The sequence below is a fragment of the Leptodactylus fuscus genome, chromosome 6, assembly GCF_031893055.1.
Source record: "Leptodactylus fuscus isolate aLepFus1 chromosome 6, aLepFus1.hap2, whole genome shotgun sequence".
In the NCBI taxonomy this organism is placed as follows: domain Eukaryota; kingdom Metazoa; phylum Chordata; class Amphibia; order Anura; family Leptodactylidae; genus Leptodactylus; species Leptodactylus fuscus.
The window spans coordinates 79,405,870-79,550,048 of NC_134270.1; the positions used below are offsets into that span (position 1 = coordinate 79,405,870).

Genomic DNA, 144,179 nt, shown 5'->3' on the forward strand with positions numbered 1-144,179 from the left:
ATGTCTCCTGCGGGTTAGGCTCTGAGAACCAAACTTAGTGTTATTATGGTTCGTCTTATTAGTTCGGGGGTTAGAGTTTTTCCATTTAAATAAAAAAAAAAGTATTACATTGTAGTGTCTGTTCATTGAAATTTTGATTTGTAAAATGCTGTGGAATATGTTGGTGTTCTAGAAGTAAAATTATTATTATTCCATGAATTTTGACGCCTGCAAAAATGTCTTCCATTTATTATTTCAATGGGAGTCTCTCGGTTTTTTTTTCCCCGATAACAATTTTTATCAGCTAGCTGGAATAAGAAGTGACATGCTCTATGTTTCCAAGGCTGAGTCAGCCACGGCGTTCGCAGCTAGAGACTCCCTCCTGATTAGGCCCATTCATTCGGACCTAATCAGGAGCTGGATGCCTCGACGGGTTGTTGATGCACTACATCGGGCGTACCATTGCGGCTTGCTGCGTGAAAAAGTCACACGACTGGAAAGGTTTCCGCCTTGTGAATATACCCTAAGTGACATGAGGTGGTTATTTGTATGGACAAGTTGTACTTTATGTAGCTCCTCTTCTTGAGACAATGGCTGTAATGTGTATTCACCAATCACAGGGATCGCTTGCACATCATTTAACCACTTCAGTACCGGGCCAATTTGTGGTCCAGGACCAGACACATTTTAGGTTTTTTTTGTATGTGCGGTTTTGAGGGCTGTAACATTTTCCCCATATGTCTCAGTCAACTAATTTTTGCGTCTTTTTTCGAGGGGGACATAGGGCTTTATTTTTATGTTGTTTTTATTTTCAAATGTGTTTTAATTTTTTTTTATATCCGGGAAAATCTAAACAAAATGGGAGGGAAATTGTGTCTGGTTTTCAATTTAGAATTATTTTTTTTATTTAATAAAACACAGTGTCACTGAAAAACTTTATAATATAGTTTTTCCTCTCCGTTACGGTAATTTTTATTTTGTATGGTGTCGTCGGTGGTGGGGCTATAACCTTTAATAACGGCGTTCTATTAGTGTAACCGTTCCTTAGAAATACCGGTACTTACCAGTATGCTAATGAGGTCTCGGCAGCAAGGGCGTCCTTCTTCTTCATCTGCCTCCTCCCATTGTCTGTCGTCTTCTTTTTTCGTCATGTCTGACGCCTGCGCAGTCGGCTCTGACAACAAGACCCTGTTAGAGCCGACTGCCATGCCAGTGGCCATATTTCCAAGGCTGCAATTGCGCGCATACGCAGTACGCTCCTCACATCTTCACCAAACAGAGTGTACTTCGCATGCTCAGTAAGGTCCATACAGCCCTCTGACGCGCGAGTGAACTCATCCAGGCGTCGGAGGACTGTACGGACCTTACTGAGCATGCAGTACACTCTCTTCGGCGAAGATGTGAGGAGCGTATTGCGCAATTGCAGCCTTGGAAATATGACCGCCGGCTGGCATGCGCAGACGGCTCTAACAGGGTCTCGCTGTCAGAGCCGACTGCGCAGGCGTCAGACATGACGAAGAAAGAAGACGACAGACAAGGGGAGGAGGGAGATGAAGAAGAAGGACGCCCTCATTGTTGCCGAGACCTCATTAGCATACCGGTAAGTACCGGTATTTCTAAGGAACGGCGCAACGGAGACCACATCTAAAGGTAGGAGATGAATAGCCTTTCTTAAGGCTATTCTGACATGGTCGGAACATCTCATGGAATAACTCTGCCCAGGATGACTTATAGCGGTTTCTGCTCTTGGCAAATAACACTGTACTCTTTGCCACATGGCCTACCCTAATATTCTTATGTATTTTCATAATCCTCTGATCCTAAATGAATATTTATGTTACTCCTATGTTGTTTAATTACATTCAGAACCATCTGAATTACAGTATACAATGGCAAATACCCAATAAACTTTCTCATGCAATAGATTCAAACATTTTTAGGTTAAATCCGTGACCAGTTTGCGTTATCATATCTTTCAAATTGGTATTAACCAAACTCTGTGATATACTGTATAATGTTAATATAATTCACCAAACTAGATGTTTCATATATCATACACTACAAGAGTCATACACTACTATCCCAATGGAATAACCTAGATATATTTATTTATAAAAGAAAATTCAATTAAACTTTATATTATAATGGCTTATTGTTTGCAAAACAAATTGTACTGTGTACAGGATATTAAATGGTGTCATTACAATGTACTGGAAGCTGGAAAAAAAAATCAGAATGAGATGGAATTGGATTTAAAAAAACTCATTTGCGACAATTTCTTATAGGTTTAATTTTTACGGCATTCACGATGTGGTAAAAATGATGTTCCTTCAAACCAGACTCAGGAACGAATCTGTGTTCATTTGTTCATTTTGCTCAACAAGAAGAACAGGAGCAGGAGGAGAGCAATTCCACTCTATCGACAATTGCGGATGTCCTTCCTGAACTGGAAGGGGAGTCAGACCAACCTGTACTGTCTGCATTTTCAGGGGAGGAGCATCTCTCGCAATCAACATCATCATCAGCTGAATTATCACCTCTGTCCAATCCAGCTGCTGGTGCCCCCCCCCCCCCACTTCCCCAGCAGTCACCATTTGCAGACATCTGGCTCCCCCATACACCTTCCACTGGAGAATGGACCCATAGGACACTCCCCCTTTGAATCGGAAACCATGTTCCTTAACCAGAGGGTCTATGGTGATGACGAAATAGACTTCTTTGGCCTTGCAATCTCATCCCACTGGATGAGTCCTTAACGCCAAGGGATCTTTATGTCTGTTTTCCATGTTGTGGCAACAAACTTCAGGTCAATTCCCAGCCTGCCAAAAATAAGGAATTTAATCTATCATTTCTGGCAGGCTATGGGCTCCATACCCACACCAAGCCCACCACCACCGATGGTTTGGTCTGTGAGTACACAGAAAGACCCTTTGTTTATTCACCACGCTCCTTCCCCCTGCTTTCCTTGCTACCGCTGGTTCCCAATTGTACGAACAAATCTGTGTGCCGGTCCTTTTGTTTATCCTGTGTACATCCGAGAGGTATTTGGAACTCTGCAGCTTGACCCCATCCAGGGAAAGGGACCCTCTGACCAATTTGATCCCCATGTGTAGTGAGGAGTTGTGACCATCTTCACAACCCCACAAGGTGAGAGCTTCTCTTTTTTCCTTCAGCGTTGTTTCTATCTTACACAATTACACTATGGGCCACTCGGTGTCCTCTTTTTGTTTTTGAGTCTTGTTGAGCAAGGGCCTCCAACTGTCCTTCTGGTTCTTGTAAGTTTCCAGAGGTTCTGTATGAAAAAATGAGTGATAGAAGTATAAAGGCATGATGTAGTTTGTTATCTTCTTCGTTTAGAAGGAGAGGCACCACTCTTATTAGCTCTATGGATGTCCTTTATGAAGTGACCCCATTCACTCTGATGATGTGAAGATCATCGTGACTATTATTATAATTATTCATAAAAAAATGTTATGGAACTTTAAACTTTATAGAATTTAATTTAAATAAAAGAACACTCAAATAATACATGCTAGATCTGAATGAATGAAATATTCTCATTGAATAGTTTGTTCTGTACAAAGTTGAATGTGTTGACAACAAAATAATCAATGGAAATCAAATTTATTAACCAATGGAGGCCTGGATTTGGAGTCCCCCTCAAATTAAAGTAGAAAAACACACTACAGGCTGATCCAACTTTGATGTAATGTCCTTAAAATATGTCAAAATGAGGCTCAGTTGTGTGTGTGGCCTCCACGTGCCTGTATGACCTCCCTACAAGACCTGGCCATGCTCCTGATGAGGTTGTGGATGGTCTCCTGAAGTATCTCCTCCCAGACCTGGACTAAAGCATCTGCCAACTCCTGGACAGTCTGTGGTGCAACGTGACATTTGTTGATGGTGCAAGACATGATGTCCCAGATGTGCTCATTCGGATTCATGTCTGGGGAACAGGCGGGACAGTCCATAGCTTCAATGCCTTCATCTTGCAGGAACTGCTGACACACTCCAGCCACATGAGGTCTGGCATTGTCCTGCATTAGGAGGAACCCAGGGCCAATCGCACCAGCATACGGTCTCACAAGGGGTCTGAGGATCTCATCTGGGTACTTAATGGCAGTCAGGCTACCTCTGGCGAGCACATGGAGGGCTGTGCGGCCTTCCAAAGAAATGCCACCCTACAGCATTAAGATTCCTAGGGAGTCTTAACTGAAGTTTGCATATTGTCTGATAGCAAAATAATTCTGTGACTTCAAGATAAATCATTGGACTGATGGGATTTTGTGTAGTCATTCTTTGTTTAGTGATGCCTCCACCTGCAGGTGTCACCCATGTTCCATATGTACCACAGAAGGAATGCGTATAATCTAACAGATATTTTTGTATAAAATATTATTCATATCACTAGTAAATAAATTTTGTTGTCTCTTTCTAGTGTAGTGTTAAGTGTATGATCGTTTTATGACATTTATATATGAAAACCATTTAGTGGAATATATAATTTTTCAAATGTTTTTATTTTAGTTTGTGTATTTTTTTTATTCCATTTTCTGTATATGATTATAGTGATGTGCTTTAAAACTAGCAGCAATACAGTAGACTGGAGCCAATGCTATGAGGTCTGTGGCAGAATTTTCTATAAATGCTTTGTGCAGTGACCTCATCTATTGTCCAGGCGAAACCCCTGCCACAGAAGCAGCAAAGTTCTTATAATTCATTAAAAAGCTAGCAACTGTATCCTATAAAAGTAAATATATAACAATATATGTATCTAATTAACTGTGCAATATTAGAAATTGTAATCTATAATTAAAAATAATTTCATTTAGAAGTAATCTGGTATGTAAATGGAGGAGCTTATATTTGTGATAGGAGCATATTTTTGTGCACAAAGATTATTGTAATATACAAATGATTTTAAATAAAAACTGTTTTGATATTTATTTATTTTTTGCGCTGGTAAGGAGATGCCTGTTGTTTGATCAATATGAGTAGCTAATAAAGTGTATGCTGGTCTGGGGGCGTGGCTGGGCACCACCTATGTCCATCATGGTGGGGGTCTGGGCGGCGCTGTGGGGCTCGGCAGGGCCCCTGGAGCAGTGCGCATGCGTCCTATATTAGTGTCCATGAGCAGCGATGTCCCAACACTGCCATGGTAATGAGGCGTGTCCTCTGGTGGTGGTGTCCTCCTCTTGGGGAGGAATGCTGTATAACGTCCTTCATGCATCACACACCTGTTTGGACTTTAGGTGAGAATATGGTACTAAAAGAGCAGATAAAGGTAACTCTAATAACACCACGCAACAATGATTTTGCTACTGAGAAAAACGTGAGTTTTACTAAAATAAGTGCACTGATACCAAATATGAATTCGGAATTTGGCTGGCATGTCTAGATTTTAAGTTACACATGCAAAGCCTATTCAGTTATAATATTAATGCATTACATATGGAAATATATGCCCAGACCTGTCCGGCACCACAACTTCACACTTTTGTCATTGACACATCAAGTTAGCTCCATACTATGCAATGAAAAGCGATGTCTGTTTCTGTACTGATGTAAATGGCCTTATGATGGAGTTAGATGGTACACAAGTTCCCAATGAATGGAGACTGCTGCTTGGCCTACAGTTAGGGGACACAAAGCATATGTGTTTCTTGTGCCTATGGAACAAATGTGATGACAATAATCATTACAAAATGTGGCAGTGGCCTCAGAGTTGAGCAGACAGTTGGTCAGTACAATGTACAACACAAATCCCTGCTCGATCCACTACAAGTTTATCATCCACTACTTCACATTAACCCCTTCCCGCCGATGGCATTTTTTGATTTTCGTTTTTGACTCCCCTCCTTCTAAACCCCATAACTTTTTTTATTTCTCCGCTCCCAGAGCCATATGAGGTCTTAATTTTTGCGGGACAAATTTTTCTTCATGCTGCCACCATTAATTATTCTGTAGAATGGACTGGGAAGCTGTAAAAAAAAAATCAGAATGTGCTGGATTTGAAGAAAAAATGCATTTCTGTGACTTTCTTACGGGCTTTGGTTTTACAGCGTTTACTGTGCAGCCAAAATGAAATGTCCCCTATATTCTGTGTTTCGGTACAATTCCAGGGATACCAAATTAATATGGTTTTATTTACATTTTGACCCCTTAAAAAAATTCCAAAACTGTGTTAAAAATTTTTTTTCTAAAAGACGCCATATTCTGACAGCCGTAACTTTTTTTTATACGTAAGTGTACGGGGATGCATAGGGGTCTTTTTTTGCGGGACCGGGTGTACTTTTTAGTTCTACCATTTTCGGGAAATGCTATTGCTTTGATCAGGGGCGGATCCAGGGCCGGGCGAGCCGGGCAACCGCCCGGGGCCCCGCGCTTAGCGGGGCCCCGCAGTCCGGCCCTAACGAAATGGTCCCGGTCAGCCTCGGAGTCGGAATAGTCGGGCAAGTGCCGGGGCCCACAGAGCCTCTGGGGGCCCCCCGGCACTTGCCTGTCACGATTTCAGCTCATCGGCGTCCGTCCGCCGATGAGCTGGAATACATACGCGATGCAGGAGCTGTGAGATCAGCTCCTGCTTTAAAGCTCCGGCCCGGCTTGCGTGTGTAGGCGCGATGATGTCATCACATCACGCTTACACACGCAAGCCGGGCCGGAGCTAAGCAGGAGCTGAGGTCACAGCTCCTGCATCGCGTATGTGACTGCACTGGAGTGAGAGAGAGGAGCGTCGGGGGAACGATGGAAGGTGAGTGATAGAAGGTGAGTGTAAGTGTTTGTTTTGTATTAAATATTAAGGTGGAACATAATGAAGGGGGCCCATGAAACTGGGGGGCAAATGAAGGGGAGGGGGGGAACGGCATGACAGTGGGGCAGATGAAGGGGGTGGGGAGAGAACGGCATGAAACTGGGGACAGAGATGGAGGGGGCCCAAAGAAACTGGGGGGCAAATGAAGGGGAGGGGGTAACAGCATGACACTGGGGCAGATGGAGGGGGGGAGAACAGCATGACACTGGGGCAGATGGAGGGGGGAGAACGGCATGACACTGGGGCAGATGGAGGGGGGGAGAACGGCATGACACTGGGGAAGATGGAGGGGGGGAGAACGGCATGACACTGGGGCAGATGGAGGGGGGAGAACGGCATGACACTGGGGCAGATGGAGGGGGGAGAACGGCATGACACTGGGGCAGATGGAGGAGGGAGAACGGCATGACACTGGGGCAGATGGAGGGGGGAGAACGGCACGACACTGGGGCAGATGGAGGGGGGGAACAGCATGACACTGGGGCAGATGAAGGGGGGAGAACGGCATGACACTGGGGCAGATGGAGGGGGAGAACAGAATGACACTGGGGCAGATGAAGGGGGGGAGAACGGCATGACACTGGGGCAGATGTAGGGGGAGAGAACAGCATGACACTGTGGCAAATGAAGGGGGGGAGAACGGCATGACACTGAGGCAGATGAAGGGGGGAGAACGGCATGACACTGGGGCAGATGAAGGGGCGAGAACGGCATGACACTGGGGCAAATGAAGGGGGAGAGAATGGCATGACACTGGGGCAAATGAAGGGGGGGAGAACGGCATGACACTGAGGCAGATGAAGGGGGGAGAACGGCATGACACTGGGGCAGATGAAGGGGCAATAACGGCATGACACTGGGGCAAATGAAGGGGGAGAGAATGGCATGACACTGGGGCAAATGAAGGGGGGGAGAACGGCATGACACTGGGGCAGATGTAGGGGGAGAGAACAGCATGACACTGTGGCAAATGAAGGGGGGGAGAACGGCATGACACTGAGGCAGATGAAGGGGGGAGAACGGCATGACACTGGGGCAGATGAAGGAGCGAGAAAGGCATGACACTGGGGCAAATGAAGGGGGAGAGAATGGCATGACACTGGGGCAAATGAAGGGGGGAGAACGGCATGACACTGAGGCAGATGAAGGGGGGAGAATGGCATGATACTGGGGCAGATGAAGGGGGGGAGAATGGCATGACACAGGGGCAGATGAAGGGGGGGAGAATGGCATGACACAGGGGCAGATGAAGGGGGGAGAATGGCATGACATTGGGGCAGATGAAGGGGGGAGAACGGCATGACACTGGGGCAGAGACGGGGGGACATGAAACTGTGGGCAGATAAAGGGGGAGAATGGCATGAAACTGGGGACAGAGATAGAGGGGGGGACATGAAACTAGGGGTAGATGAAGGGTGTATATGAAAATGGGGAGAGATGAAGGGGGAACATATAATTTACGGGTGACTGTAGGAGGATTATACTGTGTGGAATCACATGAAAAATGAATGAGAATGGGCGGAGTCAACATAAAACGCAAACGCAAACCCTGGATCCGCCACTGGCTTTGATCACTTTTTATTCAAATTTTTATCAGAATCAAAACAGTAAAAAAAACTGCACTTTTGACTATTTTTCCCTTTACGGCATTTACTATTTTTATAGATTTGTAGAGCGGGCGATTTCGGACACGGGGATACCTAACATGTATGTGTTTCACAGTTTTTAACAACTTTTATATGTGTTCTAGGGAAAGGGGGGTGATTTGAATTTTTAATACTTTTTATATATTTTTTTTACTTATTTTTAATTTAATTTTATAAATTTAATTTAATTTTTTTTTGCATTTATTAGACCCCCTAGGGGTGTTGAACCCCAGGGGGTCTAATCACTAATGCAATGCATTACAATGCTAATGCATTGCAAAAAATGATCCTTTCTTTTGCAGGCTGCATAGACCAGCCTGCAAAAGAAAGAGATTGCAGACCAGCCAGGGAGCCTTGTAAAGGCTCCCGGCTGTCATGGCAATATGACGTCGGCCCTGGAGCATGCTCCAGGAGCCGGTGATCACTGGTAAAATGGCGGCGCCCATGTGCCGCCGGGAAAATGGCGCCTCCAGCGCCTTTGACCGTGGTGCCGAGGGGTTAATGCCTCCGATCAGTCCAGGGACCTATCGGAGACATTAGAGCCGGTTGTCTACTGCTTAAAGCAGTAGACACCCCGCGGCTATGGCAGCCGCCAGGCTCCCGGGCGGTCGCCATAGTTACACACCCGACATGCTGGATGTCGGGAAGGGGTTAAACTTGTTGTAATGAAAAATTTTGTAATTGCACTTGATGTTGATGGAAATGGTTTCCAGTATTTGAAGGAGAAGTTTAGTACACTGAAAACTGTGGCTAAAATAAAATCCAGAATTCTTATTGGCCCAGAAATCAACAAACTAAAGCATGATGTCATGTTCAGAACAAAACTCAACCTTCTGGAACTTGCAGCTTGGAATGCATTTGTGCTAGTAATGCAGAACTTCCCTGGGAAAAGACGAGGAGAACACTCTGCTGAATTAGTAGATAACATGCTTACAGCATATGAACAACTCAGCTGCCGAATGTCATTGAAAATGCATTTCTTACATTCCCATCTTGACTTTTTCCCACCCACTTTGGGACATGTAAGTAAAGGACATGGAGAGCGGTTCCATAAAGATATTTCTACAGGTAATTATTGGAGTAAAACTTGTTCGGTTCAAAATTATTCAATGCTTTCCAAGTACTTAAAGGGGTATTCCCATGTACACAATCATATCTATATTTGTAGATAATTAAAAGTTACATATTTTTGCAAATATAAATGGTTAAAAATTCTGTAGCATTTTGAAGATTTTCTCTACTAGTGACAATCTAGTAGTGACAATCTGTTGTCTTGATCGGTTGGCAATGGATACGACCACAAATTCAGAAACTTTATATGGTCTATATAGTTCAAAAACCCAGCCATGATTTTCTTATTGAAGCTGTATTATCTAGCAGGGACACTACATGTATGAGACAATAACCTGGCCATGATATGGAAATCATTGCCGATTTTCTGACCTTAGAAAGATCTTGCATTCATGGTCGTATCCACTGGCAACGGATCAAGATCACAAGATTACTTAAACTTGCAAAATGTTTAAACTTTTAATTATCTACAAATTTAAAAATGGTTATGTTCATTGGATTACTCCTTTAATTCATGTAGGCATACTTATGCATTGCAAAATTTCCTTCGGATTTGGAATCAGCACATTCGATTTTGTATAGAACAAATGGTTTTTGCCTAGTAGCAGATGAAAAGTTTTTTTTTTTTTTGTTTTTTTTTTGTTGTGTGGTGTAATTGTACAAGGAAGGTCCTGAAAGAAGCACCTGTATTGTCAAACGGCCATTGCCTGTGTGCTGAGTCATCCTCTCTCTGCTTTTGCTGCCATCTTTATGTGGAAACATGAAATAAAGGCCACTTTTCATGGATACATCTATGGTGAGTTCTCCTTGCTCTGTTTCTTTTATACAATTGTTATGCTGGCTTTTTTTTGCTATGTGGAGGAGAGCACCACGTAAGAGGTGGTTTTTGTTGCCTTTCCAGCACGGAATGTTGACAGATGGATCAACACTCTATAAATTCTACTTTGCTTTAGATCAGAGGTTCTCAAACTTATTTTGTCTACCGCCCACTTCGAGAATTAATTATTTTCTAGTGCCAACCCCCCCCCCCTCCCCCCGCATTGGAGCTTACCACCATCTATGGTACAGTTTGACAACTTTTGGACAGGAAATGGTTACTGTCTAGTCCCCTAGATGGCGTTACACGAGGAAACGCGTGTTAAGCGTAAAGCAGCAGTAAAGTTTGTGTTAAAAGCAAAAAAAACAAGGGGCCACACGGTGGCTCAGTGGTTAGCACTGCAGCCTTGCAGTACTGGAGTCCTGGTGTTCAAATCCCGCCAAGGGCAAAAAACCATCTGCAAGGAGTTTGTATGTTCTCCCCGTGTTTGCATGGATTTCCATCCCATATTAAAAAAAAAAAAAAAAAGACATACTGATAGGGAAAAATGTACATTGTGAGCTCTATGTGGGACTCACATTCTACATTTAAAAAAAAAAGCAAAAAAACAATTTTAAAGAGGTAGCCTCATGAAGCTTGATCTGCCTTCTAAGCTGCCTAAAAATCTTCTTTCTTCCTGTTTGCTCACGTCAATTAGTCCCGCCCCCAAATTAGTGTGTAGCTCCACCCACCACATAGCGTGATCCTATGGGATGACTGAAGGGCCTGTGATGTCATCAAAAGGTCCTGTAGACTTGGATTTACCTTGTACGGAGTTTCCTAAAGGACCTGGCTCCTCTGCCCACTAGCAGCCTGCTCTATATAATAAAGCTTTATCCTAGTGAACAGAGAGACCAGGTCCTTTAGCCCAGTAGGATTTAGACCGCTTTATATAAGAAAGCAGCACTTATTCCACACACCCCCTCTCTATCTCACAGCAGGGAGCTAGGTGATGTGTATGTGATGTGTATGTGTGGTGCAGACACAGGCTGGCTCCGTACACTCAGCCCCCCCCACACAGCAGGGAGCTACGTCATGTGGCTCGCTCAGCAATGAGCAGGGGGCCAGGTGCTAGTGTCCATAATGAAGTGAATAAAGTAAGATAGTGGACAAACAAAGCAGTTTTGCTGAAGCAGTGTATTTAGGAAAAGTCTTACATCCACATTAACAAGCAGTATAGATAGAATCATTGTTATGATACCACCCCTTTAAATTAGCCATCGCCCCCCTAAACCGCTTCAACGCCCCCCAATCTTCTCTGTGCCCTTTACTTCCCCCCTATAGGCCTCCAGCGCCCACAAGGGGGCGTTATCGCCCACTTTGAGAAAGACTGCTTTAGATAGTGAAATCTACACCATAAAACTAAAAATCATCAAATATCCTTTAAATGGACACTTTAACCCCTTCCCGACATGCGCCGTAATAGTACGGCGCATGTCGGGTCTGTAACTATGGCGACCGCCCGGGAGCCGGGCGGCCGCCATAGCCGCCGGGTGTCTACTGCTTTAAGCAGTAGACAGCCGGCTCTAATGCCTCAGATCGGTCCCCGGACCGATCGGAGGCATTAACCCCTCCGGCGCCGCGGTCAAAGGTGCCGGAGGCGACATTTTCCCGGCGGCGCATGGGCGCCGCCATTTTGGCCGGGATCGCCGGCTCCTGGAGCATGCTCCAGGGCTGACGTCCCGTTGCCATGACAGCCGGGAGCCTTGTACAGGCTCCCAGGCTTGTCTGCAAATCCTTTCTTTTGCAGGCTGGTCTATGCAGCCTGCAAAAGAAAGGATGCTTTTTTGCAATGCATTGCAATGCATTAGCATTGTAATGCATTGCATTAGTGATCAGACCCCCTGGGGTTCAACACCCCTAGGGGGTCTAATAAATGCAAAAAAAAAATTTAAAAAAAGTTAAAAAAAAATATAAAAAAAATATAAAAAGAATTAAAAGTTCAAATCACCCCCCTTTCCCTAGAACACATATAAAAGTAGTTAAAAACTGTGAAACATATACATGTTAGGTATCCCCGCGTCCGAAATCGCCCGCTCTACAAATCTATAAAAATATTTTTCCTGTTCGGTAAACGCCGTAGCGGGAAAAATAATCGAAAGTGCCAAACCGCCGTTTTTTCACTGTTTTGATTCTGATAAAAATTTGAATAAAAAGTGATCAAAGCAATAACATTTCCCGAAAATGGTAGAACTAAAAAGTACACCCCGCCCCGCAAAAAAAGACGCCCTATGCATCCCCGTACACTTACGTATAAAAAAGTTATGGCCGTCGGAATATGGCGACTTTTAGAAAAAAAAATTTTTAACACAGTTTTGGAATTTATTTTAGGGGTCATAATGTAAATAAAACCATATAAATTTGGTATCCCTGGAACCGTACCGAAACACAGAATATAGGGGACATCTCATTTTGGCTGCAAAGTGAACGCCATAAAACTAAAGCCCGTAAGAAAGTCGCAGAAATGCATTTTTTCTTCAAATCCACCCCATTCTGAATTTTTTTCCTGCTTCCCAGTACATTATATAGAATAATTAATGGTAGCATCATGAAGAAAAATTTGTCCCGCAAAAATTAAGACCTCATATGGCTCTGGGAGCGGAGAAATAAAAAAGTTATGGGGTTTAGAAGGAGGGGAGTCAAAAACGAAAATCAAAAAATGCCATCGGCGGGAAGGGGTTAAACTTTTCACACATCTTATACTTAATTCATAGAGTACCCCATTCTGAAAATAATTGCAAAACATGGTTTTGAAAGTCTTGCCACTAGGGGGCTCCTATCTTTTGAATCTGATGTGAACTAGAGGTTTTTAGGCAATATAGGTCCATAGCAGTGCCTGAAATGCGAGAAATAAGTAGGCACGACCAGCAGCTCTATTCACAGCTATTCTCTTAGCAAAGGAAGTTATCTCTGTACACTCTGTCGGGCATCTTTTCACTAGACATAGTGAGGTATTTTTAGCAGATCTGTGTTTGTGATAAGAGACTAGCATGGAAAAAAAAAACACATGTAAATTAGTTAGCTCTTTTGACCCAGGATAGGTATGCGAGGAGAAAGGTTATTTAGTATCTACACTGCATACATAACATCTGTCCAGATATCTTAGGCTGGTCTTACACGACCGTATTGAATGTATGGTCCGCAAGTTGCTGATCAGCAACATAGGCTCCGCAGATGTCCGTGTCCTGCCGCACTCGCCAATAGAGTTCTATGGGCGAGTTTGCGCAGTGCTGCAATTCACAGCCATTACGGACATGTCCTATAAATTGCGGACCACGGTTGCGGCCCGACCACACCACAGATAAAATATCCGGTGGTGTAAGAGGCCACATTGAATATAATGTGTCCGCAATTGAAAACCCTCAATTGCGGACCATTTGCGGACTTACATTACGGCCGTGTAAGACCAGCCTAACTTGTGACACTACTAATATGAAAATATATAATACATAGACAATTGCATGAGGCTTAGTGCTCACTTATGATCCTCTTGGGAAGTGTTGCATGTAATCTACTGTCGGAGGTCCTCACTCCTTGCTCCTTGCTGCAGATCAAGGTACAAGGAAAATAGGGCAATTATCCCCAGAAAAAAAAAAAAACTTTGAAGGGTCAGACATCAATAGAGCAAGGAAGACTCTCTGTAATATGTAAATTCCATTGAAAACTCAGGTACCCTTTAACCACTTACCACCACAAGCATTTTTTGATTTTTGTTTTTGACTCCCTGCCTTCCAAATCCCATAACTTTAGTTTTTATTCCATTCACAGTGCCATGTGAAGGCTTAATGTTTGTGGGACATAGTACTTTGTAATCTACCATTTAGTATGCCATACAATGTACTGGGGAGGTGGTGAAAAATGCAGAATGTGGTGGAATTGGAGAAAAACTGTGTTTGTGCCATTTTCTTACATCCTTTGTTTTTACGGTGTTCACTTCGCAGCCAAAATGATATGTCACCTGTATTCTTTGGGTTAGTTTGACTCCGGATACTATGTAAGATTTGTTTTTTTTATGTTTTAACCTTTAAAAAAAATATGGCAAAAATATGGCAGCTCTATTGCGGGCTACATAGAGTAGCTTGCAATACAATGTATTGAATGACAGTCCAGGGAGCCTGCACAAGGGTCTCCGTCGTATTAGTAACAGGATCCCAGCCCTGGAGCTTGTTTTGGGTGCCGGCGATCCCTGGAAAAATAGTGGTGCCCATGCACCACCGCCGAAATGGTGCCTCAGCTTTGACCGAGGCACCAGAGAGGTTAATTCCTGCGATCAGTGCCTGTATAAAATAGCAGAAACTTGGCAGCTGCACAGTTCCCGAGTATGGTGGATGTCAGGAAGGGGTTAAAAACCCAATATCAACCGCAATAGTACAGTAGATGTTGGGACGGGGTTAAAAAAAAGTTTCACAAAAATTTTTTTATTTTTAAAAATATGCACTCTCCAGAACGACATTGCCTTTTTAAAGAGGACCTTTCATGACCTCTACAAATTTCAACTCATTGCATCCTTCTACAGGTACCACTCATTTGTTTCTGCTGCAGTTTGAATTTTTTTGCTACCTTCCACCATTCCTGAGTGATCATTTCTGTTAGCTTCAGTACAACTGTGCTGTCTACTGTCAGGTGGTTGGCCCTGGGCTGCAGATGGAGTAGCAAAAATAAATTCTATAAATAAAAAGAAGCAAAAATTCTAATCACTCCCCTTTCCCTAGAATACATATAAAAGTGAAAAAAAAAAAAAAATACCATGAAACACATACACATTAGGTATCCCTGTGTCCAAAAATGCCCAGTCTACAAACTTGAATTTTTTTTTTTTTTTTTTAACTAACTACACGTTGGAATAGCCTTAAGAGAGGCTATTCTTCTTTTACCTTTCTTTTTCCGATCTGTGCCGCCATTCCTGAGACATTTCTTCCATATGTAAATTAGTTTACAGTACAGTGGTCGTTTACTTTTGCTGAAAAAGAACAGGGAGTGTCCCCTGTGCTGTCCAAAAACTCTCCAGTGACGCCTCTGTCTTCTCCGGGCCGCCTCTTCTCCAGGTCATTGGCCACATCTTCAGCCAAAAGCACGGACTGCGAATGTCCGTTGGCCATTTTCTTGTAGCTGATCGGGTGCTTGTGTAGGAGGCCACAGGAAAATGGCCAACGGACATGCGCAGTTAGCGCTTTTGGCTGAAGATGCGGCCGATGACCTGGCGAAGAGGTGGTCGGGAGAAGAAGATGGGGGTGTCGCTGAAGAGTTTTCGGATAGTACAGGGGATGCCCATATGCTCTCTGAAAACTCTTTTTCATATGGAAGAAAGAAGAAATTTCTCAGGAACAGCTGTGCGGATCAGAAAACGAAAGGTAAGAGAAGAATAGCCTTTCTTAAGGCTATTCCTATGTGTACTTAGTTAAAAAAAAAAATAATAATAATAATAAGGGATTCTAATGATAGAATCCCTTTAACTTGAGACTCAAGAAGCTGGGACAAGTATTTGACTGTACAAAAAAAAAATATTAACAATGTGCAAAACATTTACAATGTAGAAGAAAGAGAAACACAACTTTTAATAGAGATCATCATCAAAAGAACTAAAGAAAAAAAAAAACTATTTCCAAATTCAGACAAAACAATACAGTCATATTCTACATAAAAATAACTCTGGTAAATACAAAACAGACAATACCAGGAAGACGAGATATGCAGCAAACAGCAACATAAATAGATTTATCTGAAATGGAGGCAACTAGTATCCAAAATAAAGTAAGGATTGAAGAACTCTCTTTTGGCATCTTGAAGAAGGACCCACATGTGTCATTCACATTACTGCTTCTCTCATAGAAGATGTCAACTTTATTTTCTTAATTTGTATTTGACAATTGATAAAAGGATAATTAGGGGAGATGTATGTTCATATATAGAGGTATATACTGTACAGTGGGTATGGAAAGTATTCAGACCCCTTTAAATTTTTCACTCTTTGTTTAATTGCAGCCATTTGCTAAAATCAAAAAAGTTCATTTTATTTTTCATATATGTACACTCAGCACCCAATCTTGACAGAAACCTCCCCAGAAATGTAGATATTTTGGCAAATGTATTAAAAAATAAAAACTGAAATATCACATGATCATAAGTATTCAGATCCTTTGCTGTGACACTTGTATTTAACTCACATGCTGTCCATTTCCTTCTGATCCGCATTCAGATGGTTCTACTCATTCATTGGAGTCCAGCTATGTTTAATTAAACTGATTGGACTTGATTAGGAAAAATAACAAAGGAGCGGCTTCGGAACAACTCTGTGACCATTCTTAACTGGCCCAGCCAGAGCCCTGATCTAAACCCACAACAACCCACTGGCTGAGGCGCTGCTTCCACCACCAGCAAGCTCCCGACCCCCTCTCCAGTAGGCTCACGCCCCCCCCCCCTCCAGCAGGCTCCTGGGCCCCTCCATTCTGCAGGCTCCCAGACACCCCCCCCATTCTGCAGGCTACCGGACCCCTTCCCCCCTCCCATCTACAGCCAGCTCCCGGCACCAACCCCCCCCCCCCTCTCTCCTCCAGCAGTCTCCCGACATCAACCCCCCTCCATCAGTCTCCCGGCCATAACCACCTGCTCCCTTAGCAGGCTCCCAGCCCCCCATCAATGCCGCCCCCCCCCTTCCCCACTCCCGTGCTGTCGGTTGCAGAGTCGCAAGCCTGGCCGTACTCACTCAGTGAGTACGGCCAGGAGACATGCTGCCTGCATTTCCGTTACGGTCAGTCACCGCCGGCAGAGGCTGAATAGTGAGGAGGTGCGCCGTGCGCACACAGCAGACACGTCGCGGGGTCCCACACCAAGGCTGCATGGCAGCGGCAGGCCAGAGCATCACAACGCCATGTTCTTGAGCCTACACACTGCTATATAGTGCCGCCCACCCAGTCGCGCGATCCTATGGGCCAACGGCTGAAGGGCCTGAGATGACGTCATCTTAGGTCCTTCAGCCCAGCGTGAACATGAATTCGGCGGCTCTGATAGCGAGGTATGGGCATTTAGCCACATACTAAGTAGCCTGTGTATTCATCGGGGTTCCTATCTATGTATGTGGCAAATTTCATTCAAATCTGTTAAGCCGTTTTTGCGTGAATGAGGAACAAACATCCAAATACACAAACGTTCACATTTATAATATTAGTAGGATATCTAGTACATAACATTATAAATGTGAAAGTTTGGATGTTTGTGTGTTTGTTACTCAATCACGCAAGAAAGGCTGAATAGATTTGGATGAAATTTGGCACATAGTTTGTAACCTCAATTATCACATAGGCTACTTTTTATCTCAGGAAAATGACATTGCTTCACGACTGTTAAGAATTTATGTTCATATACTATATTAAACTGCTGCTGCCAGCAGGACTCTCTCAGCTAATTGGAGTTTGCTGATAAAGGCTGGTCTGTTATCTCTCTATGTAAGCACACAGATAAAACTGAGTCCATTGTGCATATTATCTGATCTGCTCCAGTGCTGAGACACTGATATGGGAAATCCACTTTAACCCTTTTCTTGCCAAGCACATAGCTCTACGTCCTCTTAGTGTGTCACTTCTCTAGCGGAGGATGTAAATTTATCTTCATAGCCCAAACGAGTCCTGAGATACAGGACTCTAAATCCCCCCCCCCCCGCCCCGCACACACACACACACACACACACACACACACACACACACACCTCCTGTCTCGGGAAGCATCAGTGAACTGCAGTAGAAGGGGAGGGGGAGGAACAGCCTGGCAGACAGCACAGAGATGCAGAATAAGATGCAGAATCCTTGTCATCTCTGTGCCTAACCTTTATGTGACCCCACAAGGGGGGTCAGTCCCTGTTACCCCCCCTCCTATCAATCAGAGTGCATACTATACTTTTGCTCTCTGATTGCCACAGGTATAATGTAATTCCCCTCTGAGCTTTACTAGTGGGGTATTCTTATGTTATGTCTGAGCATAACCAGGAAGTTTATTGGCGCAGTGACCTAGACGTTTGTCCAGGTCGCAGCGCTAAAAAAAAGTCGCAACAGAAACTCACACATCACATACACAAAGTCATGAATAAAGTTTACATTTCACCTAAAATACGCCTCTAGCAATATCCGTTACACGCTAAAATAATAGTAATAACGATTATCACTAGAGATGAACATATGGTTTGATAAAATTTTTGTAGCTGGACCGTTTTTGATAATTGACAATGCAACATTGTTGATTATTGACAATGGACCAATATTGATTAACAATGGACCACTTTTGATTTTGACAATTGACTATTGTTGATTAACAAAGGACCATTGTATATTTTTGTCAATGGACAATTGTTGGTTGGACAGTGGAACATTGTTGTTTAACAATGGACCATTTTTGATTTTTGAGATTGGATCATTGTCGATTAACAATGGACCATTTTTCATTAACAATGGACTATATTGACAATGAGCCATTGTTGATTTTTATCAATGGAGAATTGCTGGTTTTTGACAATGGAACATTGTTGATTAACAATGGACTATTGTCAATTATTGACAATGGACCATTGTTGATTAACAATGGAGCCTTGTTGATTTTTGACAATGGGCCATTGTTGATTATTGATAATGGACCATTGTTGATTTTTGATAAGGACCATTGTTGGTTTTGACAATGGATCACCAAGGTAACTTACCCACGACATTTAGAGTTTTTTCTGCTTTGAGACAAAATACTGTATTGTGTCTTTCCTTATCATGCTTCATACAGCTATTTGTTTGTCTGTGGCACATGACAAATAGGAAAACATAATGAAAGTTTAAAGTTGGAGTATATTGATAGTATAAGATATGACAAATTAATCCTTATGCACAGAAAGAGAAGTATCATCTACTTGTGACTCTAACATACTACATAGGGAAGAAGGAAAACTTTGGCTGTTTATTATTAAAAGCAAAATTGTGGTGAAAATCTTACACGCAAATCTGCCTTGTAGCTATTCCAGGGACTCGCCTTTTCTGGGAGGCAGTATGACAATACAAACAGCAAAGATCCACCCTTAGAGACGTTACTAAGCAAAAGGCATAACTTATAACAGAAAATATCTTGTTGTAACCTGAAGGAAACGTTAATATTCCCTATTATTGTCCTTTAGGATTTGTCAGCTTATTTTTGGCAGCCTGTAATCTCTCAGCTCTTTTTCTACTTCCTATACATTACTTTGTGCATTTTTAGTCAATCAGTTCTCTACTTTTATTTATTTTCACTGAGACATATTAAAGACCTTTGTGGTGGACAGCCAGTGGGGTCTGTGAGCTGAATCACCATATTTTTTAGAATTAATAGGTTGCATTTTGCACCTAGCACATTTAGCGCACAATTTGGACATTTCCATAACAGCAGCTACGTTGACTTGTATGGGAGTGGTAGTTCAATAGACATAAAAGACTCTTAGAAGGGTTGCCTCATGGACAAATCTTGTCATGTAGTCACAAAATACCGGAAGTGTCTGATAACTGATAGTCCCAGCACTGGAATGCCTGCCAATCATAAGAACACATATCCATGTATGCATGACCAATGGCTCCTTTTAAGCAGTGGACACAGGAACTTCCATTCTTGTGATCATGAAGTGGGAACCACAATGAACAGACTTATATGTTAGCTCAAAGGGGTTGTCCAGTTAAAGACACTTTCCCCTATCTACAGGATAGGGATAAGTGTAAGAACACTGAAGGCCCAACAGCCAGATTGTGATGAGGAGAAGATGCCCCATGCTTCCTCCATGTGACTAAATTGTCAATGCTTTTGGTACTGACATAGATTACCGGGGCACATACAGTGCACTGAATTCAGCCCATTGTTGGCTTTATAGTGGTGAGACCCACACCAGGGAGGTTAGCTGACTAATCAGGACCTAATAACAGTCTGAGTGTGAAGACTAGCAGGGTGGCACCACACTGACAGAGTTGAACTGTCCAGACCGGACCTCCAAAGCAGGTACTGTGCCACCCGTTGTTGTTGCCAAGGTGGGAGACTGGTAACCAGTCCCCTGTGTAGTCAGGGAAAAGTTTCCTTTTGTTTAAGTTAGTTTCTCAGCCGAGAAGGGTTTTATCCTGTGGCTTTGCTAAAGCAGTGTATGCGTTACATGTGAATAAAGCCTGAACTTGTGGACAATCCAGTGTCTGTGTCCCTGTTTCCTGCACTGCTGCAAGCATGTACCTGAGTGATTCTCCACAATATATATATATATATATATATATATATATATATATATATATATATATATTTTTTTTTTATTTATTTATTTTTTTTTCAAGATGGCACCACTGGACTGGCAGCCTGTTACTGCAGCTCCTGCTCAACTTGAGCTTTCTCTTCTTTTTCTTTCCCTTTTTTGTCTTACTACTCTACTTAAGGGGTATTGCTCTATGAATAACCATATGGGGACTTGAAATTGAACCTTTGCAGTACTTTTTATTATGTATAATCAAGTTTTATTAAGGGTTTTTCAATAACAAGGGAAGGGGGTCAACAATGTAGAAAGATAACACAAAAAGTGAGGCACGCAGGCCTCTTCAGAAAAGCTGCGGGTAGAGGAGTTCCCCCGAGCAGCAAAACATAATATGCAAATATCATGGTAGGCAGATGAAGCTGTATAGGCAATGTAAAAGACAAACAACAAAAAGGGGGTGATGGGGTGAGAGAGACAAGTCAAGGACGATCCAAACGAGACAAGGGGGAGACTGACAAAGACATTGAAACCGAGAGGAGGGAGGGGGGAGGAAGACCAAGAAAAGAAGAAAGGAGCTCAGGAAAAAGAGGCGGAAAAGACAGAGGATTACTGGAACACCACCAAGGGCTGCCAGAGAGTTTCAAACCTGAAAGGGCCTGGAGAGTTCTCAGCAACCAGGGCTTCCATCCTCCGAATAAGGAGAATCTCCTGCAGGAATTCAAGCAAGGACGGCGGGGTAGTACTGCGCCAATGCCTGGGGATGACAGCCCTGGTGGCTGTGAGGAAGTGTCCCAGGAGGTCCTTTTTGATCTCAGAAATCTTGCCGGGGATGACCAAGAGGAGGTCCAACTGTGGCGAAGCAGTAAAAGAACGATCATACACCCTGGAGTACAGGGAAAAGACCGAATCCCAGAATGGCCGAAGAATCGCACAGTCCCACCAAATATGAAGCATGGCACCCCTCTCGGCACCACAGTGCCAGCACTGGTTGGAAACAACAGGGAAGATCCTATTGAGGAGGTCAGGACACCTGTACCAGGGAGTTAGAATTTTAAAACTCCTCTCCTGTGCACTACAGGGCAGAGCCAGCTTATGAGTGAGCAAAAAAGACTTGTCCCAATCAGCAGGCGACAGACTAGAGGGAAGAACAGATTTCCATGAGTCAACAAATGAGGGGGGCCCCCGACGTAGCGTCACATAATAGAGTATCGTAAAGAACAGAGAGCGCGCGCGGGGAAGGGGTAGTCTGTGAAATGACGGACTCCAAAACCAGCAGGGGTGAGGAGAGCAGCGTCGGGAGAGAAAACCGTCTCAGAAAGGACGAGAGCTGACCATACTCCAACCAGGAAAGGTGAAGATCTGGGTGAGAGAGGCACAACTGGGCAACCGGAGGAAGAGGGTGTCGCAAGCAGCCTGACAGAGGCGAACATCGTCGCTCCTACGCCAGCAAAGGAATCTATCAACCTCACAGCCCGGAGGGAACATGGGGTTATCAAAAATGGGTGTCAAAAGGCCAGGCACACTAGCTAACTTCCCAGAGGAGCACAGCAGATCCCAGGTTTTGAGGAAATGGAGGGAGAGAAGGGAGTGGCCAGAGGACTTCGGACGGAAATGCACTGGAATCCATGGTAAGGAGGGGAGCGAGGGTGAGATCAGGTCGGCCTCGATGGAGACCCACTGTTTGTCCGCTTGCCAGTAGAGAGACGAAGCAAAACTGCAGAGCGATAGTACAATCTAATATCCGGCAAGCCCGCGCCCCCGCTGTTCCTGTGACGAGTGAGCGTCTGGTAACTGAGTCGACTCTATGACGCACCCCAGACAAACTTCTCGAAGAGAGACTGAATCTGTGCGAGGAAGTCGCATGGGAATGGAAGAAGGAGCGCCTGGTATAAGTATAAGAACCGCTGGAGGATATCCATTTTGAGCGCATGAATACAGCCAAACCAGGAAAGGGTATGAGCGCTGTACCGACGCAAGTCAGAGGTGACCCTCTCGAGAAGCAGGAGGTAATTAAGCTGGAACATGTGGGAAGGGTCGGGGGGAATGTGTATACCAAGGTATTTGAATGCGGCAGGTTGCCAGCGAAACTTCTGCAGCGGGGAGTGTAACATTCAGGGCTTCACTCTTAGAGAGATTCACCTTGAAATTACTAAGGAGGCCAAAACGGGAGAACTCGCGTAGAACGTCAGGGAACGACACCCACGGTTGGGTGATGTACAGGAGGAAGTCGTCTGCATAAAGCACCGCATTAACCATACGAGTACCCATCTGGAGACCATGAATGTCCAAGCAGCGCCTAATCGCCACCGCCAAATGCTCCATAACCAGGTCATAGAGCAAAGGCGACAAGGGGCAGCCCTATCGAGTGTCGTTCCGTACCAGGAAAGTGTCCGAAAGGATACCATTGGCCCTCACATGAGCCGTCGTGTCGCTGTATAAGGAGAACACTTTATTCAAAAACGAAGTACCCACCCCCACCTGAGTGAGAGTTTCCCGGAGAAAACCCCAGTGAACCCAGTCGAACGCCTTCTCGGCATCCACTGAGAGCAAACACATTGGTGAATTAGCGGAGCGGCAACGGAGATTGCTAAAATGGATTCACAGACGTTATCCCGTGCCTTGCGTCCAGGAATAAACCCGACCTGGTCGTTATGAACCAGGGCCAGCATAAGGGGGGGATAATTAGCTAGCAACTTGGCAAACTATTTAACATCTATGTTAATTAGGAAGATGAGGTGGTAACTAGCGGGGCAGGCAGGGTCTTTACCGGGTTTGGGGATTACAGTTATCGTGGTGGAGAAAGACTGAGAAGCAAACGCGGAGGAATCGTCTACACTGTTGAATACTAGCGCCATAAAAGGAGAGAGGAGTTCACCAAAGCACTTATAAAAACGAGCAGTGAATCCATCCGGACCGGGGGATTTGCCCGGTGGGAAGGATTGGATAACAGAGAAAACGGGACCTCAAGATTGGTCCTGGTGGAGCTTGAGAGAGTAGGGAGGAGAGTTTCAGCAATGTACTTCCGAATCTTGTCCCGCAGGACAGACGGGGCCAGATCAGCGTATTGACCGTGGATGTTGTATAAGGCACTATAAAAAGAGCGGAACTCCGCGACGATGTCTGTAGGATTGTGGAGTAACCGACCCAACCCACCTCGCAACCTGGGAATGTACGAGATGGCGTTGCAAGGGTGAAGATTACGCGTTAACAGGTGACCGCATTTGTTCGCGAACTCATAGTAGTGTCTCCTGATACGGTCCCTAGAATGGAGGTACATCTCGTCGAGGTAGTATTGGAGCTCCTCGTGTGCGTTGAGAAGCTCAGTCAGGGTATCTTTGGATCTGGTGTGCTTGTGGGACAGTTCCAGGGAGTGGATAAGCTTGAGGCAAGCCGCAACCCAAAGCAGCACACTCCTTCTTTAACCGTGCTCCATGTTGGATCAAGACTCCGCGGAGTACGCACTTCAGCGCCTCCCATTGCAACGGGAGGGGAGTGGGGTCATGGTCATGGGCGAGAAGGGAGTCCCCGATGGTCGCATCAATAGCTGCCTTACAGGTCGCGTCCTTCAGTAGGCTCTCATTCAGCCTCCATGTGAAGGGACAGCGTGCCAAGCCCGGGACCTCTAAGGACAGGTATACGGGTGCGTGATCCGACCAGCGGGCCGAGTCGATGTGGACAGCGGGAGACCATGCGAGGGCATGGTGACTGGTTAAGAAGAAATTGATTCGGGTATAGGAGTTGTGAGCGGGGAGTGGTACGTGTAATCCCTATCGTGTGGGTATAGAATTCGCCAGATGTCTATTAACTGGGAGTTATGGAGCGCTAACATCAAATGGCGCAACTGTGACGGGGCATGGGGAGGGTGAGATGGGGAGGAGTCTACAAGGGGGTCCAGGACAAAATTAAAGTCGCCCCCAAGGATTATAACTCCCTCGCTAAAGTCTGCCAGCCTGCTGATCAGTGACTTACAGAATACAAGCTGACCCTGATTCGAGAGGTAGCAATTAGCAATGGTAAGGACAGTGCCCGCAGTGCACAATTTAAGGAATACGAATCTACCCTCTGGGACAATCAGGGTGTCGAGTACATCGTGTTGTAGTGAGCGCTGGATGGCAATGAAAACTCCCTTCGACTTGGCGACCGGGTTAACGCTGTAGAACCAGAAGGGGTAGTAACAGCTATGGATATCCGGGACACAGTCCTTCCGGAAATGGGTCTCCTGTAGGATAACAATATGAGAGCGTCTTTTTTTTGGAGCTGGTAGAGGATCTGACTATGCTTCTGGGGAACGTTGAGCCCCCGGAAAGTCAGAGAACAGAAGTTCGGTCAGGGGGAAGGGGAAATAAGACAGCAGGGGTGCATACCCGGGAGAGGGGCGGGGGCCAGGAGAGTAAAGCATATGCCCGGTAACCTGCCAATCTCCGAGCAGGCAGAGTCCCAGAAAGTACAGAACAGCAAAAAATGACCCAAGATGTCACGGGACTCAGCATTCAAGTGGAGACATCAGAAACAGAGTCCATCCGATCCGGAGTAAGGGAAGCAGGATCGCGGCGGAGCCCCCTGGGCCGTCGCTGGGGTCTGGAGGACGGAGCCGGCGGGAGAGAGCCAGACAGAGAAGGCCAGGAGAGTGCAGGAAAAGAAGGGAGTCCCAATGCAGCTGCGAAGACAGGGAGGTCATCAGGGTGAGATAGAGACACAATACGACCTCCGTGTTGGACCTGGAGACGGAAGGTGGAAGCCCCAGGAATATGACACTTGGTGCTTAATCAGAACATCCAGAAGCGGTTTCAGGGCCCGTCTCTTAGCCAGGGTGAGGCGGGATAAATACGGAAGCAACTGCTTAGCAGTGTCCTGGAACATGACTTGGGGAGACTCTCTAGCCTTGCGCATGATAGCCTCCTTGAGCTGGTACCTATGGACTCTGCAGATGACGTCTCTGGGGTTCGAGAAGTCAGGAGGACGCGGGTCCAAGGAGCGATGAGCACGATCAAGCTTGGAGGAATTTGGAGGGGCACTGAGCAGTGAGTTGAAGATGAGGCACAAAGTAGCGTGCAGCTGTTGGGATTCAATGGATTCAGGGAGGTCTCTCACCCTGATACTATTCCGCCGGTTGCGGTTTTCCAGGTCATCCAGGAGGTCTGCTAAGTAATGCAGCTGCTGAGTGTGAGAAGAAATAACAGCATCATGGGCAGATAGCTGAGCGCCAAGGGATGACGAGGAAGACTCAAGGCCATCAACTCTCCCCTCCAATTGCTGAACGGTAGAAAAAACAGCAGAAAGTTCCAGCCTGTGAGACTGTTCCAACTGGGACACATATGCCTCCATGTCAGACTTAGTAGGGACGTCAGCCAGATGAGCACTGAGGCGACGGAGTTCAGCGAGGGAGGCCGAGGACACAACGGGATGGGAGCCCACAGTACCGCTCAGACTGGCACAGACAGGTCAGAGCCAGTGGGGACCAGTGCCAGTAGTACTCTGAGGGGCCAGAACAAACGGAGGATGAGACAAGGTTCCCAGGGCCATGCACAGCAATAGAGGAACAAACAGGAGAACAAACAGGAGTGCCAGGAGGAACCATATCAGAGGGACCATATTCCTGGGGTCACTGGTGGAGGATGAGGCAGATTTCAAAGTAGGGAGGCTAGTAGGGGACTGGAGAGGCCTACCTCTGTCACCAAGGGCTGTAGGAGATGAATCCAGGAGCTGGGGCCGCGGAGATGCCGATGGAGCAGCACATGATGGCGGGAGAGAGGGCCATGCAGCCTCCGAACCCTCCACTGACAGGGGGGAAGGGGGAGAGGAGCGGTAGCCAGGGTTGCCCGATGCCCATATCATCTGGGAGCTGGAGGAGAGGCAGGGCTCATCGGACAGTGTGGGTGTCGGAGCCAAGTCCATCAGGGGGCCGCAGGCAGCAGCAGGACCCCCTGGCGGCGAGCAGTCACGGAGGCCGCATGGTGGAGTTGCGGGTGTCATCTTGGATCCATGGTGAGACTATTAAAGGATTATCTTATCTTATATTGATGAGGACAAGAAAGGTCCTCTTCAATCCTTAAGTACTATCATGGTGTCTATCATAATGATATGTGAGTGATAGACACCATGACAGTACTTAAGGGTTAAGATTGTGACCATTTTTGTGACATTTTCCACTTTCTCATTTGATAACCTAGCAGTTATCAGTTTAAGAAGATAACCACATCTACTTTAGCATTCACTTTTCAAAAATGGACTGAAAGGCCTTTTTGGCAACTTTTTGATGCCAGAATTGAGGGCTTTGTGAATTCCTCCATAGAGATTTGGAGTTTTGTATCAAGAAAATTAAGCTCCAATTTCTATAAAGATGTACTGAAAAATCATTCAATGAATAATTTGTGACATCGAAAGTGACATGATAATAAAAGATGGACATTGATTGCAAGGTTCAGTGTGAACAGAATATAGAGTAGTTGCATTGCTACCCAGTCTACTCTTGTAGCTCTTACTGGTGGTCTACTCCTGGACATATGAATCTAATTGAAATGACCCAATTTATTTTTTTATAACTTCAACTTTTCCAGCTTAATTCACCTTGACTAGAGTAAATATTTGATGCTAAAATACCTTTATCATCAATTATTTACCTTTACCTAGGTTTCTGCAGTATAGCGTGAACTGGAACACTCTGTAGAGTTATATTGTGGGAGAGGCAGATTATACTCCCATCCATTCTCTCAATGGGCAGAACTTTTCGTAGTATAAAAGTTCAAGCCTGGAAAGAAAATGTGGGGCAGAATGCATCATGGGCGAGTCCAGACAGCAAACTCATTATTTATTGATAGAAGTGAAAGCAGTATCTGCGGCTGGTGTGGACTTCAGATATTCATCACTGTGAGCCCCATAGATTGTAACTATCGTAGGCTATTCATTTTGAAGCCTATATCCCACAAGACACGTGTCAGTAGGTATAATCATTTTGGCCTACAATTGCTTTGTGCAATCAATATTTTTTCATATATATGCCAATTCAGTGCCCAATATATTGTGAGCAGTCAGTTGTGAGAGTGCCACTGTGAAAACTCAGCTCTCCAGTTAATTTTGCTCTGTTTCCTGATCTTTGAAATGCTTTAACTGTGTCTCTTATCTTTTACCTGGAAATATGACATGCCCCTTTTAAGGTCGAATTTGATCATTTGCATTGCAAAATGTAAAAAAAAACGAAAAATCTCAGATAAAAGCCCACTTTAAAAATTACCCCCCTTGAGGAATTTTTGGAGTTATTTGATCGCAAAGTGTGTGTCCCACACCTGAATGTACAAAGTGAAAATTTTAAAGAAATGCCATTTTAGTGCCCAATATGTGGGCAGGGACCACTGTGGAGCATATGATACTGTGTGGTGGCCACTGTGGAACTTTATACTGTGCAGGGGCCACAGGGGAGCATATTATACTGTGTGGAGGTCAATGTGGTGCATATTATATTGTGCGGAGGCCACTGTGGAACATATTTTACTGTGCGGGGGCCACTGTGAAGCATTATACTGGTTGTGTGTGTGTGTATTGTGAGAAGGTGACAGGCAGAGTGCTGGAGCCTGGTATATCAGCCCCAGGGTTCTGACATATGTGTGGTCCAGTGCGGGTCTTGAATAGGCCTCAGCTCCAGGTGTGGGTCCTGGGCTTGTTACTGGGCCATAAAAGGCTGCAGAGTCTACACTTCAGAGCAGATCCTGGGAGTGAGAGGAGGTGTCTGGGTCTGTCCTGAAATACTGAGAGCTTGGTGAGAGCATACTGGGCTATTTTGTTTCTTCGTGTGGTTGATAATAAGCCACACATAGTTAGCTTCATGTTGTTTAAGTTAGTGCTCGGACAAGCAGGGTTTTGTTTGACGTTTTTGCTTTAAATTAAGCCTGTATTTTATTTTGCTTTTTTTTTTTTTTTTTTTTTACCTGAAGTGAAGGTTTATTTATTTCGCTGTTTTTCAAAATAAACTTATTTGCTTCAGATTTTGTGTCCCCATCTCTGATTGGTTGGGTTGCACCATTGCTGCTACCAAGCTACCTTCCTGACAGTATAGATAGATATTTACCAAATGCCAAAAAAGCATCAAGAATTCATTGTTGTCCTGAAGCTTTCTCTGTGTGACCGTAATGATGATATATACGAAGGTGATTACAATATTACAACAGAAGGAGAAGGTTATTGAGTGAGAACTAGGAGTCTAAAGATGGTTGCTGAGGGTGTAGTGGGTGGGCTAGGTTGGGAAACAGGAAGGGGGAGTGAGTGAGAAAAGGAGGGGGAGTGAGTCAGCTCTGAGTGCAAACCAAGGAATCATGGGAGTTGTAGGAAAGGCACAGAACAAGAAGATGCAGATGTAAACAAATGCAGAGGATACAAGGAGGTCCCAGAGAACCCAAAATCACTCAAAACACTGCTAAAGGTATTTGGGTGCACTTATTAAGCTATTAATAGCACTAACAGACCATTTATGAAAATTTTATTTGTTGCCCGGGAAACCCCTTTAATACATATAGTACTCATATTTCCTAATACATTCCTAGTACTTGGGAATCTCTGCAAACACAACTATGCATATGCTGGATTGCACATACTATGTCAGTCATTTCAAACTGGTGAGCTGCAAGAACCCTCACCACAATACTCCAGTGCCCCACAGAATTAAAAAATAGCAGGGATTAATATTGAATGGAGCCAACGTGATGCAGTGCTATGATAAGTTATAGCAGGCTTTCATGGGAAAACTCCTTTAAGTGGTTAATGCTGAAGATGTACATTTACTGCAAATTTACTTTCTCGTTAAGACATTAAAATATGCACAAAATGGCTAATATTTGTTCCTCAAACAGAGATCGCTGCAGTCCTGGAAAGATCATGAATCATGATCACTTCTCTCATTATGGCCTCCTCATTTGCACCTCAGCAGTAATGGTTGGTACCCTGACCAGAGAGGTCCAACTCACAGTGTGAGAATCAATGCTGCATGCTCCCAACTTTCAAAGAAGGACAGAATTTTCAGTGCACGATGTGGTGAATTTAGGTCTACCCACCTCAAGCCCTTCAACTTTGGCTTTACCCATTCCCATTCATATCTTTTTGTGCTACTCCAAGCACTATCGTCACCCTAACATGGTATTCTCCAACATTATAATGTCTCTGTCCATTTGCTCCCACAGTAGTCCCTCTCCAGTGACCCCAAGTTTAATATCCCCCCTCAGCATTAATTCTCCCTCCAGTTGCCCCTACAGTTTATTTTCCTTCTCCTGGTCTCACGCAGCATATAAATATTTTGCTCCTTTCCTGGTGTTCACAGTTTAACCCCTTCTGGACCGCCCATAGACTAAATACGTCCAGAACATGATTGCCTTGTTATGACAGGCCGTACTGATACGTTGAAGCAGAATATAGCAGCTGCTGAAACTGGGAGACGGCTGTAACTTCAGCCAGAGCTCCCGGAGAGAAGGCAGGGAAAGTTTATTACCTTTGCTGCCTTCCTGATCGCTGTGTACACAGCACTCAATGAGCGCTGTATACACAGCTATGGGTGCTGCCATGATGCGGCCGCCCTCTGACCTGGCGGTCACGTGATCCACCGTTATCAGCATCTTGCCAGCTCTATAAACTGTACAGTAGCGTACAGGAAGCTGTATTCCTCCTACAACTGGGGCTAAATGTACCAGCCCCAGTTGAAGGGGAAATCAGTCTCTAATACGAAAAAAAAAACCAACAGTGATCAGATGTCCTCAAAGGTCTCTTATGACCTTATGGGGACACAATCTGAAAAAAAAAAAAAAAAAAAAAAAATAGAATTTTTTTTTAAAAAAGTAAATAAAATATGCCAATAAAATGACATTATTAAAGATAGCCCCAACCCCAAAGACATCATACATTATTTTATAAAGGTGTTGCTGTAGATCCATGCCCCTCTTTTATGCTTATTATTACTGTCAGTGTTCACTGAAATGTTCTAAGTAGATAGGGGGCATTGCTCGAAACTGTGTCATATTAGATGACATTGACAGTAGATATGTATAATAAAATGTGATTGTCATCATCAGTACTGACTGCAGCTCCTTCCTTGCTAGGCCTGTGTTCTTGAAGTGTTTCCCTTCTTCTGTGCACACTTGACATCCACTTTTCATGCATCTCACATCCCTGCTGCATGAGCTCAGCCTCCATTCCCAGCTCTGCACAGTGACTTTGCTCAATATCAGTCCTGCCTGTCTTCTCTCTCCACTCATGATTAATGGTCACTGTCTGCCCCCGGCCTAGTATATTGTACTGTATATTTAGACTTCATGGATCATCCCTACCTCATCAGAAGAAACCAAAGCAAAAATCAAAAAGCAGGGATCTACACGCCCCCTAAGACATAAGCATTCATACTATGTAATAGAATAGCCAAGGAGTAAAATATAAATTCCTACTGGCATCTAATACTTAGCTTTTATTTTTATTTTTGCAATAGGATCCCTTGGCAGACATATCCTATTATGGCAAACTTCCACCAACTGATGTAAGAATATAAAATTGTTTGTTATATTAACCGTAGAAAAGACAAGGAATGCAGAAATGCAGACACCAAGGCTAAAAAAAACCCATGTTAGTGAGCGGCAGCCAAAAAGCGCTGCAGGAAAAACAGCAAAGGAAATATATTTTGTTTTTTCCCCAGAAAGTCTGCAGAGTTTTCCTCTTTGGACTTTCTGCTTTCTTTATACTTATACATAAAACCGCCAGCGTTTCCGTAGATATAATTGACATGCTGCGGATTATTCTCTGCAATATGTGGATGGGATTATCCAGAACTCCATCCACTTTACAGCCAATGTAAAATGCTGTGATTTTTCTATTTTCTATGTGTTTCCGCCACAGCCAAATCTACGTCAGGCCCCAGCTTAAAGAGGACCTTTCATGGATTTGGGCACATGCGGTGTTATATACCGCTGGAAAGCCGACCGTGCGCTGAATTTGTTGCACTGGGGGCTTTCCCAATCTGTGCCCCGGGTGAAGAGCTATCGGTGCTGATACCGTAGCTCTTCACAGTCAGAAGGGCGACTCTGACAGTCTGTCAATAGCGCTATACAGTGTGAGCGGGGGAGGAACACCATCCACCCTCTGCTCACAGTGCTCGTGCATAGATGAGCATTATCAGGAGGGGAGGAGGCGTTCCTCCCCGCTCTCACAGTACAGCGCTATTGGTGCTGCTGTGGAGAAGGATGTTCCAGACAGACCGTCAGAAACTCCCTTCTGACTGTGAAGAGCTATGGTATCGGCACCGATAGTTCTTCACATGGGGCACAGATCGGGAAAGCCGACAGTGCGCGGAATTCAGCGCACTGTCGGCTTTCCAGTGGTATATAACACCGCATGTGCCCAAATCCATAAAAGGTCCTCTTTAAGGAGGGTAAAGCTGGAGTGGAAATAAAAGGTTTTAAAAATAGGTTCTGTGAAGGGGTAGATGGGAGAGGGAGGGTTGTGTGTGTGCAGTGCCCTGCAAGAAATGCCACTCCCATTGCCCCACACTACCTCCCGTCACCCAGTGTTCCATCCCCCTAATATAAATTATGGCTCCATATATGGGTTTTCGCTGTAAATGTAATATTGTTTACCTATCATAAATACTGGCCATAAATATTAGAAACTTGAATAACCCCTTTAATGCTAGGTTCACGCTGCACAAAATGAAGAGGAATTTAAGGCAAACACCTACCTCAGATTCCTCTTCATATTACAGGCCTGCGGCTCCCTGCAATGGAAAGCTTTACCTCACTGATTAGACGAATAAGCCCATACAGCGGGGTGTCTCGTATGATGGACTCTGTGGCTAAATCAGCAGCAAGATTGAGCAAGGCACCTATTTTTCAGCATCTTACTTCAGTCTCTGTCTGTTGTTGGATAGCAGAGTCAGGGCTGAAGCTGGTGCAGATTTTGAAGTGAAACATACAGTAGACTGTCCCCAATACAGTGGCACCCATACAGTAATGTCTCCTAAACAGTGGCTGCCCGTAGAGTATACTGCCCCTGTAGAATATACTGTTCTCCATATAGTAATGTGGCTGAACGCAATTTTGGTTTGTGTACACCACCCATTTGCCCAAAGCGGATTTTAATTAGAACATATGAATGAACTACACTGCCCTATTCATTTAGAAGCCATAGGTAAAGAGAGAGGAGGCTGTGTGTGGTGTATGCTAGGCATAATATGGCAAAAATGCACTTGCCCTTTTATCATGGGAGGCCAAGACCATTAGAGGAAAGTAATTTTAGTGTAGGGACCCATCTAAAAGGTTGCCTTGTCGTTGGCAGATGGGCTTAAATACAGTTGGATCAAAATGTAAAAACTAAGAACCTGACTTGCAACTTGTGAACAATGATCTTTAGTCTTGCTAAAAGCAACCAATCACCTGATGAATGATCAAATTCTTGTGTTTGGCGGTATTATTAGACAGACCTTAGGCATCCCTTATTTCCAGATTGAACATATGATTGTAAAATATCACGTTCCATTCCTATCAGTTTTTACAGCTTCCTTTAATAAAATCCATGGAAATCAAATAGACGCACACGCCACTTAGGCTGTATTCACACAGAGTAACGCCAGGGTTTTTATGTGTGTTTTTTGCGCGTAGCGCCGCGTTAACGCTGCGTATACGCCGCGTTAACGCCGGGCAACGCCACCGCAAAATAGCGCGGCGTTAACGCCGCGTATACGCGGCGCTATGTGCAAAAAACACACAAAAAACGCCTGCCGTTACTCTGTGTGAATACAGCCTTAGGTACATCTGTTCCATTTTCCAGGGACCTGCACAGGACAAGAGTTGCATGTATGGGGCCTTAGGCTGTGCTCAAACATAACATTATCACTTACTCTTGTTGCTACTAGTGTGATATGCTGACAGGTACAGATTTCAGCCATAACAATGAAACCACCTACCTAATATGTACTTTTTGGATGCTCATGACACTGTCAATGGTGAGAATATAGAAGGATGGGTGAATGACTAATACCTACTACAGTTTTAAAGGTAGTCATTGTTATGCCTATTACCTATCAGCAGTGTCAATGATATGGCTGATCGGTATACAGTATGCAGTAATACGTGAGCCATGCATTATGATATGTACTGTGTTCTACTATGGATTACTCACCACTGATCTTTTAGCTGTATTTATATTTCATAAAACTATGGAGATGAGGAATTTTGTAAATTCATGAGCACATTTTAGCAGAACAGATTGTTAAAGCAAACCGTGACAAATGGACATTATTCACGGGATTATAAAAAGATTTAATGATTTATTAAAAATAGACTGCAAAAATTAAACAAAGTCACAAACCTTAGATATTTAATCACTGTTTTAGTAAAAGAATTCATCATAAATCCATATTAATTTACATACATACATCCATGCACTCCTTGGACCAGTCTTTCATACTTACCATCCCTTTTGTGCTTAACACTGTATCAGTGTTATCTATACTGACTCATGTCACTGTGAACGTATTTGTCCCATCTATGTAAAAGTATACGGTGTATCCCTTTGTGCAATGTCACCCTGTAGGACCAACTTCCATCTGTGTTGCCCAGTCTTGTTGGTAGAACATCATTACTTTCTATGAACACACAGTTCTGGCATGTGCTGTAGGTCCACACAGACTCTATAAAAGGCAGGCCAATGAGCTGGCTGAAGCAGGAGTTAGGTCATTTTTTTCGTTAAAGAAGGTCAAGTTCCTCAAACGTACACAGCAGGGGACATCACAAAGCCATGGTCTTCTCTCGGGGAATCCCTTTCATGAGGCGCATATTCATTGTAGATTGGGTTCTCTTGTTCCAAATAATCATCTTCTAATGCTAAGTGATGATGAGGCCCTATTGACTGCTTGAATTTCGGGGGAGTCTACAAAGAGAGAGCGGGTATTATTACTGACCATTGATATTACAAGATGTTTAGAGCACATTAGTACCTGGTACTGTACATACATGAAAATACATAGTACAAATAAAAGTACAGGAAAACACAGAGCTAGGTGACTGAACTCCTACAGTGAGAGAGGAAGGAAGGAACAGGATTGAAACCTTGAACTATGATCACATGGGTTTTTTTTGTTTTGTTTTTTTTAATCACTGAAATGCTGTGGCAAAAACCACCAGTATTTTACACAGTGTAGTGAATCCCATACACACATTGCAGAAAAAATACTCGCAGTGGAAATGCTACAATTTCCAAAAACAACAATTATACCTACGGAAATTCTGGTGGTTTTCCTACAGGTGTAATTGAAGTAGAAAGTTTGCAGAGGAAAACTCTGCAGACTTTCTAAGAAACGCAATGCAGGAAAAACAGTGATGTGTTTCCGCTGCAGTTTTTCCCACAACACTTTTTGGGGCTTTAGCCTAAATGTCAATAATCATGTGAGGAATCCAGCTACGTCTCAGCCACATCAACTACATTAATGCTTCACACTCCCTCAGTTGGCCTTCTGACCTGGCATTTGTGTACACAATCTAACCTGCCATCCAAGTTTACTCATTCTTTATCAGAAATGTGCATTCTTGAAGTTCTATGGCCAGATTCATCTAGATCAGTGATGGCAAACCTAGGGCATGCATGCCAGAGAGGGCATGCAGAGCCTTCTCTGCTGGCATGCATGCAGTCGCCTGGATCGCTCACTAACTGGAAATCCGGTACAGTATTCCCAATTAGGGAACTATTGCTTCTTTCAGCTGTATGTGCAAATGAACATACAGCTGAAAGCGGTCAGTATAGACCGCGGGTCCACGCGACCATGGCCTACAATGACTGTAGAATGTAACCTCTGCCCCAACCAAAGTCGCAAGTCATCAGCGCCTGCAGTCAGAAGGAGGACACCCGGCGGTTCTTCATGGGACTTCAGGCAAGTGTAATTTGTGTGTGTGTGTGTGTGTGTGTGTGTGCCCACAGGGGAGGGGGGGGACTACTGTGGTGCATATAATACTGTGTGAGGGGCCTTCTGTGGTGCATAAAATACTGTGTGTGGAGCCTACTGTGGTGCATACAATACTTGGGGGGGGGGGGGCGCTACTGTTGAGCATATAATACTGTGAGGAGGCCCAAAGTGGAGCATATAATACTTTGTGGGGGCCACTGTGGAGCATATAATACTGTGTGGGGGCCACTGTGGAGCATATAATACTGTGTGGGGGCCACTGTGGAGCATATAATACTGTGTGGGGGCCACTGTGGAGCATATAATACTGTGTGGGGGCCACTGTGGGGCAGATTGTACTATATGGAAGCCTCTTCACTATTTATATCATACAGTATCTGTTTTATAGCAGACGTGATATTAGTACAGGCTGTAATAACATTGCACAATCACTATTAACAGATCCTACGTGATTTAATTGTTCAAAAGTACTAAATGCAGAGGCCGCTACCTCTCGGTACAAAGTTGTTTGTATTATTGAAAGCTCTGTAAAACCCCACACGACTGTAATTTGTGGGTCTGTGACTGTCTCACCCTACACCCCCAGCAACCACTGTACCCAACTGCTCGCTGCTCCTCATCCTTAACCTGTTTCTCCACCACCACTGACAAAAAGCTCTCCACCCTAATCTCTCCCAGCAAACACCCTCGGCCCCTCCAGTTCACCTTAAACTGCGCTGCTCGCTTAATCCACCTCACGCCCCGATCTTCATCAGCTGCTCTCCTCTGCCAATCCCTTCACTGGCTACCCATTGCCCAGTGAATTGAGTTCAAGTTACTAACGCTAACATACAAAGCCATCCACAACCTGTCCCCTCCATATATCTCCGATATAATCTCCTGCTACCTGCCTACACGTAACCTCAGATCCTACAAAGACCTCCTACCCCGCTCTACTCTCATCTGCTCCTTACACAACAGTCTCCAAGATTTCTCCCGTGCATCCCCCATACTCTGGAACTCCTTACCAAGACACAAGACTGACCCCCACAATTACAGGCTTCAAGAAGGCCCTGAAGACTCACCTATTCAGGAAGGCCTACAATCTCCTATAACGCTATTGTCACCACATCACCATCCGAACAGTCTCTACTCTCACCTTCTGTCTCTATCCCTCTTCCCTCATAGACTAAGTCCTTGTGGGCAGGGCTCTCTATCACACTGTGGCAGATGGTCATTGTTAGTATTAGTGGCGGACCAAAAAAAAAAATGCACCACCAGTGGATTTTGTCAAATGTATGTGATGCATATAAATTGAGTCCCTACAGATGTTATGTATACCTCCTACTACGAAATCAACTGAAAAATGTACAAAATGTACATGTAAAAAATTGCCAAATACTCGTCATTCAGGAGAGAAGAGGATAGAAATGGAAAAAGACAAGAAATCATTGTCGCTACAATCATTACATTTTGTGAAAGGGTGCATTTTTTTGGCCACCACTGTATATGTTAGCATATTTTGTGTACTGTCTGTAAACCACCATGGAATTAATGGTGCTATATAAACAATAATAACAACAACAACAACAGTCTTCAACTGTGTATCCGCAAAGTATTAAGGTTAAATTGCGGTGTTGGCACTTTGCAATAATTTAGTGGGTTTTGGGTTGCAGTAGGTTTATAAAAGGTTCGCCATCACTGTACTATAACTTCAACATGAAGCTAAAAGGACAGACATGGTTGAGGTAACAAAATCACATTGGTATAGACTTGGATTTATTACCATTTCCTCATGATATGTAATTTCAGGTTGCTGTGGTGGATTCTTCAATAGAGTCTCGTGTCCAGAAGGCTGAAAAAGAAAGACAATATTACAATTCTGAGAATTGTGCAAGCCACCAATATGGTTAGTGAGAAGTTGTTAAAGGCAGCTTGAATAATGAATTCTAAGGGATCTAGTTAAGTGTCACCCATTGGGACACAGCTAAAAACATCTGTAGTATGTCACACTGGAGGACCAAATAGTTTTGTGCATTACATACACAGCCCATTAATTTTACTAGGAAATAGATCACAGCTGATGGCTGGAGATCTCAGAAGCAGGACAACCTGTGGACCATAAAACACCCAATATCCACTCCAGTTTTTCAGTGACCAGACTAAAATGAATGAAAAATATGGCATTATTCCATGTATCAAGCAGAACTTGGAGTTAATTAATAGCTATGTATATCAATTAATCTTCTATGACTTAACTGCAATAATTTCATCCAGCTCTGCTGTTGATCTTTACTTCAGAAACACTGAAAGTCATCACTTTATGGACAAGCCCCTCTAGAGTTGGCTCATACAGGTTGAAATGACTGTTAGAGAGGGAGTGCCATGATAACATCTATAAAGTAGTATCAGCTTGCTGGTTGCATGTATAACATGGCAACTGTGTAGTAGAACAGATTTGGACTTTGTACCTATTGAAAAAGAAAAGAAAAACCAACCCACTACATTCTTTTCCACTGATGTCAGTACAGAAATGTGAATCCTCCCCGGATAAAAACAGCCATTTGTAAATACTAATAATGGCTTAAAAGTACAAAATTATCTTGTGCCTACTGTAGTAGTAACACCGTCCATGTAATGGCTGGTATATACACCATTATGTCAGGCGTTATAGATCAGTGTTTAATGAATGTTCCAGAGCAAAGTATTCTTAAAATGATGTCCAGCGGTATGATAATACACTGTACTGCCTACTGATAACACTATGAGGTTACACATATCACAAACTGAGAACCTAAGGTTCATGTCTACTTGGTGTGAGGAATGGGTGCACTCTGAAGTGCAATATGCCCCGAAACGCATTATCTTAGACATTTAATAAATTATAATTCTCTTCCGTATGCCATCGGTGAGTTTTGGAAATATTACTTCCTGTGAGGAGCGCAGATCCTGGTATTTTTTTTAAATTTTTTTTTAGAGTTATTAAAGGATATACTCTCTGCTTAAGAAGAGCTGTCCATATAAAACCCTGGTGTTACCAGTAAGCCGTTTGCCAGTGAATGGTACCCTCACTCTTGAGGAATACGCTTCTATATTAGTTGTAGCTTGACAACTTCCACAGGTGCTTTAAGGGCTTTCTGTGGACTCTCACCTGTCTTTTGTCATTGGTTCTGCACAAGGAGCGCCTCATTCCGCTTTTTGCTTTCTATTCGCTATATCTAAGTTCTAGAAGTGGTACATACTAAGTAGTAACAAAAATATATTTTTTGAGCATGTGAAAATCATTGTATTTCACTTGTTACTGTACTAATGATATAATCAGCTGCTCCATTCACTGGAAAAACAGAGGTGACCTTTCTACTGGAAACAGTGGTGTGGATCAATGCATTCGAGAAGGAGAGCCTTAGTTATATCTCAAGCGGTTAAAAATGGGTAAAGTGCAGTTTGAGACTCTGAGCATAAGCCATCAATGGCCTGGAAAACCCTTTTAAGGCCGGAGCCCAATGGGACAGAAACGCCATGGGAAAAATTGCGGCATTTTACAGTAAGGGCAAATTGGATGGAATTCTAGTGAATCTCGTGCACACTTTGCATTAAAAATTGTGGTGTGGACATGCCGTGATTTCCAAAACCGGCGCAGTTTTGGAAATTGCAGCATGTCAATTATACCTATGGAAACGCCGGCAGTTTTCCCATAGGTACAGTTGTAACAAAAAGTCCGCAGAGGAAAACTCCGAGAACTTTTTGTTTAAAGCACTGTAGGAAGAACCGTGATGCGTTGCCGCCAGAGTTTTTCCTGCAGCGCTTTTTTGCTGTGGGAAATCCCGTGGGGCCTTAGCCTAATGGTGAATATTTCATCAGTAAGGACCTATAGTCTATTATTGGGCCATCCCACAATCATGATAAAGACTAGCAGCAAATCTACTCCAGCCTCAACTGTTAAACTGAGGTCACACATTGTGGAAAAAGCTGCTTTTATATCTCAGATTTTTCCTGGTCAAAAATACAGGAGTGAATTTAACAAAAAGAATTCGTGCTAGATAGATTTCTGCTGTTGGGATGGGAAAAAATAGCAGTGTATTCAGTTCCATTTTTTATCTTCAAATAAAATGGAATATGCATGAGATTCTCCGACACAGATGTCAAGAGAGACTTAGTTTTTCTGTGATCAGTTTAAAGGGATAATCCATTCATATCACGTCATGGTTTATCTCTAGGATATACACTGCAATCAGTAGGATTCTGACAGAAGTAAAGGAGTTGCAGAGGTAGCAGTTACTACCAGACCCTGGTGCATGAGGAGGCCTACCTGCTTCATAAAAGACACTGGAACTATACTGGTACATAAATGGTATAAAGTTGGAGTGAACTGATACAAGTTTTTGTATCGGGGACAAGGAACCTCCAGGCAAAAAGTCTTGCTGTGCAGGGAAAAACATAATGAAGTTCCATCATTGAGGAATGGTAAGAACCCAGGTCAGATTCCTACCAACAGATAATGAAATATTCTAGCATTATGATGTTTCTTGTAATAGTGAGATTAAGCCCTTTAATTTTATCCTCTGCAATGAACATGTATGTTTACTGCTTGTCATGGATCAAGAAATAGTTTTACAATGGACAATTGGTGACAGTCAATGTTAGGGGTAATGTCTGCCAGGCCTCATAGATATTCTACTATTGGATCAGTGAATAAAATCTCATGATCAGCTTCACGGCAAACCCTCCTCCGGTCCAGATCAGGTTGATCACAAATATCCAAAGCTTTCCAGCACTGTTGTAGGCCATGATATGTACATGGTTTCACTTAGTTCCTAAGAGAGGCACAATAGTTAGAAAACTTCACTGTTTATATTCTACAAGGTTGTTCTCCAACTTTTTTGCCAACATTAGTGGCGGATATTTTACGATCTCTATTTCACTATAGACACTACTTTCACGTTAAATCGAGCCTTTGTTACTTTTACTAGATACAAATTATTTTCTTTACCATTGTTGGTGGGTTCAAACGGCAGCAAGGTGAATCTCAATAAAAGAAAAGACTAAGCAAGTTGCCTCTCTCACTTTTTACAGTGGTTTACTAAGTCTAATATCTGTATCTTTATTTGCTGTAATCTTAAAGAGGTATTCCCATGTACATAATCATATCTATATTTGTACATAATTAAAAGTTAAACATTTTTGCAAATATAAGTAATTAAACATTCTGCAGCGTTTTAAAGATTTCGTCAAATCATCTTAGTGGTGTCAGTCTGTTGTCTTGATCAGATCTAATGCAGAAACTTTCTATGGTCTGGGTCTTGTCAGGAACCCAGCTATGATTTTCTTACTGTAGCTGGGTTATCAGACAGGGACACTACATGTATGAGAAGATATTCCAGCTACAATAAAGAAATCATGGCTGATTTTCTGACCTTAGAAAGTTCCTACATTCATGGTCGTATCCACTGGCAACCGATCAAAACAAAGGACTGTGACCACAAGATATTTAGAGAAAATCTTTAAAACTCTGCAGAATTTTTAATTACTTACATTTGTAAAAATGTTTAACTTTTAATTATCTACAAATTTTAAAATTATGTACATGGAAATACCCCTTTAAATGCAATCCATTCTCTGTCATTCTGGGTTCAGAAGAGCTTCAATATGTCTCAGTCAGCAGATTTCATTGGACAGGACAAGTCTAATATGTATTGTAGTCCATTTCTCCTCCATCAGCATGCGACAGGGAAAGGCAGCACAGGTATGTGGTACATTATTTCAGGTGCCTGACGCCAGCTTAGTCCACTCTCCCTATTGAAATCACAAGCATGCTAAGCCAAGCCTAGAGAGCATGTGTAAGGGGGAACAACAGCTGGCAAGCATTCGGATGACAACTGTTGTAATTGTGAGGGAAACTTTTTTGCAGTATTCTACAAAGGTAAATCAAAAAATTATCTGACCCGTTAATTATTGACATCAGTAGATTAACTATTTGTGCCAATGAGAGGTGCCAGTATATACACATTTGCCCCACAAACTTACTAGCAAAAATGCAATACATAATAGCACTGAGTAAGGTTCTTTTGCAGTAGCCATACACTTGTGTCAGTCATACACCCATAAGCAATTTCTCCAGACTACACCACAGCCAAAGGTGCAGTTTTAATTTTATATATATATTTTTTTTTATGGTGGGCAGGGGGGGGGGAAGGAAAATAAGCTATTGCAAGTCCTGTCTGATATTTGCTTTTCTTCCATGGGTATAAAACCCCAACACTCCTGATACATCTTTTACAAACAGCTGCATCATAGATGGTAAAGGAGACAGATTTGGACAGTAGTGGATTTTATCTGAGAACTACAGTAAAAGATAAAAGATGGGGATTCATAATATTCCATTTTATGTATATTAGTTACCTATTAGGAAAGCACTTGTTTACTGGAAAGCACACATTATACAGGAGGAGGACACAGATGTCATCCTATGAGGTGACTCCCACTGCAGCATATGGGATGTGGGATTAATAGAGAGGATTATTGTTAAATGGAAAGTACCTTGAGTATTTTTATTAATGTGTAAAGCACAATGTACATCATATATGTTTTTTTCACCTGTTCTGTCAGCAGCTTTAAAGATGGTGGTGGTGGTTTATATGCAGGTGGTCCATCACCCCTGTTAGAAAAGGAAAAAAGGAAATCATGGTAAGATCTACTGATGGGACATAAAAGGAAACTACCAATAACAGAATATGCACAGAAGACAGGGAAGGTGCAGACAATAAATCAGACTTTGGTACATAGAATAAACATGATTTGCAGATATGGACAGAGAGAAATAGAGTTAAATGAAAGTATAGTGCACAATATAGTCCTGTAAGTATAGAGGTGAGGGATGAACTTAAGAAAAATTAAGTGGTGGTGGGAAGAAGGGGGTAAGAGAGAACATGAATAATGAGAATTTCATGAACCTTTATGGTGATCACTGTTCCCACCATAGAGCTACATCTTCACAAGGAAAATTTGTATTTTTTGAGAAGCAGTACATTCTGAATCTTGCACAACCACATACCCACCTTGAACCAACATCATGTCAACCCTGAGACAATGCTGTCTACAGAAAGGTGGGTTTGGTTTTGTTGATAATTTGAGTTATGTTCCACGGCTTGACCTACAGATGGCACTAGAAAAGTGAATTTTCTTCTTACCTAAAAACTACATCCAAACTTAAAAGAAATCTAGTGTTCTCCAATGCTTTCAGGGTATCCTTCCATATTGGTATATCTGGTGCAAATCCACTGACTTTTTTTTCAAGGCGCTAAATAGTGTGCTGCATTACTCTTGTTACTTATAAAAGTAAAAGGGATTCCAAAATATTTTATAGATGTAGTGGTAACTAAAATGTGGTGTGAACTGAACCTTATTTTAACACGTCCAAACGTTTAAAAGGTCTGAATTACAGAGATTCTTTTTTTTTTTTTTTTTTATTCGGTGGGGTGGATATATACTGGGCTAAAGGAAAAAATTCTGGGGGACTGGGATCGGATTTTACTACAGTTCACTTAGTTTTGGGGACAGATTATAAATACTGTGAGCCCCAACTAATTTGTGACCCACTATTCCCATGCATGAAGATGATCACAAATTAAGTTGGATATTTATGACCAGCTGCTCTGTGTATAAGGAAAGTAGGTACTGGCAATATAATTTGAGGAAAATATATGGCTTTGCCCCTTTTTTATATACATGTCCCTTTGTCCTAGAGCAATAGCATTTAACACTGTGCAATGTACAATTTTTATATGGGTTTTGATATGGCGTGTTTGCCATTTTAATAATATTAGATTAAAAGTTATTTTTAAAGGGTTCCAATTCAATTGATTGTTTTTCTGTAATTCACATAAGGGACACTTTAATCTATCCATTTGTGTTCCAAACTGAAGAGCCCAGCCACCGAGGTATATCCACATACAGAACTGGTTTTTAAGAGGTTATAACTTTAGTTTTTGCAATCAGAAAGGTTACTTAAGGATGTGATTGGAAAGTGCAGAGTGTTGCAGTAGCTGCTGGTGCTGGTTTGAGGTTAAACCCCCCCCCCCCAAAAAAAAAAAACCTCAAAAGTAAAATTCTGACAGCGTTTAAGCTAAAGGCTCAGCTTTGATACCATTAGCAAGGAATGCACCATCTCCTGACATCCATGGGTATATCATCTATTCCAATGGAACTCCAATAATTACACATTACTCACGGTTTTGTAGATGTAGGGGTATATCAGAGGTGCTATTTATTGGAGGGAGGAAGAGTGTGATAGCTGCTCCGTTATTTTCTAGCAGTGGGGTAAGGTTATTCACGCTCACTCACATTCAAATATATACCCCCACTCCAAATACTGCCCAGATATATAGGATATTCAGAACTATGCTGTTGGCTTACATGTGGGACGAAAAAAGACTTGACAATTTCCCTTTTGTCTGATAAAATGGGACCATGCTATCTGATGGCGCTCTTACCTATTCATGGCTGCTTGTTTATTTCTGTGTTTTTGTTTGAGGATGGACCACAATGGGAAGGAGTTTGGAGGAGTTTCCTGCCCATGTATCCAAAATGTCAATGTTTTGTTCATTGAGCCACTTAGTTGCTACTTTTTCCTTGTGCCTTTGTGCCCCATCATGTTGGAAAAAGCATTGTTCATCACCAAATTGCTCCTGGGTTGCTGGTCTAGGAGAAAGTTTAGATGCCATTCTTTATGCATGGCAAGGAATGCATATAAGACCTCAATTGGGGGGTGGGGGAGTAATTGGCTCCTAGCACCACCTTTTGGAAGGTAGCTCCCTATAAATTAATACCTGGTTTTCAAAGAAACCTAAGGGCATAATCTTGGAATAATAGTCAAGCCAGCGGAGGAAGTTCCTATCTGCAGATAGCTGTATCAAGGTTTTTGCCTTTCATCAGTGCAGAGTAGGGTACTGGTTGGCTGTGCAGGAAGTCTCGACATGGGTCAAAGGGGGTAATGTCCCTCAGTCCTCTCTCTCACAGATTAGTTTTTATTTGTATTTCTAACCCAGAATTCTTAGCATGGTGGGGTTCTTAGGCAAAACTGTTTGTGAGCCCACTTCAATGGAAGAAAAGCAACCTCAATACATGAATGGTCTTAGGATGCTTCACTGTTGAAATAAAACAGGACTCATGTTAGCGTTCACCTTTTCTTTTCCAGATACCCATTTTACCATATGACCCAAAGATTCTGAAGGGGGGCTTCATAAGAGAAAATAACTTTACCCTAGTCATCTGCAGAACATTCCATGTACTTCCTGCAGATTGCCAGTCTGTTCTTTAGGTTTTCTTTAGAGAGAAGTTTTTTCTAGCAGGATTGTCTGGAGAAAAAAAATGGTGACCACTACCATGAGTCCTGTGTCATTTCAACAGTAAAGAATCCTGAGACCATTCATGTGTGGGGCTGCTATCCATCCAAAGGACAGGACCCGTTCACAGTTTTGCCAAAGAACACTACTATAAACAAAGATATCTAAACATCCTCCAAGAGCAATTTCTCCCAATGATTCAGGAGCAATTTGATGATCAATCCTTTTTTCAGAACAATGGATCACTATGTGCAAAAGTGATAACTAAGTGGTTCAGTGAATAAAACATTGAAATTATGGGTCTATGGGTAGAAAGTTCTTAATCCTATTGAGAACCTGTGGCCAAGCCTCCAAATTCCAATCACCAATTAGGCAAGAATGGGTTGCCTTCAGTCAGGATTTGGCCCAGTAGCTGTAGAATTTTGTCGCTCAAACTTTTTGGGAAACATTGTAGATCGTGACATGGAAAATTAAAATCATAAAAAGTCTTAAATATATTCACATAAAAACATGGCTTAAAAAAATAGTCCATTTTTGGTGACACACCCCTTTATTATTTACCATTTATTACTTTATATTCCCATCTCAGTATTTATGGCTACATACATAGTATATGCCATAGATACCTGATAGATGTGGTTCCCTCCTCCTGGCCATGTCTGTACCCCAAAGTGAACAGAGAGGGGCCATACAAGAGCAGGTCTCTCAATTTGCACAGGACAGACTTCACTTGTATGGGACTTAGAAATAGCTTACACTTACTCTTCCTCATCTTTGGCAATTTCATTCCTTCGCTGCTGTCGGCAGATCATTATCACTGTGGATGCTACTGCAATGCCAACAATGCCTGCTATAATTCCTCCAATAATGCCACCTGTGGTACCTGCTCCAGATGTGTTTGGTTTATCTGTGTGAAAGAAGATGAGAGAGTGGTGACATTATGAATCGTGGAGTATATTGATATTTAGGATTATACTCTACCCTAAATATATACTGATGAAAGATGGCAAAACTGCAGGATGTGTGTTCAATTACCCTTAAGATAATGATGGACATGCAGATAAATGCCATGTAATAAAAGATTAATGTTACTGGAGGGGAATCATCAAGACACTAGAGAGTTGAGGCGCCATCAGTCAAGTCAAGCGTAGAATATAGCAAGTACATTCTTATATTTGGCAATAAAACAAGGTCTCCATATCAGTCATCTTCTTGATTTTGAGGAAATTTTTATTAGAAGGCTCTTTGTTTAGGCCTTATTCATACAACCGTATTTCAAGGAAGGTCAATTTGCATTTGTGTGGCATTCGTTTTTCAAGGAACCTCAGTCTCGATGAACAATCCGTTATCTTTTCAACAGGCTGTTCACATGCTCCATTATAAAGAGGAATTTGTGAATGGGTCCATAGGATTCCACTACTTTTAGTACAGATGTGCGACAGGTGACAAAATAACCATCACAGCGCTTTTTTTTTCTGTTCATGTAAAGGCCTTCTTGCCTAATTTGGCCACTTATGTGTGTATATAGAACATTATCACTTCTCTTCCATTTAAGACCATCTCCTGTTGAAATTTTCTTACCTTTCAGAGAAGAAAAAGGTCGTCTTATTCCTTCACAAAGCAAAACACACAATAAAATAATAATAATCATCAGAATCAACAAAAGGTTTTTATTGTGTGTTTAATCAGGATACAAAAGTTTGATTAAGTATCAAATTTTTAGAAAACCTTTTGCATCCCATTACCTGAATCCTAACAAACGGTAAACTCAGAGCCATATTAATTAGCCAAATAAAAGGCACCAAGTAGTTTGGAAGCCACAATGATGACATTAAGAGGATTGTTCTCAGACTCCAAATCAAGATATTCTGTTGCTTACTTAGGCTAATTATCAGCAAGCTAAACCATTGATGGGCACTGAAGAGGAGCAGCATATGGCTGGTGAGAAGAGATGGAGCTCTGCCCATTAGCAACTTAGCAAGATCTTTAGCTTCCCGCAAAATGCTCAACTCAATTAAAAAGTATCACAAATTATAAACAGTGAAGACAGAAACTGGAGGAAGCTGCAGCTGGCTATACATGCAGAATTACATCCCCGACCACTCCAATAGATTCAATTAGATCTTGAGAGAAGCAACCATTATCTTCTCTGCCATGCGCTCCCTATGTATTTGCACTTCATTTACCATGCTATAGTGGTGAGTAATTGAGTGCCCCAAATTCACATAATGCTTTCTAAGGGCTCATTCACACGGAGTAAACGCGCCGCGTTTTTTTTACGGTGCGCGATTACGCCGCGTAAACGTGGCGTTAACGCGGCGTAATCGCACACTGTAAAAAACGCTGCGTAAACGCGCCACAATGCGCGGCGCGTTTACTCCATGTGAATGAGCCCTAATACTTAGACAAGATATATAAAGATGTACCACGTTTACACCACCTATGCAATGGCTTACTTTGCTCTAAAACTTTATGCCAAAGCACTTGCAGCTCTGCTCCTTTCTTGCAAATGCATTTCCCCCTCAAAGCAAAGCACAAAGTGTTGAAAACACAAAACTATGGCGCACAGTATGTGCTCCTTTTGACATAAATTTGTAAATCTGCCCCATAATTTTACACATGTTCAACAATGCAGTGTCTGTCCTTACCTTCTTCAGACATTTTATGACAACCTCTTTAGTGGAGCCATTAACTGTCTGGTCAGCTGGTTCCTATAACAGCTAGTGAAGGCACTATTATGTGTATACAGAGTAGGTTCCACTCCACAATCTTCTATTGATCCGCAGGATGAGATCATCATAGACCAGTACTAAACCAACTCTATAATCCTCAAAACATTCACAGGAAAGAACATGATAAACCACCTCCATAATCTTCAACCCATCCAGAGGATGAGGTTAACAGAATTTTTTGAAATCTTGGGCAGTAGTTTTACATAATCTCAGGAATGAGACGATGCTTAGGAAGACCATTGCCTACAGAACTCTTCTTCTGTTTACATAGTTACACAGTGCAGTTGGGGGAAAAAAAAACAAACAAAAAACAATGTCCCTCAATATCAACCAGTGGATGGGAAAGGGCATGACATTCTATGAATTACCATAAGCATTTTTTTTAATCAGAGGGAGTACCCCCTTGTCTTTTGAGGAGATTTTACATTGAACAACTTTTCCCCATATTTCTTGTATGGGCCATTTATGCATTTATATAGGTTTATCAGATCTCCCCTTAAATGTATAACTGGGGTCCTCAATGCCCCTTGTCAGTTTTGTGGCCCTCTGCTGATCCTTTTCCAACTCTAAGACATCCTTTCTATGAACTGCTCCCAATAACTGAACTGCATATTCCAGATTGAGCCACACAATGCCTAAAGTGGTAATATTACATCCCCGTTCTGTGAGTCCATACCCCTTTTATTACATGACAATATCCTGCTGGCCTTAGAAGCAGCTGACTGACATTGTATGCTGTCATTTAACTTATGATCTACAAGGACACCCAGCTCCTTCTTCATCCGTGACTCTCCCAGCATTACTCCCCCCTAGGACATATGTTGCATATGGATTATTTTTATCCAGATACATAACTTTACATAATCCACATTGAACCTCATTTACCATGTGGATGCCCAAACACTAAGTCTGTCCAAATCTGTTTGTAACCTACATCCTCCATAGACTGTAATGTACTACATAGCTTGGTGTCATTTGAAAAATAGAGATAGTGTCATTAACCCCATCTTCTATATCAATAATAGCAATAATAAGTTGAACAGCAGCAGATCCAGCACTAAAGCGGACATCATTTATAAAAGCCACACCAACTACATCAATGAGTTCCTCCTGGACCAGGGCTTCAAAGTTCCCCGGGTTTGCTCGCTAGGTTTTTTGGCATGTGTGATTATACACTAACTTGCCAACCAAGTTCACACACTTATTATTATTCTAATTCCCCCACCACAATCCACTTCTCCACCCACAATTTCAGCTTGTCCCCTCTCTGACCTATCTACCCCTATATTTGCCCGACCCTCCCCTATTGTACCTAGTTTAAATCCTCCACCAACATCTCTAGAATTCTCTCCCCCAGTACAGCAGACCCCCGTCCATTAAAGTTATCTGTGGAAAATACAGTAGCTTGCATCACAATGAAAAGTTAGTAAAGGGAACTGAAACGTTAGATCAGTGACTTGAGTCATGCATTTATCTCCCTAAGCTCCCACTGCTTTTCCTGTGTAGTGGATGACACAGGCAGTATTCCAGAGAATATAACCTTGGTGACCCTTCGCTTCAGCTTGAAGCCTAGTTTTCTAAATATATTCTCCACCTACCATTTATTCTGTTATTGGCACCCACATAGACCAAGACGGACGGGTCTTGCCCAGACCCTCACAGCAATTTGTCCACCTGTTGCACCACATGCCAAACCCTGGCAGTCTTACAGATTATAGAATCCCCTATAACCACTAACTGCCATGACCTACTTACATGACTGGGATCTGACCACCTTGACTATTAGCTAGATTGTCCTCCTGGCAATTAGGGAAAGCAGTATCTGCTAAGACTGCCATTTCTAACATTTATCCTCACATTGTCACCCAATTTAGCAATTTTTGGATGAACATAAACAATAGTAGCTTTCCTTTTCTTAGAGTCCCTTCCACCCCATCTGTATTCAGCCAGCTCCTTGCTTGGTCTTCTTGATGTCCCTCTAGCTCTCCAATCTCTACCGTATATCTAACCCACTGACTGCTTGCTCAGTGAGCAGCATGCTCCCTCCAAGATGGCTCATCGCCCTCAGTGTTGTATTTTGCTACTCCAGATCTCTAATTCGAGCTTCCAGATGGGAAACATTCTCATATCTGCCACAGCAATATTTGCCCTGGACCTCTTGCTCTAGTAGTGCATACACATAACATACTTTGCTCTGAAGTAAATATCCAATCTTGCTAGTTATTATCCAAATTACAGTGTAGGTTATTTACAGGTATGTTCACTCAGACTTAACGCCACGTAGTTAACAGCCACTTAGTGAAGCACGCTCAGTGTACAGTATACCATTGCATTATAACAAAAAGGCTTTTGTATATCAGGAAACTTTCCAGGAACTATACAATATGAAAAATCTGAATATAACAAACTGAGGCTGTGGCTGCATTTTTTTCCCCATGATTAAGAGCTGTAAAACAACAAAGAAACCATGTAATCAATATTACTATGAGTTATAACAAATGCCAGGGGTATAAACTAAAGGGTCATCAGCCTGGTGCAAAACCTCAGCTTTGTGGCCCCCTGCTCAAGTTCTCATAACTATCAACTGCATCCCAATGTATGCAACTGCAGAACTGGAGAGTCGGAGCTCCTCTAGAGAAGTCAGCGACACTTTATTACCATCCCTGCCTTCCCGATCTCGGTATACACAGCTATGGGAGCCACCACGATGTGGCTCTCCTCTGATCTGGTGGTCTGTATTCCTCCTGTAACTGGAGGTAAATATATCAGCCACAGTTACAGGGGCAATCCGAAAAACTAGTTGAATAACCCAAATGGGGGAATGGCCTCATTCGGAACTTGGATAAATTGGTCCGGTGGTTAATCAGCCTTATTGTGATTGAAGGCATTGGCCCAGTTTCAGCTACAACCTTTAAGCTAGTGTTTAAGGGCACCTTAAGGCTCTTGGGCCAGAGTGCAACTGCACCCTATCAAGTTACATCCCTGCCAAATACTGTACACTCTGTACTTTTCTACTTTGACAAACATAGTGTCAACCCCTCAACCTACATCTACAGCCAGTCTTAGTCATCAACAGAATCAGCAAAGAGCAAGAAAGGTAATGGTGACTCATGATGTGCAAAATGTCCAAACCATCCTCCGATTCTTGAGATGTATTTATCATATAGGCTGCAGTTTTTCGGGCTTTCATCTAAGCCACAGAGTCATATGAGCAGCATTTATCTTATCATACATAAAAGCAAAGCATAGTTTCCCCAGAGATCACAGAAGTTCAGCACAATGGATTTCTAAGAGCAGTTTCAGTTGAACAGTGTGACACTGACTCACACTGGGATTGTCAGAAAAGTCGCTTGCCTGCATTTATGTAAATTATGAATCAGAAACTCTACCATTTATCCAAACTCATCATATCTTGTGTATCATAATTTTTATGTGGAATTGAAATATTATATTTAAAAAGTTAATGTTGGTCTCTTAAAGGGGATGCATAATCAGAAAATGACCTATTTTTCAAGGGGTAATTCCATCTTCAGAAGCATAAACTTGTAACATAAAGCTAGGTTAAGCTTTTTTACCCAGTACAATTCTTTATCTATCTTGCTCTTTTTGCCAGATACTGCTCATTATGTCCTCAGTGTTTACAGCTTGTTGCCTTGGTTTCAGACCACCTCTGCCATCTAGTGGCAGTGGTCAGACTGTTAAAATGAATCCCTGTTCCCACCCACCCATATTCTCTACTCTTCACAGTCAGTAACGGCTAATGGAATTTCTGTCAGCTCTTCAAAGTGAATTTAGGTGCTGAGCCCTGAAAAGGATTAGAACAGTCATCAGTGCCTCTATTTCTCTATCTAAATCGAGATTTAGTCTCAGGAGTATACCGCTGGCCTGAGCTCTCCATTACACAGGCTAAGCTTGTCCATAAACTTGTCACTGAAATCATGAAGGGGAAAGGAGACGTGAGAAAAGAAACTTAAATGGAAAAACCCCTTTTACTCCAGGTTAAGAATTTTTTAATTTATTTTTTAAACTATTCCACGTCAATATCCATGTTTAAAAAATAAATAAATCCTAAAATAACTAATTACACCAAAATAATATTCTGAGTTAGTCAAATTTAGAGGGATATAGATTCAGTGCAGCAGAACCTAAGGTGGTCCCATCCATATGCTGTAGCAACAATTGCATAGTACAAAGATAACTGAAGGTCCCTATGTTACATTCTTGCTAATGATGATCTTAAAATCAAGATTAGGATTATAAAGGAAAAAAATGGAATATGAAATGTGTGCCAATGTCAAACTTGCCCCCTTTGGTACACGAGGAAACTGCAAATTACTAATAAAATTAATCAAATTCAATACAATATTGAGAAATTTCTCTTAAATGGTCAATAATATTTCAGACAGCTTAACATTTAATAAAGCATGCGAATCTGGACAAAAATGTAATGAACTTTATTTAAAAAGGTTTGTTTGTGACCCCAGAGGTATAATAGTTCATGGGTGGTGTACCCCCAAAATTTCAGGTTCTGCTGAACCCAAAATTTTTGCAACGAACACCATTGCGGCCATGATGGGACATTATACTGTGTGGAGAGGCCACTATGGGACATTATAGTGTGTGTAAATGGGGTGCTATACTGTATGGGGGCCAAGAAAGGGCGCACTATGTCGTAAAGGGGCTCCAAGTTGAAAGTTTCCTATGGAGCCCAATCTTCGCCAGTTGCACGCCTGCCTTTAAGATCAACTTATTAATGACCCAAGTACATTGAATTCCTGCTCACCATTTTACCCAGTGGCATACAGCGATACACCTTGTCCTTTGACATACATTGTCCACTGACTCACTGTACATGTGAAAAAGAACTCTGCATGGTATATTTCTTTTATTGCATCCCATAGTATAAGAGCAACAGGCTACACTTTTGTATACCCCCAAATTATGTTAAAAAAAAAAAAAAAAAAAAAAAGCGCTTTATGGATTTAAAGATAACATTTCCTTCTTCCAGAATGAATATTCTTTTCAACTGGTACTGCAATACTGTATGGTACAGAGCTGCAATGCCTAAACAGCACAGAGGTGTCTCTAATGTTAGAAATACATGGCTTTGTCAGTTTTGGCAATGGGCAATTCTGCTGCACCACTGACAACCTGACATTGCTACAACTAAATGTACTTCAGCAGTTTACAAAGCCATCATGCACAACACACACAACTTTGATTTTAATTTCTTTAAATTGAATTTTAGACTTTTTAAGCAAATATAATCCACACAGAGATTCTCACAAGAATTGCTATTACTAGCAACTTAACTTCTCTGATAGTCCTAAACACAGTGAGTTCTCAATCACTGACGGAAGTAGTAACAAACAAAAGAGAACAAAAATAAACACACAGTCCATCTCCTCGGTAATGCTAATATAAAAGTCATATAGATATTTGGCAAGGATACAAGAGAGCTCTGCTAAATTGGAGCAATTATGTTTGTTTCCAGAAGTAAAGATCTATAAAAGGCCTGGAGCCTGCAGCACAGTGTATACTTGGCAACAGTTACCATACATATTAAGAGGGCACCAAGCAGCCATCCAAGGAGCTTCTGCAATGGATCAGAAATTCTTATTCCGGAAGAGACAGTCATTTTCACTACAAGGATCTGATGCTTGTGGTTCCTTTGATGGAGGCTGTAAAACACTAATAGGGTTTTGGTCTCCTATGTCTGAACCTGAGTATTTTGCCATTAGTATTCTGTGAAGGATCACTAAGAAGTGGATAATTGATCCAGGAATTTACATTAATGGAAGAGAGGAATGTGCTTCCTTGAGAATTATTTGGCATGTACCTGTATATTAATACAAATATGATGATGAAGATTATGGCCTTGTCGGTAATGTCGACTTGAATGCTTAGCTTTTAATTAAATGTTTCTTAAAAGGATATACTATGTCAATGAACATGTCTGGCTAGGCGAGGAACGGAACAAGAAAAATTGGAGAGAGGAATAATGAAGAAGAGGAAGAGTGTAAGGGAAGGAAAAGAGTAGGTGGTGTCGGAAGAAATTCAAGCTTCATGCACATGGTTGTATTACTTATATGGTTTTATAAACTAGTGTTAAGCTATTGTTTCTACACAATCTTGAAGTTGTATAGTGCTGTAATATGAAGCCTATGGGGCCCTGCTGTACCTCTGTATGCTACAGATTTAATATGGAGATAGCAATGTGTTGGCTATAGCAATTCGCGGTTACAGCATAACCACATTAACAATTATTAGCTTTGAAGCTAACAGCATGATATTTAAAGAAAATAAAAATAAATATATATCCTAATATTATAAATGTGAAAATTTGTGGGTTTTTGGATGTTTGTGTGTTTGGATGTTTGTTCCTCAATCACGCAAAACGGCTGAACGGATTTGCATGAAATTTGCCACATACATAGATAGGAACCCCAATTAAAACATAGGCTACTTTTTATGCCGGTAAATGGCGTCACTACACGACCACAGTGAAGGAATTTAGGTTCACACAACACTAAAGGACCTGTGATGATGTCAACACAGGTCCTTGAGCCATTCTCTGATAGGATCATGCTAGGCAGCTGGCGGAGCTACACACCATTTTCTGGGCGGAGCTATATAGGATGAAGCTTGACAGTGTGAAAGCCGAAGCAAATGGAGTCTCATAGAAGATCAGGAGACTACACAACATGCAGGCTGTGTGTGGGCAAGAGGAGTATATCGGGTGTAGAGTTTCAGTGAGTATGACAGGGAATGTGGTGTTCTGCCTCTGATGGGGGAGAACTTTGGCACATTTCAGCAACATCCGTACAGCCCTTTGAAATACAGAAGCTGCTGAGTCACATAACCAAACCCCTGTAATCACAATTGCCCGATGTAGCAGAGATTAAGCAGCGCTGTAGCACACCTCTGTAGGCTCTCCATATGCAAACATGTACATACAGCCAGGTATCCTATGCATATGCAGCGATGTAGCAGAGCAGAGACGCAGGAGCAGGCTCGTCAAACTGTGGCAAATTTCTGCAACATCTATTCAGCCGTTTCTAACAGAAGCTGCTCAGACACTGACATAAGAACACCACTGTAATCCAAATGGCCAGATGTGGAAGAGCTTAGGCAGCGCTGTAGTACAGCCGAGTATGCTCTTCATACGCAGAGGTATACATACAACAGAGTATGCTGCGCACATGCTGCGGTGTAGCAGAGCCAAGACGCGGGAGTAGGCGGATCATCCACAACAGCAATTGGCTAAATATAAGCGGTTCAGCGCCAACACCAACCCGCAGACGAAGTCGCGGGCAGATACTAGTATGTGTAATTAACACAGTCATTTCTTATGCCAAAGATGTGCCACATCATTGCTTCCACACTCTGCTTGCCACTATTATGAAAATGGAAACAACGGGATGCGACACATGGGTCCTACAAGTTTATTAACCTATGTCAGAAAGCTGGCATGAATTATACTTGAAATGTATGACAGTTCCTGACGCTAAGTTCACACTAGCGTTCGGGTCTCAGTTCTCAGCTTTCCATCTTCTGCATGCATGCAGGCCCATTCATCTATAGACAACCAAGCATCTAATTCATGAAAAAAGTAACATTCCCCAATGATAATGCATGGATATAAACAATAGTAACTGTGGCAGAGGATCAACTTAAAAGGGCCTTGTGGGATCAGAAGAGATGGCATAAAACGACAAAGGAACCATAACTCACCATAGAAATTCCCTGCCGATACCAAGCTGCTTTTCCTTTAGTGGTAATGTCTTATACACCTCAAAACTGCTGAGTGAAAACAGACTGGCAGGTACCTAAAAAAGTTATGATTTAGGTATTTGAAGCAGAGTTTTTCTCCTTGACCCAAGCAGAATTTTTCTCCCTCCCATTCACTTCAAGGGCATTATCAGGCAGAATCAGCTTGAAGATTGAGCATGATGCTTATTTTTTCTGCTAGCTAAAAAAAAATTCAGAAAAGTGTTTTTTTTCAATTATTTAAAACTAGAGATGAGCGAACAGCCATTTCGAATAGGATGCTCCCATAGAAATGAATGGAAGCAGCTGGCACACAGACTTTGCCGGCAGCCGGCCGCTTAACCCCCCGCGTGCCAGCTACGTCCATTCATTTCTATGGGAGCGTGCTATTCGAAACGGCTGTTTCGAATAATGTTCACTCATCTCTATTTAAAACCCATTATGGTTGGGGGCCACACACTGTGGAAAAGCTGTGTTTTTGTTGATTTTGCTGCAACCTTTGAACTAAAGCCATGAGTGGTTACAAAAGGATAGAGAAATATAAAAAAGGAAACATTTATACTTCCCTTTTGCTAAATCTACTCCTGGCCTTGACTCAAAACTGAAGCAAAATGTTGCAACCCAACTTCATTAGAATTGCAACATCAGATACCCATGTGCAGGTATCGCTTGGTTTCTGCCCAGTTTCTCTAATCCTCAACTATTCCTTTACAGCTCTTGGGCCCCAGTGCCAAATCTGTGAAATGACCCCTAATTAGAAAGGATCATTTATAGACATGGTCTCCAAATATGGCAATAGGGGAGCTTCTTAGGCCCATCATTCTCCAAGAGGCAGAGCAATGATTCTCACTCCCCAATGCAAAACCCTTTATGCTGGTGTGTGGCTCTCTACCCAGTTTGTCATGCTTGTTTTTAACATCTAACCCTAATTTTCCAGCAATATTCTAGTGCAGGGGTAGGGAACATACGGCTCCCCAGCTGTTGCAAAACTACAACTCCCAGCATGCATACTAGCTCTGCTGTTCTTGGAACTTCCATGGAAGTGACTGGAGCATGCTGGGAGTTGTAGTTTCACAGCAGCTGGAGAGCCAAAGGTTCCCTACCCCTGTGCTAGTGTAATGTCTTTAACCCACATCAGTTGCATCTATACATTCTAATCCCTTTCATTTTGAGCAGTTGTGTCATCTGATCACTGACATCTCCCCACCATTCTTGTTCTGCCTACATTGTGTGCTGCTCAAGATAACATTTCAATCTCATCTAGGATAGCAGAGTAGAGTTATATAATGGGTAAGCCCATACACAGGTTAGTTACAACTTTATAGAACTCCTGTGTATTTCTTTCATATGCTTCTTCACACAGCTTTGCCTCCTTCCTGTAAGAACAGATAGGGAGAAGCCTATGACATGTGGGAGTCAGGGGATAGAGTGAAGCTGCATATAATAGGATACACTAAGTCCAGGGTCCTACAGGCCCACCAGAAGATCCTTCATGGTCAAGGCTTTACAACATCGCTAATGGAAAGGGAACCAGCCACGGATCACAGAGCTAACTCCCTATCTATCTATCTATCTGGGGTGGAGTGGAGGGGGGGGGTCTCTTGGAAGAATTTCCTTACTGTGCCATGCCACTGTTAGGGGCTTTGTGAATATTATACTGTGCATGGCCACTTTGAAGCACTGGACTGTGGGTGGGCTCAGGGGAGCATTTTATACTGTGTGGGGCCCCTTTGGAGAATTACACAAATTTTCAGTATGGGGCCTGATGAAAGCCATGTGTGCCTGCATCACAGCTCCCTCACTAAAATCTTGCACATACATCTATAACCTGGTTATGGATCTATGCAGGGATGTACAGTACTCTAGGAGATGACAATACAGGGAAAATACTCATTTATGCACAGCTCTGGTTAATGAACAGTCAGCACATATGCAGGATTTCAGCGAAAGAGCAGTGATGTAGACTACTATCAGGAAGCAGTTGGGTGGGGCCTCAGGACAAATTCCTCTGATGGGTTCTAGACACTTCAGTCCAACACTGACTAAGGCCGGGGCCGCACATTACGAAAATGCTGTAGTTTGGAAACTGCAAATCCTGGAAATGTTGCCATTTCCAAAACTGTATCAAAAATGGAAGTTTTCCCGATAGCTATTAAGGAAGCAGAAAGTCCGCAGAAGAGGCCTCTGTGGACTGAAAAGCGCTGTGGGAAAGACACAATGCATTTCAGTGTGGTTTTTTCCTGCAGACCACTACATGGGGCCTTAGCCTAAGACTTTGCAGTGTGAATTACGGTGCAGAAATTCTAGATTTCGGATTAATTGTTAACCTCAGAAAGAACTTTTGTGGAGCAGAGAATGTGTAATATGATTTGGAGCTTTCCCAACTGCCTCTACAAATCTAGAGAAATAATGTGAAATATATACTCCATTAGAGAATCATAACAGAAAGGATGAAGGAATTAAGCTGCTAGCAAGCCATAAATTTGGCATCTGAACTGAACTACACCACAGAGTGCTTCCTTAAAGGGATCCTATCATTCAGATCAATTTTTTTTGTCCATAACACGTAGGAATAGCCTTAAGAAAGGCTATTAGTCTCCTACCTTTAGAGGTCTTCTCCGCGCTGCCGTTCCATAGAAATCCTGGTTTTCGCTGGTATGCAAATGAGTTCTCTTGCAGCACTGGGGGCAGGCCCTAGCGCTTAAACAGCACTGGGGGCGTCCCCAATGCTGCCAGAGAACGCTCCATCTTCAGGAACGTCTTCTTCCGGCGCAGGCGGTAAAACTTGTAGGCCTCGGGCAGAGCCGACTGCGCATGGACACAGCCACCAAAAAAATGGCCGCTTACACAGTAAGTAGCCATTTTCTTGTGACCTGAGGGCATGTGCAGTCAGCTCTGCCAGAGGCCTACAAGTTTCACTGCCTGCGCCGGAAGAAGACGTTCCTGAAGAAGATGGAGGCGGCGCTGGAGAGTTCTCTGGCAGCATTGGGGACACCCTCAGTGATGTTTGAGCGCTGGGGCCCACCCCCAGTGCTGCAAGAGAATTCATTTGAATACCAACGAAAACCAGGATTTCTACGGAACGGCAGCAGCGAAGAAATCTAAAGGTAGGAGAAGAATAGCCTTACTTAAAGCTATTCCTACGTGTTGGGGACAAAAAAAAATTGATCTGACTGATCGTATTCTTTAAATACTTGCCATTCTTTGTTATAATGTGGAGTTGGAGTATAGAAATAGATCTTTTAAAACTGGTCACTTCAACCATAAAGAAATACTCTCTGGACGTAATTTACCTGTGGAGCTTTTTATTTTTTAGATCATGCATTCATGACAACTACAGATATTTTACTATCATTACAGCCATTTCATCCCCCCCACCCCAAAAAAAAAAAAATCTTTTGTAAGGTTATTTCTTGCATCTCCAGCTGCAAATTTAAAGGATTATCCAATCCTTAGGAAAAGTCATCAATATTAGATCAGTGAGGGTCTAACTCTAGAGAATGGGTTGAAACTGCAATACACGACTGCTATGAAAAGTAGGGCATTTGCAATTACAAACCAGCCTGCAACTTGATGTAAACTCAGAAGGGCTTCAGTTCTTGCACACGTGACAACACACTGATCAGCGAGTTGCAGAGTCGGATCCTGATCTAATACTGAAGACATAATATCAATTTAAAACGCATAGTGGTCACTCTAGATTAGGTAAAAAGTAATTTTTTATTTTTATTTTTTTTTGTAGATTGTGAGCCCCACATAGGGGAAAAAATATACATTGTGAGCTCTATCAGTATGTCTTTTTGGAATATGGGATGGAAATCCATGCAAACACAGGGAGAACATAAACTCCTTGCAGATGGTTTTTTGGCCTTGGCGGGATTTGAACACCAGGACCCAGCACTGCAAGGCTGCAGTGCTAACCACTGAGCCACCATGTGGCCCCTTGGTAAAAAGTTAATTACGGTGGATCAAGGTTAGCGATCGGTTGACTAGGATTGTAACCGACTCCCCCCTGGACAACCTACACAATTATGGGCATCTTATAGTCAACATTCTGGTGCAGATACCACAAAAGATGCCAATTCCCCTCCTATCTTTACCCCTCCTCCTTGCCTGGATGTTCTGTTGGTCTCATCTGCAGCCCTTTGTTGGTCTGTGTGTCTTCTTGGTCTAGGTATCTAGCTTACATCTTGTAAATACTGCTTTGGAGATTCTTTTTATACACTGCTTAAATAAGTAAACCTTTTGTCTTTCTAAGGGGGCGTTCACACTACTGTTGGAGGCCACTCAGCAGTGTCCGTGGGTATTGTCCGTACAAGATTTTAGCAATGTACGCTAGCTGGTCCAGTTTGTCATTTCCATTAGTTTCAATGGAATTTTATCTTGTGTCCTTTAGGGTAAGTTTCACACGGGGATTTTTGGACCGGTACCTGAGGCGGAGGCCGCCTCAGGTTCTGATCCAAAATATGGGTAGCTGCGACTACAGCACCGGCATCCAGTCCCGCACTCCGCTCCGGATTAGGCCCAAATGAATGGGCCTAGTCGGGAGGGAATGTCTTCAGGCAGATGTCATGAGGCGAAGCCACCTTAAAAAATGAGCATCTCACTTTTTCACAGTTTGTTCCTGCTTCCGGAAAAAAAGAACTGACCGGCTCCCACTGATTTCAATGGGAGCCGTCTTTTTGGTCAAGATATTGAGGCAGATACGGCCTCAAAATCCTGACCAAAAAACCCCTTGTGAACTTACCCTTAGTGTCCGTTTACAACCATGTCCGTTTTCTCAAGTGGACAAAAAACAAACAAAAACCACACCAGATACCTTCTGAGCGGACACCAATAGTAGTGTGAACCCTACCTAAGGCTTGGATATTGTACTATTGATATTTGTTACTTGGCAAAAAATAACTTCAAACAACATTATATATTACATTCACATCTGTTATATCTAAGTCATTGTAAATTCCCACAGGTTGCATTCTTGGTTTCCTACTTTAGTTAATGAAAATTGAAAATAAAAAGGCCGGGTAACCCCTTTAATAATCACCGGCTGTAACATATGTACAATTAATGGATCAGAATGCAAAACTATTACCTTTTCTATTAAAGATAGATATGGAAGGGCTCTTACGAGGATAGAACAAAGGGTTTGCATTTTGTTTACCATAAACAATTGCAAACCTGTCTATGTCTGTGTTGGGTATTGCAGCTCTGTTCTATGGGAATGGAGCCAAAGGTTCACACTACTGTTAATTGTCTGTTGATCTCATTCATCATAGGGTGAGAACAACGGACATTATAAGAAGTACACTCTGTATTCACTTTCATGTGAAAAATCATCTTTCTGAAAAAAAAAAAATATAGTAAATACATTCAGATTAACATTAGTAAAACTCCTTCTATTCCCCCCCCCCCCCACACACACTTCCTGATTAGAGCCACCAATGCAGAGATATTCTTTTTTTCCTAATATGCTTATGAGCAGTTCGGTGCAAAAAGGGAGTAACCATTGCTCTCATCACTCCAATGGGCTACCTCCCTGCTATAATCGACAAGATCAAAAAACTAAGACGGGAGGAGGCAATCCTCTGAAAAGAAACATCAAAGTACAATAGCTTGATCATAATCTCTCATCTCTGCCAAACCAGGTTTTCCCTACGTTGTGCTGATGAAATCCAACAGATCAAAACAGCGCTGTCCACGGTTGGGATTCTGTTCCTTGTGGAATAGATCTACTGGTTTGGCTAAGCCTCGCATCATAGCAGTAGGCTTGTTGAAAAAGTCAACAAAAGTCAATGCCTCTGCTTGCTGTCCCTAGAGGGCAGCAAGCAGAGGCATTTTTTTTCCCCCCAATTACATCCTGGAAAACAGATTTGCATATTTCCCATAATCCCCAAGTGGAGCGAAAATGGCTTTGTAAGACTCCATACGCCTGTAAAGGTGCTCTCTCCTTAAAGAGTGATACTATTGTATACTGATTTTAAAAGTAATTTATTCACTAGACAACCCCTTCAATATAGATTGGTTTCTCCCAGACTTTGTACATGTAAATGCTAAAAAGGAAAAAAACAGATTGTATTGAACTGCATGTCCCATGTAGAGCAGATAGATATAACATGGTAGAGATTTATCAAAATTACTGCAAAAGAAAAGCAAAGTAACCCTTCATTGCAACCAGTCAGATCCATGACTCTGCTTTTCCTTTGCACTAATTTGGCAAGTCTTCTCCACACTTCAACAAGACTGCCATCTTGCAGCTTTCGTGTTTTGTTTTTTTAGTTTGTCTGTTTGTTTTTTTTAAAGTGTTCCTGAAGGGCCCCTATGAATTGGAAGTTTTAAGCTGAAATTGTAGACATGATCATACAATCATTCGTAAATTGACAATGTATAAAAACAAGACATTTTTACATGATGTTTATTAAAATTTTTCTTTTTTCTTACAGAAATACAAAAAAATAATAGCAGAAATGTAAAACAAAAACCCTTCCAACCCACCCCATTATCTCAAGGCTCATTTTCTTCATATTAACCCTTTAAAAGTCAGTCTTTATTTCAATAGTGCAAACCCCTTTAAAAGGAGATCTTCAGTGCACACTGCAAATACTGCCCAAAAACTGCAAGTGGCAACTACGTACTGGCTTTATAAGTTAAAGTCTAAGGTCAGAGTGGCTCCTCTATACCTTATCCAGCCTCCTAAAATAATGAGGGGTACCAAAGATGACCAGCAGGATCAGGAAGTCTATATTTAAAAAAACAGTCATACGTCTTAATAATCCTGGATACTTTGTAGGAGGAAGAGCAGAAAATCTTTGCTTTCTAATGGGCAGGTGCTGTCTAGTGGTTTACCTGTATACCATACTTTACAGGTAATCTAAGGAGTGTATCTAAAGAGTTCTGAAGGATCTGTAGGTTAGGCAACGTTGTACACGAGGTTGTATAAACTTTACTGTGAAGGGGATTGCACATACCTGACTGAAGAACAAAAGTTAAATGAAGGTGAGAATTCCTAATGCATATGTGCATTGCAGTCCAAATGGCTCATGGTCAATGAGGTTAGATAAAGTCCAGGTGAATGGTGGGAGAAGGATGGGTAGAGTTCCACATACTCTACATTTCTTATCACTAGGACGGATATAAACACTCTGCAGTCCAGGTGTTTAGTATTGGATACAAAGTTCTCATCTAGAATGGTCACACATACACAGCAGTCCTGGAGATGATAGAGCCATCAGTCTGTGACTCCATGTCATCATCCAGGTAAGAGTCAATTGGATGATGGGGTCTAAGTTGCAACATGGGCCCCACCTCATTAAATCTTTCTTCTTCCTCATCATCCTCAAGAACTTTGTATTTCATCCTTTCCTCCTCATCATCATCATCCTCATCTCCCAATGAGGGGCTTAGTCCACTGTCTCTCATTGGGACTGGGCCTTTAAGAGGTTTGTCCAACTCTCCATCATCTTGATAGGTGAACTGCTCACTTGGTTTGCCAGAGCCAAATGTTCTCTGCTTTGGATTGTAAGTTCCACGATCCTTCTTGTTCTGTAGATTTCCTCTCTTGATGACGATGAAGATTATGGCAGCCAGAAGGAGTAGGACCAGAATACCCCCAATTACCCCCCCGGCAATGGCTCCTGCGTTTGTCTGCGTCTGCACTGCGTGTTCTGGGTGCGAGAGAAACATAGCAGTTCTGTAGCCTACCAGTTTAGTCCATTAGCCCCCCCACTTCCCTTCCTCCCCTCAATCCCAACATTAGTATATTGAAATGCATCTACTATTGAAAGAAACATGCACAAAGCAAACAGTGTGGAACAGTCTAGGAGTAAAAGCATGCAATGCTGAGTGCCCTGCATGGCCTTCCCATATAATGAACATGTCAGAATGATGGAATTTCTCAGTCTGTACATGCACAAAACCAGTTAGCAACTCAATGTTCAGTATAAGCGACATGCAGTTCTACATGGACAACCTAGATATAATTCCTCAATCATACGTAAAAATTTGTAGATTTTATAATCATTCAGAATCTTAGACAGCCTACACACTTCAGCCAAAGTCCCCGATACCAAATTGCCTAATTATAATCACAAGACAGATTGGAGTTTCTGGAAAATGAAGTCAGTTGATTAGAAGTACATATAGTAGGAAAACAGGAGCATGGCCTGAAGACATATGAGCACACTATATGATCACTGATCCATGTCTGCCTCAAAACATTTTACAAAAGTTGACACAGTATGCCAGGGGATTTGGGCAGGGAGAAATACAACAATCCTTTTATTGTAACAGATCTAAATCACTCCATAGAAGCTATATCAATACAGGTACTGACCTAATTTTTAGGAAAAAAAACCAAAACATCTGGTTAACAATGATGCCTGGCATTTGTATGATTAACAAACCAATAGGCAGTAAATATAAGGCAGAGTCATACCTAGGCTTTCCATAACCAGGGGCAAAAGATGGTTCACTGACCTAATCCTAGAAGTACCTTGAGGCTAAGGCTCCATGTTGCAGAAACGCAGCTTTTTTTATTGCAGATTTTGTTGTGTTTTTTTGAGCCAAAGCCAAGAAGAGCTACAAAGGGAATAGCAAATATAACAGGAAGCTCTTATACTCCTACCTTCTGCTCAATCCACTCCTGGCTTTGGCTCAGAAAACTAAACAAAAAAAAAAAAAAAAAAACTGCTTTTCCACAACCTGGGGCCTTAGCATGACAGAAAAATTAACCCATTGGCATCCAGAGCACATTCCTTGCCATATCCATACATCTATAATCAGACAGCGGTGAACTTTCACCCTTTTCACTCCCTCACCATTTAAAAACTAAAAAAGGATTTGATGGTAAAAATATTTTCCTCTTATTTTTATGTATTTAAATTTATTTTTTTTATCTATGACCCAGGATGTGTCTATAGTCCTAAAGAGAAAGAAAAAAAAATCCACATTCAGCTCCGGTATTTGGTGCATTACTGAAAACGGAATGATTATAGTACAACAGGAGGCAACCTTTGAGTGGAACGGCTCATTCTGCTTATAAATATTACCTTCCTTATTTAATCTGAACTCACAGTTTCTAGTAATTATAACACTATGAGCTCATTCACAGGAACAGCAAAGAGCGCCATTATTATTATTAAACAAGAACCGGTTCCATCTAATGTGCTGAGGCTGAAGAATAAAAGACTCAACAGGAGCAGTGTTTGTGCTTAAGGATATTATCACAAAAATACTGTTCAGATTATAGAACATTAACCACTGTTTACTGGATGTTGCAATATATCCCAAAGCTGCATTAATATAACACTTCAGTATGGAGGATGAAGAACACGAACAACTAGGCCATACAATAAAACTATATCCAATAGCTTCTATAGAGATGCATATATTGGTGAACATACTTCAAGAGGCTGCCATTAAGTGCACTAAATGAGGATGAGGATTAAAGGCTGTATTACACCGCTAGATCTCAGATGGCCAAGTGCCGATCAACAAGAAACACACTGATCGGATCTTTTTGTGTTGGTTTAATTATACAGACCTATGCAAACTAAGTGGGGGGAGGAACAATGGGAGCCTTTTGCAGGCAGATTCCACCTGCAAAAACTCAGTGTGAACATACCCTTAGGGCGTGTTCACACGATGTAACATGCCACGTGATCTGGCACGTATGCAGCGTGTGAGTTTGCGCGCCGTAAAAGCTCCCATTGATTTCAATGGGAGTTAGGATCGTATACGCCGCATTATTTTGCGCCCGTGATTTTGCGAGGATTGTTGTATTTCTTTTGTGGCCGCAAAATTACGGCTGCAAAATAACGCAGCGTATACGATCCTAACTCCCACTGAAATCAATGGGAGCGTTTACGGTGCCGTATACGTGCCATATCACGCGGCACGTTACATCGTGTGAACGCACCCTTAATTTGATTTATTTAAAGGGGTTGTCCAGTTTCTGAATGTTGTCATTCTGCTTAGCTCCAGTGATAAAAACCCGTCCATGGTCATGTGATATACACGTGTACGGCTCATTATAGTCACATTATAGCACAGTAATCAGCTAGCTGCCTGGTATCGAGCCATGCACCTGTATGCTCATCACATGACCATGAACCGTATAAGGGTCCATTCACAGGGAGGAAAATGGTGGGGAATTTCAGTGCTGAAAAAAGCCTCCCATTGACTTCAATAGGTTCCTTTTTCTGCTAGCAGAAAAAAGGACACGCAAACGTCTTAATATTTGTTGTGTCTGCTATTCGGACGAAGAGCTTCTCCAGTGCAGTCCAAACTTGTATGGATAGAACTGGATGTGAAACTAATATGCTATGTGACCTCTTCAGACCCCAGAGTATAATAGGTACAAGGCCAATTAGGGCAAAACAAAAAACATTTACTCTCTCCTTAACTCTTTTGGGCCTCCGGTGATCTGCTACTTCCAACTTTGAGCACATGACGTCTCAAAAGAGTGCAAGAATTGGAGCCACACACCGGTTTTTGGCCATGATAGAAGAAGTTTTCTAAACACAGGAGTAAGGTAGGAAGTGGGAGTTTATGTGCATGGAAAGAATATCTGACAAGAGGCAATACCTATAAACTTTCAGAATTTTTACACTTTTTTTTTTTTATTTTACTAAACGATAAAGGGATAATCTGATGATTTTTTTTTTCCACATTGTGTCAGATTCCCCCATTAGGGTCCAATGTATGGCTAAAGCACCTGGACCACATATAGCTCTATTGAACAGCGTGTGAATCATATTCCACCACAACCCTCAAAGATTAAACCAGGAAAAAAAATAAAACTAAAATAGGAGTATACAGAAGTCTATAATGATATTGCAACTTGGCAATTGCTTTATTTTTAGCTCTTTCACAAATGTAAGAAGATATGACAATTACATTCTGATGCAATATTTTTTGAGATTTGTAAACAATTTTATATTTTAATAAAAACTAATTGTAAATGTTGCATCACAATGGCCTGGGCAACAAATAAAGACCACGTAGAAAAATTGCCTTGTTACTGGAGTCTGCAAACAGCGTACATATTAGAAAGAGGAAATAAAGCCATTCATTGTGGGAAAGGAGAGAGAATGATTGGAGTGCAGCTGTGTCGTGTACTCATGTTAATAATTGACCTAGTTGCTTCAATAGGCATGAATGTAGGGAGCATGTTGCTGGATGCTGGTTGCTAAAAATCTCCATCTTGTATGATCCCCTCCCCCCACCTCTGATATTCCCAGAGCAGCCCAGTGCTTGCAGTGTCAGCCGGAGAGCTGCATTCGAGCACAATGCCTGCCTGTTGATTGCTCGCTCGCCTTTTATATAGAGGCCGCTTCTTTACAGTGATCAAAGAAGCCTCTAGTAATTGAAGACAAAAAAAAGGGAGCAGGATGCCAGGCAAGCTGGACCAAGACTATGGCTTCCTCAGTCTATATCCTGGTTGTTGTTACACTGAGTATGCATTATTTGTTTTAGGTTTTGGGAGAAACAGCAAATGTGTTTTTGTTTTTTTTTGAGAACTTACTAAATAAAAAAAATAAATAAACTAAAATAAAAAGAATCCATGTCTGAACCATGACCGGTTTGTAATTTGCAGAATTGATCATCCATGGACAAAAAAAAAAAAGAAAAAAAAAAAAAAAGCTGTCATTTACTTCCGAGGTCTCACTCAGCAGTTGTGGATCTATTTTAGAAAATATTTCCAAAAATTATCTCTCCGCTTCCTCCACACTAATAACTTCATTGCTATAAATGTAGCAATGACAAATTTCCACAATTTTAGTTACTCCATTTATAATTTTCTATATTCATATAGATTACTCATCGATTACTAGACCAATAGGGAAGCAAAGTTCCTCTGTTATGCTCTAATTCTACATGTATGAAGCTCCTGGTCCTAGTACAAAATCATCAATAGTAATAGCCCCCTTCCCAATGTAACATGCGTCATATAGAACACCAGTGTCTTTATGTGCAGAGCCCCATCAGGCAACAGAACTTTTTAGTGTCTGGAACCAGGCTTGGGCAGAATCCAGTGTCTCACAAAAGCACAATGTAACAATACATATACAGTAAAAGTCAAAGGTTCAGACACCTTTTCATTTTATTAATTTTCTACATTTTGAGATCGAAGACATGAAAATAACGAAAGATCATATAGCATTAACAATATAGAAGAAAAGCAGCACTCATGGTCCATAAAAAGCTTCAGAGGTGACAGAGGGTTGGTAGAAGTGGGATTAGATGTGAAATTGTTGTTGCCTAGTATTCCCTACATCTGTATCTGATTGCTTGAAATTTAGGCTTTTATGGACCGTGAGTGCTGCTTTTCTACTACTACGTCGTTAAATTGGACTTTAATCCTCTGAGCACCACCTGAATGGGTTTTGTATTTTAGATTCTTCACTGTAGCCCCTTTTGCTTTGATGACAGTTCTGCACACACTTGGCATTCCCTCAGCCTCATGTGGTAGCCTAGGAAATGGTTTTCAATGATTGGCAATAGTACACTTGCGGAACTTAGTCTAAAATGCATTTTAGACCATCAGTGGTGTTGTTCAGACAGGAGCTTGTCTTCCATAAGGCAAAGGCCTCGGGCAGCTAGCTCCTCATGGAATAAACTAGGCAGCGTTTTTGGTTTTTTTTTTTTTTTGTTTTTACACACATCAGTCTCTAATTGTAATAATTACGATTGGTAGCATCCAATATTTTATTCGCCCATCCATGATCCCATTGAAGCTGGAGTCTGTTTATTAGACAAACCATCAGGAGTTTCGGCTTTTGGTACCATTTTTATTCTGACACCCAATTACATACGGTACCTCTTCTCATAATATCACCCCTGCACTACTACAGAAAACCAATGACTGTCTCTCATATAATGTCTTCCCCCTATCAAACTAAAAAGTCTGAAACTAAAGACTGAACTATTGCTGTTTCCACCAGCTAACTGACCTAACCCTGATATTTCCATTTCAGTCTCCAGGCTTACCGTAACCCCCTACTAACCAGTCTTCCTTTAACTAAACTCTCCCCTGCACAATCTATTCTGAATGCAGCAGCCAGGTTCATCTAGAAGTCTAAATGCTACAGTGATGTCTCCGGTCTGTGCCAGACATTGCACTGGATGCCTATTAATTATAGTATACAAGTTATCAGAACCTCCCACTCCCATATCCACAATTTCAGAGTTGCAGGACTTCTCTGGAATGATTTACAACAAATCACAGTAACTCAATTACTACAGACATGTCATCGGATAAGCCTATCAATTCCTAATCTAAATCCTTAAACTAAACAAAAGGGGGCTAATTTGAAGAATCTAAAGACAAACATTCTGGTTTAGCACTTTTTATTTTCTAGTCAACTCCAAGTGTATTGCTTCATAGCATCCATGTCTTCAATATGAATCTTTCATGTAGGAAAAATAAATGTGAATGAAAATGTGTATCTAGACTTCACTTTGCCTTTTGTAGTTTAGGTAATAACTTTTTAACTGGCCCTTTATATACCTAAAGGCTACCATACAGGCTCCTTGCTTCTGACATTGTCAGATATCTAAAAGTATAAGATTTATACACAGGGACACCTACTATCGCACCTGGGTTCAGGACTGATCATAGTAAAGTTTGTGCCAAGTCATTGATTGGAATTAAGTTTATAAAGAAAATTATATATATTTTTATATTATGTATAAAAATTTGCACCCCAAATGTCCTAAAAATTTTCTCTATAGATCAATTTTTGGAATTGCTACACATATGGGAGTGTTAATAGCAGCCATATTAGCTTTCACAGATGTGGTTTTTTTAGTTCTTCAAAAAAAAAAAAATTAAAGTGGGACTGCTCCTTAAAAGCTAGCCATATTGTTTGACCAAGTTTGCACATGGGTCCACGTTTCCCATCTTTATGTACCATTACACCAAAAGACAACTTACCACTTATAACAGCTTTCTAATCATCTAGAATTGATACAGATATTTCATCCAAAACATACATCAGTGTGTTATTTCTATAAACAGCTTTTAGGAGGTTATGACCAAAAGCATGAAAATTATGTGAACTGCCAGGAATCTTTTTACACTTCTCCTACAAGTAAAATAATTTACATAAATTCTTCTCACACATGGCCAGTGACTCAACACCTTTCAGACAAAAGCCGGAAAAAGAGGACATTTAAATTATTGCTTTGCGAAATCCATTGCTCCAACATATTGCCTTGGGCAATAGTCAGGTGACCTCACCTAACAGGACAGGAAATGAGAAACTAAATCTATCACCTGGCTGGCTCGCTTGCAAAGGTCCTGTTGACAGTGCAGGCGCACCCCTCAGATGACGTTATCTTGTGAGAATGCCTAAGCCTTTAGAAGAGTAGTATGTCATTTAAAAAAAAAAAAAATTTAAACAAAAACAGACACCGATAAAAGATTTAGGGATTGACTTGTTCCACCCTGACTGCTGTTTTTGAATTACTATGGCGTCTGTTCTATGCAGGTCAAAAGTCAGGAAGCACCCAATTATCTGTAATACCGGCCATACATAGGTTCTTTACACTCGGCGTTTACATAGAGTAAGGTCATGGTTGTATTTTGACCTTGACACGATAGGGACTTTTATCATACTTTTCCATTTCTGTGCATATTCCAGTGCCTATAGATAAAAGTGAATTTCCAGGCAGGATCAGATATTGCACAGCAGCTTATGTTAGAGGCCACATACACAGATGTAAGAAACTATAGTTTCAAAGTGATCAGCTGCTTTATGGAAACTCTCACTCAAATGGCAGTTCCCCCCCAAAACATCCAGTTCCATGAACTGTCATCTGTCAAATTTGCCTAGGTGTGAAGTATAAGTTTTGGTCCCAGATTTGCTGCTCTAGAGTCTGGAAAAGCCAGAAAGCTATGATGGCAGCTATAACTGTAGCATTCCCAGAAAAAGTAACAAAATAACTGCGATTTTTTATTTTTTTTAAATGGAAATGCTCTTTTAGGACAAGGCTCCATGGCAACATACTGCATACAAGATCTTACATGCTACATTCCCCCTGCTATATGAGGAATTACAAGGAAGCGTATTCATTTGTTTTTATGCAATTCCTGCAATAAGTAAAACAATGTTGGATTTTGAAAAATGCACAATATTGCATGTACCCTAGGTGATCCCATAAATACATGTTCTAAGCTGATAGAAATCCATTTTCCATGCACTCACTCCATTATTGAGATCCCTATCTAATAAATCCAGTTTCATAGGAGTGCGGGAGGTGTGTGGCAGTGTTTATTGACATTTACTTGCACATCCATGAGCAAAGATCCATTCTGTGTATATGTCTCAAGAGAGATCATAATAAATATATATATATATATATATATATATATATATATATATATATATATATATATATATATTATTTTATTTTTTTTTGTATTTAATCAGTCATAAATAAATAATTACTGGGATATGGTCCACCAAACATGGCTTTCTAAATCAAAAGATTAAGCATGACCCATGACAGAATACTGATGAAGAATCCTTTCATTCCTAACACATACATGAAAAATGATTCTAGACTTCTACCAATGCAGGCCATTAAGCCAAAAATCTATACTGCTGAAGGTCAGTGTCGTTGCTTGCATTGATTATAATGAACACCAATCTCAGCTCATAATGAAGACCTAAAATTACACATTTCATAACCTGACTGTTGGCACTTGTGTTCTCAGGCACTGTGGCCATTTGGACAGTGTTGAAAGTTGATAGCTAGTGCATCCAGAAGGATAAATATATATATGTACATCTTGCAGAACTGCATAAATAAGATTTGCTTCTGTTAAAGCCAGGAGATCATCCAAAAATGGGGAAAGCAACCACAAAGGGGTACAATATCCCTCATCTACTGCTCTTTGGTTCGCTGGCCAATTATTATACACCGAGTCAAAAGTCGTGAACTTCCTAAGTATCTGTAACCCTGATCTACATAGGAAAATGTCTCTGAAATATACAGTAAAAGCGGCCATACATAAGTGTCATCTATACTAGTCAATTTGCTAACTACCAAGGCTTATCCATAGAATTACGGCACTATACTGGAGTGGTTATATGAAAAACTGTTCTATTGGTTAAAACCATTATCATGCCTTCAATTTATGCCAAAATTACCTTTATTCCTTGTACAAATACTAAATCTAGGTAAAAAAAAAAGAAAAAAAAAAACAAAAAAAAAAAAACACCCCCTGAACTTTTCTCTGCTGTTGTCATAGGAAAACTCCCTCCACCCCCACTCCAAAAAAAACATACTACAGACTACTGTAATTTACAGGCAGTACATGGGAAGGACTAAGGGGAACACTTACATTTTGCTTTAGACCAGTGCAGGATCTTCAAGCAAAATGTCAAGCAGGTCAGAACTTTCAAGCCAATTTATTATGACCTGCGAGAACCAGCATGCTCAGACATGGTCATGCATCATAGAAAGTCATTATTCAGCTGGTGGACTATGACAAGATGGCACCTCGGAAAGGTATATGGGGCATGACAAATTTAAAAAAAAAAAAAAATATATATATATATATATATAATTCTAGATGTGTGGAGTGCCTGTGGAGTTAGTAGGGATAATGAATACCATTAGAGGATGATTGGTGTACAGAAAAAGAGCTGTCGAGTATGAGAACCATCTATTGGACTTGAAGTTAGTATGTATCTGGATGATCAAATGTATGAATTGTCTATTAGAGAGTTAGGGAAAAATAAGACACCATTTGTATAGCAGAATGGCAATCTATTAGGACAGAGTTTGGTTCAGTCACGCAGGCACAGCATACTTGTCACACATGCAGTAGTTGGCAGAATGGTATTTACCTCTCACAATTACATCCTGACGGGATTCTCTGCTCCCAAGAGCATTGGTTACTTCACATAAAAACGATCTGTTCACACGCTCGTCCACCTCATCCACATACAACACATTGTTCTTTGCAGAGACAGATGCAGGGAGTGGCGAACCATCCGCACTTTCAGGGGAGAAAAAACAAAACAAAAAAACAACTTCAATTATTGTATATAACTACAAAGTTATACATGATAGGCTCAGCAACATTACCAAGAAAAGCAAACACTGCCCTGCCAAGATATAAGGAATAGTTGACCCTTTGGTCCAATGGCATTTAAAGAGATTCTACCATTAAAAAAAAAAAAAAAAAAAAAAAATTTTCTTGGTTACACGTCGGAATAGCCTTTAGAAAGGCTATTCGTCTCCTACCTTTGGAAGTGATCTCCGCCACGCCGTTCGTTCGAAATACCGGTTTGTACCAGTATGCTAATTAGTTCTCTGGCAGCGATGGGGGCGTCCCCCAGCGCAGGAGATGCGATGGGGGGCGTCCCCATTGCTGTTCGAAAAAAGACTCCAGCGCCGCCTCTATGTTCTTCTACATCCTCCCCTTCCTTCTTCGGCTTGACGTCGGACGCCTGCGCAGTACGCTCTGTTCGGCGAACTTTGCGCATGCCCGCGGCCATAGTGCCGACACTGCAAGTTCGCCGAACAGAGCGTACTGCGCTGGCGTCCGACGTCAAGCCGAAGAAGGAAGGGGAGGATGCAGAAGAAGATAGAGGCGGCGCTGGAGTCTGTTTACGAGCAGCAATGGGGACGCCCCCATCGCATCTCCTGCGCTGGGGGACGCCCCCATCGCTGCAAGAGAACTAATTAGCATACTGGTACAAACCAGTATTTCGAACGAACGGCGTGGCGGAGATCACTTCCAAAGGTAGGAGACGAATAGCCTTTCTAAAGGCTATTCCGACGTGTTACCGAGAAAAAAAAAAGGTTTTTTTAATGGTAGAATCCCTTTAAAACGTGTTGTCCAGAAATTGGCACAAACCGTGTGAAAGTTGGAGAAGGTATGAAATAAAAATAAAGCATATTTAACCGTTCCCGGCATTCCACTGTCATGCCAATACATCAATACCAGAAGTCCTCAGCCTTACGTGACTGCTGAGGCCAGTCAGGAGCTTCAGAAGTCATTGACAAGGAACCAGTTATGGATGGATGCAAGTGATGTCATTGGTCCCCGCTTCATTGACAACCAAGACTGTTCACTGCTCTTAACTGTCACATGTGGTCAAGTACTTCCAACATCAATACATCGAAAAAAAGACTAAGCTGACACTGGTGGATGACAGAGCACCACCCCTTCCCATTTTACACCTTTCCCAGGGTCCACAGAGGTAGCTCAAATTCTTGGATAACCCCTTATACAAGAGTGGGGACATTTTGTACAGTTTATATATGCAATTTAAATCAACTAGACAAGTTTTTTGGATTACTGGTATGTTGTATTAAAAAGGAGCCACACAATGGTCAGATGGTATGAAGGCGTGCGGGGCGGGGTGTAATTTAGAATGCAACTCAAGCTCAAGTCTGACTGTCCAAAGTTGAGCTCACAATCCAAGTTCGCCATCAGTATTTCACGGACGTGTGGGAGGAAACTAGAGTACCCAGATAAAACCCAATCAAACCCAGATCAAGCATTACAGACTCCAAGCAGATGTCATCCTTATCTGGATTTGAACTTTCTACAATATTCATGTAAACTTACGTCTTCCAAATATATGACGTGGGAGGGGGGTTGCCTTTTCCATTGCATGTCAGGTAGACACCATTACGATGCAAATGCCAATTATCATCAAAGTCCTCAATGGTTACCACAGGAGGATCTACAAAAGCAGGAGTTACAGTTTAAAGTTTTGGAGATAAAGCAAACGCTGAAATGGACTTTGGTGACATTTCAACAAAATTTGAAAGGTACTTACATTGCACGGACAATGTCAATGGGATTGTGTAGTCTGTTGAATCATAGTTGATTATGCAGGTGAGTGATTTCCCATCAGTGGTCCATTCTGGTATAGTTACGTATTGGCTGACTATAGTGTATGTTCCATCAGTGTTATTGATCATAGTGTTGCTCACATTGCCAGGAATGGCAGCATGCCATGTTATTTTGGATGGAGGCCTTGAATTGGCTGATTTGCATGTAGCTACTGCTTGCTCATGGTCACCTGCTACAACCCCATGGTTAGCTTCTGCAGAATTTTGTGGTATGGCTGAAAAGGTAAAACAGAGCAGCAAACCTTATGAATTGCTAAGTCGTTAAAGATATTAGGAAGAACCAAGAGAAAAGGGCATTATTGTCCCTAGGGATCAGTTCAATAAAGGTATAACATTTACTGGTAAAACATACAGATTTTAGCTAAACACATAGAAGGTAGTTTTCCAAGGTTAAGTGTCTAGCAGTCAGCCATTGGTTTATGAAAACAGTGTTCACAAACATTTAGACTACATTGTCTACTGTAGACCTATTCTGCCAAACAATCATCAATCTATAAAGATAAATCATGCAATAGGTTTATACATATTCATATTATTCACCTTTGACTATCAAAGTGGTGGCGGCTTTGACGGTGCCACCAGGAAAGGTGGTTACCTCACACCAGTACTCTCCTTGATCAGTTGTCAGGACAGGTGAGATGATAAGTGTTGCACTGGTTTGTTCCGTTGAATTTATTAGCGTGAACCGTGTTGGATCTGTTGAATGGGTACCAATATGAGGACTGTATGCTGCTAACCTGCCAGAAGAGTTCATCCACATGATCTGAGTCACACGCACGGAAGGATCTTTGCTGTTTAATTTGCATGGCATAATTACTTCTTTACCAACGATACCGATCTGCTTCTCTGTTACTAAAACTTCTTGGGCCTGTAAGACTGAAGAAGGTAGTTGTGATAAATAGGGTGGAAAGAAAAGGAGAATGCATATAGGGAGAACACATACTGTTATAACTATTGGATTTGATTTAGACTTCAAGCACATGACCAAGTGTGTTATCCGAGTTCATCCAACTGTCTTCCAGGTCCATTTGTCCATTCCAATGGGTCTGAATAGGACCTGCTCTAAAAATATTAGAATGGAACAGAAGCCAAGTATGTACTCTGACTCCACACTTGTTTAATGACGTGCTCATATACTTCTATGCACTCTAGTTAAAGGGAATGTATGACCATTTTTTATTAAAATCAGTACAGTTGCAACTATAAAATTAAACATTTTTCAGAGTTTTAAACATTTTATTCAACCAAAGAGTATACATCCTCCCTAAACTGAGAAAACAAAACTGCAAGGGACACAAGACCTCCAATGATGAAGCTCTCTTGCACAACAGTAGAGAGATATAAAATGAGTGACCTCTTTAACCCACAAACCTGCAATTTTATTAGTAAGAAACAACTGCTGACTACAGAGTAGATCTGGTTTAGACACACTGTAAGGTATACCCCAACCATAACTCCATATCTCAGCTTTCTAGGTTGTTGTGTTTGCGATCCTGTCCCTTGGAAAGAAAGACCTCATGATCCTTAATGCCTGGTCCCAAGTTTTTGTGCCACATTTTAGGTGCCTGAAGAGATTGGGGCTCGTCAACTTCATCCACCTTGTGTGTATGGAGAGCAAAAAAAAATAAAAAATTTCTTAAATTAAGATTTAATTTAGCAACTTTTCTATTTTGAGCTTCGACACATCTAGGTACCGTAGTTTCCACTACTTGCACAGAGGATGCATATGTAACATTGCAAATATCTCAGGCCTTTAATTATATGCATTGGGGGTTTCCAGAAATTTTTGCGATCCACTTTCAGAAACTGATCTCAATTACTTTTATAGGATTCCAATGACAGGCGTTAATTTACTAAGTGTTTCAGGAGAAACTGTTTAAGTAAATGTGTGTGGGGGGAAGGGGTGGCACACGCTATCTCGGGAAAGTTGAGTCACAAAAAAAATGTCTTAAGGAAACAGGAGGGCTTTGTCCAGAAGACGATGGCAACTCTATTTTAAACTGAAGTTTTAAATTGAAGCCATCTCAGAAATTAGCTATTCCTCAAAAAAAAAAAAAAAAAAAAAAAAAAGGGGGTTCCTCTTTATTATGTTCTCTTACAGGACACATAAGAGGTCATGATCTTGAGAAACCCTTGGATCTCTAATAAAGCTGTAATGTGAATGGGACGAGGGTCAAATGACAACCTCAAATTGGGCCTTTGTTGGGCATTAGACCAACCAACTACTTGGGAAATGTTTTTAAACCTAAAATGGAAGTTTTATGTAATCTTGAGGATGCAAGCAATATTCATTTCTTAAGTGGTTAAATTATAGAGCTGCTTCTAATCCTTGTTTTTAATGTCTGGACCTGTAACTTCTCAGCATGTGACTGTATATGTCTAAGTACACAGGAGAAACATCGGCCACCCTTGGTAAACAATAATTCAGATCCCAGTCAGCGCAACAATTACAGTTTTTTGCTCTAAACTTACAGCCTGATGTTTCACATGCATGTGCTTTTTAGAGTTATATGCCACTTTAATTTTATTAGGGAACTGCATTGTAAGCAATTTCACTAATACAATGAATTTGATTCCACTCATACGGCAATTTGGTAAAATTGTTCTATCCAAAAGATTTTCATCATTTTCCCTTTGGACAAGTGAAAAAGCTGTCAGTGACAGTAACAGCCGCTCATCTAAAAATCTTACACCGAGTCCCCTGGCAGTTTGGTTTATCATTGGATGTTGGGAGTTTCCTCTTCCCTCACCTTGGTTGGCTATGGCTAAAAATGGGTCTTTGGCAACATAATCAAAGTGTCCCTCTGTTACGACAATCTATTTGCCAAGCATAAATGATGTTTTTACAGATCACTCACTGGTTTGATTAACAGAGGGTTACCTTAAAATGGCCCATATGATGAAGAATGGCAACACAGTTGCTTATAATAAATAATATATATATATATATATATATATATATATATATATATATTTTATGAGTTTGAGGTTACAGTTTCCAGCTGGTTACAGTATGTTGCAGAGAGCTTCCAAGCCCCATCATACATCTGCTATCTGAAAAGCTACAGCCATGTTGCACTATGGTTTCCATTCCTCGGGTCTGCTTGGTGACCCAAAAAAAAAACGGAAACCCAATGCGCTTAGAAAGGCGTTACCCACAGAAACCTGTGGACCCCATAGACTATAATGGAGTCCGCCAGGCTTCCGCCTCGAAAAATGCAGAGAGAAGAGTCCTGCTTGCACAACTTTACTCTGCATTTTTCAAGCGGCATGGGGGAGGGAATTCCTAAATGATCACTAAGAGCAGATGTGAACCTAGCCTTCAAATTTTTTTGCTTATTTCAGTTATAGGCCCCTATTAAAGGCTATGGCAGTGCTGTCCAACTTCCAGTTCACATAGATAATCCAACATATAGAGGGTATTGCCTGAAACACATTCACCCAATACTGCTTTACTCAGACCAAATAACCTCTCTACAGAAAGTAACAGTCTCAAAACTCTGTGTAAACACTTTTTAAGGGTGACGTTGTGGCCATAAACAATCATTTAAAGCAAGCACCGGCCTGGTCTCATTTCAGTAGTTCCTTTACATCAGCCATTTGTGGATGTTATTGGTAGATTTTCTGTAAGACAATTTGTCTTTTAATACCCTTATATAGAGACTTAGATGAGCACATCTGGACACAGGCAGATAATCCTGCATATATCCACACGTCTACATACAGCAATTACCCAGCTACACAAGCTGGCGAGGAGACATGTAAATGTACCACCTCAGGGAACAGATCTGCATGTTTTATAGCTTTCAAGTATTTAACGGAGCCTGGCACTTGAATACAACCTACTGCAGTAAGGGAGGGGGTTATGCTACTGATCACACAAGTAACTGAAGCTTTGCAGAAAAGATCACTATTTTCTAGTTACCCTCCAGACTGCAACTCCCATCATGGAAGACCCAGAGTTTTAATAGTTCATAAAACAGCTGGATTATAAATCATCCACGCTGCAGACACTGTTGATACACAGGCCTCCATACAATCTTTGCAGCAGCTCTGTCTAAAGCCAAGATATATATAGTTTTATTATTATGCCACATGCCCTCCTCATAAGGCTGGAATTTACTGTTTTTCTCATTAATCTGGTACAGTACAAAGCTAAGGTCTTTCTTTTTTAACCGACAATCAAACAAAAACTTGAGAGTGGAAGTTATTTTGTTAGGGTCAGTTGGCTGCAGGTAAAGGTCTGAAGTCCAAAAAAACATGAAAAAGTAATGGACATTGATTTTTGGGTTTACAATTTGGCCAACTGCTACTAAGCTCACTAGCAGTTACACTTCTGTAAAGTTAGGCCATAACCAGTACATTTTCCCAGATTGGTCTAGATAAGTCTACATTTGCTCTTCAGGACTCAAAATAAACCTAGGGTAGATTTCTAAATATAAAGAGGAACAGAGCACATGGATCCAATGTCATGTAGTGGAATAGAGGTGTTATCCATTTACATTTCTAATCCACACACTATCTGTAACTTTCCCAGCATTCACTTTTTCTAACCCATCACTCAAGCACTATCAATGTGCAAATCTCTTAAATGCTCAGGCTAGAATCCTTCATCTGAGCCTGTGCTCAATGACTTATCAGACTTCTCTTGTGAAGAGTCCACCATACATCATCCAGCATTCCAAGGCATTGACACAGTCCAGAATTGTTTATATGACTAAGATTTTATACCCTCTTAAATGCCCAATCCCATCATCAAATACAGAGCCTGCAATTCATCCAGTGCCCTTATCTCTACTGACAGAGGTCATCTGAGTCATGTGTAGCAGCATTATCTTCCAGCTGTTGGGAAACGGCAAGTCCCAGTATGTTCCCAGTGGTCAGGACATGATGGGAGTAGTAGTTTCTGAGAACAAAGACAGGCAACATACTCTTGAAGTAGAACATCATCAACCCAAGTAAATCAGAGTTAATGAAATGAAAAAGGCTGTTCTGCTTTTTACTATGAGCAGGAAAGCAATGTGACAAAGAACATTGCCACTATTACTATTCCCACTCAGGTTCTTGAGATTTCTCAACAGCTAACCTGCCCAGTTATGCAGCAAGATATCCCACTGAATTATCATCACTACAAAACCAATTGATAAGCTATTCAGGATTCAGAGAAAGCTTGGAGTCAGCAGTGTCAGATTCTGGGCCCATAATGATTATAGGGGCGCAACATCATCTATACTGGTTCTTTTAATAGCACATACCCTATTAGACTTCATGGATCTATGCTGTATTCGTAATAAACCCATATGAAACAGACCCCTAGTGGAAAGCAGATTACTTCAAAAGTTCAAATAGGGCCAATTTTTATGTCAAAATATAGGCCCATCCAGAGGATCTTTTCATACTCTAGCGACAAGTCAAGTCCAGTCACATTACTAGCTGACAACTAAAAGCTGCTATTTACATGGACACCCAGCTTTTCCAGATTCCCAAATGCCAAATAATCCATCATTGTGTAAAGACAGACAGATATGTCACTTTAGAAGACTAGGAAGACTGGAGGACAGCTCTACTTGGCCAAAGACATACATGACTCTGTGAATCTCATTTCTTGCAATATAATAGTAAAATTCTTCAATGCTTATGGGATTTTTGCTATTCATATGATAAAGGCTGCACACGACTAGTGGCAATCATTCACAATAAGACTTACTCTATGTTCATAATGGCAGAAAACTGATGAGCATGTTACAAAATGTGTCATCTAGTATGTGATGAGTGTAATTGTTCATGTAAATACCGAGGATCAGAGGCTGAAACCACTGTCGCATCAGGCAGGTGTTTGCAAATGAATAGGCAGTAAAGATGGGGGATATCACAGTCTAACAAATATGGCTTATCTGCATAACCCATCCCCCTCCGTTCAGCTATATTTGCATAACATTTATGTGAAGCTTCAGTATCTATATGGGCCACACAGGGATTTAGTAACAATTATGCTTCAGTGGTTCAACATTTTTCTCTTTAAAAAAATTATTCCATTATTTTTCTTCCTGATTTAATGCCTTCTTTATGGAATCTGACTCATTTTGCAGCAGGTGGGGTACAAGGCCAAATACATCTTGGTATTTGGTAGCATGCTCCATATTTTATAAGTGTGCCACAGTATACAAATCAATATTTGTAGCCCATGTTATCCCCACTCCATTCTGCCAGGAAACGCCCAAAGCCGTTATCGCCACGTAATGTCACTTTCAATAAACCAGTTCTTGAGGCAGTCCCATATAAAACAAGGCTCTGCACTCTGACATATATGTGACTGTTTACAGTAAACAGTCAAAAACAACAAGGAAGAGCAAAAAGTAGAGATACCAAAGCCTCATCTCAAAGTTTCCTCAGAAGGAAACCATACATTCCAACATTCTCATTTTGAAGGAATATCCCAGTAATTGGTTGCCATGGACAAACGTTTTGATAAATCTCCCGAATATATTTTGTATGCAAGTAAATAATATGGTGAATTATTGACTGAGGGTAGATTAGTTACTTTTGACACAGCATCGCAACAAAAATCTGCTTCCTAGTGGGCAACCCAACGCATTTCAATTGGAATTAATCATCTACAAAACCCAACCACACTGAATACTGAATGCCCCGACACTTGGATGTGATGAGATTTACAGGTGAGATGTAACGTGATTGTTTCCATCACAATATTTTATATAGCTGCAGAAGGAGCAGTATGTTCATTATGAACAGCTAATCTTGGTTTCACTATATTCTTGCCTACAGATCTATTAAGTATGATGTGTTAGCAAAATATTGAGCCATTAAGAAAACAGAAAGACAGGAGAATGTAGATCTGAAAATTCCTGCACGTGTATATAACTAATGTGTTATTTTAAAGACTATCCAGATAATGTCTGCAGACGTGTAATAGCATCTGGGCTCTAATGTTAAGTCTTAACCAAATGTTGAGGGTATCTGCCTTCTATTTACCACCTATAGAAACCATTTTACCTTTGGCCAGGGAAGTGGGGCATGAGGGAAAGAGCGTTGAGACTGCAGTTGCCAATTAATGGTAAACAGAACACATTTCTGGCCCGCCTAATATCAAATGTTCTGTCTTCCCATATTGCTCAATGCCTTTACAGTTCTCCCACATTACAAAGAATGCATAGATTGATAAACTGTCTACAGAATGTATCTTTCACCCGCCATCCTTAGTATTACAGGAATACTGGCTACTTGTAATACAAAACTTGTGTAAAAAAAAAAAATAAATAAATTTCAACACATTGTAATTGGGGAAACAAAAACAGATAAAGGTCTAGAATGTGGCTTAAAGGCATAACAAAAGTCTAAAAACCTCAAACCTCTGGTTAGCCATCTCTGCTTCTACCCTTAACATCTGGTTTCGGTCATAGGCTTTGAAATCCTTATGTGGCATGAGATAAAGTTACTATATAAACATGCCACAAATCTCTGTGTAGGTGAAGCTTGGAATGATGTTAATACCCCTCACAAAAAGAGTCCGTCAAGAACACGCATTCCTTCAGCTTGGTTACTCTACAGAATATACCAACTAGAGCCTCATACCTCAAACATCTACCAGGCGTGCTGCTACCACATTCCTCAAACAAGTCATGGTACATAACTTAAAGTAATTTTTTTTTAAAAGTGAGTTTACTACATATTTTATATTTAGATTAAAAAAAGATTAAAAAAAAAATAAAAAAATTTGGGAATATTTAAAGCTACAATAAGCACAAATGTTTTGCAAAAGTAAGACATTTTTTAGAAACTACACAAAAGAATATATTAAAAGGAAGTTCTTCACTGCTTATACTACGACTATGGCATAAGTGATCTGAATTGGCTCACTTTGTATTAGTCTAAGCAGCCACTTTGAACTGAAGGGAAAGATTATGGTTATCCTTAGTGGCCAGAAGAAAGTGACAAGTAATAAGGCTAGTTGTATCCTTGTGGTCACCTAATGTGAAGATCCGTTAGGCTGCATCTTTAATGGGGCATGCCTAGGAATATAATACTTAATTTTACAGATACTTTGCAGAGTATTAAATATTTTTCTAAACATCTTAGTGGTGACAGTCTTGTCTTAATATCTTGCTAAGTATTACAACCATGGCTGCAAGATCATCATGTCTTACTGGTGTCAATTTATTTCCTAAGGGTAAGTTCACATGGCACCGGCATCTGGAGCAGAGTGCACGGCTGGATAAGGCCCAATGAATGGGACTAGTCCCGAGGAGGGGGGTGGCCAAATCATGAGGCAACTCAGCCTGAAGAATGAGCATCTCACTTTTTTTCTGGGACCCGGAAAAAAAACTTCTGAGCGGCTCCCATTGATTTCAATTGGAGCAGTCTTTTTGGTCAGGATTTTGAGGCGGATATGGCCTCAAAATCCCGACTAAAAAATTGTGTGTGAACTTAGTCTTATTAACTTCTTCAGCAGGAACACAGAGGCTTACCACAATAAAATCACAGGGTTCAGAAGAATTAATGTGTATTGGCATCTTATGATATTGATAGAAGTTAACTTTAGCTACCAGTAGCCATTTTACAGGCACATTGATTACGTGGCATCTCCTGGGCTCAGCCTATCATGTTCCATTTGTAATACTGATGCTTCATCATATGACTCCAGGACCTGAGTGTGACTACCAACACTTTTTTTTAGGGTGTTCAAAACTGTGCCTTATACTATAAAATACAATTTTTACCCTTAAGCCATCATTCAGTGAGAGTGGTGGGATTGCTACTTGCATTAAAAGGATGGAGACCTCCAACTTTATTCTTTGAAGTTGATAACAAATGAAGTGCCTGGTCCCGCCAATTATAGACCAATCTAATCACATGTCTGGCAAAGAAATTATTTATTGGGTAAACAAAATACAGGGCTAATAATGGCTACAGAGGACTGTGTATCTACACAAAAGCAGGACTACAGAGGAGCAAGCGTCCACACAAAACACAGGGCTAATAATGGCTACAGAGGAGCAAGCGTCCACACAAAACACAGGGCTAATAATGGCTACAGAGGAGCAAGCGTCCACACAAAACACAGCTACAATTAGACATACATTACTTTTCACACACTGCTTGCCTCTGCTAGGCCGACACCTGTAGAATATTAACACGCTCATTCTTTTCTCTAGCAGAGAGATCGACCTCTAGATGACAGAACGGCCATGGAAACACACAGCACTACAGTACTGAAAAGCTATTTATAGGAAAAAAAAAACCTAGTAGCTGTGGCCTACATGTCTACCTGCTGCACAAAAGAAAGCCCAGGCTGGCGATTCCATTCAGAAAACACAATGATCCCTTTATACCCAGTGTCTGACATTAGCTGCTGCTTTTTTACTGTCAAATTTAGCAAGAAACAAATTTAATGTGCCATAGAAAATGTCCAAAGCTTGGAATGAAATTACAAATCCCCTGGATACTTTGCCACACTGCTATGGAGCTTCAAGATAGTAATGGTGAGTCTTACTCCAATGTTTCAGTAGACTTCGATGTCCTGTATATCTTAGCGTACTGCACCTTTTCTGCAGTGTAGTTGATCTAAAAAAGCTAATTGATTCCTCAGAGATAAGCAGCCACCAGAGACTAGTGGAGCCACCTATCACCAGGAACATAAAGGATCACAGTATTTACGGAATGTGTATCCTAGGTGCATGAACTTCTCATTAGGAACAAGCTGGGAGAGCAAAGAGCAGGACAAACTACAATAGATGCCGGTGACAAAACTAAAGACGGTTTTCTGTGGCAGACCCGTTCTCAGTATAGAGTTTAAACATGGAACATAACGTCCACGCATCTATCCCTTTTCTTTCATTGATGTCTGACAACATGAGGAGTACCATATGGAAAACTAAAACGGGCCCTTGACTAGTCAAGTGTATGGCATAACACCACACAGCTAATTACTTTCCTCCCCCCTTGTACAGGAGAATAAATCATTTCCTTCCCTGTTATTATTGCAGCAATGATAGAAAGTAAAATCCTGTGACTAAAGTATTCAAGTCTCTAGTCGTAGTGGCAGAGCAGCTGTGGCCACTGGTTTGCAGATCCATCAGTCCTGCTATGGGGTTCCAGTCTATGATACATGCACCCCTAACATCTGTATTAGAAATATTGCAAGTCAAATTTTATAAGTGTTTCAGTAATCACATAAAATACACAACTACCTCACCAATGCTACACTAATTTTATTGGCCTCAATCCAAATGGCTTGTGCAAATTACATTAAGAAATGTTAATAACCTACAAAGTCATAAACCCAGCGACTCAATCTAAAATAAACACCCAGACAAAAATACTCATAAAAGTCACTGCCAGTAACTACTAGGTAGCTACATAAACCTCTATGACCTGTCTGTGACATAGCCGATATCCCCCGCAGTTACTACCCTACAATTATGTGTGTGAGTGTAACCACTGAAACTGCAGTCTGGAATAATACAAAGAAGAAAGGCCAGGCTGCGCCAAGCCTAGGTGCGTGTCAGGCACTTATCTATAGTAACATGTATTTCACCCTCCCCCCAAAACAGCAAGGAATTACCGTACCTTCTGTGAAGACAAAAGTAAATTGTGTACTCGTCACATAAAAATCTCAAAACTTAAAGCCCCGACAGACCACCAACCAAGACTATGAAAGAAACAGGCTAAAGATATTATAAACAGCCCCTAGTAATGTGCCTGTAACACTGTACAGAACACTGCTAGTTCTCCATGCTCTTGTGGCATATACTCTATATCATCTGTACAATATTCAAGACCAAACTGTCTATCTGGGGAAGTCTCAAAGAAAGTCCAAAAAAAAATGCCCAAAAGATCAACCAAAATGATTATTGTGCAAGAAGCAACAGTCCATATCCAACTGTAGGACACAATGGCTCCACAGTATTTGCTGGACCAAAAAGTATGTCCTGAAAGCAACCGAAATGTTGTGTTAAAGACTATTCAGACCAAAAAGATACCAGACAGAGGCTAATGCTATTACACACCTAGAAGTCACATTGTTTCTAGAATGGGCCGGTCTATAAAGGATCATGGTCACTGGGCAACACCACAAAGGCTTCATCGTCCCATGTGTACAAGGTAAACAGAGGCTGTACATGGATGAAGTGACAGTAATGATCCTTACAACATATATTCTTAGGTGTCTCGTGTGTCCCAGTTTTACCATCATTTTATCCCATGTATACAGTGTATTTCAGATTTCTCAGTTCTCCTCAGAATTAGAAAAACACATAGTGTGTAGTATTGCAAGTAAACATTATTTTCAATGAAACTGAAGTACAGAAGAAGACAACCCTGACAGGTAGGATTCCAGTTCTAAAATAAGAGAGGCCATGTTTTTCCAAACGATGGACAATACCTTTAGGGGTCCCAATAAACACAAACAGAAAAACTTGGTCCTAATGATTGTAACAACTTATAGTTCATGAGTATTCAGCCTTCTGAAGAGCTTGTATTACAGTGTGGTCAAAATTATGGGGATATTGTCACTCCTTAGGGAGAGACCACCTTGTAGGTGTGTGGAGTCTTACAAAGCCATTTTCGCTCCACTGTGGGGGATCATGGAAAGAATATGCAAATGTTTTCCAATATGTAAATAGGGAGACCATGCCCCTGTATGCTGCCCTCTATGGGAAGCTCCCTTGAACAACATTGTCCCCCACAGTGGAGTGAAAATGGCTTTGTAAGACTCCACACACCTACAAGGTGGTCTCTCCCTAAGGAGTGACAATATTCCCATAATCTGGTCTAGAAGTCTCTCGCCTCTGCCAAGTCAGTTCTCCCTAGGCTGTGCTGATGAGATCCAATCAGATCGAAACGGCGCTGTCCACAGTTGGGATACTGACTGGCAAAATCCTGCATCATTGCAGCAAAGGCTTGTTGGAAAGTCGGGCATGATATTCAAAAGGGAACTTTCCATAGAGGGCAGCATACAGAGGCATGGCTTCCCTATTTACATCTTGGGAAATACATTTGCATATTCTTTCCAATGTGGACAAAGACAGCCATATGACCACACCCACACAAAAAAAAAAAAAAGTTAGAGTAGGTTTCACTAAAACTAATTGATACTGCAGATGAGACTATGTAAATGGTTTTGGAGTGCTACATATATATTACTATCTACTTTAAGCCAAACTGTAATAGCCTGGAAAAGGCAAGTCTCATGCAATACCAGTAGAGTCACATGCCTCCGCACATGGCCAGCTAATAAATTAGGACATTTGATATGGCACCCATGAATTCCAGAATAAATGAAGTTCTACTGTACAATTTCTAAATTAATATGACTTTTACAGATAAAGAGATAAGATATTACAGACTTGACACTAATGCTACCTTCTTCTTGACTCAAGGGTACAAATAAAATAATAAAATCAATGGAAATGTATTAAGTATAATAAAAGTGAAATCCATTCAAATCAGTTTTATCAAACACCATGCGTTCAGTAATACAATACAGCAAACCCACTACAAAGCCCTTAGTACTAGAGAAATAACGAAGAGACGTTTTCACAAGAGCTAGATGCCCACATGGGATCAAACGCACAGTAGATGGATGGTTCTTGTCTTTATTGGTGATATCTATAGCCAATAATTTCACTTTGGCTAAGCAGCCATACTAAAGCGCCACAATACAAGACCTACAACACGCAAGAGACAATTTCAACTTGGCCCAATGGCTAGTAAAATATTAAAAGTCCACTGTGTTTGCACACAAGTTCAGAAACAGAAGCTGAGCATTGTGTTCTTCAGTTCAGTGATGCCGCTGTTTACTTGAGGAAATATAACATACGGGAGGACGTTTCCCTCCCCCCCCCCCTCACATCTGGGTGCAGCATTATTAGACTTAAAGGGGTTGTCCAGGATAATATGAAATCCCTACACTAATCTAAACACCCTCCCCCCCCCTCTTACTTTCTAAATAACATTAATAAAAAAAAAAAAAAAAAAAAAAAAGTGTACTTAGGGATATTTTCTGATAATTTGGTGAGGATACGTTTCCCTATTTCCAGAAACAGATTGTCACTACTACTCCCCCCATCCACAGCTTCTTCCAGTGAAACTGGTCCTCCACCTGTACTGGAAGGGTGCGTGCTCTTCTCCTAGCAGTATGCGCTTACTGCTGCCATTTTTTGTAGATAAAAATATGGATGCTATTATAAGGAACACCAAGTTGGACCTCCCACTCTATTAGCTAATTAGGGGCTGTTAATATCCTATTTTGACATCCATTTTATAGATGTTAAAATGGATAAAAACAGATCATCCATTTACACAAAATCAGAGTTAAATGAAAATGGTTTGTCTCGGTCGTAGGAAGCTTAAAGCAATAGTGTCCCACTATTCGTTCTTGAGTTTCAAAAATCGATATTTACAGTTGCCCATCTTTTTGCATCTGTTTTCATGCAAATTCAATAATTGATTAAAAATTCAAGGGCCCCTTAAGCCAAATTAACTAATCAGCTATCCCAATTAGGTGCCATTTATTGCACAGTTGCCCTCTTATGAGAACCCTCAGGTGGCAGGACCCTGAGGGTCCAGAAATACACAAATTCTGGTCCAGAAATGGACATTTAATTCAGCATTAGTTCATTTTTCTACTGTTTACAAGGTCACCGTATAAAGTGAAACACACGGCTATAATTTTCTTGAAAGGACATATGATACAGGCAGGTTGTACTGTCGCATTGGGCTTTCCATGCCTGCTGCAGACAGGACCCATTCATCAAAGCAAATCAACAGGGTGAATTTGTATTCTGTGTATGTCCAGCTTTAAATGGATTAACTGGCAACTAAAGGTATGGTTTTGGCCCATTTAGCAAGTAAAATAAAAAAATAAATAAAAAACACTGTTAAAAGCAGGTCCAAGTCTTGCCTGTAGCCCATGGGTGACATGTGCCAGCCTAGTCAAAATATTAATTGCAATTTGTCCTATATAAATACACTACTGCACAGAAGTGCATGGGTACCCATAACAATTACTGTAGGACCCCCCTCCCCCCATTATGATGCTGGTCATAGTCATGGGCATTGTAGCTATAGGGAACACAATGATAGTATGACTGCTTCTCTAGTATGTATGGTATGTCTATAGTTGCTGCATGACATACAAAAAGATGCTGTGACACACTGGGATAGCTAAGAGAAGGCTACACAGGCTCCAAAGGTCCAACAGCCCAGCCTGGTTCACATCTGCATTCAGTATTCCATTTGGGGAGTCAGCTTGGGGACCCCTCGAACAGAATACTGAAGGCATTAAAAAGCGGTTAGCAGAGAAACCACATGGACCCCATAGCCTATAATGGTGTCTGTATGTTTTCCGCATAAATCATGCGGACACTGTGTAGAAAACACATACACCCCATTATAGTCTATGAGGTCACTGTGGTTTCTCTGCTAACAGCTTTTTAATGCTTCGGCAAGCAGACTCCCCAAACGGAATACCAAGCCAGGCCTAAGTCCAATGGCAAGACTTTGATGCAAGAAGACCCATTATATAATCTGCAAGTTGGTCCAAGAGCTTTACAAGTCACCTCTCAAAAGAAATAGGTATTTAATTGCTATAAACATTATGGAAAGTGGATTTACCACAAAATACATTAGCAATGTATCCACTAGTTAATCAATATCTGATGCCCAGAATAAAAAGGGGCCAAGGTGACCTTGTCTGACTGGTTAAAAATTTACTTTTACTTTATGGAAATTCCTTTAAATAATCTGAAATACAAAGTACAAATCGGAGGCTTGCAGTATTGTTGCATCTGCTTTATATAAGGCTTGCTTTGTTTTTCCTTGTGCATACAGATGGTCGTACACAAAGATGCACAATTCTTTACTAATAATCACTAGTGTTATGCAGGGAACACGCCTGTATTAAATGTATATCCAACTGACTGTTTCGAGCGGAGAAGACTCTCATAGGCATTTGAAGATTTCTCCTTTATATCTACCCCTCTTCTATGTCGCTGACTGTAACAAGGATGAAATCCGAGAGCAACAGAGCGTAAACCAAAAGCAAAAAAATAGACGTGGAGAAGAAAGGAAGAGATTGTAATAAGAGCAAAAAGATAAATGAATAGGAGGAAGGGGGAGGATGGGGAGGAGAACAATGCAGGATGCATGACTCAGGGACAGGTTGTAAAAATTCCATGAAAGATACAAGTATACTGATAGGGACTTTAGATTGAGAGTCCTATATGGGACAGTGTCTAAAGCGCTGTGGAATATGTTGCCTTAAAATAAAGTATGGAGGCAGGAGGGCTTAAGTTAGAGGAAAACAAATAACAAAAAAAAGGGAGAGGACATCATAAGCAATTAAATAAGCAATGATGTAAGCCATTGCTGCTGCACACTAGAGGTAGCCATTCATTATTGTCCACACTATGGCAAATAATGTCAAGATCATGGTGGTACTAGGGGGGTATACAGTAAAATAAAGTCATAGAGGCAATGTATTTTATAGTTCCCAGGGTATTAACAGGCCCCAGTGGAGACATTTAGTTCTCTGAATGCTGACACACTGCACTGGAAGTCTATAGATCTCTATATACTGACAGGATGCACTGGATGCATATATAACCAACTATATACTGGAATGATACAATTACTTTAAATTAACACCATGTACTAGAGGTTTCTGACTCCAGGTTGTGCTAAAGATACAAGGGCATATGTAACAAAAAGTTGCATGTTGATCCCATACTTTTATTTGGTCTTCAAAATCTGTGAATCATTTAAAATGAGAGAGACTGTAAAAAAAATATAGACAAGAAAAAAAAAAAAAAAAAGCAAACAATCGCAGAACACCAGACCCTACTGCCATGGTTGGCATTATTAACAGGGGGATGGGAGCTCTTTAAACCCCATTCCTTCTGTGTCCAGTTCTGGAGGAATACACAGCTCTATATACTATAGGGATACATACTTACTGCAAAATTGGTAGTCAATGCAAAACTAACAACTATTTACAACTAGTGTTTTGTACTGTGGCCAAGGCCTTAGGCCCCTCTGACACCATAGACTCAATTTAGTCTCCTGTGCATATAGCCCAAGGATGTTAAACTGCACTGGGAGCCTTTAGCTTTATTATTTATATATATTTATGTATACCAGGCATTTGTGCCCCATTCACTTATTGACGAGTTAACTATTCATGGATGTGGAAGCCTAGTTCCCAATATTTGTTAAGGCCCATTTCTGATAGTCAAGACTTCTGGAAAAACTTCTAAGTTCTACTTCAGTTAGCAACTAATATGGTCTCCTAAATGTTCAGCTAGACAGAACTGGGGACATCTAATGATGGCAATCAACCCAAACTAATGTTTTTGAGTGATGTCTTTACTACGCACATTGCACGGAGGAGGAAGAAAACAGACCGGATGGCAGAAGTGTACTTTGCGTTCTTGTAATCACTGCCAATCCTTGGCAATTTCTTGTGAAATAAAGTCTTTTCTTTTTCTGCAGTATTTTTTTTTTTTTTTGTTAAAGTCCAGGTTTGTAGCAGATTAAATCAATAAATAACATTTGTCCACAATACTTAGAACAGACTGGAGATGATGAAAAAGAAAACTAAAAGTACAATACCACTTTCTTGGAATCTGCCAGATACCGCACAGTGGGCATACACTATCAGATAGACCACATATTTAATCTACATAAGCAAAGAGTTATTTGATATATATTGCTATGTCCATATGTCCGAGCAGAACTTTAAAGCTCCTGGGCCTTGCAAGGTCTGTACCAGAACCCAATATACCAAGTTTAAAGAGAAAAAAAACCATCTACACTTTGTGAAAAGATAGGCGCAGCATGTCCGTTATAACTACGGAAACGCCAGCAGTTTCCCTATAGGTATAACTGAAATGGTAAGTCTGCAAACTTTCTGTGAAAAGTCATGCGGGAAGAAACTGATGCGTTGCCGCCACGGTTTTACCTGCAGCACTTTTTTGCTGCGGCACGCAACGTGGGGCCCTAGCCTTAGGCTGAGGTTCCATGTTACAGAAATAGCTTTTTTTTGCTGTAGATTTTGCTGTGGTTTATTGAGCCAAAGCCAAGAAGAAGAACAAAAGAAATGGGAAATATATAGGAAGTACTTATATCTTCACAAAATCCAAATGGGGCCATCCAACACTCAATATTCCATAATTCCTAAACGATAACGGCTATCCCAGCCCAGTCCTACCTGCCCATAGATCATATACAAAGATTTGCATTTTTTATTTTTTTTTAACAACCGACATAAGTCACACATTTTTAAAGTTATCCTGTATGTATGACACCATCTATTGAATGCAGTTAGGCAAAAGAAATTGGATGACTACCGGTAGTTTCACATTCACACCAACCAATTACTATGGGTGATCAGAAATGCATCAAAAAGAACAATAACTGCTACATGTGAATATATACTATAGAAACTGAGGGCCACATAATGACAAAAATAATCTTTTTGGAGAATTTGTTGAACTCTTGTCATTTGTACATATAAAATCTTTATGCAATATTCTGGGCCTTTACACTACAGGGAAGGGTTTTACAACTAGCTGAACCGGAAATACTAGGTGTCGGTATATACTGTAACGGTTAGGTAGATTCATGCTGAGTGTTAAGAGTGACAAACGCATCTAAAAACATCAAGGAACAATGTATTGCTTATAATTTAATGAACATCTATTAAACAGAATTTGGAATACCGTTTTATGATGGCACAGTTATCACTCATCCTTTCATATACGTAAACCCAGCCTTAGCCAAATTGTCACCTGTTGCAACAATATCAAACTAATGATAAAAAAAAAAAGTGCAACAGGGTCTTAGACCATTAACATTTTAGGTACAAGTTTCCCGTTGAGCCCCAAGCCCCGGAAAGATCTCATTCCACAATAACTTCCTTACAACAATGAAACTAACTAGTATCGGTGAGAGAGCCTGGCCTCTGGGGGATGGGGAACAACAAACAGTGTGAGAGCCGCTTCTCCTAGCTGGGTGTGACAAGCTGAGTGTATACAAGGGACTGTGACCTCAGTTTTTTTTCTCTCTCACATATACAATAAGCTCCCCTAGGAGATAGAGCCCAGATCAACCCTCCCCCTTTCTAATTATTACCCATGCATTCCCAGAATTCCAGAACAGCACGGACTAGTCACTTTCTACAGAGCAGACATAGTATAATGAGGGCAGAGCAGTAAACTGCAAGCTATAGAGGATAGAAACCCAGACTGCCCAACTATAGGCTTTAATGGGGGCTCTAAAGCTTATTGGGTCCTCTCTTTTATTGCATTATCTTTTCATTTCTGACTCCATGCAATCCTATTACCTGATGCCATCTGCTGGAATAAGCCCTAGAATTAAAATATTTACAACAAATTCATTTCAATTTTGTGCACAATTGTAGGATAATGTGAAAATGTCGATTGTGTTATGTTAGTAGCCCTAGAAATTGTAGTAGGACTCTACAACGTCGTCCATTCACAATTATCTACTGAGTAAGTCCTCTGGTCTCCTATGGTTGCAGAATACTACAAGCAACGCTAGGGACAAATTCAAGGTAAACCTGGTGTTAACAATGCCTTTGACTAGAGGACCCCAGGGGTGTAGCTATATCAGTTGGTACTGGGCCCTAAAAGCCCCTCTACTACATGGCACAGGATAGGTAGGGGCCCTATTACAGATTTTGTATTGAGGCCCAGGAGCTTCAAGTTACAGCTCTAGAGGACCCTCAACTTTTGTTATCCATAGAGTGTATTCAGATCCTCATCTGGAATTCAGCCGCTCCGATAGAATCACCTATATGTCTAAAATAAATAACCATATCCAATGTACTATGCATTTAACCATTTATGAACCCGCAACCACTTCCTGAATAGACATTTACACCCCACACGGACTCAAAAGGGAAGAAATCCAGTGGGTTTTTCATAGGTTTATGGGTAAGACAAGGAAATAGGAGCTCTTTAGCGTAGAGGGAAAAGGTCAGTGTTACGGTAGGAGAGTTTCATAAGCTATAATTGTAAGGGTGTGCATAGGATCAGTCAGTATATACGGGTAAAAATAACTCCCAAGAGGACTTCAAGGCTATTCAGTCACTGCATAGTTCACTCAGCATACATTGTGTCACTACAAAATATACATATATATATATAGGTCCTCATCTAGCAAGCAAAAGCACCTATATACTCTACACTACGATAGAAAGGTTATATAGGGACCATGTAAAGGTAGGAAGAAAAAACTGATCTAGTAAATGAATACATAGCAGATGGCACTGGACTGTAATATATGGAGCCATACCAATAAATAGCACCGTTGACATATAGATCAGTGGCGGCAGTATAGCAATGGTATAGGATATTATTAATCACCCTGGAAATACTATAACAAAGAATGAGAAATACATATTGTAACATAACCTGTAGCTGAAGGAACACCAATGATAAGAGGACGTATGAAGAGCAGGCACCATAGCAGTATATAGGTGACTGAGGACTAATGTATAGGTAGAAAGGACAGGAATGGCAAGGTAGGGCTGGACAGGGACCCATACAGGTAATAGCTCAGGCTTCAGTGAGAGGCCATATTGCAATAGGGGGCATATTAGTGTGTGTCCTGTGAGGTGGAATGTAAAGTATAGGGTGTATGGGAGCTGTCACCTTACCTGAGCATAGCAGTCCCAGCACAAGGAGGAGAAGCTGCATCCTGCAGGCACTGTGTCCGGCTGTCTCTGCCCGCTACGTCCTGCTGTGTCCCCGTGTAGCTGTTGCTCTCCTCGCCGCTCTCTATCCCCTCAGACGCGGCTCCTATAGGAGACTCTGCTCCTTCTCTCTCCAGTATCAATCACCTCTCCCTCTTCTGAGCTTGCACTGTGGAACTGCTCCCAGCTGCTGACGTCATTCTTTACTATTATCATACTAGACTCCTCCCCTTTCACCTGTTCATCCAGGGATTAACCCTCTCATTACTGCACGGCAGTAAAATCTAGGACACTGCATGATCTGACATGCACAGAGAGGACAGCCCGGATATAATGAAGTCTACTGCTGCTGCTGCTGCTCCTAGAATTACATGCAATGTATTAGTAAGTGTTCAGGATCCAGAAAAACACATGGATAAGGCTAAGGCCACTCATAATCAACCGCAGCCCAAAAAAATGCAGCAAAAACGCATACATTTTTCACTGTATCTCTGCTGCATTTTTGCTCCCCCCATATGAGTCTATGTGGAAAATGCAGCATTTTCACAGGTAAACCACATCATTTTTTTAACAAATCTTATTCAGTTTACCGGGACTGTAAAACACAACTTTTTTCTGCTGTTTGTGCAGAGGCCAAAAAAAATCTACAAGCAGTTTGTGGGATGAGTCTAAGCGAAGGCCTGAGTTACTTCTTACAGGACAAGACCAGCAAAATAGAAGAGATTTGGGGTAATTTCATCCACACATTACAAAAAAACAAATTAGGGGGTCACACGGTGGCTCAGTAGTTAGCACTGTAGCCTTGCAGCGCTGGAGTCCTGGTGTTCAAATCCCGCCAAGGGCAAAAAACCATCTGCAAGGAGTTTGTATGTTCTCCCCGTGTTTGCATGGATTTCCATCCCATATTCCAAAGACATGCTGATAGGGGAAAAAATGTACATTGTGAGCTCTATGTGGGGCTCAAAGTCTACATTTAAAAAAAAAAAAAATACTGCGGTTTCAAAAAAGCAATATGCTATTTTCAGCTGCCAAAATGTGCGTTTTCCCTACAGATTTAAAAAGGGAAGAAAAAAATGCTGAGATAAAGGCATCAAAAATAATATAAAAAATGCTGCAGAAAAAAACAGCATTTTTTATCCGCAGGGGACTTAGCCTTAAAGGGGTTGCCCAGGCAAAAATGGACAACCCGTTGAAAAAAATGTTTAAAAAAACATGATAAGAGGACGCCTGTGCCTGTGCAGTCCAGGCTTCTCAGTCCAGTGAGGGGCAGAAGTCCTAGCTACACATGACCGCTGAGGCCAATCAGCGGCCCCAGCAAAGGACTTGCAATGTCACTACCTATGACATCATGGGTCTCTTTCTGAGGCCAATCAACGGCTTCAGCAGAAGGGATCTGTGATGTCACAGTCAGTGAACAGTTTCACTTTGAGAAGCCTCGAAGCATCAAGTACAGGTGAGTATGATTTTTGTTTTTTTCACCTTCCGCATTAAAAACAACCTCTTTAAAGAGCAAATTCTCTCTAAAAAGTAGATAAATCTACCATTGGTGGCAACAAAGTGAAAAGGAATGATAGAGGACAATTCAAGGACTTCTTGTGTTTTTTATTCCATGTGGAATTTTTTTTTTTAAATAACTGTTAGGATCTGAAAAAGGAGAGGCTGGAATAGAATGGCAGGATTTAATATATCATGCAGCTAGAGAAGGGCTACTGCATGTTATATGATGACTTATTACTTACTAGAGGAAGGTGGAGCAGGTACTACACGGCCAGAGATGATATATTGATTGGTTTCAAAGTTGACCTAAGTGTTCAATAAATCAGCCTCAGTTTTATCAGCTTAGGGTGAGTGGCCTTTCCTTATCCATCTATCTATTATCTGTTTGTCTATGGGGCTGTCTGGCTAGTGAGCTGAAATCCATAAGGAAAGATGGATGTAGATTAAGAAGCCAAGGAGAGAAATATTCTTATTAGAGTCTCATATATTTTATATATTATATTTAATATTATATAGTCTTATATATTCTGTAGAATTGACAGGGTTGAGCTTTAAAGGGGATATCCAGTTTCTAATATTGATGGCCTATCCTTAAGACAATCCAGCAATATTAGATCTGTGAGGGTTTGACATCTGCAACCCCCACACATAATCTGCTCCTGGACAGAACAGCTTGTTAAAAGGCCATCAATATTTGAAATATAGATAGATAGATAGATAGATAGATAGATAGATAGATAGATAGATAGAGAGTATATATATATATATATATATATATATATATATATATATATATATATACTCTATATCTATCTATCTATCTATATATCAGTATTATGGCAAGTAGAGGGAAAATTATATTAATAATATACTAGTTTCATTGTTGTACCATTGCGCTGTTAATCTTAGGCATTATTCACACAGACATCCAAAACGGCCGTGTGATGGTCGTTTTTGTAAAGGCTGTCATATTGCTATTTTAAAAATATATTAACTACAATTCACTTCTATTTTTTGAGATTTCCCTTTGACAGATCATTAAAAAATAGGACATTTATTATTTTTGTTCATTTTCATGGATGTGTGAGATGTGTCAGTAAACTCAAGTCTATGAAGAATCTTTGAAAGCTGGCCCAGACAGATGCAAAATGAATATTGTTATGTTTTGTCCATTTTCACGTATGTTTTTATTTACAATCATCTCAATTTTATGTATGTGATATCACAGACATCATATTCTCTGCAGATTTCTCTAAATTTTGTTGGGTCTGTTGACAGTAGAGCAGTTTCATCTGTACAGGAATACACAGAACCCTAAAGGCTAGTTCACACGGGCACAGAGGGGACGGATTATGGCACGGAATCCACTTCATAATCCGTCCCCTCACAATGGTGGTCTATGGAGATCACCAGCATTCTTTTTTCCCCTAGTGGCATGTTGCCGCTAGCAGAAAAAAGAAACGAGCTGCCCTTTCTTCAGGCGGAATCTGCATCTTGTTGAGCTGCGGCGTCCGCCTCACAGCAGCAACCTCCGGAGTCGGCCCATTCATTTGAGCCTACTCTGGAGGGAGAAGCCGCGACTGACGGAAGCCACGACAGTCGTGGCAGGCGGATTTTGGCCTGAGAGTGACGCAGCTCCCCGCGTTACTCTCGGTGCCAAAATCCGCCATAATGCTCCTCGTGTGAACTAACCCATACTCAACATTTATGTTTCACTGCATTATTATTATTATTATTATTATATTTTGCTTAATTACACAGTGCCATCATATTCTGCAGCACTTTACAGATATTACCAAGACTGTCCCATGTAGGGCTCACAATCTAAAATCCCTATTAGTATGTCTTTGGAGTGTAAGAGAACACCAGAGTATCTGAAGGAAACACATGCAAAACCAAAGGGAGAACATACAAATTCCATGCAGATGTTGTCCTTGCTCACAGCAGAATGCACAAATTCTCCCTCCACACTCCTATGATTTTTATGCCTATCTGTGTAAAATTGATTAAATCTAACTAAACTTTGTTCCACTTGTCCTGCTCTTATTATTCTGTCATTCTATTGCACTTTCTGTTGTTTTCCAATAGCAGAATGGAGCTGTTGCTTTGAATCATGCAGTGATGATAATAGCACAAGTTGCTCTTAGCTTGAAGCATATCGAAAAATGGCTTTGTCTTTCTCAGCTAAAATGTTATATTGAGTCAGCACTGTAAGGTCTATGCCTACCGCTCATTATTGTATACAGAATTCTAAGGTAGAAAACTTAAAAATTGTGGGAAAGGAAACATCCTGGAAATACTGGGACACTTGGGAGAGCCATTACTGCAGCTTTCTGGAGTGTACTCATTTCCTCCTCTTTGATCTAATGGCCACATGAAATTGAGATGAATACAGCGTATACAGAAAGTTAGTCTGTATTGCAATGTTAAAGACTTGTACATTTTGTGTCAATGGCTCATGTGCTATCAAAGATGTTTGAATCAGAATTTTGCTCATTGATCCACCTGTGTATGGTGCTGCAGAATGTACAGACTGAGGGTAATTCATTAAAGCCGGTATATTGAAAACGTTAGCCATAGAAACCAATCATTTAATTATACTCTGACAATAAAAGCTAGAATTGGATGGACAACTACTTTACTTTTCATTAGTTCATTGCAGGACAGATTAACATTGCATGTAGTATAACTCTTATCAGGCAACAAAATGGATAACTCCGGACACAAAAATGGCCACGCAAACTATAGGATCTATTTTGTCTCCAATATCACTTGGCATTTTTGTACTACAACAGACTGAAGGACATATTTGAATCATGACTTGGCTCCACTACTTCATTACATTATAATTATTGGGAAATATAAGTGTGTTATCATTAGTCTGTACTGTCCACCAGCAGATGTTTAGGTTAGCATAAAGATCTGTAATACTCCGAACAGGTATAAAATGCTAGTCCATATGCTTAGTAATACTAGGTGCATAAGCCCTGAATAGAACTTAAAAACTTTCTGATATACTTTGTAGGGAATTTATCAACACCGTTAAAGCAGTTTTTTGGTGTAGATGTGTGATAATGTGGACAGTTGGGCATCTTTGACACAAGGCTCTTTTCTGTTCTACAGTTCACTTGCCACTTTCCACAAATGCGAATACGGCAGGTGTGGCCCGGGGCAGCAATACCTTGATCCAACATATTTACTATAACTCACGCCAGCTTTTTGGCATGAGTTATACAGGAATTCTATACCAATAACAACCTCTTAATAATTCTGGTGTGCATTACGTTAGTTTGGACTAGAGATGGGTGAATTGCTTCCTACCGAGCCAGGTATGAGCAAAATATTCCAAATTGTATTTTTTGATTGACATTGATATAACTTTGGCTTTGTTTACCTTAGAGAGCTAGAAAATAGATAGATGGGTTCCTAGAAGCCCTGACAATGTGGCTCCTCCACACAATGTAATGTTCCATAGGGGACTCTACACGCAGTATAATGTTCCATAGCAGTCCCTGCACACAGTATAATGTTCCATATCAGCCCCTCCACATAGTATAATGTCATATAGTGGCTCCTTGACAGAGTATAATATTCCACAGTGGCCCCTGCACACAATATAATGTCCCACAGTGTCCCCTCCACGCATGTATTGTGTTTTATAGTGACCCCTGCACCCAGTATAATGTTCCATAGTGGCCCCTCCACACAGTATATTGTCCCACGGTGGCCCCTTCACACAGTATAATGTCCCACAGTGGCCCCTGCACACAGTATAATGGTCCATAGAGTATAATGATCGGAGACTCGGGAGGTGACAAACATAAAAAACAATAGTACTTACCTCTCCTGATCAGGTGCACTCCCTGCTTCTGTCCGCCCTCCTCAATGACGTCCCCCTGGGCCTCTCATCATTATATTCTGGGGTCTGACTAAACCCCAATGTATAATGGTAGTAATATTTGTTGGGGTTCACCCAACAAATACTCATGCTGCAGGCCTTGGGCTTTACTTACCGTTCCACGACCTGCTCACGACCATCTCCGCTTTCCCATCTTCTCCCCAGGAGGCCCTCATCAGCGTTATATGGAACACAGATGAGGCAGTCGTAAGCAGGACCGGGGATCGGTAAGTACTCCAGCAGGTTACAGCCATAGTTTATAATGTGGGTGTCAGTGGTACAGACACTCATTTTTAATTTATTAAAAGTTATATTTTAGTCCTTTTTTTGCTTTTTGTTCATGGATATAACCATAGCAATCAGTGGATTAAGTACCATGGAAGTAGCTGCCACAGGGCCCGAGACTTTAGATGCTTTATATATCCTATCCTATCCTGCTAATATTATAAATGTGAAAGTTTGGATGTTTGTGTGTTTGTTAGTCAATCCCGCAAAAACGGCTGAACAGATTTGAATGAAATTTGGCACATAGATAGATAGATCGTAACCTCGATTAAAACATAGGCTACTTTTTATCCCAGTAAATGACATGGCTTCATGACTGTTATGGATTTTTGTTCACATACTATATTAAGCAGCTTTAGGCAGCACCTTATCTTAGTTTCTGATAAAGCCAGGGCTGTTATCTCTCTGTGTAAACACATATGCTAACCCTCAGTGGATTGTGTACAGACATTTGCATATTATCTGATCAGCTCCAGTCAACATGCTGACAGGCTGGATGGAAAAACACCTTTAATCCAAATTGGCAGTTTGCTACTTTTAAACATGGAAAAAGATAATCTAATTTGTTGCAAAATTCTAAAACAACTAATGTAGCCAGAAGTCACAGAGCTCTCCTCAAGCGGAGCTGCCGGGATCATCGGTTCCAACAACACGCTCATCATATGGAGTCCCAGTGAGCTGATGAGATGATGGAACAATCACGGGCACAGTGCGAGGAATGAGTTCAGCGGCAGGCCAGCTTGACAGCTACCAAAACACCAGAGCAGGTAGATCATCAACGCCCGCAACACGCTCATAGCATCAGCTGTCCTTTTGTGGTCCGTCAGTCAGGAGACCATAGTCAAATGTAAACCATTGACTTAATGGGGTCCACTGGACATCCATTGTTGTTAAACTGAAAGTGGCAGACAAAAAACTGTGCAGGCAGGACTTTATTGTTGGTCGATTGGACATGGCTGTGACATATCCTTAGACTGGGTACCTCGTCTTGCGCTTGTCTACCTGTTAACGTCTCCTATTATATTATATAGTGACATCACTTATAGGCATATATAACTTCAATGCTTAGTTTAGACTGCTAAGTTCGTTTATGTCCTGTTACGTTTCTCTGAAATCTGGTGAAGATGTCTTCCACATGAATGAAGTGACAATATCAGCATTAACAGCGTAAGGGTAAAAGCGTAACTTGGCTCTGGGTCAAAAGGAAAAAATTGAAAGTGTGTCATGTATTTGCAAGAAATCTCAGTGATGTGGCACATGATGAGTTTGATATTTATAAAGGTCAGCCTCGCAGAGGACGTCAGGAACTCTTATATACAATACCATAACAAGAACAGGAAGGCTCTAGAAATATGTTAGAACACAACAGGATCTACAGTAACGCCGGATGATTGAATGTTATTGCTGAAAAGGTGCATTTTGAAAGGAGCATCTACCAACCAGCTTTCCAAAGACCCAGAACATCATATAAATATACAGTGTCATATATTTGTGTATCTCCCAATTGTCTGTGTGTCAGTTTTCCTTGTAGCTTTCACATTCTATTCATAAACAAGCAGAGGATAATCAGAGCTCTAGATTTTTACCTAAACCTAGACATTATAGTCTACGTGGTCTGCAGGTAACCGCTTTTTAAGGTGAGGGGCTCTCTACCTTTTGGGTCCCCATGTGGACCTGAATGATGGAGACCTGAACACTAGTGTGAACCTAGCTTAACATATCAAACCTTTTTTTGCTAATAAACAATTTGGTCTTGTGAAATAGATATCATGTATAATACAGTTTTATGTTCTCAGGTTTCCTGCTCTGCGCTTGTTTTGGCTTTGTCACGTCTTACATGTAGTACTGTAACCTGCTGAGATAAGGAGGTTTCTGGACTAACTTCCTGTATTGCCTCCTGCCATGAGCGCACAATCCTTTCTCTGTGACTCACACCCATTCTTTTTTTTTTTTTACAGATTGTTTGATCATTGCTCATTGCTTGTGATTTTGGTTTTCAGTTGTGTCACACTTTCAGTAGGGCTGGTCAAAGATGAGAAGATTTGTCCTTCATTTCATTAGCCTCTTAAAGGGACATATACTGAAGGATATCTGCAATGATAGAAATGCTTTATTTCTACTTGTTATATTCATTTATGTTAGGGAGTTTTCTTGAGAAATAGTATTTCCCATGATCATTAACTTTACTTTAGACTTGAATGGGTTGAATGTGTGTGTACTGCAAAAGAGGGGATAAGCAGTTATGTATGTGACACTGTGCCATTTATCTGAAGCGAAACTATCAACTTTCAGCCTCATAGACATGATTTCTGAAAAAATGTTGTATTTAAGATGATCAGCAGCATTACATTGATCCTAGCTCATAATATTTTTCCCAGTGACCAATAGTTAGCTGAGGCTACTGTGTTGTCATTCTGATTCTGGGTCAGGGGTGTAACTATCGGGGTAGGAGCTGTAGTGGCTGCCACAGGGCCCAGAACATGAGGGGGCCTGGTAGCAGCCGTTACCGCTGCAGATTTTTATTTTTTTTAAGAAGGCTGTTACCTGTTGGCGTAGCTCCAGCAGATAACGGGCTCCATTTATTCACCGATCCTGGCTCCTGCTCACGGCTGCCGGCACTTCTCCTTCTGCGGAGTGCTGTGTGCAGGAGCTGGGATCAGTAAGTAAGGCTGCAGGCCCACGAACCCTACAATAACTGGGGAGGTGAAAAAAAATAAAAAAAACACAGTTATTTACCTATCCTACCTCCAGAAGGCCTGAGGCCTACTTGGTGACGTCACGTGGGCCAGGCTTGTGTCCTTATGCGTCACGATTAGAGATGAACGAACACTATTCGAAACAGGCGTTTCGAATAGCACGCTCCCATTTAAATGAATAGACGTAGCCGGCACACGGGGGGTTAAGCGGCCGGCCGCCGGCAAAGTCTCCATGCCGGCCACTTCCATTCATTTCTATGGGAGCATGCTATTTGAAATGGCTTTTTCGAATAGTGTTCGCTCATCTCTAGTCACGATGCAAGTCCCGGCTCAAGTGAAGATTATTGAAGATGGGTGACATCAGCCAGAAGTGCGCCGGAGCCAGGGAGAGATAAGTAAATTGTTTTTTATGTTTGTATCCTCCCCTGGGTCTCCAATTTATTATACTCTGGGGTCCTAAATAGTTTGTTCAAAGAGTATCTGTCACCAGATCTGAAAAACCAAATGGAGTTGTACTTGGACCTTGAAGAGGGTGTCTGATTTAGAAATCCCATATTTTAATACTCTTTTTGGGAAATATCAGAGGGCATCTGTCTTCCAGTAAGTGTGAATAATGAAAGAGAAGCGTCAGAGAGTACAAATTCCACCCACAGAACTGTACATTGATTTCAATGGTAACTGTGAATACTTTCCCTGGGGTGGTGCTTACTAAGCAATTGAACACTTGCTGCTGGGTTCCCCACCCGATTGTACTGGGACACTATGATCTTATTTTTAAGACATCCTTCAAACAGAAAGAGATTCTCCAATCTACCTTAATTAAAGGGAACTTCTCAATAGAATACTATTATCAGCAAGTTGGGATTATGCCGGTTTCAGGACTGTTCTCTTTGTCGATTTAGAGACTACAATGCAGATGTGAATCCAGTTTTAGCATTATTGTTTAGAACTGTTATGTTATCCTTTTGGTACCATATAGCACTGTTTTTGGACATTATATGGTGGTATTGTATTATTTGGACAATCTATAGTGGTATTATTTAGGCACTGTATGCCACCATTATTTAGCCACTATGTAATTGAAAGCCTGCATTTTCCATCTATTTCCCACCTTCCTGAAAACTACAGTAGAAGCACAATATTGTATATTGGTTTCCTAGAGATCTACAAATTTTTTTAAGAGGGATGATATTGTGGCACACAATTGCTGCAAGGTTTGTTCTTGCTCCAAATGTGAGTCAAAATCCCTGTTGTTTGCCTCACTCAACACATTGCGCAAATGTGGGCGGTGCAGGGGTGTGAATATTATACCCATTCCTAACTGTCACAGATCCCGATTTTGGCTTGCGGGAGTGCACCTGATTTATTAGGAACCCAAAGTCTCTTCATAAATCAGTCATGCCAGTCATGACAGTCTTAATAAATCGGCCCCATTGGTCCTGCTTGAGATGGAGCTGCTCCATGTTAATAACGTTTGTCTGTTTTTGAGATTTGTCACTAATAATGGACATTTCTACCAGAAAATTAATCAGGAGTTTTAATGATCCATGTCTAATAGGCTATACTGCTGAGTAGCATACTTACTTCCCATAGAGCTGGACTACCACAGTGTGTAAAAGATCCTTAGGCAAATTCATAATTCCCGTAATGTCACAAACCCTTCTTGTAGTCCATTTGTTCAAACTGCACTTTCCTATTCTAACTAACCAAGGACCAACTAGGTATATGATCAGCGTTACGTGGGGGGGCAAACTGGGCAAATGCCCGGGGCCCTGGACTCCAAAGGGACCCCGGGATCCGCAGTACCAGAGCAGTTGAACCCTAGTTGCATGTATCGGAATGCTTTACACGCCAATACTGTGCACATGGACATCTATTATAGAGCTGGGAGCTTTTGTCCCTGCATAGAAGACAGAGCAAGGACCTTATAGTGACATCATCACATGTCCATCTCCGGAGGAAACAAGCAGGGAGAGAGGCTTTAGCCTCAGGACACAGCAGGGAGCCTGGAAGGGTGAGTAAAAGGTTTTATTATTTTTTATTATTAAAGGGGTTTATTACTAATAAAGAGGGCACATATTTACTAACAGGGATTAGTTTTAATACTTTCAGGGCAATTTATAAGGGGGGGGGGGGTATTTATAAGGAGGGTTTATTGTTAATAACCCTAGAGGAGCTATTATATATGGAGGGGAGGATAGTTCCCCTGGCATTATTAACAACAGAACATCCTTATACCCCCAATTTATTATGAATAATTCCTTTTTATACATACCCCCTTATATAATAGTTCCCCATCCTTATTATTAATAGTTATTATAAATAGCTCCTATATAAATACATACATATACAGTGGGGCAAAAAAGTATTTAGTCAGTCACCAATAGTGCAAGTTCCACCACTTAAAAAGATGAGAGGCGTCTGTAATTTACATCATAGGTAGACCTCAACTATGAGAGACAAAATGAGAAAAAAAAAAAATATTTGCAAATTATGGTGGAAAATAAGTATTTGGTCACCTACAAACAATCAAGATTTCTGGCTCTCACAGACCTGTAACTTCTTCTTTAAGAGTCTCCTCTTTCCTCCACTCATTACCTGTAGTAATGGCACCTGTTTAAACTTGTTATCAGTATAAAAAGACACCTGTGCACACCCTCAAACAGTCAGACTCCAAACTCCACTATGGTGAAGACCAAAGAGCTGTCAAAGGACACCAGAAACAAAATTGTAGCCCTGCACCAGGCTGGGAAGACTGAATCTGCAATAGGCAACCAGCTTGGATTGAAGAAATCAACTGTGGGAGCAATAATTAGAAAATGGAAAACATACAAGACCACTGATAATCTCCCTCGATCTGGGGCTCCATGCAAAATCTCACCCCGTGGGGTCAAAATGATCACAAGAACGGTGAGCAAAAATCCCAGAACCACGCGGGGGGACCTAGTGAATGAACTGCAGAGAGTTGGGTCCAATGTAACAAAGCCTACCATCAGTAACACACTACGCCGCCAGGGACTCAGATCCTGCAGTTCCAGAAGTGTCCCACTGCTTAAGCCAGTACATGTCCGGGCCCGTCTGAAGTTTGCTAGAGAGCATTTGGATGATCCAGAAGAGTATTGGGAGAATGTCCTATGGTCTGATGAAACCAAACTGGAGCTGTTTGGTAGAAACACAACTTTTCGTGTTTGGAGGAAAAAGAATACTGAGTTGCATCCATCAAACACCATACCTACTGTAAAGCATGGGGGTGGAAACATCATGCTTTGGGGCTGTTTCTCTGCAAAGGGGCCAGGACGACTGATCCGGGTACATGAAAGAATGAATGGGGCCATGTATCGTGAGATTTTGAGTGCAAACCTCCTTCCATCAGCAAGGGCATTGAAGATGAAACGTGGCTGGGTCTTTCAACATGACAATGATCCAAAGCACACCACCAGAGCAACGAAGGAGTGGCTTTGTAAGAAGCATTTCAAGGTCCTGGAGTGGCCTATCCAGTCTCCAGATCTTAACCCTATAGAAAACCTTTGGAGGGAGTTGAAAGGCTGTGTTGCCAAGCGACAGCCCCAAAACATCACTGCTCTAGAGGAGATCTGCATGGAGGAATGGGCCAACATACCAACAACAGTGTGTGCCAACCTTGTGAAGACTTACAGAAAACGTTTGACCTCTGTCATTGCCAACAAAGGATATATAACAAAGTATTGAGATGAAATTTTGTCACTGACCAAATACTTATTTTCCACCATAATTTGCAAATAAATTCTTACAAAAACAGACAATGTGATTTTCTGGATTTTTTTTCTCATTTTGTGTCTCATAGTTGAGGTCTACCTATGATGTAAATTACAGACGCCTCTCATCTTTTTAAGTGGTGGAACTTGCACTATTGGTGACTGACTAAATACTTTTTTGCCCCACTGTATATAAGTCTAGGGGGTTATGTATAAAAAGGAACTATTCATAATAAATCTGGGAGGGGGAGGACATTTATATATAAAGATATATATAAAGAGAGAGGAACTATTATTACTAAAGGGGCCTAATATATATATATATATATATATATATATATATATATATATATATATATACAGTCCTATGAAAAAGTTTGGGCACCCCTATTAATCTTAATCATTTTTAGTTCTAAATATTTTGGTATTTGCAACAGCCATTTCAGTTTGATATATCTAATAACTGATGGACACAGTAATATTTCAGGATTGAAATGAGGTTTATTGTACTAACAGAAAATGCGCAATATGCATTAAACCAAAATTTGACCGGTGCAAAAGTATGGGCACCTCAACAGAAAAGTGACATTAATATTTAGTAGATCCTCCTTTTGCAAAGATAATAGCCTCTAGTCGCTTCCTGTAGCTTTTAATCAGTTCCTGGATAAAGGGATTTTGGACAAACAATTCAAGTTCAGTTAAGTTAGATGGTCGCCGAGCATGGACAGCCCGCTTCAAATCATCCCACAGATGTTCAATGATATTCAGGTCTGGGGACTGGGATGATCCCCAGAACATTGTAATTGTTCCTCTGCATGAATGCCTGAGGATTTTGTTTCCAAAATGAAGCTGCCTTGTCCAAATGTGCTTTTTCATACCTCAGGCAACTCTATTTGTGGCGTACGTGCAGAAACGGCTTCTTTCTCATCACTCTCCCATACAGCTTCTATTTGTGCAAAGTGCGCTGTATAGTTGACCGATGCACAGTGACACCATCTGCAGCAAGATGATGCTGCAGCTCTTTGGAGGTGGTCTGTGGATTGTCCTTGACTGTTCTCACCATTCTTCTTCTCTGCCTTTCTGATATTTTTCTTGGCCTGCCACTTCTGGGCTTAACAAGAACTGTCCCTGTGGTCTTCCATTTCCTTACTATGTTCCTCACAGTGGAAACTGACAGGTTAAATCTCTGAGACAGCTTTTTGTATCCTTCCGCTGAACAACTATGTTGAACAATCTTTGTTTTCAGATCATTTGAGAGTTGTTTTGAGTAGCCCATGATGCCACTCTGCAGAGGAGATTCAAATAGTAGAACAACTTGCAATTGGCCACCTTAAATACCTTTTCTCATGATTGGATACACCTGGCTATGAAGTTCAAAGCTCACTGAGGTTACAAAACCAATTTTGTGCTTCAGTAAGTCAGTAAAAAGTAGTTAGGAGTATTCAAATCAATAAAATGATAAGAGTGCCCATACTTTTGCACCGGTCAAATTTTGGTTTAATGCATATTGCGCATTTTCTGTTAGTACAATAAACCTCATTTCAATCCTGAAATATTACTGTGTCCATCAGTTATTAGATATATCAAACTGAAATGGCTGTTGCAAACACCAAAATATTTAGAACTAAAAATGATTAAGATTAATAGGGGTGCCCAAACTTTTTCATAGGACTGTATATATATATATATATATATATATATACATTAATATATATATATATGTGTATATATATATATATATATATATATATATATATATGAACTATTATTAATAAAGGGGCTATTTATAAGGGGGACCTATTATTAAAAAATCTAGGGGAACTATTAGCCCCCCCCCCCCTATTTATAATAGTTCCCCCAGCCTTATTAATAGTTGCTCCCATTTAATATACATAAAACATTTAAATATATTAGGAGAATCTAATATATATATATATATATATATATATATATATATATATATATATATATACAGTCCTATGAATAAGTTTGGGCACCCCTATTAATCTTAATCATTTTTAGTTCTAAATATTTTGGTGTTTGCAACAGCCATTTCAGTTTGATCTATCTAATAACTGATGGGCACAGTAATATTTCAGGATTGAAATGAGGTTTATTGTACTAACAGAAAATGTGCAATGTACATTAAACCAAAATTTGACCGGTGCAAAAGTATGGGCACCTCAACAGAAAAGTGACATTAATATTTAGTAGAGCCTCCTTTTGCCTCTAGTCGCTTCCTGTAGCTTTTAATCAGTTCCTGGATCCTGGATGAACGGATTTTGGACCATTCCTCTTTACAAAACAATTCAAGTTCAGTTAAGTTTGATGGTCGCCGAACATGGACAGCCCGCTCTCAAATGGTCTGAAAACAAAGATTGTTCAACATAGTTGTTCAGGGGAAGGATACAAAAAGTTGTCTCAGAGATTTAACCTGTCAGTTTCCACTGTGAGGAACATAGTAAGGAAAAGGAAGACCACAGGGACAGTTCTTGTTAAGCCCAGAAGTGACAGGCCAAGAAAAATATCAGAAAGGCAGAGAAGAAGAATGGTGAGAACAGTCAAGGCCAATCCACAGACCACCTCCAAAGAGCTGCAGCATCATCTTGCTGCAGATGGTGTCACTGTGCATCGGTCAACAATACAGCGCACTTTGCACAAGGAGAAGCTGTATGGGAGAGTGATGAGAAAGAAGCCGTTTCTGCAAGCACGCCACAAACAGAGTCACCTGAGGTATGCAAAAGCACATTTGGACAAGCCAGTTCATTTTGGAAGAAGGTCCTGTGGACTGATGAAACAAAGATTGAGTTGTTTGGTCATACAAAAAGGCGTTATGCATGGCGTCCAAAAAAAACAGCATTCCAAGAAAAACACTTGCTAACCACTGTAAAATTTGGTGGAGGTTCCATCATGCTTTGGGGCTGTGTGACCAATGCCGGCACCGGGAATCTTGTTAAAGTTGAGGGTCGCATGGATTCCAGTCAGTATCAGCAGATTCTTGAGAATAATGTTCAAGCATCAGTGACGAAGTTGAAGTTACGCCGGGGATGGATATTTCAGCAAGACAATGATCCAAAACACCGCTCCAAATCGACTCAGGCATTCATGCAGAGGAACAATTACAATGTTCTGGAATGGCCATCCCAGTCCCCAGACCTGAATATCATTGAACATCTGTGGGATGATTTGAAGCGGGTTGTCCATGCTTGGCGACCATCAAACTGAACTGAACTTGAATTGTTTTGTAAAGAGGAATGGTCCAAAATCCCTTCATCCAGGAACTGATTAAAAGCTACAGGAAGCGACTAGAGGCTGTTATCTTTGCAAAAGGAGGATCTACTAAATATTAATGTCACTTTCTGTTGAGGTGCCCATACTTTTGCACCGGTCAAATTTTGGTTGAATGCATATTGCACATTTTCTGTTAGTACAATAAACCTCATTTCAATCCTGAAATATTACTGTGTCCATCAGTTATTAGATATATCAAACTGAAATGGCTGTTGCAAACACCAAAATATTTAGAACTAAAATTGATTAAGATTAATAGGGGTGCCCAAACTTTTTCATAGGACTGTATATATATATATATAATTTTTTTTTTGAGGAATTATTATTAATAAGGGTGGTCTTATATTAGTAAGGCTGGTGGATCTATTACTTATTAGGGGAACTATTAATAATAAGCCCAGCTGGGGTTATAGTTATTATTGTAAGGTGGGAATATTACTAATGAGGAAATTATTATTTATAAGGGGGCCATTTGTAAGAAGGAACTATTACTTATAAGGGGAAACTATTCCTGATGGGGGGGAGTATTATTTATAAGAACAAACTATTATTAGTAAGATGGAACTATTATTCATAAGCTTGGACTATTATTTATAAGGGGGCAGTATAATAACTCATAAGACGATACAGAAGGTGGTCATTTCTATTGCATATGGGCAATAAAGGGTTTTGTTATTACTGCGGGCAGAAAAGGGTATTATTAGATCACTATTTTAAAAGGAGTTTTCTAGCCGCAAACTGATTTTTTATACTGATGACCTATGATGTGATCTGCCGGGTCCAATTGTTCTTCATGTGCTGATAGCTTATAGTGTACTGGATGTTGCACTGCTACTATACAAGAAATAGGACTGGCACACCAGTGCCATCCTGTGTATAGTGGTGGTGTGGGATAATTGCAGCGCCGCTCCTATTATTTGAATAGTAGTGGTGGAGCATCCTGTCCACAAGTAGCGTCTGGCACCCGGAAGCTGCTAGTACAGCTGATCTGTGTGGGGTTCGGGTGTTGAACCCTGACATATTATATACTGACATGCCAATGAGCTGTCCTGTGGATAGGTTATGAGTATAAAAGAATCAATTTGGGGCCAGAAAACCCTTTAATTGATGTGATGTTTATTAGGATAGAAGTCTGTGTAGTGCACGACTATAGTCTTTGATTCACTCTGCAATGTAATGGCAGTAGTCACAGTGTGGAGGTCGTGTGCTATTTGGTCCTTGTATAGAGGTAGTGTTGGTCTATACATGATGTGTTTTGTTTGGTAATTGTCTGTATAGTGGTAATAATTCTCCCCAGTATAGTGGTACATACATAGAATTTTCACAACTATATATATTTTTACAATTTTTTTTTGTATTCCTGATCTTTTTAGACTATATCAATGCCGCTGGAAGTGCAGCCCTGACTTCTGAAATAACTGAATATGATGGTGTTGGTATGTCAGGTTATGGGGGGCCCTGCTTTTAGTTTTGCCCAGGGCCCCACTTTGTCTAAAACCGGTCCTGTATATGATATAACATCCTACCAATACATTCATTTACTGATAAGCAATTTGTTTGGACAGTTTAGTAAGTCAATACTTACTAATGTTCTTGATTCCCAACCTTGGGCTTAACATAGATAGGAGTTTTTTTTTCTTTTTATTAATCATTTCATTGGGGTCCAGTCAGGGTTGAATCTAGCCTCTTTGCTGCCTGAGGTGGACTATAGAAAGGCGCCCTGCCCCCACCAAAAGAAAAATAAAAAAATTCAAGCTTACATGCTACTAACTTCACACATTGGTATTGTCGCACAATAAACATAAACAATACACAAAGTTATAAAACAGTTTTTAAGAATTCTTACTGTATTCCTTAATTATCAGAGATCAACACTATGGTATTAACAATGAAAATAACTTCACACATCTTCTGCTTGGTGGATGAATGAGCCTGCATGGTCCCCATTCTCTTTAATAGTAGCGCTGCAGATAGCTGAGTACTGGACTTCGACTATCTTTGGCACTCCCATTGAAGTAAATGAAAGTGTGGGTTTGTCCATCCACTAAGCAACACGCCAATTTTCAGCCTAACTGAATTCCGAGTGTGTGTGTGTGTGTGTAAGGGGGCAGTTTTCAGGCTCAGTGGGGGTCTCAGCAGACAGACCCCCATCAATGAGGTATTTATCCTTTATCCTATGGATAGGGAATAAAATTGTTTCAGAGCATTATTTATTACATTGATATGAATCGCTTACTTCAGCTTGTGATGAGCCAGGGTGCACAGGTAGGGATCTGGATCCAAGAAGAAGGCGGCATCCAGGCCAGCAGCGCTAAAACCTTAAGGGTCCATTCACATGGAGGAAAATGGTAAGGAATTTGGTGTGGAATTTTCCACGCTGAAAAAAAACTCCCATTGATTTCAATGGCTTCTGCTAGCTTTTTTTCACTAGCGGAAAATTCTTCTGTGATGAGCAGCAGTTTAACTAATTGCAGACGTTCAGGTTAACTCTGCTACATCTGTAAATAGAGTTTAGATATGGGTCAACAGATCCAACCAATATTGCAGATCTTATGTCTGTAGCTGATAATAGACATTAAGCGCTATGCTGGATGTTATTACTCCTTACTCCTGAATGTTATTTCAATAGATTGGAGAGATAAGTGGCTTTCATCAATCACAACTTATCTCTAAACTAAGCATATGAGAATTGTCAGGGTCTGGGGTTGCTAGGTGGGGTGGCATAGACACACAAGTCCAGTTTTTTTAGTCCAAAACAAAGGTAGAGTTTTATTTTCACTCAAAAATATAGTACAGCAACAAAAGGAAACAATACAAAAATAAATACCTGCCCAGCTAGGCTCTAACTAAACATAGAATAGGTCACCTCACCGAGAATAACAGAAATTAAAAGGCCAGTTGAATCACTCAGGACACAGCTCCAAAAATATGACTTCTTTCTTTGGCTCTCCAGCCAAACTTTGCCCCCAGTCTGCTGCTGGAGCTGACTTCTTAATGAGGACCTTTCACCATTTTGCCCACAGGCAGTTCTATATACTGCCGGAAAGCTGGCAGTGCGCTGAGTTCAGCGCACTGTCGGCTTTCCTGATCTGGGCCCAGTGTGAAGAGCTTGCGGTCCCGGTACCGTAGCTCTTCTATGCTCAGAAGGGCGTTTCTGACACTCAGTCAGAGACGTCCTTCTTCACAGCACAGCCAATCGCGCTGTGCTGTGAGAGTCGGGAGGAACGCCCCCTCCCTCCCTGATAATGCTCGTCTATGGACGAGTACTGTGAGCAGATGGAGGGGGCGTTCCTCCCGGCTCTCACAGCACAGCGCGATTGGCTGTGCTGTGAAGAAGGACGTCTCTGACTGAGTGTCAGAAACGCCCTTCTGAGCATAGAAGAGCTACGGTACCGGGACTGTAAGCTCTTCACATTGGGCCCAGATCGGGAAAGCCGACAGTGCGTTGAACTGCCTGTATATAGAACTGCCTGTGGGCAAAATGGTGAAAGGTCCTCTTTAAACCTCCCTTGATGAGCAGACTCTCTGCAGCTGAGTTGCTACCGGAACATCCCCAAAGTGTGGACTGGTGGGGGTGAAATGACAGGTCCCACTATCAACCCTTCTGCCATTCCTAAAAATCCAGCCCAGTAACAGGAACTCTGAAATAACTCTCAGCAGACAATAATTATCTGCTGAGAAATGTTCTTTCTGGAGTTTTCTCAACTCACACACCTTAGTAGTCTGGGTGAGATGTACACCCCCTCCATTACCTGACCAGCCATCGGGTTACAGCATGCAATGTAAAAAAAACCTATAAGATCCTCTCATGCCCCTACAGACAGTACATTGGCCCATATTAACTAATAAGCAACACTTAAAATGACTAGACAGTCTGAAAATACGACAAATTTTCTAAGTGGTTAATGTTGGGAAATTTGGTGCATTTTTCGGCTGTCTGGTCTCAGTTTACACCACCTATTAGTTGTCTTACATTGGGCTAGCATTTTACTCAAATATTTTGTCACAGTTTTGTACATTTTTTTATATCTAAGATAGTCAGAATTTTTTTTTTCTCAAACTGGGTGCACCATGTAACACTAAAATGCAGCACATATTAGACTAGGATCAAGTTTAAGAACCACAATAGTAAATATGTCTGATTGTTTCCAGTTCATGTTGAAATTAACTGAAAGGTATTTTGCATTGAGTATATTAACTGAGTGTGTTGAAAATGGCATGCCAGAATTGAACAATATGGAGATAGCTCCAAAATATGTGGTCCAGCGAACCAATTTGTCCACAACCTCTCCAACAAAAGGGTGAAGAGGTTGGATAAAACCTTGCGAGTTTCAGAGGGGTATAATACCACAGTAAGAGAAGTTTGTAGTATTGCTCCCAATGGGAAGCGCACGTCATCCTCTCCCTTCGGGTAGCCAACAGCATAACTCAACTTTATAGTGTTTCCTTCATCCTATACAATACACTTGATGCTACTGGACACTCACAATAACATTTTGTTTGGTCTGTCCTATTAAGTTGGCTCTGATCCTCTTTCTCCCTCAGAGTCTTCCCTACCCTATTACAACCCTATATGTTCTCTCCTTACTTCTCCTGACCGCATGTTATGTATACTGTTATCAATATTAGGATTCACAACACGCGTCTCCATTGAGAGACACAGGGGTTTTTTTAAAGGTTTTTTTAAACAAATGTTTGCATCTTTTATGACTCTGTAGTCTTTCATGTAACCGTTAGTTTTGTTATGTTCCACAGTCTTTGAAAAATTCAATAAAAACTACTGAAAAGCAATTAACTGAAAGCAAAAATATAGGAGGCCCTTGGGGCATTCGCCACTTTGCTCATAATAAAATTCATCCATGAAAACATACAAAGCTTAAAGGGGTTGTCCCATATCAAGGATCCTATCTGTACTGGTAGCTTATGTAAAGTGAAGCCTTTTTCTAAATATATTGCTTTAGAAGTTCTGCTTTGTTTGCCTGGTATATGAATTTATTCCTCCCATTGTTTACACAGTGTTGCTATAACCATGAACCTGGGAAATAGGACAAGTGATGTCACTTACTCAGTGCCGACAGGGCAATCCGTTCAGATAGTTGCACTTTGCTCATAAAGCCAAGCCTGTTATGTCTCCATGTAAACACACAGATAACTCTGAGCCTATTCTGTACAAGATACTGCAGATTATCTGACCTGTAGAAGTGTTGTTTGTCCTGTTCAGCACAGGAGGGGATGGGGGGGGGGGGGAGAGAAAGATTCAGGAAGTGAAAAGCAGACACTGCAGGCAGCCTGGCTGAAAGGCTGAGAGGGTAGAACCCATTTAAATAGGTGATGTAGATTCCCACTGGCTGGAAACAATGTATGTGTCCTTACATACATAGCATTTATTACTCCACCTGCTTTTTATCAGATTGTAAGGTGGTGAAAGCTACCTTGTCCACAGAGTTAGCCTTAAGTGAGCAACTGACATTAGGTCCTTACTCAGGATGGGCTTTTATACACTTTGTGCCTATGCCGTCTCTGTGCATTACATTTGTAAGGGCTCGTTCACACCTGTGCCCGATCTCCGCTTTCAGGTTTCCGTTTCCAGCCCGAATCTGGGCAGGAGACGGAAACCTACAGGCATTTTTTCAAACCCATTCAAATGAATGGGTTTGAAAAGTCTCCGGCCATGAGCGCCAGTGAGAGTTTTGTGCTCTCCGCGGCGAAACCGTTTTTTTTTAACTGAACACAAAGTCAGACATGAAGGACTTTCTGTCCGGTTTAAAAAAAAACAAAAACGTTTTTGCCACGGAGAGCACAAGACGCTCACGGGCGGACACGGTCTGACAGGTTTCCGTCTTCTGCAGACTGAGACCTGAGAAACCTGAGAACAGAGACCGCAGGTGTGAACCAAGCGTAAAGTGTTTTATTGTGTATTTACATTATTGAAACAAGTAAACCTTGACTCATGGCACTGTACTGTATGTTACTTCCATTTAAATATTATACCTTCTTCTGTTCTGGTATTTTCTGGATGGAGGGTAGTGCGATGATCTTCCAAATAAACGGAACCTTGTTGTGCCCATTGGCTGTGGATGTTGCTTTTTGTAGCAATAAGAGTACAGTCTATGCATATAAGCTGGTGTTGGAAGGTTGCTGTTATGTTCTATAAAACCACTGACAAACCGATGTTAACCGCTATATCCGAGAAATTAATGTTAATTACTACCATACCTGAGCAACCTTTGTTAACATCTGGCGTAAGTGAAGACCACCTCAGTAAAGTCCAGTGCCCCCCTAAGGCCACAGCTAGTAATGAAGCATGGTATTATTTGCTTCTGTTTTTTGTGATGTTCTTTGGTCTACCTTTCCTATAGTGCTTTGTAAATGGGAGTGGCTTCTGCTTTGAGTTCTCCAGAAGGTGGGTAGACTTAGCAATTTTTAGCCTTGCTTGGACCTGTTTCAGTTAGTTGGGGGTTAAGGGCAGTAGTTTGTGAGTGAGCACCTACAGCTTTCCAGGTTTGTTACTGTTCTACGTCACGACAGGCATTTCCATGCCAATTGACTTTAACTTGCTGAAAAAACCTTGTGTAACTGAACATCTCCTTCTGTATTACTAAGGAAACCTGGTATCCAAAACATGTCCTGCATTTCTCCAGTAATGGCAGAGCAGGGACCAAGTCACAGTGGTTGCCCTAAATTGTCACAATTAAAAGGGACCAAGAACTAGAGAAGGAGTGAAGAACAGACACCATCTGTGTTTGTAGAGTGTCCAATAGTGTGGATACTACTCCTTGTAAGTGAATTGTGACTTCATGTTACTTTGTGACTAGAAGAAACCTACTAAGTAAACTCTGCCACATGGATCGCTGCCTGTTCAACTGCCACCATGGCAACTGTGCCTCATTCTCACCCACCATCAAGGGCAACAAAAACGCCATCAAGTGCAACCCCCTAGTGCCAAAGCCATTGTGAGCATCCTCCATCTTCATCATCACGCTGCAAGCCACACTGATAAAAGTACCAGTGACACTATAACCTTTGAGTTGTACGTGCCTTTTTGTAGGGTCTATGGTATCTTTCCTGATGGAATAAGCATTGTGCATTACTAACCACTATTATGGGAAGAATATGCAAATCTGTCTCCCAAGATGTAAACAGGGAGACAGTGCCTCTGTTATGTTGCCCTCTATAGCAAGCACCCTGAAATTTATTTGGTTATAACCTCGCATCATACAGTAAAGGCTTCTGGGAAGTCAGGCATGTTGTTCAGGGTGCTTGCTATAGAGGGCAGCATAACAGAGGCACTGTCTCCCTGTTTACATCTTGGGAGACAGATTTGCATATTCTTCCCATGTTCCTTTGCAGTGGAGCAACTATGGCTGTATAAGTCTCCACACACCTGAGAAGGTGGTCTCTCCCTAAGGAAAGACGTTATCCCCACAATCTAACCACTATTAGGAATAAACAAACTGATTTGGATTAAAAAAGGATTTAACCTGAATTTTTCAAAATGTTTGGGGTTTGTTACCCTCAAAACACTATTATACACTAGGGGCTCTGCAGATTCCAGAATCTAATAAGTGTAGGCCCAGGAGAAGTGAGCAAACATAAACAGTTATACTCCCCTTGCCTCACCTCTCCTGAGAAGCCTCAAGGAGTTCTGCCACACCTTGCTGTCCTCTTTCGAACTCTTCTGAGCTCCAGCTGATATCATGCACCCCAGGGTCACAAACACAGGCCTCAACAGTTGTGTGGGACACAGAAACATCATGACACTGACTCAAAGTGTCATGACATCAGCGCATCCCTTGTGACTGCTGAGGCAGCGCCGCACCTCCCATGAGGCGACCTGAAGCGACTGCTTCAGGCGGCGCTATGCCAGGGCCTCAGGAAGGGCGGCATTTTTGGTTACCTAAGCCAGTCCAGGACAAGCTGCCCTGGACTGGCTTAGCACCGAGCGGTGGTTTGGGGAGGCCACTGGAGCAGCGCTGCTCCAGCAGCCTCCTCTCACGCTCAGGCAGAGAGCAAGTACTCTCCGTGCCTGCTCTCTGCCAGCGAACGGCGCTAAGCCCCGCCCCTTCACTTCGCCACGCCCCCTCCACCCCGCCCCCTCCTCCCGGGGGGGGGGGCTTTCTGTAGTTCGCCTCGGGCGGCGAAAGGGCAGGTTCACCCCTGTGCTGAGGCCTGTAACTGGAGTGTGTGATGTCAGCTAGAGGTCAGAAGAGGACATTGTGAGACCATGTGATGCCGCTAGATGCTGTGAGTATACCCAGGAGAGGTTGGGGCAAGGTGAATATTAGGGTATATTCACACTGAGTTTTTTGGCAGCGGATTTTGAGGCGGAATCCGCCTCACAATCCACTGCCAAAAAGGGCTCCCATTGACTTCAATGGGAGCCACTCGCTTCTTTTTTCTGCTAGCTAGTAGCGGAAAAAAGAAGTGAGATGACCCTTCTTGCCGCAGATTCCATGGCTAACTCAGTTGTGGTGTCCGCGGCGCAAGATTCCCTCCTGATTAGGCTCATTAGCCGTGCGGAATGTTCACATGCGGAATGCAAATTCTGCTGTGTGAACATACCCTAACAGTTTTTTTTATTATTACCTCCCCATGTCCCAGAGCATAATAATAGCATTTCCGATTTGTGCTGAACAAGTTCAACCTGAAACAAATCTGAGGGCTGAAACTCACGCATATTTGTAGAAACAACTCTTGTGAGATTTAACTGCTGTGAATATCAATGGCATTGCAGTGTCAATATTTTCAGACTGCAGCTATTACAAACCCTTACATTGATAAGAATCTCTCTCTCTCTGAACTTGACCACCATTTATCTATGTGACATAAGGCTTATTTTGTATGCAGGGGTCGTTTCTAGTTTTGCTTGATACTCAGAGTGGACCGACAACAGCCTGAGTGACAATGGCTTTAATGTTTGTATTGTTTACAAATTAAAACAGGATATTCTAATGAAAAGTCAGGGGCCGAGCTGTTTATTGCCCATTGTAGGCAGATTACCAGCCTTTTAATTCATGCCATTGACTAATAATGGTTGCTTCCTCTGAGAGGAGGTTATAGAGGTTTCCTGATAAGGTTCTTAATGAAGTACAATGACAACATGAGTTTTGATGAGTTCAGATTAGTTTGGGATTTTTCTACTTTAGGCTAAAGCCCCACATAGCAAACTGCAATCAAAAAGCGATGCGGGAAAAAAACGCAGCAAAAACATATCACGTTCTGAATAGATTCAAAATAATGTGCTGATAATTTCTTATATCTTTAGAGTTGTCAGACCCCATTCTAATACTATTTCCATAAAGCTCCAAATCCTCTGCACACAGAGTTAAAAGATAAAATTCTGTCTGCCTTCTGTCATCACTAGGACAAGCTTCAAAGCTTACTAAATATGATTTGCACATTGAACTCACTTTACTTTACTACTTTCTGCAGGGTATTCGCTGTACTGCGCTACAAAAACTGTGGGTCAATTATGATTAAAGAGTCTTTCTCATCTCAGAAAATTTCCTATTTTTGGTAATCCCATATAAGTAAATGGAAAGATCTGCACATGCTCGAATCTGAGAGATGGGACCCCCAATTCTATAAATAGATTAGAATAGATTGACATTCCTTGGTGTAGCCCCCACAAGAAAACACGTGCATAAAAGCAATCTCTGAATCCGGTATCAGAAAACCTGAAAGCTGAAGAACCCCTTAAAATCCTTGTAATATGTATCTACACCTGTTGAAGGCCTATGTACTGGCTTGATCTGTATATTTACACTACAATAAACAGGGCAAAGATGATTAACCCTGTCTTAGGAACTTCCTATGAGATCTAAAAACACTTCCTCCGACTATAACATAATGATATAGAGAATAGCCTCTTACTTTCTGTTATTACAGTAGTCTTTCACTTCCTAAAAACCTTTTACCCTGGTGGCTTTTTCTAGTGTTGATGTCTATAAATGGTGCTGGCTCATCTACCCGGACAATCCGGTTCTCTTAGTTCTTGTATATTTTTAAATCTCGTCTGGAACCTTCTGGAGTATCACCATGCAATTGTGTTTTTCTGCCATAAGTTGTTTATATACTAACAGAATGCATGGCTATGAAGAGTTAACTATACAACATGGTGTAGTTTTCACACTTATGTTGTGGTTCACACTTATGGACAATACACATATGCATACACAGAGGGCTGTGAAGTTCCTGATCTGAACATGACATTTCAAGGATGGACTCTAGAAACTGACCCCTCATTCACATCTGCGTTTGGTAATCTGTTCACTTACCTGATAGACCTTTCACTTGGTGATTATACTGGGTTCTTTGTAGCCATATAACATATACTATGGTCTTATGGGCATATATATTGCTTTTTGCGGATACTCTATTCATTACTTATTGTGTTACCCTGCACTACACATACCACCTTGGTGTTTACTGGTACTATAATCCCTTCAAAAAACCACAGCAAAATCTGCAACAAAAAAAGCTGCCTTTCCACAACATGGGGCCTTAGCCTTAGACAGTATTAGTAAAACTGCCCCCTGTGCTGATTAACATCTAAATATATCTTTATATTGCTAATTTCTGGAAACATGGAGTTCCAAATTACTATGTTATATATATATATCTAAAGAAGATATATATATATATATATATATATATATATATATATATATATATATATATATATCATATATATATATATATATATATATATATATATATATATATATATCATATATATATATCTTGATAGAAGCAGTGGTGCGGACCCAAGACAGGGACACAAAATATACAGCAAACAGTTTATTTTTTTTAAAAAAAATAGGAAAAAAAATAAACCTTCACTTCAGGCACAAAATGAGCAAAACATAATACTGCCTTAACTTCAGGCAAAAATAAAACAAAACCTAACTAAACAAAGGTACTCTAACTGTACGTGTGGTTTACTACCAGCCACACAGCCAAAACAAAACAGAGGCTATGATCCACACTGGTCTCTCACCAGATAACAGGGTGTTTGGACAGAACCCGACTCCCCCACTCTCCCCCAGGAACTGCTCTGAAGTGCAGGCTCTGCAGCCTTTCATGGCACAGTAACGAGCCTGGGGACCCACTGCTGGGCTGCAGCTTATTCAAGATCGTCCCTGGACCGCACATATGACAGGAATCTGGGGGAGATATATCATGACTCTAGCACTCTGCCTGTCACCTTCTCACTATATATACAGTACAGACCAAAAGTTTGGCCTGCGTCCGGGGTCATGTGACGTCCGACATCATTGCAGAAGGATGGCAGCGGAGGCCGACAGCGTATGAGCCGGGGGACAGGTAAGAAACAGTAGTTTTTTATGTTTTTATTCCCCCGGGTCTCCGATTATTATACTCTGGGGTCTGAAAAGACCCCAGAGTATAATAATTGTTTATGGGTGTCCACAGTGGGACATAATACTGGGTGCTGGAGTCACATTGGGGAATGATACTGTGTGCAGGGGCCACTATGGGGGATAATACTGTGTGTGCAGGGGCCACTATGGGGCATAATACTATGTGCAGGGGCCACTATTGGGCATAATACTGTTTCCAGGAGCCACTATTGGGGATAATACTGTTTGCAGTGGCCACTATGGGGGATAATACTGTGTGCAGGGGCCACTATGTGGGATAATGCTGTGTGCAGGGGACACTATGGGGGATAATAGAACACACAGGAATGCGTAGGAGGGGGTCGGTCGAGGTCTTTGGTGTCGGTGGTGGGGGGCCCATGTCAAAAGTTCGCCACGGGGCCCCGCCATTCCTAGTTACGCCACTGCTGTACTGTATATATATTGCTAACAAAACTTAGTATAGGTTATCAATATCTATTCCTAGAAAAACCAGACTGCCTGCAGTCACCACTGTAAGGACTTGAACAGATTTTTGAATGCAGATTTATGTTTTTCTTTGATGTATAACAGTATACTGTATATCTGTCGTATTACTATAACTATGTCACTCCTTGACCTCCTGTGGTGTACTTAGCATAGGAAACACCAGACTGAATAAATTCTCCCTCCAGTATGTCTACTTAATGGGACTGTTTCAGTAAGATAGAGCTCTGGTCCCTGTTAAGATACAGTAAAACAAATATGTTTAAAACGTTGGCCCTAGATAAATGAAAGAGGTGCTCACAAGTATAAATTCACTTTAATGTTAGTTTGATTTCACACAATTGCTAAGGAACAAACCAACATCACGCACCAAGGTCATAAAACGAAATTATTGTCGACCAGCTGGTCTTTCGTCATTACAAATGGATTAATTCATTACTAATGTTCTTAATTCAATGAAGAGTAGCGAAGAAATGAGCGTATGCCAGGAGTAAAATCATGAGGATAATTCTTTCTGGATGAATCGTCTGATCATTGAACAATCAATAGAATGTTCCATGATGAATGGCAAACTGTATATAGTGAGACCAGCTCAAGTTATAGTAGGGTCAATGTATTGCGCTCTGCTTTTCAGTGATGCTGCACACAGGTTTCATGCTGATTTTTCTGCATATTCCCCAGCATGTATTACAGCAGATGATAAGATCCTGGTGTGTGCTCTGCATGTTGTACTCTACATCCACTTTACATGCATCTCACATCTAGGCGTGAGCTCAGCCGCCATTCTCTGTATATGCAGCTTTCTCTGCACATAGGATCCTGCATGGCAGCTCTCCACCCTCTGCCTCAAATGTACTTGTACTGTAGCTTTTATCTGCTGTAGTGATTTTTTTTGCTGCCTATTGCTTTTTGTAATCATCCTTCATTGTTTTTTTTTTTTATATATGACTTGGATGTGACTCATACATTAAATCCTATATATTTAGCCAGGAGGCAATATTTACATCCATGGGTTCATATTTGGTACTCATAGCCATCTTCTCATTGGTCTAAGAGGTGCTCATGTTAAGGGTACCATTCCTAGACAGTTTTGCAGTTTCACATCTGCTCGGTTAGTTTTAGAGGAATTACCCAGCATAGTCGGTGGTGAAAAAATATAAGATGTCATGAAGAAGGATTTATGGAAATTGGTGGAAAAGTAAAATGAAAAAATAAAATCTGTCTATCTATCTACCTATCTATCTATCTATCTATCTATCTATCTATCTATCTATCTATCTATCTATGATACAATATTGACTGATACCAGAGAACAATACTGAGGGATGTAATTCTCTGATAATGATGTATGTGATTGAGACTTAAGAGTGAAAGACCTGTGAGTTTCTATTGGCTACTACAGGTCCTGCAAATGCCGTCCTGTGATAATGGCTGATGACAGAGAACAGAAATTCATGAGTACTGCAATTTTCTGGTAATGGTGTATTTCAGTGAGGCTATTAAGAGTAAAGGACGGGACATGTGATGTGATATGGAGATATATATATATATATATATATATATATATACAGTGGCGTAACTAGGAATGGCGGGGCCCCGTGGCGAACTTTTGACATGGGGCCCCCCCTCCCCAAACCGATGCCGAAGACCTCGACTGACCCCCTCCTCCGCACTCTATTATGTCCCTTAGTAAGCCCTGCACACAGTATTATGTCCATTAGTGGCCCCTGCACACACAGTATTAACCCCTATAGTGTCCCCTGCACACACAGTATTAACCCCTATAGTGTCCAATGCACACAATATTATCCCCTATAGTGTCCCCTGCACACACAGTATTAACCCCTATAGTGTCCAATGCACACAGTATTATTAACCCCTATAGTGTCCAATGCACACACAGTATTAACCCCTATAGTGTCCAATGCACACACAGTATTAACCCCTATAGTGTCCAATGCACACACAGTATTATCCCCCATAGTGTCCCCTACACACAGTATTAACCCCTATAGTGTCCCCTGCACACACAGTATTAACCCCTATAGTGTCCAATGCACACACAGTATTAACCCCTATAGTGTCCCCTACACACAGTATTAACCCCTATAGTGTCCCCTGCACACACAGTATTAACCCCTATTGTGTCCCCATATGTCCCACTGTGGACACCTATAAACATTTATTATACTCTGGGGTCTGAAAAGACCCCAGAGTATAATAATCGGAGACCCGGGGGATTAAAACCATTAAAAGAACAGAGACAGTTGCTTACCTGTTCCTGCCGGCTGCCGCTCTTGTCCAGCCTTAATGACGTCAGACGTCACATGACCCGGGAAGCTGGCCTGGGTCATGTGACGTCAGACACAAATGTCGGAGGCCTGGCAGGATCGTGGAGAGGTAAGTAACACTGTTTTTTATGTTCCCTTACCTCTCCGGTCCGCCGGTCATTATACTCGGGGGTCTGCAAAGACCCCCGAGTATAATGATAGCCTCTGTGGGCCCCGCGGTGTCACTTGCCGATCCCGGCCCAGCCAGGATCGGCAAGTGAATAGGGCCCGTAACGGACTTAAAAAAAAAAAAAAAACGCAGCGGTAGCGGCTGTCACCGGGCCCCCTAATGGCCCGGGCCCTGTGGCAGCTGCTACTGCTCCTACCACGGTAGTTACGCCCCTGTATATATATATATATATATATATATATATATATATATATATATATATACCGTATATACTCGAGTATAAGCCGACCCGAATATAAGCCAACCCCCCTAATTTCACCACAAAAAACAGGGAAAACTTATTGACTCGAGTATAAGTCGAGGGGGGAAATGCAGCAGCTACTGGAAAATTTCAAAAATTAAAATGGCCGAGTTCTTGGGTGCAGTAAGTGCTGGGAAAGGGGAGGGGGTGTTTTGGTTGTCTGTATGCCCCTTCCCTGAGCTTGAGGACTGGGGTTTTTTACCCCCACTTGGAATTCAGCCTGGCTGAATATAGGGTATCTGCAGTGCTCCTATTAACTCCTTCCCAACGGAATAGAAGCATTGCAGGTACCCTATATTCAGTAGACCGGGCACTTTCAGACACAGGGATACCTAATGTGTTTGTGTTTCACAGTCATTTTCTACTTTGAGGGCAGGTTCACACCAGCGCCCAGTCTCCGTTATGCAGGTTTCCGTTTCCTGCTCGAGAAACATTCATGGGTTTGAAAAGTGCCCCCGGTGAGCGTCTTCTGCTCTCTGCAGCGAAACCGTTTTTTTTTTCTTAGTCGGACATGCAGGACTGTGTGTCCGGTAAAAAAAAAAAAAGACGGTTTCGCCATGGGCAGCAGAAGACTGCTCACCCACAGACACTGAATGTCAGTTTCTTTCTTCTGCCGACAGAAAACAGAAACCTGCATAACTGAGATCAGGTGCTGTGAACCCGCCTTTATAGGTATTCTAGGGAAAGGAGTGATTTAGAACTTTTAATTATTTTATTTTTTATTATATTTTTTTTAAACTTTTCTTTTTAACAATTTTTTTAGCCCCCCCCCTGGGGGACTTGAACCTGCAGTCATTTGATTGCAAGTCCCATAGACGGCAATACAAGTGTATTGTCGTCTTTGGGAGATTCTCTACATTACTATTACGGCTGGTCATAGACCAGCCGCAATAGTAATATAGCGATGACAAGCCTGGGCGTCTTCATTAGGCTCCCGGCTGTCGTCGGAACAGGTCGGCTCCTGCGAGCTCGCTGGGGACCAGCCCCGGGGGCTAATTTTGAACTTGGAGGGGGGAGGGCATCTCCAGAGGGCACCTCTGCTGTAATGCTTACTGCAGAGATGCCGAAGCTTATGCCTGCAATCAGAGATCGTAGGCAGAAGTTTCAGCATCTCTGCTGTAAGCATTACAGCGAAGGTGCCGGTTTCAATGGTGACCGCTCTGCAGAGCGGCGCCATTACACTTGGAGACCTGGCATCCGGACCCAGCATCCAGACAACGGCCTGCTACCAGAAAATTACCATAATGACCCGAATATAAGCCGAGGAGTACTTTTTCAGCACAAAAACTGTGCTGAAAAACTCGGCTTATACTCGAGTATATACGGTATATATATATATATCTCCCTATATTATAAAAATGAATTTCTGTCTGTCTGTCTGTCTGTCTGTCTGTCTGTCTGTGCTCTAATGCGAACCAAACGGCTGGACCGATCTTCACCAAATTTGGTACAGAGATACTTCAGATATCCGGGAAGGTTTAAGATGAGACTCCAACTCACTCGGACGTACCGTTGCTGAGATACAGCATTCCAAACACAGTGCCCCCCCCCCCTTAGCCAATACAAACCTGCAAGTCTTTCACTCATATTCCAACTGCAATACACATGGTCACTCCACATGCACAATACAACACTGATATCCAAACTGAGATACGCGCGTCAGAGGATTAGATACACAGATCAGCACACAGTGTCACACTCCGGAAGATTAGATACACGCGTCTGCACACAGTCCCACAAACCAGAGGATTAAATACGCACTTCTGCACACAGTTCCACACACTGAAGGATTTGATACGTGCGTCTGCACACAGTTCCACATGCCGAAGGATTAGATACACGCGTCTGCACAAAGTACCACACCCCGGGGATTGGATACATGCGTCTGCACACAGTACCACATGCCAAAGGATTGGATACACGCATCTGCACACAGTTCCACACACCAGAGCATAAGATATGCACGTCTGCACACAGTACCACATGTTGTCGGATTAGATACGCGCGTCTACACACAGTTCCACACTCCAGAGGATTAGATACGCGCGTCTGCAGACAGTTGTACACGCCATAGGATTAGATACACGTGTCTACACACAGTTCCAGACACCAGAGCATAAGATATGCACATCTGCACACAGTACCACATGCCGCAGGATTAGATATGTGTGTCTACACACAGTTCCCCACGCCGTAGGATTAGATACGTGCCTCTTCACACAATACCACACAGGGGAGGATTAGATACGTGTGTGCACACAGTACCACACTTTGGAGGATTAGATACATGCCTCTGCACACAGTACCACAAGTCAGAGAATTAGATGTGCGTCTCAGCACACAGTACCACACGGGGGAGGATTAGATACGCTCATCTGCACATAGTACCACATGCCAGAGGATTAGATACGCGCATCTGCACACAGTACCACACAGGAGAGGATTAGATACGCACATCTGCACACAGTACCACATGCCAGAGGATTAGATACACACATCTGCACACAGTACCACACGCCAGAGGATTAGATACGCGCGTCTACATACAGTTTCACACGCAATAGGATTAGATACACGCCTCTTCACACAATACCACACAGGGGAGGATTAGATACATGCCTCTGCACACAGTACCACAAGCCAGAGAATTAGATACGTGTCTCAGCACACAGTACCACACAGGGAGGATTAGATACGTGCGTCTGCACACAGTACCCCACGCCAGAGGATTAGATATACGTGTCTGCACACAGTAACACATGCCGTAGGATTAGATACGCGCGTCTACACACAGTTCCTCATGCCGCAGGATTAGATACGTGCCTCTTAACACAATACCACACAGGTGAGGATTAGATACGTGTGTCTGCACACAGTACCACAAGCCAGAGAATTAGATACGTGTCTAAGCACACAGTACAACACGGGGAGGATTAGATACGCGCGTCTGCACAAAGTACCACATGCCTCAGGATTAGATATGTGCCTCTTCACACAATACCACACAGGGGAGGATTAGATACGTGTGTCTGCACACAGTACCACAAGCCAGAGAATTAGATACGCGTCTCAGCACTCAGTACCACACGCCAGAGGATTAGATACGCGCATCTGCACACAGTACCACATGCCGTAGGATTAGATACACGCATCTACACACAGTTACACACGCCGTAGGGTTAGATACGTGCCTTTTCACACAATACCACACAAGGGAGGATTAGATACGCACATCTTCACACAGTTCCACACACCAGAGGATTAGATAAACACGTCTGCACACAGTACTACATGCCGTAGGATTAGATACACACGTCTGCTTACAGTTTCACATGCCAGACGATGAGATACGCACGTCTTCACACAGTTGTACACGCTATAGGATTAGATACATGCGTCTGCATACAGTGCCACATGCTGTAGGATTAGATACGCGTGTCTACACACAGTTCCACACGCCGTAGGATTAGATACGCGCCTCTTCACACAGTACCACACTTTGGAGGATTAGATACATGCCTCTGCACACAGTACCACTTGCCAGATAATTAGATACACGTCTCAGCACACAGTACCACACTGGGGAGGATTAGATACGCGCATCTGCACATAGTACCACATGCCGTAAGATTAGATATGCACGTCTGCACACAGTTTCACTTACCGGAGGATTAGATACGTGCCTCTTCACACAATGCCACACAAGGCAGGATTAGATACACACATCTGCACACAGTACCACACGCCGGAAGATTAGATATGTGCATCTGCAAACAGTACCACACCAACAAGGATTGGATACTTGCATCTAAACACAGTACTACACGGGGAAGGATTAGATACAGCTTTACTCCAGGTATCCATAACAACTGATCATAGGTTTTTCACTGATATCCAAAATGAGATACACACAATCACATGACGCTTGTGGACATACACACAAACCACATACAGAATACACCAGTGCAAAATTGGACATTTCTTATGGGGCCACTACACAAACATAAAATGTAATATACCCGTGCGAAGCCGGGTCCTCCCTCTATATATATATATATATATATATATATATATATATATACTAGAGGGAGGACCCGGCTTCGCACGGGTATATTACATTTTATGTTTGTGTAGTGGCCCCATAAGAAATGTCCAGTTTTGCACTGATGTATTTTGTATGTTGTTTGTGTGTATGTCCATAAGCGTCATGTGATTATGTGTATCTCATTTTGGATGTCAGTGAAAAACCTGTGATCAGTTGTTATGGATACCTGGAGTAAAGCTGTATCTAATCCTTCCCCGTGTAGTACTGTGTATAGATGCAAGTATCCAATCCTTGTTGGTGTGGTACTTTGTGCAGATGCACATATCTAATCCTCCCCGTGTGGTATTGTGTGAAGAGGCACGTATCTAATCCTCCAGTAAACTGTGAAACTGTGTGCAGACGCGCATATCTAATGACTCTGGCTTGCGGTACTGTGTGCAGATGCGCGTATCTAATACTCTGGCGTGTGGTACTGTGTGCAGATGCACGTATCTAATCCTCCCCTGTGCGGTATTGTGTGAAGAGGTGCGTATCTAATCCTACGGCATGTGGAACTGTGTGTAGACGTGGGTATCTAATCCTACGGCATGTGGTACTGTGTGCAGACGTGCGTATCTAATCCTACGGAATTTGGTACTGTGTGCAGACACGCTTATCTAATCCTCTGGCGTGTGGTACTGTGTGCAGACGCACGTATTTAATCCTCCCCTGTGTGGTATTGTGTGAAGAGGCATGTATCTAATCCTACGGCATGTGCTACTGTGTGTAGACGCGCGTATCTAATCCTACGGCATGTGGTAATGTGTGCAGACGCGTGTATCTAATCCTACGGCATGTGGTACTGTGTGTAGACGCGCGTATCTAATCCTACGGCATGTGGTACTGTGTGCAGACGCGTGTATCTAATCCTATGGCGTGTACAACTGTGTGAAGACACGTGTATCTAATCCTCCCCTGTGTGGTATTGTGTGAAGAGGCGCGTATCTAAACCTACGGCGTGTGGAACTGTGTGTAGACGCGTGTATCCAATCCCCCGGCATGTGGTACTGTGTGCAGATGCGCGTATCTAATCCTATGGCATGTGGTACTGTGTGTAGACATGCGTAGCTAATCCTCCCCCGTGTGGTACTGTGTGCAAACACGCGTATCTAATCCTGCCCCGTGTGATACTGTGTGCTGAGACGCGTATCTAATTCTCTGGCTTGTGGTACTGTGTGCAGAGGCATGTATCTAATCCTCCAAAGTGTGGTACTGTGTGCTCACACACGTATCTAATCCTCCCCTGTGTGGTATTGTGTGAAGAGGCGCGTATCTAATCCTTTGGCGTGTGGAACTATGTGTAGTCGCGCATATCTAATCCTATGGCGTGTACAACTGTGTGCAGACGCGCGTATCTAATCCTCTGGAATGTGGAACTGTGTGTAGACGCGTGTATCTAATCCTACGGCATGTGGTACTCTGTGCAGACGCATGTATCTAATCCTATGCCGTGTACAAATGTGTGCAAACGCACGTATCTAATCCTCTGGTGTGTGGAACTGTGTGTAGACGCCTGTATCTAATCCTTCGGCATGTGGAACCGTGTGCAGACGCACGTATCAAATCCTTCAGTGTGTGGAACTGTGTGCAGAAATGCGTATTTAATCCTCTGGTGTGTGGGACTGTGTGGAGACCCGTGTATCTAATCCTCTGGCGTGTGATACTGTGTGTAGACGCCTGTATCTAATCCTTCAGCATGTGGTACTGTGTGTAGACGCGCGTATCTAATCCTATGGCATGTGGTACTGTGTGCAGACGCGTGTATCTAATCCTATGGCGTGTACAACTGTGTGAAGACACATGTATCTAATCCTCCCCTGTATGGTATTGTGTGAAGAGGCGCGTATCTAATCCTACGGTGTGTGGAACTGTGTGTAGACGCGCGTATCCAATCCCCCGGCATGTGGTACTGTGTGCAGATGTGCATATCTAATCCTATGGCATGTGGTACTGTGTGTAGACCCGCGTATCTAATCCTCCCCCGAGTGGTACTGTGTGCAGACGCGCGTATCTAATCCTCCCCCGTGTGCTACTGTGTGCTGAGACGCGTATCTAATTCTCTGGCTTGTGGTACTGTGTGCAGAGGCATGTATCTAATCCTCCAAAGTGTGGTACTGTGTGCACTCACACGTATCTAATCCTCCCCTGTGTGGTATTGTGTGAAGAGGCGTGTGTCTAATCCTTCGGCGTGAGGAACTTTGTGTAGACGCACGTATCTAATCCTACTGCATGTGGTACTGTGTGCAGACGCGTGTATCTAATCCTATGGTGTGTACAACTGTGTGCAGACGCACGTATCTAATCTTCTGGAGTGTGGAACTGTGTGTAGACGCGTGTATCTAATTCTACGGCATGTGGTACTGTGTGTAGATGCGCGTATCTAATCCTATGGCATGTGGTACTGTGTGTAGACGCGTGTATCTAATCCTATGGCGTGTACAACTGTGTGAAGACACGTGTATCTAATCCTCCCCTGTGTGGTATTGTGTGAAGAGGCGCGTATCTAATCCTACGGCGTGTGGAACTGTGTGTAGACGCGTGTATCCAATCCCCCGGCATGTGGTACTGTGTACAGATGCGCATATCTAATCCTATGGCATGTGGTACTGTGCGTAGACGCGCGTATCTAATCCTCCCCCGTGTGATACTGTGTGCTGAGACGCGTATCTAATTCTCTGGCTTGTGGTACTGTGTGCAGAGGCATGTATCTAATCCTCCAAAGTGTGGTACTGTGTGCACACACACGTATCTAATCCTCCCCTGTGTGGTATTGTGTGAAGAGGCGCGTATCTAATCCTTTGGCGTGTGGAACTATGTGTAGATGCGCGTATCTAATCCTACTGCATGTGGTACTGTGTGCAGACGCGTGTATCTAATCCTATGGCATGTACAACTGTGTGCAGACGTGCGTATCTAATCCTCTGGAATGTGGAACTGTGTGCAGACGCGCATATCTAATCCTCTGGAATGTGGAACTGTGTGCAGACGCGTGTATCTAATCCTATGGCATGTGGTACTGTGTGTAGACGCGTGTATCTAATCCTATGGCATGTACAACTGTGTGAAGACACGTGTATCTAATCCTCCCCTGTGTGGTATTGTGTGAAGAGGCGCGTATCTAATCCTACGGCATGTGGAACTATGTGTAGATGCGCATATCTAATCCTCTGGAATGTGGAACTGTGTGCAGACGCGTGTATCTAATCCTTCGGCATGTGAAACCGTGTGCAGATGCACGTATCAAATCCTTCAGTGTGTGTAACTGTGTGCAGAAATGCGTATTTAATCCTCTGGTGTGTGGGACTGTGTGCAGACCCGTGTATCTAATCCTCTGGCGTGTGATACTGTGTGCTGATCTGTGTATCTAATCCTCTGATGCGTGTATCTCAGTTTGGATATCAGTGTTGTATTGTGCATGTGGAGTGACCGTGTGTATTGCAGTTGGAATATGAGTGAAAGACTTGCAGGTTTGTATTGGCTAAGGGGGGGGGGGGGGGGGCACTGTGTTTGGAATGCTGTATCTCAGCAATGGTATGTCCGAGCGAGTTGGAGTCTCGTCTTAAACCTTCCCGGATACCTGAAGTATCTCTGTACCAAATTTGGTGAAGATCGGTCCAGTCGTTTGGCTTGCATTAGAGTACAGACAGACAGACAGACAGACAGACGGACGGACGGACGGACGGACGGACGGACGGACGGACAGACAGACAGACAGACAGACAAGAATTCATTTTTATAAGATAAGGAGATATCTCCCTATATTATAAAAATGAATTTCTGTCTGTCTGTCTGTCTGTCTGTCTGTGCTCTAATGCGAACCAAACGACTGGACCGATCTTCACCAAATTTGGTACAGAGATACTTCAGATATCCGGGAAGGTTTAAGACAAGACTCCAACTCGCTCGGACGTACCGTTGCTGAGATACAGCATTTCAAACACAGTGCCCCCCCCTTAGCCAATACAAACCTGCAAGACTTTCACTCATATTCCAACTGCAATACACACGGTCACTCCACATGCACAATACAACACTGATATCCAAGCTGAGATACACGCATCAGAGGATTAGATACACAGATCAGCACACAGTATCACACACCAGAGGATTAGATACACGGGTCTGCACACAGTCCCACAAACCAGAGAATTAAATACGCACTTTTGCACACAGTTCCACACACTGAAGGATTTGATACACGCGTCTGCACACGGTTCCACATACCGAAGGATTAGATACAGGCGTCTACACACAGTTCCACACTCCAGAGGATTAGATACACGCGTCTGCACACATTTGTACACGCCATAGGATTAGATACACGCGTCTTCACACAGTTCCACACTCCAGAGGATTAGATACGCACGTCTGCACACAGTTGTACACGCCATAGGATTAGATACACGCGTCTTCACACAGTACCACATGCAGTAGGATTAGATACGTGCGTCTACACACAGTTCCACACGCCGAAGGATTAGATACGCGCCTCTTCACACAATACCACACAGGGAAAGACTAGATACGTGTGTGTGCACACAGTACCACACTTTGGAGGATGAGATACATGCCTCTGCACACAGTACCACAAGCCAGAGAATTAGATACGCATCTCAGCACACAGTACCACATGGGGGAGGATTAGATACGCGCGTCTACACACAGTACCACATGCCATAGGATTATATACGCGCGTCTGCACACAGTACCACATGCTGGGGGATTGGATACATGCGTCTACACACAGTTCCACACACTGTAGGATTAGATACGCACCTCTTCACACAATACCACACAGGGGAGGATTAGATACACGTGTCTTCACACAGTTGTACACGCCATAGGATTAGATACACGCGTCTTCACACAGTACCACATGCAGTATGATTAGATACGCGCGTCTACACACAGTTCCACACGCCAAAGGATTAGATAGGCGCCTCTTCACACAATACCACACAGGGGAGGATTAGATATGTGTGTGTGCACACAGTACCACACTTTGGAGGATTAGATACATGCCTCTGCACACAGTACCACAAGCCAGAGAATTAGATACGCATCTCAGCACACAGTATCACACAGGGGAGGATTAGATACGCTCATCTACACACAGTACCACATGACATAGGATTATATACGCACATCTGCACACAGTACCACATGCCGGGGGATTGGATACATGCTTCTACACACAGTTCCACACACTGTAGGATTAGATACGCACCTCTTCACATAATACCACACAGGGGAGGATTAGATACACGTGTCTTCACACAGTTGTACACGCCATAGGATTAGATACACGCGTCTTCACACAGTACCACATGCCGTAGGATTAGATACGCGCATCTACACACAGTACCACATGGGGGAGGATTAGATGCGCGTCTGCACACAGTACCACATGCCGTAGAATTAGATACGCGCGTCTACACACAGTTCCACACTCCAGAGGATTAGATATGCGCGTCTGCACACAGTTGTACACGCCATAGGATTAGATACACACGTCTGCACAGAGTACCACATGCTGTAGGATTAGATACACACGTCTACACACAGTTCCACACTCCAGAGGATTAGATACGCGCGTCTGCACACAGTTGTACACGCCATAGAATTAGATACACGCGTCTGCACACAGTACCACATGCAGTAGGATTAGATACGCGACTCTTCACACAGTACCACACAGGGGAGGATTAGATACGTGTGTGCACACAGTATCACACTTTGGAGGATTAGATACATGCCTCTGCACACAGTACCACAAGCCAGAGAATTAGATACGCGTCTCAGCACACAGTATCACACGGGGGAAGATTAGATACGTGCCTCTTCACACAGTACCACAAGCCAGAGAATTAGATACACGTCTCAGCACACAGTATCACACGGGGGAGGATTAGATACGCGACTCTTCACACAGTACCACACAGGGGAGGATTAGATACGTGTGTGCACACAGTATCACACTTTGGAGGATTAGATACATGCCTCTGCACACAGTAACACATGCCAGAGAATTAGATACGCGTCTCAGCACACAGTTCCACATGGGGGAGGATTAGATACGCGCATCTGCACACAGTACCACACGCCAGAGTCATTAGATACGCGCGTCTGCACACAGTTTCACTTACTGGAGGATTAGATACGCGCCTCTTCACACAATATCACATGGGGAGGATTAGATATGTGCATCTGCACAAAGTACCACACCAACAAGAATTAGACACTTGCATCTAAACACAGTACTACACGGGGAAGGATTAGATACAGCTTTACTCCAGGTATCCATAACAACTGATCACAGGTTTTTCACTGACATCCAAAATGAGATACACATAATCACATGACGCTTATGGACATACACACAAACAACATACAAAATACACCAGTGCAAAATTGGACAATTCTTATGGGGCCACTACACAAACATAAAATGTAATATACCCGTGCGAAGCCGGGTCCTCCCTCTAGTATATATATATATATATATATATATATATATATATATATATATATATCTCCCTATATTATAAAAATGAATTTCTGTGTGTCTGTCTGTCTGTCTGTCTGTGCTCTAATGCGAACCAAACGACTGGACCGATCTTCACCAAATTTGGTACAGAGATACTTCAGATATCCGGGAAGGTTTAAGACGAGACTCCAACTCGCTCGGACGTACCGTTGCTGAGATACAGCATTTCAAACACAGTGCCCCCCCTTAGCCAATACAAACCTGCAAGACTTTCACTCATATTCCAACTGCAATACACACGGTCACTCCACATGCACAATACAACACTGATATCCAAGCTGAGATACACGCATCAGAGGATTAGATACACAGATCAGCACACAGTATCACACGCCAGAGGATTAGATACACGGGTCTGCACACAGTCCCACAAACCAGAGAATTAAATACGTGCTTCTGCACACAGTTCCACACACTGAAGGATTTGATACGTGCGTCTGCACACGGTTCCACATACCGAAGGATTAGATACAGGCATCTACACACAGTTCCACACTCCAGAGGATTAGATACGCGCGTCTGCACACATTTGTACACGCCATAGGATTAGATACACACATCTGCACAGAGTACCACATGCCTTAGGATTAGATATGTGCGTCTACACACAGTTCCACACGCCGAAGGATTAGATACGCGCCTCTTCACACAATACCACACAGGGGAGGATTAGATACGTGTGTGTGCACACAGTACCACACTTTGGAGGATTAGATACATGCCTCTGCACACAGTACCACAAGCCAGAGAATTAGATACGCGTCTCAGCAAACAGTACCGCATGGGGGAGGATTATATACGCGCGTCTGCACACAGTACCACATGCTGTAGGATTAGATACGCACCTCTTCACACAATACCACACAGGGGAGGATTAGATACACGTGTCTTCACACAGTTGTACACGCCATAGGATTAGATACATGCGTCTTCACACAGTACCACATGCAGTAGGATTAGATACGCGCGTCTACACACAGTTTCACACGCCGAAGGATTAGATACGCGCCTCTTCACACAATACCACACAGGGGAGGATTAGATATGTGTGTGTGCACACAGTACCACACTTTGGAGGATTAGATACATGCATCTGCACACAGTACCACAAGCCAGAGAATTAGATACGCGTCTCAGCACACAGTACCACACAGGGGAGGATTAGATACGCGCATCTACACACAGTACCACATGCCATAGGATTAGATACGCGCGTCTGCACACAGTACCACATGCCATAGGATTGGATACGCGCGTCTACACACAGTTCCACACGCCGTAGGATTAGATACGTGCCTCTTCACACAATACCACACAGGGGAGGATTAGATACACGTGTCTTCACACAGTTGTACACGCCATAGGATTAGATACACACGTCTGCACACAGTACCACATGCCGTAGGATTAGATACTTGCATCTAAACACAGTACTACATGGGGAAGGATTAGATACAGCTTTACTCCAGGTATCCATAACAACTGATCACAGGTTTTTCACTGACATTCAAAATGAGATACACATAATCACATGACGCTTATGGACATACACACAAACCACATACAAAATACACCAATGCAAAATTGGACAATTCTTATGGGGCCACTACACAAACATAAAATGTAATATACCCGTGCGAAGCCGGGTCCTCCCTCTAGTGTATATATATATATATATATATATATATATATATATATATATATATTAGCCCGTGACTTCATCTGAAGGTTGTTGGCGTCGATGATCTGCCTATATTCAGCAAATTGATTTCATTGATGGTTTGCCTGCTCCGGCATTTCGGCAGCTCTCAAGCTGTCCTGCTGCTGAGCTTGTTCCTCACACCATGCCTGTGATTGTTCCAGCATCTCAGCAGTTTGCTGGGACACCACATAATGAGTGTGCTGTTGGTGTTGATGATCAGCCTGCTCCGGCGTTTCAACAGCTGTCAAGCTGGCCTGCTGCTGAACTCGTTCCTCGCACTGTGCCCGTGATTGTTGCGGTATCTCATTAGCTCGCTGGGATGCCATATAATGAGCATGTTGTTACCTTACACTATGCATCTCCCTTCAGAGTTAAAGGAGTATTCCCATCTCGTATTTATGGCCTATTATTATTGTGCAGTTTGTTGCAGTACTATTTGAGATTTGAATAGTATTATTTAGGTTTATTAATCAAGTATCATTTGGATGCTGCTTATTATATGATGTCTGTGCATGCCAGTGTTGTCTTGGCACTATATGGCATGATTATGTGGGCAGAACCTTAGAAAAACTTTGTTTGTTGCATAGTGCCCAAATTTTTACAAACAAAAGGAATCTGTACACACGTGGACAAAATTGTTGGTATCCCTCGTTTAATGAAAGAAAAACCCACAATAGTCACAGAAATAACTTTAATATGAGAAAAGTAATAATAACTAAAGTACATGTTGACAAGCCGCAAAGCTTCTGGGAGAATGTCCTATGCACAGATGAGACAAAAATCAAACTTTTTGGCAAGGCACTTCAGCTGTATGTTCACAGAAAAATGAAGCATATCTTGAAAAGAACACTGTCCCTGCTGTGAAACATGGAGAAGGCTCTGTTATGTTCTGGGGCAACTTTTCTGCATATGACAAAGGGCGTCTTGAATCTGTGCAGGGTACAATGAAATCATAAGACTATTAAGGGATTCTAGAGATAAATGTGCTGCCCAGTATTAGAAAGCTTGGTCTCAGTCGCAGGTCATGGGTCTTGCAACAGGATAATGACCCAAAACACCCAGCTAAAAACACCCAAGAATGGCTAAGAGGAAAATATTAGACTATTCTGAAGTGGCCTTCTATGAGCCCTGACCTAAATCCTATTGAGCATCTTTGGAAGGAGCTGAAACTTGCCGTCTGGAAAAGGCACCCTTCAGAACCGAGACAACTGGAGCAGTTTGCTCATGAGGAGTGGGACAAAATACCTGCTGAGGGCTACAGAAGTCTAATTGACAGTTACAGGAATCATTTGGTTGCAGTGATTGCCTCAAATGGTTGTGCAACAAAATATTAAGTTAAGGGAACCATCATTTCTGTCCAGGCCTGTTTCATGAGTTTTATTTTTTAACAAATTCTGTTGAAGCATGGTTGAAAAGCAATGTCTGACTTTCATTTGTTCATTTTCTTAGAATTTTTTATTTAGTATTACATTTGTCAGATTTAAGTTATTTTTGTGACCATTGTGGTTTTTATTTTTCATTAAACGAGGGGTACCAACAACATTTGTCCACGGGTGTATATAACTCAGTGTTTTTAACAAAGCAACAGTATGAGCAGTGCTAACAAAAATTGGCTACAGAAGGGCCCTCCAGGCAGGGATCTTCTCACATTGCACCATCTACTTGGGAGTGAACAGCAGATGGTCCATAAGTTAAAACAGCATATGAGCTGTAAGGCACAGTGGGTTGTGGACCAACCCAGCCATCACCGAGGCAACATTTTACCAATGATTCATGGGAAACACTATTTTTCCCTATGATCATCATCCCTCAGAATGAGAGAAGGCAGCAGCATTCTGTTGCTACGACAGCAGGGAGATAGGAGTATAGAGAGTGCAGCAGTAGCAGTCGCTACTGGTCCCTGGACTCTAAGCGGTTCTCTGGACTACTATTCTACATGGCACAAGGTAGGTAGGAGCCCCATTACCTATTTTGCATTAGCATCCAAGAGCTTCAAGTTACGCCTCTGCTGGGAGCCTATTGAAGGTTTCTAGGCTTGTCATCAGTCTACCCCAGGGATCAGAAATGACCAATCTACAAATTTATTAAAAAAAACTGAGACATAGCACTGTTTTTTAAAGTCATATCAAAATTTGAATAAAAAGTGATTAAAATATCAGACATTACCCAAAAACCGGTATAAATATAAAGTACATAGAAAAAGTGAAAAAATTTCCAGCTCCACTCGTGTCCCTTTTTAGTAAAACATAGCGTTTATTTGTACATTTGTTTAAAAAAATCCAGTATATGTTACAGGCATGATTGCTCTTAAATCAATTCCATGTTTCAAAAGTAAAGCCAGCTGACGCGTTTCAAGGACAGGCACGTCCCCTTAGTCGTAGCATAAGTTACTTCACCCTTCAGTTGCTATAAATACCCTTACCATGATTGTGGACACCTGAGGTGTCCCGGAAATGCAAACCAATGGAAAAGGAAATGGAAACTATGTCATGTAAACACCCACATTGAAAATAATAACATTTAAAACAAGCAAAACAAATAAAAGAAACATTGGACATGATATAAATGCAAAATCACCAAACTACAAGCAAATTCCATATAAACCATGGTGGTTTTACGTGCATAATGAAATAGCCATCCCGACAAAACTTATGCACCAATAAGCCCCCTGAGAAGTTATTTAAATGTAAATCAGCGTGCTAAATACTGCCTACCTGCATAACCTCCAAATCCTTCTTATCAAGATATCCTGATTCTGATGGGAAAAGTGCTATATACATGTACGGGCAGATATAAATCCCAGTGTTGATCTTGATCCTTACACCAGGAAAAAGGACGGAAGCCGATAGTGGACAATTTAAATTCCGCGATCTCGGTTTCAACATGTATATACCGAGATGAAGGACTACCATGTGATCCCTCACCATAGAGCTGTGTATGTATGAATATACTGTATCTCAAACCTTCTCTTTCTTGTTATTTTGAAACAAATATGTTCATACACTTGCTCTAAATAACTACACTAGGGATATCCTCTTACATAAAATATATATATATCTCCTACAATTTTATAAGGTAAGTATAACTGCTATAATCCTAGTGATGATATACACAGTCTCCAAGACCCAAAACATAATAACCAATATGTCATATAAAATGGAAGTTTTGTCCGGATATCCCCTAAATTGTAAGATCTATCCCACTATCTGCACCAGAAAATATACTCCTGATCCTAAGTATATATACTACTAACAAGATTGTGCTGTTAATGGACCAAATGGACAAACGGTGGGTGATATGTGCTGCAATTTTATACTATATCCAAATATTGGATATTAGTCCACCTGATAGATGTAACACGAATGTGACTCTCTCCCCTCTATATATGATGACACCTACTGCCCAATATTGTCTACAAGTGCATTTAAATCAATTCTCTATTGGATCAAAAAAGAAGAAAGAATCTGTCATGCACATGGGAGATATGTGATGTCAAAATTCACTCTAATATATATACGCAAGGTCATTCCTGCGATTTAGTCCAGTCGGATGTCGGACACCCAAATTAAGGATCCAAAAGGCCTCTCTTATTTTGACCTTATGGTCCCAATTACCACCCCTCAGGGGTCTCTCAACCTTTTCTATGATTTTAAACTCAAAGGAGGATAAATCTCCCCTATGTTCCGTGAGGAAATGTTTCGAGACTCCTGTGGTTTTGGATAAATTTGGGTTCCGAATGCTTTGAAGATGTTCAGAGATTCTAATTTTGACTTGTCTGATAGTGCACCCAACATAATTGAGCCCACAAATATTACAACTGATCATGTATATGACATGATCAGTTGAGCAGTTGCAAAAACTTTTTATGTTGTGTCTCTGTGTTCCTCCCGCATTCATGAAAAAGGTGCTCTTTCTAGCGAACTTACAAACTTGGCACCTGTGTAGACCACACTTGAAAAATCCATTCAAATGTAGCCAGGTGTCACTTTTCCTTTTAACTGTAACCACATACATACTGGGTGATAGATAATTTCCCAGAGTCTGTCCATGTCTGGCTACAAAGTTAATACCTTCAGACATTATTGAGTGTAATTTATCGTCCTGGCTTAAAAGAGGTAAATTGTTGCGTATTATTTTAACTACTTCCTGATAATTATCACTATATTTAGTTGTAAAATAAATACCCCTCTTGTCAGCTGACTGTTTTTGATCATATAATAAAGTTCTCTTGTCTTTATTTGCTAGTATGTTTTTTCCTCTGTCTATCATCCAGGAGGGATAACCTCGCTGCCTCAATCTCCCATACACATCCTTGGCCTGTCTCTCATACACACTGCTATCTGAGCAAGCCCTTTTTATTCTGGTGAATTCACCCACTGGTAAGGATTTCACAGTATGCCTAGGATGAGAGCTACTGGCATGTAGCAAGGTGTTGCCTGACATCTCTTTGCGATAAGCACTGACTGTCACCTTGCCTTGCGAATCATTTCCTGTGAGTGTTATGTCAAGAAAGTTTATACTTCGCAACTCCATTTGGTATGTGAATTTTAAATTAAATGGGTTATCATTAAGATATTCAATAAACCCAGATATCCTATCCTGACTGCCTGACCACACTATCAAGGTGTCGTCAATAAAACGACCATACCACTCAATGTGGTCTTTGTAAGGATTACTGTCAGTATATATAAATTGCTCCTCCCACCAGGCGACCACCAGGTTGGCCAAAGATGGGGAGAATTTGGCCCCCATAGGGGCCCCACATGTCTGAAGGTAATACCTATTATTAAACAAAAAATAATTGTGTGCCAGCAGGTACTCAATGACATTTATAATATACTGACAATAATTGGGTGACAAATTAGTGTATTTAGTTAGGTGGTACGAGACAGCCTGAATGGCAACACTGTGAGGTATGGATGAATATAAAGCAATAATGTCGCACGAGAGCCAGGTGTGTTCCCTCCTCCACTCAAAAGTGTCAAATATTTTCAAGACCTTTTTAGTGTCCTTCAAATATCCGGGACTCCTGATGACCAAGGGTTGTAAGATTTGGTCTACCCATTGACACATTTTTTCGTTCAGAGAATTGATTCCCGATATTATGGGTCTGAGTGGAGGAGGGAACACACCTTTGTGGACTTTCGGCAGCCCGTGAAAAATGGGCACCACTGGAGAAGGATTCTTTAAAAAATCAACATCCCTCTCCGAGAAAACACCCATTGAAATTCCCTCAGCCAACAAACTATCCAATGTATGTGAAAAATCGATGGTCGGATCATGGGACAGTTGCCTGTAAGTTTTTTGATCATTAATGATGTCATATACGGATTTGAGATAATCCTCCGTGTTTAAGATAACTACAAGACCCCCCTTGTCCGCCATTCTGATGGTAATAGCGTGATTTTTTCGTAAATTATATAAGCTTTCCCTCTCATCAATGGTAAGATTTGCCTTCCTACTACGTTTGGAGGTGTCCTGATATAACCGTGTAAGGTCTTTCTCTACTGCAACCTGGAATTGGTCCAGGGCAGTACTTCTTGAGGCTAAGGGATAAAATTGGGGATTATTTCTCTTAACCTGAACATCAACATCAATTTTATTGTCTGCTTCACCATCCGTGAGGGTCTGTAAATTCATCAAACAATTCTGTTCCACAAATGACAAATGCGCATATTCATTGCTAAAATTACTATCCGTAATTTCCACCTCCCTAACATCACAATCAACAAAATGTCTCTTGACCGTGATCATTCTGATGAACTTATTCAAATCAAGCAAGGTTTCGAATAAGTCAAAACCTCCCGATGGTACAAAGGTCAACCCCTTGGACAAAAGGGAAATGTCGCTAGATGTTAAGGACATTGAAGAGAGATTCAATACACTATGAGCTAATGAGCCTATCCCCTCTAAAGGAACAGGATGATTGGTGAACCGATCACTACTACTCTCAGAATGTCCATGAGACACTGTCCTGTCTAACGTTGATGATTCCTGCGAGTTGGATACCGCGATTGTTTTGCTGCGGTGTTTCCGTCCTGCTCGGTGTTGTCTCTTTTGATGCGTTTTTGTTGTGCTGACAATGTTCCCAAATTTCTTATGTCCGGTGGCTTTGATGCTCCCCTGGGGGAAAAAAACTCTCTTTCATTATCCACGTAACAGTCCTTATCCGAAAAGTCGGACTCAACATCTGTTGAACTAAATGATACACGTCTATGCGTGTCATATGACCTTTTGCCTCGTTGATTGCGAGACCTTTTAAGGATGGAGCGTGGAGTAGAAAAAGAAGATGTTTGATCATTATGCCATACATATACGTTATTATTAGAGATGAGCGAACAGTGTTCTATCGAACTCATGTTCGATCGGATATTAGGCTGTTCGGCATGTTCGAATCGAATCGAACACCGCGTGGTAAAGTGCGCCATTACTCGATTCCCCTCCCACCTTCCCTGGCGCCTTTTTTGCTCCAATAACAGCGCAGGGTAGGTGGGACAGGAACTACGACACCGGTGACGTTGAAAAAAGTAGGCAAAACCCATTGGCTGCCGAAAACATGTGACCTCTAATTTAAAAGAACAGCGACGCCCAGCTTCGCGTCATTCTGAGCTTGCAATTCACCGAGGACGGAGGTTTCCGTCCAGCTAGCTAGGGCTTAGATTCTGGGTAGGCAGGGACAGGCTAGGATAGGAAGGAGAAGACAACCAACAGCTCTTATAAGAGCTAAATTCCAGGGAGAAGCTTGTCAGTGTAACGTGGCACTGACGGGCTCAATCGCCGCAACCCAGCTTTCCCAGGATCCTGAATGGAATACACTGTCAGTGTATTCCCGTATACCCGATATATACCCCGATACCCGTTCCAACGGTGTGCCCCCCCACCTTCACCCCAGAAATACCCTGCAAGTCCCCTAGCAATAGAATTGGGGCTATATACACCCACAATTTTTACTACTGGTATACAGTGCCATTGTCTGACTGGGAATTCAAAGAATATATTGGGAATACAAATACCCTCATTTCTTGCTACTGCCATATAGTGCCAGTGTCTGACTGGGAATTCAAAGAATATATTGGGGTTACGTGCACCCACAATTTTTACTACTGGTATACAGTGCCATTGTCTGACTGGGAATTCAAAGAATATATTGGGAATACAAATACCCTCATTTCTTGCTACTGCCATATAGTGCCAGTGTCTGACTGGGAATTCAAAGAATATATTGGGGTTACGTGCACCCACAATTTTTACTACTGGTATACAGTGCCATTGTCTGACTGGGAATTCAAAGAATATATTGGGAATACAAATACCCTCATTTCTTGCTACTGCCATATAGTGCCAGTGTCTGACTGGGAATTCAAAGAATATATTGGGGTTACGTGCACCCACAATTTTTACTACTGGTATACAGTGCCATTGTCTGACTGGGAATTCAAAGAATATATTGGGGTTATAAATACCCTCATTTCTTGCTACTGCCATATAGTGCCAGTTTCTGACTGGTAATTCAAAGAATATATTGGGGTTACGTGCACCCACAATTTTTACTACTGGTATACAGTGCCATTGTCTGACTGGGAATTCAAAGAATATATTGGGGTTATAAATACCCTCATTTCTTGCTACTGCCATATAGTGCCAGTTTCTGACTGGTAATTCAAAGAATATATTGGGGTTACGTGCACCCACAATTTTTACTACTGGTATACAGTGCCATTGTCTGACTGGGAATTCAAAGAGTATATTGGGAATACAAATACCCTCATTTCTTGCTACTGCCATATAGTGCCAGTTTCTGACTGGGAATTCAAAGAATATATTGGGGTTACGTGCACCCACAATTTTTACTACTGGTATACAGTGCCATTGTCTGACT

At 41.8% G+C, this 144,179-nt stretch overlaps 1 protein-coding gene across 2 annotated transcripts; it reads right to left on the bottom strand.

Annotated features, from left to right (window-relative positions):
• Positions 1-33,891: 33,891 nt before the first annotated feature.
• Positions 33,892-94,136, bottom strand: NECTIN2 (nectin cell adhesion molecule 2). 2 transcript variants are annotated; one of them, XM_075280303.1, is made up of 9 exons: positions 93,906-94,136; positions 74,747-75,082; positions 74,131-74,421; positions 73,917-74,034; positions 72,184-72,335; positions 45,588-45,732; positions 42,079-42,139; positions 37,271-37,339; positions 33,892-34,475 (listed from the first exon to the last, which is right to left on the bottom strand). In XM_075280303.1, the coding sequence occupies exons 1-9, from the start codon at positions 93,943-93,945 to the stop codon at positions 34,311-34,313; spliced, it is 1,377 nt and encodes a 458-aa protein (XP_075136404.1). In that variant the 5' UTR covers positions 93,946-94,136; the 3' UTR covers positions 33,892-34,310. The 2 variants fall into 2 exon arrangements, with proteins under 2 accessions (XP_075136404.1, XP_075136403.1); XM_075280302.1 differs by lacking the exons at positions 33,892-34,475; positions 37,271-37,339; positions 42,079-42,139; positions 45,588-45,732 and adding an exon at positions 61,823-62,988.
• Between the last annotated feature and the right edge of the window lie 50,043 nt (positions 94,137-144,179).

Bases quoted from the DNA above. Each gene is read 5' to 3' on its own strand.
- NECTIN2 (XM_075280302.1), bottom strand. From the start codon at position 93,945: ATGCAGCTTCTCCTCCTTGTGCTGGGACTGCTATGCTCAG. The intron at 74,422-74,746 runs GTGAATAATATG...TTACCTTTTCAG, and splicing joins CACCACTTTGATAGTCAAAG to CCATACCACAAAATTCTGCA. The intron at 62,989-72,183 runs GTAAATACCATT...TCTCGCACCCAG, and splicing joins TCAGGATGTAATTGTGAGAG to AACACGCAGTGCAGACGCAG.